This window comes from Gorilla gorilla, chromosome X (genome assembly GCF_029281585.2).
Source record: "Gorilla gorilla gorilla isolate KB3781 chromosome X, NHGRI_mGorGor1-v2.1_pri, whole genome shotgun sequence".
In the NCBI taxonomy this organism is placed as follows: Eukaryota; Metazoa; Chordata; class Mammalia; order Primates; family Hominidae; genus Gorilla; species Gorilla gorilla.
In genome coordinates, this window is record NC_073247.2 from 38328079 (window position 1) to 38472257 (window position 144179).

Consider the following 144179-nt stretch of genomic DNA (forward strand, 5'->3'; position numbering starts at 1 on the left):
CTTAGCAGTGCCTTTTGAAGAAAATATGTTTTCAATTTTGGTAAAGGCAAATTAATCAATTTGTTATTTTATGGATTGTATTTTTGGAGTTGTGCCTAAGAAATGTTTGCCCAGCCAAAGATCACAAAGGTTTTATCTTATGTTTCCTTCCTAGTAGTTTTATAGCTCTGGATTTTACATTTAAGTTGGTGGTCCATTTTTAGCTAATTTTCTATATGGTGAAAGGAGTGGATTGAAAGTTTTTGTTTTGTTTGCTTTGTTTTGTGTTGTGTTGTGTGTGTGTGTATTTCCAACTGTTCCATCATCCTATGTTGAAAGGATTATCCCTTCTTCACTGAATTGCCTTTGCACCATGGCTGACAATCAGCTGCTTCTATATGCTGAAGTCTATTGTTGGTATTTCTATTCTGTTTCGCTGATCTATTTGCCTGTCTTTACAAAAATGCCACACTGTCATGATTACTTGAATTTTATAATAAGTCTTGAGATTGGGTAGTATTAGTCCTCTTATTTTGTTCTTATTTTGCAAAGTCGTTTTGGCTATTCTTGGTCGATCACATGTCCATATTAATTTTACAGTCAGTGTATTCACTTCTACAAAAATCCTTCTGGGATTTTGATTAAAGATAATTTGAGAACTGACATCTAAATCATCTTATTTTCCAATCCTTTTATTTCATCTGTTTCCCATTACTGCATTGGCAGGAACCCCTATTATAATGTGGAATAAAAATAGTGATAGCAGCTATTCTTATCTATTTTCCAATAGCCAATGTTTTTCTACTGAGTAGAATATTTGCTATAGATTTTGGTAGATATCCTTTATCTACTTTGATAACATCTCTTTTTATCATGAATTAATGCTGATTTTTACAAAATACTTTTCTGTATCAATTTAGATATGATTTTTCTCACAATATGTCAAGGCAATATGCCAGTCCTTGACCTGATTGGCCTCAGATCCCTTTCTCTCTCTTTCCTTGCTCTGTTCTCCAGTGTTCAGGAGATGATTGTAGGCTGCAATTCCTATGTTCTCAAACATTTGGCTGCCATCATGGTTCAAGCAACAGAAGGCACCAGCAGGAGGTTAGTACAGTACAGGAGGACAGAAGCAGCTAGAGTTTATATTTTATTTTCTCTCTCTGCATCAGGTGGCTTCAACTGCTTTCAAGGTTTACATCTTCTCCATGGCTCTCACCCTCATCATACTTATCCACCTTAGTTCTAGATCCTATTGACCCCAACTCCAAGGCTCCATTAACATTATCTCCTTTATTTGTTTCTATCCTAGAGACTGAAGAAAATTTCTTAAGCTGCCAAATATTGGCTTGCCCACCTCTCCCCTGTTTGGCTTCTCCATCACTTGAGTAACCAATTTTGTGCATCATCTTCAACCTGACTTATGTATTTAAAGTAATTTCTGTTTTCCTGGATAATCTTTAACAGTTATACTTGGCTAATTATATTGATTGTTCTAATGTGAGACCATTTCATTCACAGGAAAGCCTCAACTGAGTCACTAGCAGTAAAATGTGTTCAAGTCTTTTATATTATATGTAACCAAAACAAAACACCCCTGGGAGACTGAAACCTCCTCTAAATAACTATGTCTCTCTTCTTCACATCCTTCCCCAAAATAATTTTTGCACTCACTAGCATTTGCACACACATATTCAAAAAATTCTAAGAGCATAATGAATACAGAGATATATTCAGCTTGTAAAATAATCAAGCACTGCACATAAAACTCTATAGCATTACCTGTGGGAAACAAATCAGGTGGTACACAAAGGAATATTTACAGCCTTAAATAAATTGATTAGAAAAAAACAGAAATATTTTAAACATGCAAAACTTCAAGAAGCTAGAGAAATAAAACCATATTTAACCCAAAGAAATAAAGCATAGGAAATAACTAAGATAAATGCAGAAGTGATTAATTAAGACAGTGGAGCCAACTAACAAAAGCCTATTCTTTTAAAAGATTTATATAGGAGACAATTTTATAGGCATCTTCAATTACAAAAGAAAACTAAGTGATAGTAGCTTTAAAATATTGTACAAAAATAGGTGCAGAACGAACTTGAATACCATAAGAGAACACTGTAAATATCATTAACAAATGATAGACAAGGGATGATTTCTACATAAAGATATATTTCATCTAATGAAGTCAGAAGGAATGGTAGAATTAGAAAAATTAACATTTTGCAAGCCCTAATTAATTAATGGATAAATATACTAATCTTCAAAGACTGCCAACATCAACAAAAAGGGAGACAAATATTCGGTCTCCCTCATAATGGAAGTTACTTCCTCGTAATGAAAGTTCACATCACCTGTAAAGTGATCTTTCCAAATAAAACAAGAGAGAGAATAAAAATTAAATTTTAATATGATAAAACCTCTGCCAATTGAAAGAAATACAGAGAAGAATGACATTAATGTTGCACAAAGCAAAAGCCAGACCATGTGAAACTGAACAGAGCATAAGATCTGTTTTTTTGTAAAAACAAAGATTGCAGGGATAAAGAAGTAATGTATGTGTGTTGGGGGGAAGAATGTATAAATTAATGGTCATAAAATGCAGTGATAATGATTAGATTTATTTGGATCCGGGTTCAAGAAAAAACACACTTAAATGATGTCAGTGGGTAAATATGAAAATAACTGGACAGTTAATTACATGAAGGAGTTAATTTTATAAGGTGGGGTAGTGTTATCGGTTAATATTTCTGTCTTTAAAAACACATAGTGAAATATTTAAAGATGAAATGATGTGATGTCTAGGATTTGTTTCACATTATTCCACTGGCAGACATGGTGTTATGTGTGAGTATAGACAAAGCCAGGTTGGCCATGTGTTGATGATTCTGAGTTCCAGGTATATTCTCTCTACAGTAGAATATATTTGAGAATTTCTACAATAAAAAGAATATATATAATCATTAAATTTGAAACCCCAAATGAAAACAGAACATTATTTAGGAAAATATGAATGGCCCAATTAATCCAAATAGAAATAAAAATCTGTAATTGCGAAACGCAAAATGAAACTGATCAAAGCTCCAGCCACCCTCAAATGTTTTGGGACCAGGCATTTTGGGACCAGTTCTACCAAATAAGCAGTGAAAAGCTGACCATCTTATGTAAACACAAAAATAACCACCATCTTATAATGTTCAACTCACTTTTCCAGGCTAGCTTTCTTTGATTAAAAAAACAAAAAACAAAAAAACAAAACAAAACAAAACAGCTGAGGATAACCTGGGTGCGGGGAGGGGAACAATTGAGCCAAGTTCACCCACACAGAGGCAAAGATCCTCAATAAACACATAGCAGGTCCAATATTGCAGTTAATTCAATGGAAAAAAGTCTGTATCCATGAAATGTAAAGATAATACAACATTAGAAAAAAATTGCCTAAAATATTCTCACACTAACAGATTAGATTATTATTATTATTATTATTTGAGATGGGTCTTGCTCTGGCGCCCAGACTGGAGCAACCTTGACCTGCTTGGACTCAAAAGATCCTTGGGCCTCAGCCTCCAGAGTGGCTGAGACTACAGGCGTGCACCACCGTGCCCGTCTAATTTTTTTTTAAATTTTTTATAGCGACCGACTCCCACTATGTTGCGGACTGGTGTCGATCTCTTGGGCTCCAGCAATCGTCATGTGTCAGCCTCCCGAGTAGCTGCGCTCGGCCATTACATTTTTTTAAATGGGCATTCGATCATGTACTGAGGTACAGAAAAATTTTTCAAAAAAAAAATTCAACACAAATGCTTGATAACATTCCACAAACTATCAGAAGATAATTTTCATTTCCTAAAACCTATGGCAAACAAACTTAAATGTGAAATGCTGAACGCTCGATGCATTCTCATTAAAGCAAGGAACCAGACATAAATGTATGCTGAATACATGGCCAGAGGATAAGACTATAAAAACAAATGTAACTTGGAAATATTTAATAGAAATAGAAATTATTTGGTGAAAATGTGATCATCATTTTAGAAAATCCAAAGGAAAAGACCACACCCAATCCAAATCAATAAATGACTTCTGAAAAGCGGTGTATAAATCACTGTAGCAAAATCAAAAGCCTTGCCGCACAAAGCAGTAGTAATAGAACATGCATATAATATATTTGGTGGAACAAATAAGACCATAATTAAAATGAATTTCACTGCACAATACAATGCAATGTTAGATAAAGTCAAGAGATCTGGGTCTCACAAAATTGTGTACGTCTGTGGCTTCTCTATAGAAAGTAGATCTTTTAGAACAGAAAGTTCGCAATGTCTACATTTCGCCAGTGAAGAGACCCCATAGTTATAATGCACTTACTCCAACATCTCAGAATGTGTCTTGGGCACCCTACCTTTCTGCTGCGGCCTCTCTTCTCCCATCAAGCCTGGAACGCAAACCCATTATCCGTAACGGTTTATGTTGCGAAACTGTCCAGAGCTTATTGTTTGGTGATTATTTCTCTAAGGAGCCTGTAATCAATGAATTAGGAGCCAAAATATGGATCTACTTCTGAGAGGACTTAATATTACTATTACTCCATAACAAAGAGGGCGCCACAGAAAGTCACGCCACGCCGCCCTTGCTGGCAGCCCTTCGGGCCGTGGGCAGGATGCCCGGATGTCACGTACACTTCCGCTTCTGCCGTCCGTGGGAGGTGAGGCCTTGCAGTGAGGCGATTGGTATCTGGTCAGCAGAGAAAGGCATCCAGGCCCCGCCAGGAGGTAAGGCAAAGACACTGAATAGCATTTGAGGGGACCCACTACCACAAAAGAAAGAACGCCATGCCGTCCGGCCTCGGCCTTAAGCCGCAAAAGCCCCGGGCAGGGATCCTCTTAGGTATCGCACTCTGCATTATTCTTCTGGAGAGTCAGGGAAGTGATAGCATTGGACTAAGGTGCTGGCATCAAGCCACCAGAGATTGGGGTCTTAGAACCCTCCAGTAGTCAATAAAGGGTTATTATTTCCCTAAGGGGCCTTTAATCAATGAATTAGGAGCAAAAACATGGATCTACTTCCGAGAGGAGGACTTAATATTACTACTACTCCATAACAAAGGGGGCGCCACAGAAAGTCAGGCCACACCGCCCTTGCTGGCAGCCCTTCGGTCCGTGGGCAGGATGCCCGGATGTCACACACACTTCCGCTTCTGCCGTCCGTGGGAGGTGAGGCCTTGCAGTGAGGCGGTTGGTATCTGGTCAGCAGAGGAAGGCATCCAGGCCCTGCCAGGAGGTAAGGCAAAGACACTGAATAATGTTTGAGGGGAACCCCTACCGCAAAAGAAAGAACGCCATGCCGTCCGGCCTCGGCCTTAAGCTGAAAAAACCCCGGGCAGGGGTCCTCTTAGGTAACGCACTCTGCATTATTCTTCTGGAGAGTCAGGGAAGTGATAGCATTGGACTAAGGTGTTGGCATCAAGCCACCTGAGATAAGGGTCTTAGAACCCTCCAGGAGTCAATAAAGGGTGAGTTCCATAAAAGTCCCTTTCTGCCATAGCGGACAGGTCCCCACAGAGCCCAGCCTCTGCTCTCAAGCCTGGGTGATCCTAAGTAGGGCTAGCTGGAATTTCCACCTTTAACCTGTCAAGGAGATGAGGGTATTGGACCACGGTGTCTGCCTCGGGCAGCAGGGGAAGGAGTCCTATTGAGAGGTGACAGCATGCTGGCAGCCCTCACAGCCCTCGCTCGCTCTTGGTGCCTCCTCTGCCTGGGCTCCCACTTTGGCGGCACTTGAGGAGCCCTTCAGCCCGCCGCTGCACTGTGGGAGCCCCTTTCTGGGCTGGCCAAGGCCGGAGCCGGCTCTCTCAGCTTGCAGGGAGGTGTGGAGGGAGAGGCCTGGGTGGGAACCAGGGCTGCGCGTGGTGCTTGCGGGACAGCGCAAGTTCCCGGTGGGCATGGGCTTGGCGGGCCCTGCACTCGGAGCAGCTGGCAGGCCCCCGCCGGCCCAGGCAGTGAGGGGCTTAGCACCTGGGCCAGTAGTTGCTGTGCTCAATTTCTCGCCAGGCCTTAGCTTCCTTCCCGTGGGGCAGGGCTCAGGACCTGCAGCCCGCCATTCCTGAGCCCCCGCCACCGGCCCCCCCGCCCGGCCGCCGGCCCCCGCCCCGCCCACCCCCCTCCCGCCGGCCCCCGCCCCACCCAGCCCCCTCCCGCCGGCCCCCGCCCCGCCCCACCCCGCCCGCCGCCCCGCCCCGCCCCGCCCACCGCCCCCACCTCCCCCACCCCGCCTCCTGTGCTACCGGAGCCTCCCTGACGAGCACCGCCCCTGGCTCTGCGGTGCCCAGTCCCATCAACCACCCAAGGGCTGAGGAGTGCGGGCGCATGGCAGGGGACTGGCAGGCAGCTCCACCTGCGGCCCCAGTGCGGGATCCACTGGGTGAAGCCAGCTGGGCTCCTGACTGGTGGGGACTTGGAGAACCTTTATGTCTAGCTAGGGGATTGTAAATACACCAATCGGCACTCTGTATCTAGCTCAAGGTTTGTAAACACACCAATCAGCACCCTGTGTCTAGCTCAGGGTTTGTGAATGCACCAATGGACACTCTGTATCTAGCTACTCTGGTGGGGACTTGGAGAACCTTTATGTCTAGCTAGGGGATTGTAAATACACCAGTCGGCAGTCTGTATCTAGCTCAAGGTTTATAAACACTCTAATCAGCACCCTGTGTCTAGCTCAGGGTTCGTGAATGCACCAATGGACACTCTATCTAGCTACTCTGGTGGGGACTTGGAGAACCTTTATGTCTAGCTAGAGGATTGTAAATATACCAATCGGCACTCTGTATCTAGCTCAAGGTTTATAAACACACCAATCAGCACCCTGTGTCTAGCTCAGGGTTTGTGAATACACCAATGGACACTCTGTATCCACTACTCTGGTGGGAACTTGGAGAGCCTTTATGTCTAGCTAGGGGATTGTAAATACACCAATTGGCACTCTGTATCTAGCTCAAGGTTTGTAAACACACCAATCAGCACCCTGTGTCTAGCTCAGGGTTTGTGAATGCACCAATGGACACTCTGTATCTAGCTACTCTGGTGGGGACTTGGAGAACCTTTATGTCTAGCTAGAGGATTGTAAATACACCAATCGGCACTCTGTATCTAGCTCAAGGTTTGTAAACACACCAATCAGCACCCTGTGTCTAGCTCAAGGTTTGTGAATACACCAATGGACACTCTGTATCCAGCTACTCTGGTGGGGATTTGGAGAACCTTTGTGTCAACACTCTGTATCTAGCTAATCTAGTGGGGAGGTGAAGAACCTTTGTGTCTAGCTCAGGGATTGTAAATGCACCAATCAGCACCCCGTCAAAACAGACCACTCAGCTCTCTGTAAAATGGACCAATCAGCAGGATGTGGGTGGGGCCAGATAACAGAATAAAAGTAGGCTGCTTGAGCCAGCAGTGGCAACCCGCTGGGGTCCCCTTCCAAACTGTGGAAGCTTTGTTCTTTCACTCTTTACAATAAATCTTGCTGCTGCTCCCTCTTTGGGTCCACACTGCCTTTATGAGCTGTAACACTCACCACGAGTGAAGGTCTGCAGCTTCACTCCTGAGCCAGCGAGACCACGAACCCACCAGAAGGAAGAAACTCCGAACACATCCAAACATTAGAAGGAACAAACTCCGGACACACCGCCTTTAAGAACTGTAACACTCAGCACGAGGGTCCGCGGCTTGTGAGACCAAGAACCCACCAATTCCGGACACACTATGCTCTGCCACGTGTTAATGAAATGCCCCAGTGTGGGCTGTGGGGGAAACTAGCTTCCCATAAAGATGGCGGCCTTACAGAATCCTGCCCTTCCTGTAAGTTCTGGGAGGTCCCTGGCGTGGCTGTAAGGCCCAGGTGACCCCTCGCTTCATATTCTGGTGGTGGTCGTGGGGAAGGGTACAAACTAAGGCTAGCGCATTCAGGTCAGCAGTGGAAGGAGTCTTTGGGGGTAACCAGGAGTTTAGAACCCAGAGCAAAGACTGAAGGGATTTTCTTCCCAGAACAAAGGGGACCCAACAGAGTACCACTACTATGAGCCTTGGTAGCCTTTCAGCATGACTCTCAGGCTAAGGTATCCCTCAATTTATCCTTAGTGGTCACAGGGTGATGAGGACATAGATTTGATAGGGTAGTCAGTGGCAGGTCATTAGAGGGAGGTGACTCAGGCCCTTATGGAAGTCAAAGTGAGGACTGATGGGGCTAGGCACTGCCTCTGTGGTCAGCCTTGGGAAGCCCTGGGCAGATTTGTCATTCTGAACGCACCCCACCCCCTCCCTCCAACTGCATACTCTGGGATATCAGGTGGAAGAGGGCCTTTCTCTGATTGGTATAGGCCTCAAGTCCTCAGAGGGGAAGGTATGAGGCTGTCAAGGTGAGGAGTCATTAGGAGGAGCCTGAATTTCCAGAAGTAAAAGAGGATTCATAGAGCCCTAAGAGTGCTGTCATTCCTGATAGGGGTCCCTGGGGAAGACACATCTGAGGCCTCCCTAATATCTTTATCAGGAATGTCAGGGATGTGAAGGCCTTGCTTGGAGGGGATAGGTTTCAGGTAAGCAAAAGGAGGGCAATCAGACCCTCCAAGAAGCAAAAGTAAAGACTGAGGACTGAAAACTAATTACCTCAAGATAAAGAGGGTCTCACCGATCTCTGCATTGCTGCCATTCCACAATGTCCCCCTGCAAATGTGGTCACATGAGATTCCCCCTCAATTTCTTGTCTGGGGAGTCAAGGATATGAGCGCTTTGGAATGAGGGAGTCAGCATCAAAACAGTTAAGCAGTGAGATACCAGGTCCTGCCAGAAGTCAAGGTGATGGCCCTGAATGTGAATTGAAAGAAACATCGTCTACCCCAGAAAAAAAGGAAGCTCCGTAGAGTCTGGACCTGCCAGTCACTGTATCAGTCCCAGTAAGATGCAGGTAAGACTGGCAGGCTTCAGCAAAGGTACAGTCTAGTTACTTCCACTGATTCCTCAGGGGAAAGGCCCTTCTGAGAAGAGTAGCCTCATAGGATCCTTGAACAGTGTTCTCAAAGAAACCTACAGAAGCAACTTCCATAAAGTCAAGGTGATATCTTCCTGCTGGAGGATCACACCTTCTTTCCTTGAGGTCACTTCATCACCTGCCATCTGTCTCACACTACTACTTACCTCTGAGCAGAGTCATAATGCCTCGGGGTCAGAAAAGTAAGCCCCGTGCCCGTGAGAAACGCCGCCAGGCTCGAGAAGAGCCCAAGGATGTGGAAGGTGCTCAAGTCACTGTAGCAGAGGAAGGAGAGTCCCTCACTTCATCTCCTCATTTCAAAGATAGTCCTGAGAGGTCATCTGCTGTTGAAACACCCAGCAATGAGCAAGAGCCTGGGATAGCTCTAGCCATCACCACTGCTGCAGCTGTTTCATGCACAGCATCTAATGAAGGCATCGACAGCCAAGTTGAGGAAAGGTCAGATGCCTCACAGGCCCAGGCTACCACTGGGCAGTGGCCCAGAGGCCCTGTAGATAAGAAGATTGCTATGTTGGTGCATTACCTGCTGTACAAATATCAAATGCAAGAGCCCGTTACAAAGGCAGATATGCTGAAAAATGTAATCCAGACGTAAAAGAGCCTCTTCCCTGAGATCCTGAGAAGAGCTTCTGATCACCTGGAGTTGGTCTTTGGCCTTGACGTGAAAGAAGTGGATCCCAACAAGAGCATCTATGTCCTTGTTAACAAACTAGAATTAGGCCATGACACAAGAGTGAATCCTAACAGAAGTTTGCCCAAGAATGGCCTGCTGATGACCATCCTGAGTGCGATCTTCAGCCAGGGAAATTGTGCCCCTGAGGAGGAAGTCTGGAAGGTGCTAAATATGATGGGGGTATACGAGGGACAGGAGCGCGTCATCTATGGAGAGCCCAGGAACCTCCTCACCAAAGATTTAGTGCAAGAGCAGTACCTGGAGTATTGGGAAGTGCCCAACAGCAGTCCTCCAAGCTATGAATTCCTGTGGCGTCCACGAGCCTATGCTGAAACCAGCAAGATGAAAGTCCTAGAGTTTTTGGCCAAGATCCATGATACAGTCCCCAGTGCCTTCCCATCCCATTATGAAGAGGCTTTGAAAGATGTGGAAGAGAGATCCCAAGCCAGAATTGCAGCCAGGGCCCGTACTGCCACCATGGCCAGTGCACGTTCCAAGGCCACGTCCAGCAGCCTTGCCTGCTCCAAGTGAAGGCTGAGGAAAATGCTTTACTGTGTTTTTGAAGAGGACAGTCAGTGTTTCACTAGTGGAGGGTTGGCTGTGTCTCATTATAACACAGTACATAACATGTTCTGGGTAACTTGGATATTTAAACGTTGTTCCTTTTAATAGAAGGTTAGAGTAGCTTAAGAATCCAAGATTATAAGTGATAGTAAGTCATACATTTATTGATGTTTGTGAGGTTTTAGAATAGAGTTTTACTATTTTATAGAAAAAAATGGGAAAATTTCCATCTTATTTAGTGATCTCCAACGAGATAACATAGTAGTGGATTAGTCATTTCCTTGGAAATATTTTTTTAAAAAAGCAGTAAAATAGTTGGGATGAAGAAATAGAGGTAAAATGTAAAAGATGATAAACGCTTTCATTCCCTTATGTTTAGTCTGTTCTGTAAAATTAAGAGATAGATACTTAGATATGATTAGTTTATTCAACAGTGTAGGAGAAGGAACATCATAATAAAACTGACTTCTTGCACACTGGCTCACTTATTTCTCAAACATTACTTGGGCATCTGTTCTTTGGAGGGAAGGCGCCATGCTGGTACTGGGAACGTCAGGATAAACAAGACCCAAGGGCACACACTGAATTTTAGAGTCTAAGAGCAGCTGTCATGTAAGGAAGATGGTGAGATATACCCTAAGAAGTAAAGGATGAGTAAGAGAAGGTGGGAAGATCCAGATCAGAGCAGTCAAGTGAAAATGTCCTGAGGCAAGTGGGTTTGGGGCCTTAGGAAACTGCAAACCCTTCAGTGTCAGTCAATTTTGTTAGTCTGGATAGTGGGTTTGTTGAGGCTGTGGGAGTACAGAGCAGGGGCCAGATCCTCAAAAAGACTAATGCCTAGAATGAAGAAGTGCTTTTAGCAGTTATTTTGAGGTAATAGATAAACCAGAAATAATTGTAAGATGGGAATGGAAGGTGTCTTGCATCCTTTTCCAGTGTCATTTTTCCAGTGCAGTTGGGCACAGTCCACAAACTATGTTTTATGCACATCAGCTCCAGGGACCTTCTGAGAATCAAGGGTGACCTGACATGAATATGCTCAAAAGCCATTGTGCTGGCATTATTTGCTCTGGCCTGGGAGAAACAGAGCCCACTAAACCCACTTAATTCAAAGGGCTTTTTAAAAAACTTGTACTTTAAGTTCCTGGATACATGTGCAGAATGTGCAGGTTTGTTATATAGGTATACGTGGGCCATGGTGGTTTGCTGCACCTATTGACCCATCATCTAGGTTCCCTCCCCCTGCCCCTCACACCCCAACAGGACCCGGTGTGTGTTGTTCCTAAAAGGGCATTTTTATTAGGTTGTCTTTAGTATCATTTGGCAAACTCAAGTGAGGGCTAGATTTTTGATGCGAGTGAAAGAAATGAAAATAGGGGTGGTTTGGATGGAAGGATAGTTGAAGGGATGGAAGGAATTAGTCTTTGACATAAATTATAGGAGTCTTGAATCCAACTGGGGAAGACTACCCCACACCCGCAATAAATAAGAAATCCTCAAATTTGCATAGTAAATAACTGAGTTTTACTTGCTAAGCGGCATTTTTGGTTGATTTGTGTGCTGTATCATAGAATGCTGCATATTTTCGGACATCTCTTGCTTTAAAAACAATCACAGAGATTTCAATAGGGCCTGGGGTCAAACTAATAATAGTGACAAACGCTAGTTATTAAATATGCAATAAATAATAGGCACTTTTCCCAGAGTTTTCATACATTACATACAACCCAGAAATCCTACAAGGCAAGGCTTATCAAGGTCACTTCACAAAAAGCCTGAGCCTCATAGAGCTTTGCAATTTTCCTGACTTCACGTGGTTTGTAAGTGTCAAAATTAGAACCATAGTCTGAATTTGTTTAGAACCCACACTGTTCCACTCCTTCCTGCATGAAGCACATGTCTGTCTTTCAATTCATTTCTCTTCTCACTACTGCACCGTGTCTCTAGGCAATAAAAAGAAGGAACCTGGGGCCAGTGTACTAAATCCAGATGTAATAAATAATGCTGCTATAAAGACACATGCACACGTATGTTTATTGCGGCATTATTCACAATAGCAAAGACTTGGAACCAACCCAAATATCCAACAATGATAGACTGGATTAAGAAAATGTGGCACATATACACCATGGAATACTATGCAGCCATAAAAAAATGATGAGTTCATGTCCTTTGTAGGGACATGGATGAAATTGGAAACCATCATTCTCAGTAAACTATCGCAAGAACAAAAAACCAAACACCGCATATTCTCACTCATAGGTGGGAACTGAACAATGAGATCACATGGACACAGGAAGGGGAATATCACACTCTGGGGACTGTTGTGGGGTGGGAGGAGGGGGGAGGGATAGCATTGGGAGATATACCTAATGCTAGATGACGAGTTAGTGGGTGCAGCGCACCAGCATGGCACATGTATACATATGTAACTAACCTGCACAATGTGCACATGTACCCTAAAACTTAAAGTATAATAAAAAATAAAAAAATAAAAAAAATGGAGAAAATGAGAATTGAACATCATTTGGGGACTGCCCATGGGCCTCATTTTCGTAGGGTCCATCCACCCCTAGCTCCAGGGTTCTTTGGGAGCTGATTTTGCCAGATCCAGCACTTCCCAAATTACACTGTTCTTTCCTTGAGTCAGCCCCTGTGAGTCCTTGTGCCCAAATCTGGATCCTTACCTGCTGTCCAGATCTTCCCTGCTTCCTTCCATGAAGGCTGCACCCTGCTCCCTATGGGAAAGAAAGCCCAGAATAACTTTCCTTCCTTTCTCCTGACTTAGAGCTTTCCAACTCCCTGCAGATGTCCTCTGTTTTGTCACATCACTCACTTGGAACTTCTCTGATAACAGCCCCTTCCATGTAATTGTTTACTTTGGCAGTGAACACTACATACCTGCTCATCTGCTCTGGGTAATTCCACCACACTCAAGATTTTTTCCAAGTCTGCCTGTGAGTCAGGTCAGACTTGGAACAGAATCTAACCTTGAAAGATAACTCTGAAGTTAGAGAGGAGGTTTAGAAAGCAGATGAAGTTAGAAAGAGAGGAGAATGTAATCTGGTGACTTATTTGAGACTAGCACTGAATCCATACACTAGTGAGCTTAACTGAATGGTGAAAATATCGAAGCCTCTGTCTCAAGTGGTGGATAAGGAAGGACCTAGGAAATAACTGTATCAACCATGTCCAGAAATTGGATTCCTATAAATCCTGGTGTACTAGGAGCATGTAGTAGATTTCTATGCTGACATAACAAATGCCATACAGTAAGACACTTAAAATAACATATTGATTAGATCACCCTTCTGTAGGTGAGAAGTATGGGTTGGTTCTGCTGGTTTCTTTGCTCAGGGTTACACAGGCCCAAATCAAGCTGTCAAAGCCTGGCTTCTTATTGGGACACACTGTGAAGATTCCCATTTCAGGCTTATTCAGGTCATTATATGAGGAACCCAGTTCTTTGTGGTTGTAAGAAGAGTGAGGAGTAAGTCTCCTTTCAGGCTATCAGTTGGAGCTGCCATATTTTCTCCAGGCCTGTCTCCGGTCTTTGCATGTGGGCCTCTACTTTTGAGTCAGACTTGGGACATTGAACCTGTCTCACGCTTGGAATTTCTCTAACTTCTCTCTCTGCTGCATATCTCTTCTGCCTCCAGGTGGAGAAACTTCTCTGCTTGTAAGAGCTCATCTAATTAGATTTGGCCCATGTAGGCAATCCAGTGTAATCTCTCTATTTTCAGGTCGGTTTCATAATTTTAATTATATTTGCAAAGTGCCTTTGGCCATGTAACATAACATATTCATGGGTTTCAGGAATGAGGATATGTGAATCTTCGTGGAGCAATTATTCAGTCTACCACAGAGGTAGAATATGTCTCTCTGGCAGACATGCCAGCTTTGATAAGAAAAGAAAAACCATAATTCGCCATCATTCTCCTGATTCTTGTCTGTATCTGCCCCAAGGGAAAATCCTGGTTTTTCATTGCGCCTAAGGGCACCTGTACATGTGCTCAGGTGTACATGTTCATCAGGTGGTGGGTAGCAGGACTCACAAGTTATGCTTTTAACAATACATCAAAAGAAGGAAGAAATTTTTCAGTCTCTTGAGATTATAGAGGTCATTGAAAAGGTCAGTGCAGAAAGGTGTTATTGAGTGCAGCGGGGTGAACCCTCCTTGCTGAGATTTACAGGATCGTTTTGAAAATTAGTGTGATTCTGGATTTGAAATTACCTGTCACATATAGACACTAGAAAATGTTGTTGTTTAGCAAAGATATTTGATATTCTCAGAAACTCCTCCAAGACTTAAGAAGGGTGTTTTCATAACAAATTTATAGTAGTAGCTTTTATTGAGCTTTTACTATTATAATAGTTAATTGGACAGACTGCAAGTGCTCATCCACTTTGTGTCTTGCTTTCCATCCTTGGTTCATATGGAGACTACATTGCCAATCCACTTGTAGTTTGGAAAGGTCATGTGACTACCCCCCTTGACACTGAAATATGAACAGTAGCATGCTTTTCCCTTTCAGATCAAAGTGTTTGAGAGCCGGTCTGCCACCTCCATGCCTTCTCTTCCATGCTGAGATATGGAGCCACAGTATAGAAGCAGCATGGATCCCTGGGACACCTGACAGCAAAAAATCCCTATTAATTAATATCAAAGTTTATTTGCATAAGAGATAAACTTTTAGTGTGTTAAGCCATTCAGATTTCAGCCTTTTGCCATTACATCTCATACATACTTTATCTGTACAATACACAACTACTAATTCCATTGTTATTATTATTTAAATATTTTAATTACCAAGAAAATAGTGTATGTATTCTTGTTGCCAAAAATTCTAATACAGATAAATCAAAATTTCGCTTCCTTACTATGTCCCTCCAAAATTCAATACCTCCTCATATGTAACCACATTTTTTAAATCCTGCATGTAGTATTTTTAAATGTATTATAGGCTTTCTCTTATATACATGTGCAACAAAAATACACTGTGAGGGTTTTTTTGTTTTTGTTTGCTCCTTTTTCTTCTTAATTTTTATTTACTTATTTATTTTTTTTAGAGACGGTGCCTCGCTCTGTTGCCCAGACTGGAGTGCAGTGGTGTGATCATAACTCAGTACAGCCTAGAACTCCTGAGCTCAAGAAATCCTCCCACCTCAGCCTTTCAAGCAGCTAGGAGTACAGTTGGGAGCCACTGTACCTGGTTACTGTGAGTTTTAAATATACATTGATAACTGTTTACATATTGCTCCACAATATGCCTTAGAATTTTGATATTTCAATAACACATTTCTCTTTACTTTGAGAAGAAAGGATTTACTCAGAATGACAAGGTTCCAGGAAATGTGCCTTAACAAGAAAACCTCAATTAGTGAAGGACATCAGGAAAACTGGGCACTGGAACAATTTCCAGAATCCACAAGAGAGATCATAAGCTAAACAAAGTCCAGAGAACTCAGGGCATGGGGTAGTCAGGGATCTGTATCCAGAGTTCAGTGTGGGGTAGCAATGGGACAAGAAGAAGTAAAGATGAGGAAACTGGTGGTGTCTTGGACAACTTTTCTGAATAGCCTTGGCAATCTCTGAATCATCATTACCAGCATGAAGTTGTAGGCTGAGCTGTCCAGAGGCATGCTCTGCTAGAGTCTTCCCTTCCCACTTCTCAGGCAGAGTGTGGCTTGCTACCCTGCATCACCCAGTTATGATATTAATTGATCCTGGGAGAGCTACATCTCTTCACTACTCTGCTCGTTCAGGGCACCCTTTCCAGTGTAGCAGGGTTGAGAGCTGTCTTGATGCCTATAAGAAAGAACGTATGTGGCCCTTGTATATGTGGCTCCCCTTGAGTATGTGGCCCTCCTACCACTGAGGTTGAAGCTGTGCAAATAGACATGATTGGTGATTAATGACAGTTAAAACAGGGCAAGTAGTACCAATGAGTAGTGGCATAGTGTAGATTCAAGGAGGGGGGAATTGGAAGAGGGATTTCCTGAGACGAGCTACCTCACTGACTCTGTAACTAAAAGGCTGAGCGTGCATATGCCTTTAAACAAGGATCCAGATGTTATCCCCAACTCCGAATACTTCCTAACATCACTGACTTCTTTGCAGAACAGAGGGCTGATTTTTTGTTGCTGTGTCTGGTGGCCTTTGTTGCCACCAAACACTGTAGTAGGGTGCTGGTTTTCAAGGCAAGTATTTCCAGGGTAGATGGAGAACCATTGTAGATGCTGCAGCTCCTTATTGAATTGACTGCAGGTAAAAAGTATAGGTGGAGTCCAAATCTCTATCTTCTTTACTGTTATAATCCTGACTTGATTCGAATCAACTGAAAATTTTTATAAAGGGGGATTCTGCACTAGCCATTTGCAAAGTTATCACATGATCTGTAGTAAAATTTACATCACTTCTCACTGTGAGGTAGGGGCATTGGACCGGGTGTCATTCTCAGATCCACAGAGGGAGGAGTCCCAGTCTCTAAAAGGAATAAAAATGAAGACCCTGATGAAGTTTTGAAAGAGTCACCCACTCCATAACAGACTGCTCAGCACAGAGACCACCCCTGCTGTTTACATTTCTAAGCCAATGCCTCGATGTTAGGCCCAGAAGCCTCCTCACTTCACCCTCTGTAGTCCAGGGATATGGGACTGTGGGGTGAAGTGGTTGGGGACGAAGGCTTTGTTTTAAAGCTGAATGACTCAGATCAGGAGGAGGAGTCGTCCCAGGCCCCCCAGAGTCAATGAAAGACCCCTATGCAACTTCTGTCAGAATTCCCTACTCCCACAAAACACAAGCCACCACCTTACTTCTAAGAGCTGCACCCCTGCTCTCAGCACTAGGTCCCATATGGGGGTGGCTAGAATTGGCTTCCCCAACTTCTGACTCTAACTTCTCAGAAGAATGAAGGCATTAGTCTGAGCAGGGTAGCCTCAAATCAGCAGAAAAGAGAGTTCCAGAGATTTCCAGGTCCTGTCAGGAGTTAAGTAAAGACCTTAACTGAGATCTGAGGACTCTTTATACCAGAAGAGAGAAGGGCCAACAGAATCCCAGCCCTGTGTAAGCCCTGGGAGACCCTGGACAGGGATCCTCTGATGTAGTGCCCTTTGAATTCCCAGGATCCTGGGAGGTGACAGCATTGAACCATGCTTTGGCATCAGACCAGTAGAGAGCAGGGTTCCAGACCTTCCAACAGTGATGGTGAAGACCCTAATATTTGAGGCAACTATCCACACCAGATCAGAAGGGCCCCACAGCATCCAGGCTTCTGCTTTCAGGCCTGAGAAGCCCATGAATGGAGTGGCCAGATATAAAAGTCTCTGAGTTCCACCTCTGGATTTTTAGGGAAGTTAAAAAACTGGTGCCAGAGGGAGGTGTTAAATCAGCAGAGGGAGGAGTTCCAGGCCCTGCTAGGAGGTAAGATAAAGACCCTTCGTGAGGTGTAAGGGTAATAGCCATGCCCTTGCTGTTAGTGGTAGCCAACCTTGGGCAAAAAAAACCTCTTACATAGCACCCTCTGAATTCCCTCTTTGGAAATTCAAGGAGAGGACAGCATTGGACCAAGGTTACGGCCTCAGGCCAGCAGATAAGAGTCCCAGGCCCTAACAGAAGTAAAGGTGAGGAAACTGAGTGAGATCAGAAGGAACCACCCACCACAAAAGAGAGGGGTTCATAACAGAGTCTGCCCCTGCTCTCAGCCCAGGGAGGTCCCAGGTTGGAGTGGCTATTGTGACACTTTCTGAATTCCATTACTGCTTTCTCAAATAAGTGAAGAGGTTTAGGTTGTCAGAGGAGCTATTTTGAGGCCTTGCCAAAAGGGAATACAAAGATCTTGAGTGAAGTTTGAGGGGGACTTCCACTCCAAAAGACGGGCCCCATGGATTCATGACAGGTCCAGGACAGGGCCTGATGAAGCACCCTCTGAATTCTGGTGAGAACTCAGGGAGGGGAGGGCGTTGGACCAGAGTGTCAGCCTCTGGTCAGCAGAGAAGGAGTCCCAAGCCCTAAGAAGAGTAAAAAGAATCCTGAGTTCTGAGGGAGCCATCCACCCCAGATCAAAAGGGGACAGCACAGAGTCCCATCTATGCTGTCAACCCTGAGGGACTGTGGGGTAGATATGTTAGGCTGAGGTCTCTCTCACTTTCTCCTTTTGTAACTCGGAGATGTGAGGGCCTTGCTCTGAGGGGATAGGTCTCAGGCCATCACAGGGTGAAGTCCCAGGGCCTAGCAGAAGCCAAGGTGAAAACCCTGAGTGAAGAATGAGAACACTAAGGATCCCAGAATATAGAAGGTCCCTCAGAGCTTTTCTACTGTAGTCATCCTGGATGTCCTCAGGCAGGTGTGGTCAGATGAGTTTCTCTTTCAGTTTCCCTACCAGGGTAGCAGGGAAATGAGGGGACTGAAATGAGGAGTCAGTAGAGTAGAGGGATCCCAGAACCTGCCAGAAATCAAGAGGACAGTTCTGAATGTGAACTAAGAAAAGAGTCCCTACCCAAGAACAAAGGGGCGTCCACAAAGCCTGGACCTGCCAGGCCTGGCTGTCATCACCCAGTAAGCCCCAGGCAGATCTGGCAAGTGGCAACCTAAAACACATCCTAGTTATTTCACAGAGTACTCAGGGGGCAGGCAAATCAAAGAATAGGGGCCTTGTTTTTCCTTGAATAATGCACCAAGAAAACTTTCAGAGGTAGCCATCAGTAAAGCTAAAGTTGTATCTCTCTGCTGAATGGGCACACCCCGTTTCATCTTCTCTTCTCCAGGTCACGGGATCACCTGCCCTTTTGGCTGCTGCACCTGAACAGAGTCATCATGCCTCGAGGTCAGAAGAGTAAACTCCGTGCCAGGGAAAAACGCCGTCAGGCCCGAGGAGGGCTGGAAGATTTGATAGATGCTCTGGCCATTTTAGAAGAGGAGGAAGCATCTCCCCCCTCTGCCTCTGCTTGTTTGAAGGATGTTTCCCAGAGTTCACTTGATGGGACATCCAACAATCCCCATGGACTTCAGGAAGCCCAATCTACCAGCACATCTGCTACAGCTGCTTCACACACAAGACATCCCGAAGGAGTCAACGACCAAATGGAAGAAAGGCCAAGATGCACACAAGATCTAGAAGCCACTGATAGCTTTCCCAGAGGCCCTGTAGATGAGAAAGTAATTATATTGGTGCATTACTTGCTGTACAAGTACCAAATGAAAGAGCCCATTACAAAGGCAGATATGCTGAGAAATGTAACCCAAATGTCCAAGAGCCAGTTCCCTGTAATCCTGAGCAGAGCTTCTGAGCACCTGGAGCTGATCTTTGGTCTTGACCTGAAGCAAGTGGAGCCTAATAAGCACATCTATGTCCTTGTCAACAAACTAGATCTAGGCTGTGATGCAAAGCTGAGTGATGAAACAGGCGTGCCCAAGACTGGCCTGCTGATGACTGTCCTGGGTATTATCTTCACAAATGGCAATTGTGTCGCTGAGGAGGAAGTCTGGAAAGTGTTTAACACGATGGGGTTATATGACGGAATTGAGCACTTCATGTTTGGGGAGCCCAGGAAGCTCCTTACCAAAGATTTGGTGAAAGAAAATTACCTGGAGTACCAGCAAGTGCCCAACAGTGATCCTCCACGCTATCAATTCCTATGGGGCCCAAGAGCCCATGCTGAAACCAGCAAGATGAAAGTTCTTGAGTTTTTGGCCAAGGTAAATAATACAGCTCCCAGTGAATTCTCAAACTGGTATACAGAGGCTTTACAAGATGAGGAAGAGAGAGCCAGAGCCAGAGTTGCAGCCAAGGCTCGCATTAGTGCCACGGCCGGTGCACGTTCCAAGGTTAAGTCCAGCAAGTCCTCCCAACTGCGGTAAAGTCTGAGGGAGATTCTTCACTTCGTGTTTGAAACGAAATGCACATTCTGAGCTGTGGGAGGTCAGGGTGGGACTGGAGACAACACAGTGAATAATATGTTTGTGTTAATGTTCTATGTGATGGCTTGGAATTTTTGAAGATGTTGTTCCTTTAATAGATGGTTAAAGTAGCTTCACTATCTAAGTTTATGAATGACATTGCTCAAATTTTTCTGTATGTGAGATTAAGAGTAAGCGATTTATTGCTTTATAAGTCTTATTGGGAAACTCCATTTATTTAGTGATCGAAACACGATAGCATGGTAGTAAATTAGGCATTTCCTAATTCAATGTGAAATAATTTAGGAGTGTAATAAATGGGATCAAGAAATAGAGCAAAGAGGGTCGGGTGCGGTGGCTCACACCTGTAATCCTAGCACTTTGGGAGGCTGAGGCAGGCGGATCATGAGGTCAGGAGATCAAGACCATCTTGGCTAACACAGTGAAACCCTGTCTCTACTAAAAATACAAAAAATTAGCCAGGCGTGGTGGCGGGTTCCTGTAGTCCTAGCTGCTCAGGAGGCTGAGGCAGGAGAATGGCGTAAACCCGGGAGGCGGAGCTTGCAGTGAGCCAAGATCACACCACTGCATTCCAGCCTGGGTGACAGAGTGAGACTCTGTCTCAAAAAAAAAAAAAAAAATAGAGAAAATAGTAAAAGATGGCTAATTATTACATTCCCTATTGACTTTTATTCTGTTGTTATGTAAAATTAAAAGATATATGCTAGGATATGCTTACATTATTCAAGAATATATAATTAATTACATTGTAATAAATTAGACCTTTTGCACATTGGTTCATCTGTTCCTTAAACATTAATTGAGCATCTGCTCTTTGGATGGCCTTGTGCTAGGATGTCAGGATAAGGAAGATCTACCTGTGCTCATTGGGTTTTAGAATCTAGGAGTAGATATTACATAAGGAATATGGTGAGATACCCACTAAGTCCTAAAGGACAAGTCAAAGAAAGTGAGAATGTAGGAAGAGGGTTATCTAGATGAGAGCATCAAATGTAAATGCCTTAAGGCAAATGGGATTGGAGGTTTGGGAAATTGAAAGTCTTTCAGTGTGAATCAGTTGTGTGGTTTTTTTGGTTTTTGTTTTTTTTTCCTCACTCTTGTCACCCAGGCTGAAGTGCAGTGGTGGGAATCACAACTCACTGCAGCCTCAACATCCTGGGCTCAGGTAATTCTCCTACCTCAGCCTCCTGAGCAGCTGAGACTACAGGTGCACGCCATTGTGCCTGGTTAATTTTTTATACTTTTAGTAGAGACAGGGTTTTGCCTTGTGGCCCAGGCTGTTCTTCAACTCTTGGACTCAAGTAATCTGCCTGCCTCAGCCTCCCTAAGTGCTGGAATTACAGGTGTGAGCCACTGTGCTTGCTTGGTCAGATGAGGCTCTGAGAGTGGTGAGCAGTGGCCATCCTCTCTGAAGACATGTCCAGGGTTGAAACACCAAGGTCTGGAATGGACAGGTAGTTACAGCAGTTGCTTGGGCTCATGGGTAAAACAGAAAGAAATCTTCACCTGGGGCAGGAATGAAAGGTTTCCTGTGCTCTCTTAACTCCAATGCAGTTGATCACAGACCACAAACCACGTGTTCTATACACATCATCTCCAGCAAGTTTCTGAGAAATAAGGGTAATACTGTCTTAACATGGGATGCTCAGAAGCCACTTTATTGACACTCTTTGCTCTGGCCTGGGAAAGACAGAGCCTGTGTTATTTTATTTTGTGTTGCTATAATAGAATGCCAGAGACTGGGTTACTTTTAAGGAAAAGAATTTTTTTCATAGTAGTGGAGGCTGGGAAGTCCAAGATCAAGGTGTTTGGTGGCATCAAGGGAGGGATGTCTTGCTGGGCCTTCCCATGGCAGAAAGTGAGGCAGTGAGAGAGGGAAAGCAAGAGAAAAGGGGACCAAACATACTTTTTGAAGCAAACCCACTCTTGTGATAAAGGTATTAATCCATTTATAAGGGCATATCTCTCACGGCCTAATTACTTCTCATCAGGTTCTACCTCACAATACTGTTGGAGTACCTTTTTGGGAGACACATTCCTATCACAGCAGAGTCCATTCCATTAATAGGGTATTTAAACTAGATTATCTTGAGTGTAATTTGGCAAACTTAAAGCAAGGGATAGGTGTTTTGATGGGAGTGAATGAGGAAGTCCTTGACACATTTTCTAGGAGCATCTAGCTGAGCTGCATCTAGCTGGGGAAGATTCTCCCAACACACAATGTAAAAAATGTATATCCTCAAAAATATTCTTATCAAGTAAGTAACTTCCTCTTGGTAAGAAGCATTTTGATTGATTTGGTTTTCCATGTCTTAGAGGGCTGCATATTCTCTTAATATCTCCAGGATGAAAAATAAATTAAAAATTTCCAAGAGGGGAAGGTTGGTAGTGTTAGCAATCTAAAATATAATAGAAACAACTGTTAGTTATCAAAAACCCAGTACACACCAACACTGTGCCAGCTGCCCTACACAAATAACTTACATTGTAAAAGTCAGACTTCACAAGGTATACACTAGCCAAAGAACAAAATGACTTCTTCAAGCCCACTTCACAAAGAACTTGAGGCTCATAGAATTTTCGAGTTCAAGTGACAAGGCTGAGATGAGACCTCCTGGTCTGAATTCCTCTACAGCCTACATTGTTCCAGTCCTCTCAGACTGAGGCAGATCTTAGGTCTATTAATTCATTTCGCTTCTCGCTACTCCACAATGTCTCTCAGACAAAGAAAGACCGTGTGGCCAAAGCACTAAAAGCAGGCTCTAAAAAGGAAGGTGGAATGAGAATGAGACACAATCTGGGACTGTCTGTGGGGTTCATTGGCCTGGAGTCCTCCCACCGTTAGCCCGGATTCTTCCGGAGCTGACTCTGCCCTGGTCCCTTCAAATGGGTTCAGTCCAGCACTTTCCCACATTACCGTGCCCTTCCCCTGGGTCTTCCCACTGTGCCCTCCTGCCCAAACTGGAACTGACCTGCTGGCCAGCTTTACTGTGTCCTTCTCTGGAGCCTGCATTTGCTCCCATAGGAATAGACAGCCCAGACTTGCCTGCCTTCTCCTGGACATAGAAGCTTCCAACTCCCTAGAAGCCCCACCCCTCACCTTGGATTCCCTCTGACAGCAACAGCCCATTCTGTGTAATTGTTCACTTCAAATAGTGAAGCTTAGACACCTCTTCATCTCTGGGTGCCTCCACCACACTCAAAGTGTTTTCAAATCTGCTGGTGAGGAGAGTCTGATTTGGGATAGAATCAACTGATATTTTATCCTGAAGCAGAGATATAATCCTGAAGTAGAGAAGAGGTTTTAGAAAGCAGGTGAGATTAGAAAAAGAAGAGGTTTTAAACTGGTGACTTTTTGAATGTTGCTACTGAATCTATACACTGATGAATGAGCTCAACTAAGCGCCAAAACTCAGAGCTTCCCTCCTAGGTGTTAAATGAGGAACGACCAAGGAAATAACTGTGTAGCAACCATCTGAAGAGAGTGAATTCTTACAAATTCTGTAGTCTTTCCAGAAAGTTGTAGTAGTTCTATGGTAGCTGTAACACATTACCACAAATGTAGTAGTTTACAACAGCACACATTTATTACCTTTGTAGAGTTTATTGTCTACATTTCTGTACGTGTGAAGGATGGAATGGTTCTGCTAGATTCTGTACTCAGATTTTCACAAGGCTCAAATCAAGCTTTCAGCTGGCAGTCTTCTTATGAGACTCTGAGAAGATTCTCCTTCTGAACTCATTCAGGTTGTTGACAGAATCCAGTTATTTGTGGTAATAAGATTGAGGTCCTATTTCCTAGCTGACCATCAGCTGGAGTTGGCAGGCGTCTCTCCAGTCCTTGAATGTGGGCTCATACATTTTGAGTCAACACTTGTAGGTTGAATTCTTCTCACACTTGTAATCTCTCTAACTTCCCGTCTGCTGCATCTCTCTTCTGCCTCCAACTAGAGAAAGTTCTCTGCCTGTAAATTCTCATGTCATGATATCGGACTTTCCTGAATAACCTAGTGTAATATTTTTATTTTAAGTTCAGTTACATAACCTTAATGCTTCTGCAAAGTGCCTTTGGTCATATAACAAAGCATATTCATTTTTCAAGGATAAGGGTATAAGCATCTTTTTGGAGCAATTAATTATTCAGTCTACTATTGATGTAGACAATGTGTCTTTGGCAGTGCTTTGATAAGAAAAGAATACAATAATTCACCATAGTTCTCCTGACTTTTGTTTCTATCTGCCCCAGGGGAAAATCCTACTTTTCAGTGTGTGTAAAGACACACTGCACACGTGTTTAGGTGTGTTAATCAGGTGGTAGTAGAGACTCCCAAGGTATTATTTAGACCATGCACTAAAAGGAAGAATAACATCCTCCATATTTTGAGATTATTGCAAAGGTCAGTAGAGAAAGGTACTATTTTGTGATGAGAGACAAAGGATCATCCTTGCTGAGATTTTCATGGCTCTTTAGAAAATTGGTGTGATCCTATATTTGAAAACAGCTGTCACATGATACACACTAGAAAAATTTCCCAAATTGCAAGGCAATTTTGGCCTTCTCAGAAACTTTTCCAAGAATAGAGATTGTTGTCAAAACAAAGTTTCATATTTGCTTTTTATTGAGCACCTAATAGGTAATAGATTGTGGGAGAGACAAGTTTCCATCCACTTGTTTTGCTGTCCTTCCTGGGCATATGGGGAGACTATATTCCCCAGTCCATTTGTCGTTAGAAAGGGCTACTGAAATATAAACAGAAGCTATGCTTGTCATTTTCAGGCCAAGGCATTTGAGAGTCAGTATGTCAGTTCTATGCTTTCTGGTCTATTCAGCAGCAAATATGGAGCTCTCATGATGAGATGTAGTGCCACATGATGGAAGTAGCCTGGATCCCTGGGTCCTCTGACAGCGAAGACCCCCTGTTAACTCACATCAGATTTTATGTGCGTGAAAAATAAACTTTTGTTGTGCTAAGACTTTAGGATTTCAGGCTTCTTCCATTACATCCATTAGCAGTGACTATCAGAATATTGCACAGTTACTATTTCTGTTGTTAGTTTTACTCAAATATATTAATTACTCAAATATTCTTGATGCTTAAGAAAATTCTAACACTATGGATAAATCACAATTCTGCTCCCTTACTCTGTTTCTCCAAAATTTATTCCCTACCAGAAGTAACCACCATTAAAAACCTTGAGTCTTTTATTTTTATGTATATTCTAGGCTTTTTTCTTATATACATGTGGTAGGAAAATATATTGTGAACTTTTAACATATATATATATACTGATGTACATTTTGTTGTACCTGTTGCATTTGTCACTAAATAAAATGGATGCAGGAACTTTCCATGAGAGCACATATAGATCCACCTCACTGTTTAAACTACTACCAAGAATTTCAAGGGACATATGTATCATAATTAATTTAACAATTCTTCTACTGATGGATGTATAAGGTGTTTTCCACTTATTGCTATGACTAATAAGATTGAAATAAACATTACTGAACATGACTTCTTGGGTAAATGTAGATGTTTTATTACAGGAAAGATGTAGAAAAGTATAAATTCAGTTAAAATGGTAAGAATGTGGTGATTGTCAATTTTTTGAATATTACTGAACTTTCATTCCAAAAATGTTGTATACTCTCACTGGTGTTTTATTTGATAAATTTTAAATTTGGGAGAAATGTTTAGCCAAGTTGTATTGTTTCACTGCTATTTCTATTTTAATTTCCATTTTCTAAGTAGGTTGAACAGAAAATGAACTTAATCCCTCATTCATACAAAGTGAGACATCGGTAGTGATGTCTTGAGCACTAACATTTCTCTGGGCATTTGCTTTACAATTCTCATGTGTCAAGAAAACATTTGTCTTCACTTTGAGAAGAAAGAACTTGGTCAGTATGACCAGGGTCCAGAAAAATGTGCCCTGACAAAAAAACCTCAGTTAGTGAAGAACATCAAGAAAACCGGGGACTAGAACAATTTCCAGAACCCATGAGAGAGATCACAAGCTAAACCAAGTCCAGAGAACTCAGGGTAGGGAGTGGTCAGGGATCTGCATCCAGAGTTCAGCATGGGATAGTAATGGGACCAGAAGGAGTGAAGGTGAGGAAACTGGTGGTGTCTCGGACAACTTTTATGAATAGGCTTGGCAATCTGAATCATTATCCACATGAAATTGTAGGGTGATCTGAGTACGCAGATCTATTGGATGAAAGGCCCAAAGGCATGCTCTATTAGACTTTCCCCTTCCCACTTCTCAGGCAGGGTATGACTCACTCCCCTGCATCACCCAGTGACGATATTAATTGATTCTGGGAAAGCTCTCTTCACTACTCTGGTGGTTCAGTGCACCCTTTCCAGTGAGAATAAGAAAGATTGTATCTTGTAAGGGAAGATACAATCTTTCTTTTCAGTCATCAAGACAGCTCTCAACCCTGCTACAAGTGGGTGGGAAGCTGTACAGGTGGGTGGAATTGGCGATTAGACAGTTAAAACAGGGCAAGTACTACCAATAAGTAGTGGCACAGTGTGTCACTGCAAGGAAAAAGAAACTGGAGGGGGAGTTCTCTGAGACTAACTACCTCACTGACTCTATAAGTAAAAGGTTGAATGTGGACATGTCCTGAAAAAGGATCCACATGTTATCCCTAGCTCAGATTGCCTCTCACTTTTCCTGTCTTCTTTTTACACCAGAATAAATATATCCTTCAGCTGTGTTTGGTGGCCTTTTCCCACTAGATACCAAGTGGTGTAGGGGGCTGATTTGCTATGCAAACATTTCGAGGGTGAATGGAGAAGCAGTGTAAATGATGTTAAATTGACTGGGGGTGACAGATATATGTGAGACACAAAGAGATCTCTTTATTATTGTAATTACCCCAACCTGAACAAATTGAAAACAAAGAAACAAACAATAGTTTCTGTACTAGCCACTCTCAAAATGTCATCACCTGGGCCAAGCACAGTGGCTCACATCTGTAATCCCAGCACCTTGGGAAGCCGAGGTGGGCAGATCACCTGAGGTCAGGAGTTCGAAATTGGCCAGGCCAACATGGTGAAACTCCATATCTACAAAAATTAGCCGGGCATGGTGGCGCGTGTCTGTAATCCCAGCTACTCGGGAGGCTGAGGTGGGAGAATCGCTTGAACCCTGGAGGAGGAGGTTGCAGTGAGCCGAGATCACGCCACTGCACCCAGCCTGGGCGACAGAGCGAGACTCCGTCTCAAAACAAAACAAAACAAAGAAAAAAGTCCCTGATCTGCAGCAAATGTAATAAAATCTAAAACTATGAAGTGAAAACTGTGGACCACTGTGTCAGACTCAGGCCAGCAGAAGGAGGAATCCTAGACCTAATAGAAGTAAAGGTGAGGATTCTGTGTATATTTCTGAGGAAACCGCCCACTGAAAACAGACTGGCAGCACAGTGGCTGGCTTCTGCTGTCAGTTCTGGGAGGCACTGGCATGGCTGTGAGGCTCAGGAACCCCTTCACTTCGCCTTCTGGAAACGAGGGTGATGTGAGTAGGATGCTGGTTTAAGGCTGGTTAACTTGGTAACCAGAAGGCGACCTGGCCGGGAGTCACTAAAAAGCCCCTATGTGAGTTCTAAGGGAATCGCGCAACCCAGAACAGTTAATCCCACAGCGCCTCGCCCCAGTGCCAGCCCCACAAACCCCCAAACAATCTTTCCCGGAAGTGTTTGCACCCCGATATCCAGCCGTGGGGTCGCAGGAAGTGAAAGTGTCTGAGAGCGCTGGCGTCCAGTCGCCTGAGGGAGGAGTTCCAGATCCTGCCTGAAATTAAGTAAGGACCCTGAGTTAGGTGTGGGGGACCACCCACTCCAGACTAAAGGGGCTCTGAGAGAATTCCGTCCCTGCTTTCAGCTTCCATAGAACCCAGACAGGACTCTCTGATGTAGCGACCCCTGAATACCTTTTAAACAGTCCCTGAGGAGACTGGGCGGGTGAAGGTATTGGACTGAGGAGACTGGGCGAGCGAGGGTATTGGACTAGCGTGTGGGCTTCAGACCAGCAGAGGGAGAGTTCCCAGGCCCTAACAGGAGTAAAGGCAAAGACCCTGAAAGAACAGGAGTAAAGGGAGTCCCCCTCGTCCGCCCCGTTTTCAGAACAGAGGGGCCTCGCAAAGTCCCGCCCTTGCGGTCAACCTTGGGGAGGCCCCAGATGGGGGCAGAAGGACCTGAGGCACACGGGCTTTCGCCTGTGGTGTTTGAGGGAAGTGTTGGGGTGAGGCCGGGTAGCATCACTCACTTCAGTCGAGGGAGGAGCTTTGAGCCCTGCCTAGAATTAAGGTAAAGACCCGGAGTTAGGTGTGAGGGGACCACCCACTCCAGACTAGAGGGGCTCCCGGAGAGTTACTCTCCTGCTTTCAGCTCCGATAGAACAAAGACAGGAATCGTGGGAGGGAGCGACCTCTGAGTACCTTCTAAATGCCCCCCAAGGAGACTGAGCCGGTAAGGGTATTGGACCTGGGTGCGGGCTTCAGACCAGCAGAGGGAGAGTTCCCAGCCTCTAATAAGAGTGAAAGGGAAGACCCTGAGTGAGATCTGAGCGGACCCCCGAACCCCCGGGCAGAGGGGCCTCACAGAGCCCTCGCCATACTCTCAGTCCTGAAAAGCTAAGGTGAATGAAGGTGCATTGATGCAAGGAACCCTGACTTCTGCCTCTGGTGTCTCAGGGAAGTGAATGCCTTGGAATGGGAGCAGTGATGTCAAGTCAGTAGCAGGATGATTTCCAGACCCTGTTAGGGGTTAAAGTGAGAATATTGAGTGAGGTCTCAGGGAACAACCCACCCCTAACAAAGGGAGCTTCACAAATCCGCACCCCTGCTGTCAGCCCTGGGAGGCTTTGGGCAAGGCACTCCCTCATGTTGTACTTATCGGGGGCTGGGTGGGAGGGTGATCAGGGAGATGAGGTCTTTAGTCTGAGAGGAGCAGCTTTGTGGCATTAGAGGGAGGAGGCCCATAGTCTTCTGGAAGTCTGTGTGTGGACACTGAGTAAGGACTGAGAGGACTACCCACCCTGGAACAGCAGGGAGTCACAGAGCCCTATCCAGACCTTCAAACCTGAGTGAACCTGAAGGAGATATATTAGGCTGTGGTCTGCCAAATATTCTCATTAGGGCTTTCAAGGATGTGAAAGCTTTGCCCAGAGGAGATGGCTCTAAAGTCAGCAGAGGGAGGAGTCCCAGGCCTTAGCAAAAGCAAAGGTGAGATCACTAAGTGAGGACTGAGAACACTAATTACCCCAGGATAGAGAGTCTCGCAGAGCTTGGCCTGTGCTTTCATCTGTCTCTGTGTCTCCAGCAGGTGTGGTCAGATGAGGTTTCCCTGAATTCACCTTCTGGGATCACAGAGAGATGAGGGCTTTGAAGTGAGGGGTCAGCATCAAAGTAGTAGATCAGAGGGACCCCAGGTCATAACAGAAGTGAGATAATGATCCTTAATGTGAACTGAGAGAAAGACCTCCTGCCCCAGAACAGAGCCACTTCTCTAAATCCCAGTAAGTCCTAGGCATATCTGGCAAGTAGTGACAACCTAAGTCTTAGTTAATTCCACAGGTTCTTAGGGAACAAGCAGATCAGGGAATAGGAGCATTATGGGATTCCTAGAGCAGTGACTTCAAGGAAAACTGCTGAGGTGGCCTTCAATAAAGTCACGGAGGTGTCTCCCAGTTGAAGTGACCCAACCATCTCATCCTCTTTCCTCTAGGTCACAGAGCTCACCTGTCTAACTGTCTACTACCCTGTCTTAAGTCATCATGCCTCGGGGTCAAAAGAGTAAGCTTCGTGCCCGTGAGAAACGCCGTCAGGCTCAAGAAGAGCCAGAGCCTCTGATGGGTGCTCAAGCCACTGCAAGAGTGGGAAGAGAATGTTCCTCCTCTTCCTCTGCTCATTTCAGGGGTACCATCCAGAGCTCAATTGCTGCCAAGACAACCAGCAATCCCCACGGGCCTCAGAGAGCCACATGCACCACCACTACTGCTGCAGCTGTTTCATATGTAAGATCTAATGAAAGCACCAACAACCAAACGGAGGAAAGGCCAAGATCCTCACAGGCCCTGGCTGCCAATGAGCACATGACCAGAAGCCCTCTAGATGAGAAGGTGTTTATTTTGGTGCATTACCTTCTGTACAAGTATCAAATGAAAGAGCTTATTATAAAGGCAGCTATGCTGAGAGATACAGTCCAAATTCCCAGGAGATACTTCAGTGAGATCCTGGGGAAAGTTTCATATCACCTGGAGATGGTCTTTGGACTTGACCTGAAGGAAATGGATCCAGATAGGGACATCTATTTCCTTATCAACAAACTGGTACCAACCTGTGATGCAAAGTTGAGTGATGACAGACGTGTGCCCAGGACTGGCCTGCTGATGACTATCCTGGGTGTGATCTTCACAAATGGTAATTGTGCCACTGAGGAACAAATCTGGCAGGTACTGAATGTGATGGGGTTATATGAGGGGAGGAGGCACTTCATTTTTGGGGAGCCCAAGAAGATCATCACCCAAGATTTTGTGAGAGAAAATTACCTGCAGTATCAGCAAGTGCCCGACAGTGATCCTCCGCGCTATCAATTTCTATGGGGTCCACGAGCTCATGTAGAAACCACCAAGATGAAAGTCCTAGAGTTTTTAGCGAAGATCCATGATACTGTCCCCAGTGCCTTCCCAACCTGGTATAAAGAGGCTTTGAGAGATGAGGAAGAAAGAGCTCAAGTCAGACTTGCAGCAAGGGCTCACATTAGGGCTGTGGCCAATGCATGTTCCAAGGCCATATTTAGCAGATTCTCCCACCCGTAGTAGAACTCAAGACATTTTTCGCCTTGTGGTTGAAAGGAAAAGTCCACATTCTAAGCTGTGGAAGATCAGGGTGGGACTGGAGGCAACACAGTGTATAACATGTTTGTTTTCTTGTTCTGTAATAAGTTCCTGGATAGTTTTTTCAAAATATTGTTCCTTTTATCAGAAGGTTTGAGTAACTTTAGAAACTAAGTTTATGAATGACATTACTTAAACATTGCTGTGAATGTAAGAGTAAGAGTTTTATTATTTTGTGAAACAAATTAGGAACATTCCATTTTAGTTGTTTGAAACAAGATATGGCAGTAAATTTGGTATTTTTTTTTTTTCGGAAATGTGAAAGGACCCAGAATTGTAATAGTTGGGATCAAAAGTGGAGAAAAAATAAAAGACTGTAAATTGTTGGTTTCATTTATCACTTTTAGTCTTTTTTTTTTGTAAAACCCATTTGTATATACATACCTGGATGTACTTAGTTTATTCAAGAATGTAGGAGAAATTAAATCATAATAAATCAGACCTCCTTCTCAGGGGTTTATTTTTTTCCCCAAATAATAATTGAGCATCTGCTCTGGATGGCTTGTGTTAGTACTTGCAGTGCTGAGATAAACAAGAATCATCCATACCCATAGAAATGAAAAGCCTTGGAGTAGCTAACATGAAAGGAAGATGGTGAATGGCTTAGTTCAGATTGCTATCACAAATTATAGATTGGGTGGCTTAAAGATCAAACATTTATTACTCATAGTTCTGGTAGTTGGAAGTCTGAGATCGAGTTTCCAGGTCAGGTTCTCAGTAAAGGCTCTCTCAATGCTTAACAATCTTCTCCTTGTATCCTCACATGGTAGAGAAAGCTGTGGTCTCTTCATCCCTTTATAAGAGCACTCATTCATGAAGGCTCTACCCTCATAACCTAATTACCTCCCCAAGGCCCCACCTCCAAATACCATCACATTGGGGATTCAGGGTTCAACATGTGAATTTTGGGGGGACACAATCATTCCATCCATAGCAGTGAGACAATCTAACCAAAAGGACAAGTCAAAAGAAGGTGTGAGGACTTTGGGGTTTCAGATGAGCAGCTGAGTGTAAATGCCCTGTGGCAAAGGGTTGGGGTTGGGAAACTGCAAGTCCTTCAATGTGACATAATCTTAAATTAAGCTGAGTTGTGGGTCAGATGAGCCTCTGAGAGTGGTGGGCAGAGGCCAGCACCTCAGATGGTGTGTCTCAGACTTGAGAAGGCTGGAATGGAAAATTGCTTTTAGTAGTCACCTTTAGGTCACAAATAAACCAGAGAGAAATCTCCACCTAGTGCACAAATGGAAGACGTCCTGTGCTCTTATCTCAGTGTGGGTGAACGCAATGCACAAAAAGATGATTTAACAAGGTGCACGAAAATGTGATTTACACCTATTACCACAAGGGAGGATCTCAGGAATAATGGTGATACTCATATAAGAAGCTCAGAAGCCACTGTGCTGGCAATCTGCAGTGATTTGGGAGAGGCACAGCCCATCCATTAAATGGGCATTTCAACTAGGTTATCTTGTATATAATTTGGCAAACTATAAACTAAAACTGGATTTTTATGGGGTGAAATAATTGCAAATACATGTGGTTTGGAGAAAAGGGCAGTTGGAAGGGAGGGACTGAGGTAGACCTTGACACAATTTCTAGGAGCTCTGAGTTGCATCAAACTGGATAAGACTCCCCCATACCAACAACAAATAACATATCCTCAAAAAAGTTGTATAGCGTGTAACTTAGTTTAACCTGCTAAGCAATATTTTGGCTGATTTGTTGTGCTATATGCTAGTGGGCTGCAAATTATCTGACAATTCCTGGATAAAACAAAGCAAACAGAAAGAGGGAAAATTGGTAGGTTTTGGGGTCAATATAAACATAATAATAACCATAATTTATTAAAATCCAATATAAGGTAGTGTGCCAGATGCCTTGCATAAGTTAGATACATTCCAACATTCGTACTTTACAGTACGGTATACTGAGAAGCCAAATACATGAGCCAGGGAGCAAGAGGACTGTTTATCAAACCAACTTCACAGATGAAGAATTTGAGGCTCATAGAACTGCAGTTTTCCCGAGTTTCCCTGACTTGCAAGTGATAATACTGGGACCAAACCCCTATTCTGAATTCGTCTAGAGTCCACATTGTTCCCTCTCCTTGACTAAGCTGACTTGTGTCTCTTAATTCATTTCTCTTCTCACTACTGCACTATGTCTCTGGGCAATGAAAAGAAGGAACCTGGGGCCAATGTACTAAATCCAGATGTAATAAATAATGGAGAAAATGAGAATTGAACACCATTTGGAGACTGCCTGTGGGCCTCATTTCACAGGGCCCATCCACCCCTAGCTCCAGGGTTCTTTGGGAGCTGATTTTGCCCAGGTGCTGGCAGATGGGACCAGATCCAGCACTTCCCAAATTACACTGCTCTTTCCTTGAGTCAGCCCCTGTGAGTCCTTGTGCCCAAATCTGGATCCTTACCTGCTGTCCAGATCTTCCCTGCTTCCTTCCATGAAGGCTGCACCCTGCTCCCTATGGGAAAGAAAGCCCAGAATAACTTTCCTTCCTTTCTCCTGACTTAGAGCTTTCCAACTCCCTGCAGATGTCCTCTGTTTGCCACATCACTCAGCTTGCAACTTCTGATAACAACAGCCCCTTCCATGTAATTGTTTACTTAAGCAGTGAACATTATGTACCTGCTTATCTGTTCTGGGTGCTTCCACTCCAACCAAACTTTTTTCCAAATTTGCTTGTGAGTTGAGTCAGATTTGAAACAAAATCTGCTGGTTCTTGGCATATAACTCTGAAGCTAAAGATTTTAGACAGAAAATTGGATGAGAAAGACAGGAGAGTTTAATCTGGTGACCTATTTGAGACTAGGCACTGATGAATGAGCTTAACCAAGTGGCCAAAAACCAAAACCTCCCATATAAGTGGTAAATGAGGAAGGATCAAGGAAGTCACTGTCTAGCAACCATCTAAAAAGACTGGACTCTAACAAACCCTGTAGTCCTTCCAGGAAGTTGTGGTAGATTTCTCTCAATGCAGTAACAAATTACTGCAAATTTAGCATTTTACAACAACACACCTTTATTATATCACATCTCTGGGTGAGAAATCCAGGTTGGCTCTGCTGATTTCTCTGCTCTGGATTTCACAAGGCCCATACCAAACTCCCAGAGCCTGTACTCTTATTGCAAGGTTCTGGGATGAATCCCCTTTAGAACTCATTCAGGTTGTTGGCAGATTTCAACTTCCTGCACTTGTAACACAAGGGCCCTACTTTCTGACTGCATTCGTCTATGGCAACCATAATTTCTTGAGACCTTTCTCTATTCTTTGCATTTATCTTGTGTCAGCAATTGCAGGTTGAATCCTTATTACACTTGCAATCTTTCTAACTTCCTCCTCTGCTGTATCTCTTTTCTACTTCTATCCGGAGAACATCCTCTGTGTGTAAGAGCCCATGTCATTAGATTGAGCCCTCCTTGATAATTCAATATAATGTACCTAATTTAATAGTGGTTTCCCAAAGGAATATAAATCATTCTGTTATAAAGACACATGCACGTGTATGTTCATTGTGGCACTATTCACAATAATAAAGACATGGAATCAACTTAAATGCCCATCAATGATAGACTGGATAAAGAAAATGTGGTACATATACACCATGGTATTCTATGCACCATGAATACCATAGTATTCTACGCAGCCATGAAAAAGAATGAGTTCATGTCCTTTGCAGGGACATGGGTGGAGTCGGAGGTCATTATCCTTAGCAAAGTAACACAGGGACAAAACCAAATGCCACATGTTCTCACTTACAAGTGGGAGCTAAATGATGAGAACACATGGACACACAGAGGAGAACAATACACACTGGGGCCTTTGGAGAGTGGAGGGTGGGAGGAGGGAGGGGATCAGGAAAAATAATTAGTGGGTACTAGACTTAATACCTGGGTGATGAGATAATCTGTACAACAAACCCCCATGACACACGTTTACCCATGTAACAAAAATGCACTTGTAGCCCCGAACTTAAAATAAAAGTTAAAAAAATAAAATAAAAAGTAGTTTAATACTCTTAATAGATCTGCAAAATGCCTTTGTCACGTAGCATAACATACACATGGTTTTCAGGGATAAGTGCATGTATATACTTTTGTAGCAATTATTCAGTCTACCAACACTGTAGAAAATGTTTCCCTAGCCTTCTAGAGTTTATGAGAAATGTAAAAATAATCTCCATGTTTCAGCTAACTCTTGTCTGCATCTGCCCCGAGGGAAAATCCTGGTTTTTCACTGTGTGTAAGGACACCTGTATAAGTGTTCAGGCATATTCATCAAGTGATAGAAGACACTCCGAAATTATGATTTTGATCATGTAGTGAAAGGAAGAAAGAAATGCTCAGTATACTGAGACTATTGTAAAGGTAAGTGGAGAACGGTGCTACTGAGTAAAGAAGGGTAAACCATAGTTGTTGGTAATTCTTAAAGAGTCCTTTAGAAAGTTAGCGTAATTGTGGCAGGGCACGGTGGCTCATGCCTGTAATCCCAGCACTTTGGGAAGCCAAGGCGGGCGGATCACCTGAGGTCAGGAGTTCGAGACCAACCTGGCCAACATGGAGAAACCCTGCCTCTACTAAAAATACAAAAATTAGCTGGGTGTGGTGCTGCATGCCTGTAATCTCAGCTACTTGGGAGGCTGAGGCAAGAGAATCGCTCGAATCTGGGAGGCAGAGGTTGCAGTCAGCCGAGATCATGCCACTGAACTCCAGCCTGGGCAACAGAGAAAGACTGTCTCAAAAAAAAAAAAAAAAAAAAAAAAAAAAAAGAAAGAAAGAAAGAAAAGAAAAGAAAAAAGAAAGTTAGCATAATAGCATAATACATGAAAAGATCTATTACATAGTAGGCACTAGAAAAACTTAGCCAGTTGCAACGCAATTTTGGCCTTCTCAGAAACTTCTCCATGAATGAAGAAGACTTTTATACAAATTGTGAAAGTTACACCTCACTGATCACCCACTATGTAACTGTTTATGGGAAGTTTGCAAGTGTTGTCCTTCCTGGGAGGAGGAGACTACATTCCCAGTTCACTTATAGTCAGGAAGAGTTATTTGACTACCCTTGCAACTGACATATAAAAAGAAACAGTGCTGCTACATTGTAGTGCATTGGCGAAACTACAATAAAAACAGCCTGGATCCCTGGGTTGCCTAACAGTGGAATCCCTCTGTTAACCCACATCAGATTTTAAGTGCATGAGACAAAAGCTTTTCTTGTGCTAAGGCTTTCAGATTTTAGGCTTCTTCCATTAAATCCTCTTGCAGTTACCGTATATGAACAATACACAGGTACTATTTCTGTCTTATTGAAACATTTTAATTACAAAAATAATAGTGCATACATTCATGATGCAAAAAAAAATCTGACAATATGGCTAAATCACAACCCCTTTCCTTACTGCATTCCTCCAAAATTCAATTCCCCTCAGAAATAACCACAATTCAAATTCTTGTGCATATTATTTTAAAATATATTTTAGGCTTTTCCTTAAATTGATATACTAGACAAAATACATTGTATGTTTTTAATGTACCTGGACAAAGATGTACATATTCTTTTGCCTCTTGCACTTGTCACTTAATGAAATAAATGCTGAATCATTCTGTGAGAGCACCTATAGATATGTCTCATTCTTTTAACTACTTCCTAGAATTCTAAAATGTGTATGTGTCATAATTGATTTAAAAATTCTCCTCCTGATGGACATGTAAGTTGTTTTCCATTTTTTGCTATGACTAATAAAATTGATATCAACATCACTGAACATAAATTATTGGGCAAATGTGGGTGTTTTCTTGTAGGAAAGACATGGAAAACTGAGAATTGAATTAAAGTGGAAATAGTGTGATGATTGTAAGCTTTTATGAATATTGCTGAAATTCCATTCTGATAATGCTATACCAATTTATATTCTCGTGTATTAATGTATGTGAATATCTTATACTCTCAGGAATTTTACTTGATCAATTTTAAATTTATTCATTCTTTTGGGTGAAAATACATTCTTACTGTTATTTTGTATTTCCGTGTTTTCTAATTATGGTAATCCAAAATTAATTCAACCCCCTATCTTTACAAAGCAGGGTTTCTGCAGTGATGTCTTCTGTACCAGGATACCTCTGGGCAAGCTTTAAAATTCTGAAATGTCAATGAAAATTTCTTTTTACTTTGAGAAGCACGGCTTTGATCAGAATGACTAAGTCCCAGGAAATGTCCAGAGAGGGCACTTTCAGTTAGTGAGAAACATCAGGAGGGAGACAGAATAATTTCCAGAGTCCATGAGAAAGACCACACGCTAAACCAAGCTCAGGGAGCCTAGGGCAGACTGACAGTCAAGGATCTGTATGCAGAGTTCCGCATTTCGTTGAGAATGAATCAGAAAATGAAAAGGTGTGGAATCTTGGAGGGTCCTGAACAACTCACGCGAGCAGCTTGACAAATTTCTGAATCATTTTTACCCATCTGAAGTTGTAGAGTGATCTGAGCGGGAAGATCTGTTGTAGAAAATCACCACAGGCATGCCTGATACCTTACCCTAACTTACAATCTGCCCTACTCACTGTCAGGCAAAGTATAGCTAGCTCCCCTGTGTCACTGAATAACGTTCTTGATGGAAACTGGGAGAGCTTTTCACTATTCTGGTGGGCTGTACTTCTTTGCCACTGTACTGCAGCTGTGAGCGGCCTTGATTCCTGCTGGAGAAGGGCATTTCTTCTCTTGTACACAGTACCCTTTCACCACTGAGGTTGGTGCTATGTGTATGGGAAAGACAGCAAATGATGACAGTTGAAATAGGCCAGGGAGTACCAGAATAATGGGAGAGGGTGTGTAGCTGCAAGCAGTGGAAAATTGGAGGGGGTATTCCCTGAGGCTAAGTACCTCAGTGACTCTGCAAATAAAGGTTTCAATGTGGATATGTCTTGAGAAAAAGATCTCGATGCTCTCCCTACCTCTGACTGTCTCCCTTGGTTCCCGAGTTATTTGCTGCCACAAGGCATATGTCCTGTGGCTCTTTTAAGTGGTCTGTGTTGCCACCAGATACTGCCCAGGGTAGGAGGCTGGCCCCAGGCATAAACATCTTGCAGGATGGGTGGAGAATTACTGCAGATGATGCAGTTCATTGTCAAATTGACTGGGGGTGATGGTGATATGTGTGTTCACCAGTGCCCAGTTCTCCCACTCAGCCCCCTCTGCTTGAAGGCCTCCCATGGCTGACAGAGGGCAGAGTTCTGTGGAGTTGATTGAATTAAAATGTAAAAAACATCTGTACCAGGCATTCTCAACATTTTCAAAAGATCTGTAATAAATTTTATTACCTTTTACTGAGAAGTGAAAGCACTGGGCCAGGGTATCAGCTTCAGGTCAGCAAAGGGAAGAATTCCAAGCCTCAGCAGAAATAAACATGAGGACCTTGAGGAAGGTCTGAGGGAACCACTTAACACTGGAACATACTGCCCCGCCCACAGGCCCCCCCTAACCTCCCCATCCCTGCACCCCTGGGGTCAGCCTCAGGAGCTCCAGGCATGATTGTTAAGTACAGGGGCCCCTTAACTAAACTAAGTACAGGAGGTTGGGAAATGGCAATGATTAGAAAGACGGGGAGTTAGCCTTTGTCTAAGGCTGGCTGATTCAATTCAGCAGAGAGAGCACAGTACTGTCCAGTAGTTCTTTCAAAACATGAGTACTGCAGGTACTTCCTTGTCTAGAACAGAGGAGGTCAGCTTGGAGCACCACCCCTTCCATCAGCCCTGGGAGGCACTAAGCAGGGGACACAGGAAGTAGTTTCTCTTTTCTTCCACCTTGCCTCTGACACCTCAGGGCAGTGAAGGCTTTGATATGCGTGAGGAGGCATCGGGTCAGCAGATGGAGGAGTCCAGGCCCTGTTCTAGGCAAGATAAGTACTCTGAGTGAAGTTTGAAGGAACCACCCACCACAGATTGGAGGGACTCCCACAGAGTCCAACCCCTGATTTCAGCCCTGTTAGATCCCAGACAGGGATCATTTGATTTAGTACCTTCTGAATTCCCTCAGTGAGGACTCTGGGAGCTGAGAGTCAGCAGATGGAGGCGTCCAGGCTCTGCCACACGTTAAGGTAAGGATTCTGAGTAAGGTCCGAAGGAACTTCCCACATCAGAACAGCAAACTCCACAGAACTCTGCCCCTGCTGTCAGCCGTGGGAGGCCCCCAAGCAGAGGGGGCTGAGTGGGAGAACTGGGCACTGGTGAACACTACTTAAATGTGCCACAAGTTGCAATATTCATGCAATGTTTAAACCCTTTCTTTAAAATAAAATTAAAATTGTTTTATATTTAGAGAAAAGTTGCAAAGATAAGACAGAGTTCTCTTACACTCAATCTTCACTTTCCCCTATTGTCATTGAGGGTGGACTATCCACATAAATTATTTGGAATTCTTCTTTAGAAAAGATTTACCAGACGCGGTGGCTCACACCTGTAATCCCAGCACTTTGGGATGCTGAGGGGGGTGGATCACGAGGTAAAGAGATCAAGACCATCCTGGCCAACATGGTGAAACCCTGTCTCTACTAAAAATACAAAAATCAGTTGGGCATGGTGGTGCACACCTGTAGTCCCAGCTACTCGGGAGGCTGAGACAGGAGAATCACTTGAACCCAGGAGGTGGAGGTTGCAGTGAGCCGAGATTGCACCACTGCACTCCAGCCTGACAACAGAGCAAGACTCCGTCTCAAAAAAAAAATTGCATATTCTCCTTGATTTACTTATTCAATCATTTATTTATATCAGTATGAACTTGTGGATATTTATCTTATACCCCAGGTTATAATCCAGTATTAGGTTACTTTATTAGATCAGAATGTTTCATTGGTGCTGCAGTCTTACTTCTAAGCCTTCTTAGCAGCTAGATATTGGAAAACTTCTGTATACTAAATGTATATGAACATAGATCTATAATTATTTCAATATTTATCCATCTGTACCTATATTAAGCTGAACATTACTTTTACTGATGTTTCTAGCTCCCTTCTAATATCACATAATTCATTTTAGCCATCCCCTCTACTTACCTCCATAACAAAATTGGCCCCCACTGTCCAGCATCTGTATACATAATTATTTATATAGTCCTAGAATATTGATTTCAGATTGTTGGTCTTGTGAGAAACAAGTATAATGTCTTTGTACAGTTCCTTTTTTTCTTTAGTCTTACAGTCTCCACTCATTTCCAAAGTTACTTAGGTCAGCACTTCTTTTTCCCTATTACTTTCAGTGACATCATTTTATACACTTTTAATACAGCTAGATTCTTTTGTTGCAGTCTGCATTCCATGCTCCGATACCCAGATTTTTTAATTGATTTTTATTTGTATACATTAATGTTCACTCTTTGTATTATAATGTTCCATGGGCTTTGAAAAATGCAATCTGTCTCATATCCATCATTACGGTATCATACAGAATAGTTTCACTATCATAAAAAATTCCCTGTACTTCATCTATTCAACCACTCCCCACAATCCCCTGAAAGCTACTGAATCTGTTATTGTCTCTGTAGTTGTGCCTTTCCTAGAGTGTCACATAAAGTTTACAACATGTAATATTTTCAGATTGGCTCATTTCACTTACCAATATACATTTAAGATTCATCTATGTTATTGTATGGATTTATAGTTGATAGCTATTTATTGCTGAATGGTATTCCGTTGTATGCATGCACCACAATTTATTCATTCACGTATTAAGGACATCTTGGGTTCTGGTAATTATGAATAATGCTGATATAAGCATTTTTGTGCAATTATTTGTGTTGACGTTAAGTTTTCACTTGTTTGGTCAGCTGGACCATGTAAGACTAGGTTTAACTTTATAAGAAGTTGCCAAACTGTTTCCAAAGTGGCTGTACCATTTTGCATCCCTACCATCAATGTGTGAAAGATCTAGTTGCATCCTCACCAGTAATTGATATTTTAGCCCTACTAATATGTGTGTACTAGTAAATAATTGTCTTAGTTTGTATTTCCTTAATGAAAAATTATGTTGTGCATCCTTTCATATGCCTGTTTGCCATAGGAAAATCTTCTTTTGTGAAATATGTTTTCATATATTTTACCTATTTAAAAAATAAGGTTGTGTATCAATATCCTAGGACAACTATAACAAACTGAGTGACTCACAACAAAATAAATATATTCTCCCACAGATATGGAGGCCAGAAGTCTTAAATCAAGGTGTCAGAAATGTTGATTCTGGAGGCTCTCAGAAAGAATCCATTTAATGCCTTTCTCCTACCTTCTGATGGCTACCCAGCAATTCTTCACATTCCTGACTTATAAACCCATCACTTCCATCTGTCTTTACCTTCATATAGCCTTCCCTTCTGTGTGTCTGTGTTTCAAATCTCCCTTGATCTTTCTTCTATGACACTTGTCATTGGACTTATGGTTCAACCTAAATCAAAAACAATGTCTTCTTGAGATCCTTAACCTAATTACAGTTGCAAACTTTCCAAAGAAGGTCACATTCACAAGTTCCAGGAGTTAGGAGATAGACATATCTATTTGAAGTCACCATTCGACCCACTACTGGTTGCTTGTTTTATTATTTTTGAAGTTGTAGAGTTCTTTATGCATTCTGGATACCAATCATTTATCGGTGATATGATTTGCAAATATTTTCTCCCAGTATTGTCTTTTTATTCCCTTAACAGTGTCTCTCACGGAGCAAAATTTTTTAACGTTAATAAAGTCCAACTTATCAGTGTTTTTTCTTTTATTAATTATGCTTTTGGTATTGTATATATTAATAAAACTCATTCCAAAACCCAAACTCATAGATTTTCTCTTATGTTTTCTTCTAGAAGTTTTATAGTTTTGCATTTTGCTTTAGGACTATAATCCATTTTGAGTTAATTTTTTGTGTAAGGTTTCAGTTTAGTGTCTAAGTTAATTTTTTTCCATATGAATATCCAACTGTTCTAGCACTATTTGCTGAGAAAAAAATGATCATTTTCCATTTATTTGCCTTTGCACCTTTGCGAAAAATCAGTTTGCTGTATTTGTGTGAGCCTATTTCTGGGCATCTTATTCTCCATTCTATTTGTTCTTTCTTTCACTAACACTAATGTCTTGATTACCATAGCTTTATATTAAGCCTTTAAATCACATAGTATGAGTCTTCAAACTTTGTTCTTAGTCAGTATTGCATTGGCTATTCTAAGATCTTTGTTATACCATATCAGAGTCAGTATGTTGCTGTCTACAAAAAACTTGCTGGGATTTTTATTGGAATTGCATTGAGTCTATAAATCAAGTTAGAAAGAATTGACATCTTAACAATAGTGAGTCTTCCATTCCAGGAACAGAAAATACTGCTCCATTTATTTAAATCTCCCTTGATCAGCGTTTTGTAGTTTTCTGCATATGGATTCCGTACATATCTTATTAGACTTATACCTAAGTATTTCTGTGTGATTGTAAATATTTTTGCTTTTTAATTTCTGATTCCAATTCTTTATTGTTGGTAAATGGCAAAGTGATTATAATTACTTGTTTCAGAAAGGGTTTTTTTTTACATTCTTTGGGTTTTCTACATAGACAATCATTTCCTCTGCAAAAAAGACAATTTTTATTTATCCTTCTCCTATATATATAATTTTTATTTACTTATTTTTCTTGTCTTGTACTAAATAGGGCTTCTATTATTATATCGAATAGGAATAACGAAAAATCAACCTCGTCTCATTCCCAATCTTAGGTAGAAAATATTCATTTTCTCATCATTAGGTATGGTGTTAGTGATAAGTTCTCTTATATACCCTGTATCAAATTAAGGGAATTCCCTTGTATTATTAATTTTTAGATGTGGTAAGTATAAATTGGTATTAAATTTTTCAAATTATTGTTTTGCATGTATTGATATAATTACATTTATTTTATATTCAATCTGTTAATATGAGTTACACTGATTGATTTACAAATATGGACTCAGTCTTGCATTCTGGGGCTGATCCCTTCTTGGTCATGATGTGTTTCATTCTTTTTACATATTTCTGTATTCTATTTGCTAATATTTTATGAAAGATATTTTTTATATTCATGAGTGATATTGGACCGTTGTTATTTTTCTAGTAATGTATTTATTTGGCTTTGGTATTAGAGTGATGATAGCGTCATAAAAAGAATTGAGAATTTTGTCTCTTCTATTTACTGGAAGATATTGTGGATTATTGGTATTTTCTCTTCCTTAAATGTTTGGTAGAATTCATCCAAGAAAACCATCTGCACCTGGTGATTATTTTTAAAGAACGTTTTAAACTACTGATTAAATATCTTTAATAGATACAATACTGTTCAGGTTATTTATTTCAACTCATGCGAATTTGGGTCGTTTGTGTCTTTCAAGGGATTAACCCATTTCGTCTAAGTTACCAAATCTGTAAGCAGAGTTGTTTGTAGTATTCCATTAATATTTTTTAAATGTTTATAAGATCAGTTGTGAGTTGTGATGACCCCCTTTTATTCCTGATATTGGTAGTTTATGTCTTCTCTCTCTTTCTTGATCGTCCTGGCTAGAGGCCAATAATTTATTAGGTTATTTTGATGATGTTATCGCTTTTCTCTATTGTTTTCTTGTTTTATTTCTGCTCTGTATTTTTATTTCTTTTACTTCTGCTTCTTTTAACAAATATCCACTTTCTTCTTTATTCTTCATTTGCTCCTCTTTTTATGGTTTCCTACGGTAGAAGCTTAGGTTATTTACTTTAGATATCTCTTCTTTTCTGATACATGAATTTGATCTTCTAAATTTCTCTAGAAAAACTACTTTAGCAGCAATCCACAAGACTTGGTTATTTGGATTTTCATTTTTATTTAGTTCAAAATATTTTTAGATTTCTTTTGAAACTTCTTTGACCTTTGGGTTGTAGAGAAGTGCGTTGTTTAATTTACAAATATTTGGGAACTTTCCAGCTATCTTTCTGTTATTGATCTCTGATATAATTATACTGTTATCTGAGAACACACTTTGTTCAATTTATATTTTTTTAAAAAAAATTGTTACTGTGTGTTTTATGGCCTAGAATGTGGTCTACTTGGTGGATGTCACAGGTGAGCTTAAGAATAATGTGTATTCTGCTGCTGTTGGTTGGAATACTCTATCATGTCAGTTAAGTCACGTTGGTTATTAGTACTCTTCATGTCATCTATATCCTTGCCGATTTTCTGTCTGCCGTCTATAAATTACTGAAAATGTATTAAATATACTATAATACTATATCTTTTTACTTCAATCAATTTTTGCTCCATGTATTTTGATGCTCTGTTAGATGCATACACATTTAGAGTTGGTGTGTCCTTTTGGGGAATAGACCCCTTTATCACTACATAATTTCCCTCTTTGTCCCTGACAATTTCCCTTGTTTTGAAATCTGTTTTGTCTAAAATTTCTGTAGCTATTTTAGGTTTTATTTGATTAGTGTTGTTATGGTATATCTGTCTCCATCCCTTTACTTTTTTAAAACTGACTTACTGTGAAATATATTTTATTGAATTTCAAAGTAGCATTCCTACATGAGAATTTTTTTTAAAAGCTAAAATCAAGTTTTACAAGCATGCGTTACAAGACAAACCATGAACAACGCTGGAACAGACATCAATTCATACCACAGCCTATATGAATGTTTTTCTGTTTTTGTTTTTTTTTTGTTTTATTTTGTTTTGTTTTGTTTTGTTTTGTTTTGTTTGAGACGGAGTCTTGCTCTGTCGCCCAGGCTAGAGTGCAGTGGCGCGATCTCGGCTCACTGCAAGCTCCGCCTCCCGGGTTCACGCCAGTCTCCTGCCTCAGCCTCCGGAGTAGCTGGGACTACAGGCGCCTGCCACCACGCCCGGCTAATTTTTTGTATTTTTAGTAGAGACAGGGTTTCACCGTGTTAGCCAGGATGGTCTCGATCTCCTGACCTCATGATCCGCCCGCCGCAGCCTCCCAAAGTGCTGGGATTACAGGCGTGAGCCACCACGCCCGGCCTCCTTTTTTTTTTTTTTTTTTTTGAGATGGAGTCTTGCTCTGTCCCCCAGGCTGAAGTGCAGTGGCGCAATCTTGGCTCACTGCAAGCTCTGCCTCCTGGGTTCACGCCATTCTCCTGCTTTAGCCTCCTGAGTAGCTGAGACTACAGGCACCCACCACCACGCCAGGCTAATTTTTTTTTTTTTGGATTTTTAGTAGAGACGGGGTTTCACCGTGTTAGTCAGAATGGTCTCGATCTCCTGACCTCGTGATCCACCCGCCTTGGCCTCCCAAAGTGCTGGGATTACAGGCGTGAGCCACTGCGCCCAGCCATGTTTTTCTATTTATTACAGTCATACACTAACAGTAGCAACACAATGATCACAGAATAAAATCATAAATGTCATAAGCGAGTTCTGACTAGACTCTGACAAGTCTGTCATTCTTTTCTTGACAGCCGGATAAACAACAGAACTTAATTGCTTAATCAAAAAATGTTAAAGATCTTTATGTAGCTGGAAATGACTACAATTGAAGACCCATTTCTAGCTACCTACCATATTTGCCTAGCAGGTTAATTTCAACATCAAAGAAAGTCATCTGGCTGGCTGTACCATGCATTGGCTAACTGGACAAGTTTGCTGTGTTTTATGTTCAGCTTGATATATTTCCTGGCTTGTCCTTTTCTTCCCTGCACCTTGGTCTTGAGCATTCTGAGACTCAGTCAGCTGAGAATAAAGGGAACCTACCAGCCAGTTGAGAGATATGTTGTTAACAACATAATCTATCACATCATCTCAAAACTCCTTCCTTTTCTGCAGGTGACCCTTTTTTGAAGTGAGGAGGTCATTGGACACTTTCTTGACGGAGACAGCATTGTGGAACATTAAATAGATGTCACTAGTCATCACCTCTAAATTGTTGGCCTGATCTTGGGTGTTCTAAGGTAACCCTTGAATGTTGGACAAGGAAGGTGTGGCGGATGATCTGGAGCTGTTAGGTTGTGGGCAATAATCATTGTACAGGGACTCTGTGCTAAAAATAAGACAAGGAATTCGTGAATCCAATGTGTCTTAGTTCAATTATAGTACAAATTTAGTTCAAATACTTCAAATACTGTAAGCTGGCTATTTGCCCACCATATATGTGGATTTTCTTTGCTTTTTAAAAACTGATACATTTTATATTTAGAGCAGTTTTAGGTTTATGGAAAAACTGAGCCAGAAATATCATTTCCATTTATTTACCCCTTCCCCTGTCACACGCAGTTTTTCCTACTATTGACATCTTGCATTAGTGTGGCACATTTGATACAATTAATTAATGAATATTGATAGATTATTAACTAAAGTCCATAATTTACATTAGGATCCATTATTTGTGTTGTATAGTCCTACAGGTTTTGACAAATGCATAATGTCATGTATCCACCATTAAAGTATCATACAGAATAGTTTCACTCCCCTAAAAATCCCTTACCCCTTTTCTTTTAACCTGAATGTTAATATACAAAGTAGATTTATCAACAGCATATGGTTGAATCTTTTATATTTTTGTATCCAATCTGACAAATTTTTCCTTTTAGCTATTGTGTTTAGAGCATTCACATTTAAAGTGATTATTAATATAGTTGTATTAAAAGGGTCTCACTCTGTCGCTCAGGCTGGAGTGCAGTGACGTGATCTTGGCCCACTGCAACCTCTGCTTCCTGGACTCAAGCGATTCTCCTGCCTCAGCCCCCCCAAGTAGCTGGGACTACAGGTGCAAACTACCACTCCCGGCTAATTTTTCTATTTTTTGTAGAGATGGGGTTTCACCATGTTGCCCAGGCTGGTCTCAAACTCCTGAGGTCAAGTGATCTGCCTGGCTCAGCCTTCCAAAGTGTTAAGATTACAGGCGTGAGCCACCACACCCAGCCTTAAAATCTGTTCTTTTATAACTGTTTTCTATCTGCTGCATTTTTTTTTCTATCTGCTTTTTTTTTTTTGCACTGTCTGGTTACACTTGAGCATTTTATATGATTTTATTTAATCTCTTCTCCTGATAAATACTTCATACTTAAAATTTTTCAGTGGTTTTCCTAAGGTTTACAATATATGTTTTTAAATAATTTAAGCCCACATTCAAATAACACTACACTGTTTAACATGTAGTATACCTTCCTTATAACAGTATGTTTCCAGTTTCTCCCTCCATCCCTTGTAACACTGTTGTCATTCATTTTACTTATCCATATGCTATAATCAACCCATACATTGTTACTATTAATGCTTTAAAGAAATAATTTTTAAAGAATGACAAAAAAATAAATATTTCATTTTACCCGCATTTATTCCTTCTCTGATGCTCATTTATGTTCATCCACATTTATGACCTATATCAGTTTCCTTCTGCATGATGAAGTTAACATCTTGCAGAGCAGGTATGCTGGCAATGAATTGCTCCAGTTTTTGTCTGTCTGAGGAAGTCTTTACTTTTTCTTCTCCTTTGAAAGATAATTATGTTAGATATAGAATTCTTGGTTTGAACTTTTATTTCTTTTAACACTTGAAGGATTTCACGTTATTCTGCTCTTGCTTGCCTGGTTTCTGATGAGAATTTTGCTATAATTTTAATCTTTCTTTTCTGTAGGAAGGTAATTCCAGTCCACTTTCTTCATAATTTTTGTCTTTTTTTTCTGCAGTTAAAATATGATATCCTAGGTATAATCTGTTAGAGTTGCTCTTTATCTTGCTTGGTGTTCTCTGAGCTGACTGGGTCATCTATGCTTTGTTGTCTGTCACTGATGATAGAAAATCCTTCGACACTATCATGACAAGTATTTTTTTTCTGCCCCATTCTTTCTTTATTTTCCTTCTGACATTCTAATTACTTGTATTTATACCTTTTTATATTATCCCATGGTTCTTGGATATCCTGTTAATTTTTAATTCTTTTTATTCCCCTTTCTGTTTCATTTGGTGAGGTTTTTACTAACCTATTTTCAAGTTTAGTAATTATTTCTTCAGCTGTGTCATGTTAACTAATAAGCCTGTCAATAGCACTCTGCATTTCTCTTACTGTGTTTTTGATTGCTAGCATTTAGTTTTTATTCTTTCCTATAGTCTTCATCTCTCTGCCAACATAATCCCCGTTTGGTCTTGCATGTTATCTGTTTTTTCAATTAGAGCCCTTAAAATTCTGATCATACCTATTTAAGTTTTCTTGTTTGATAATTTAAACATCTGTATCATGTTTAAGTCTGGTTCTGATACCTGCTTTGTCTCTTTAGATTGTTTTCTTTCTTGCTTTTTGGTATGCTTTATAATTTTTTGTTGAAAGCCAGACATATGTCAGTGTTAGGTACCAGGGAACATATGCTTTTAGTGTGATGATTGATATTAACATGGTTAGGAGTTGGCTTGTGTTTAATGTTTGTTATAGTATAGGTACTAGAGGCCTCACATTCCTCCAGTGTCTTTGATTTTTTTATCCTCTCTTTGCTTTAGGGTTTCTCTTTGTATTGGTCCTCAGAGAGCAGCTGTGTTTTGCAGATCTTTCAGCTGTAATCCACTGTTAGTATACTAGAGGTTTGTTTCTGTGGTGGTAGGATGTGGGAAAAAGAAAGTGTTCGATAATTTTTTTAAAATTTAATCTTAGTATTTTAGTAATCCTGCTTTTAGGGGGAATGATCACAAATATTTCCGTCCCTCCTCCAAGAGTATTAACACCCCACCCACCCACTCCAGCCCTTTGCTTCCTTACCTGGTTGCATCATTACCAATCTTTTTTTTTTTTTTTTAATCCTCGTCACATGTTGACTATGTTATTTTTTTTTATTACATAAGACAGGAAGGCTGAAAGGAGCTATAGTGGGGTGGAAATTAATTCCCTTAGGTGGGATAAGGTTTCTGTGTTAGTCTGGAGAATAGACCTCTGTAATATGGAAGGATCTGGAAAGATTATATAATGGTTATTCTTCTCCTTCCCCCTGCCAGATCCACCAGGGGATTTCTCTCAGGTCCTCATTGTGAGAACCTGGTGGAGTTCCTGGAGGGAAAGGCTGCATTAGTGTGGTCCCTTCTGTGATAGCAACCCCTAGGTGTTTTTTTGCAATCTCACACTAGTCTGCATTCAGCCTATAGCAATTTGTCAATATTACTAACGAACTAATTGGTTCCACTGTTATGGCTTTCAGTAGCTTCTGCTCCAGGTAAGCAAATAACTGTAATTATCTGAATGTGCCTGTCTCTTCAGATTTCAGGGTAGCAAGTTGCTTTGTGACTTCTTTGACCTCAGTTCTCTGTTAGGTCCAAGGAAAGTCATTGGTTTTCCATTTTTCCAGCTATTTCTTGTTGTAAAGATAAAAAAGATAACTCCTAAGCCCTTTGTATGTTGGTGCTAAAACCAGAAATCCTTAAATCCTTTATTTTGATATTATTTTACACTAGTGGAAATTGCAACCATAGTACAGAGAGTTACTACGCGCCTTTCTCCCACCTTCCTCTGACGATACCAACTTACGTAATAATAGTCCGATTATGAAAACGCAGAAAATGACATTGGTATAATATGATTAACTAATCTAAAGTCTAACTTGGATTTAAACACTTTTAGCATGTAATCATTGCTTTTGTTGTTTTGTTTCATGTTCTTTTGTTTGGTGTATAGTTTTATTGAATAGAAAGACTAAATAAGGACACCCCAAGAATAGATCACATGAGCCAGTTTCACTCACACAGAGGCATCTATGCTAAATAAATTCATAACATATTTAATGTAAGAGTGAATAAGTAGGCTGTATCCAAGAAATGCAAAAATGATACAACATTAGGAAAAAATGGTTGATTGGGATTTATCTACAATGATAGATTAGAGGAGAATGGCATTTGATCATTTCCTGGGGTACAGAAAAAGCCTTTGGAAAAAAATAACACTGATTCGTGGTATTAAAAAAAAACAAAATAACATTAGAATAGGATTTCCATTTCCTAAAATCTACAGAAAACTTGCAGAAAGGTGAAATGTTAAAAGCATCCCCATTAAAATGAGGACCAAGACACAAATGTATGGTAGCATCTCTACTGTTTTAAAGTGAACTGAAATACATAACCAGAGCAATAAAAATATTAAAATAAAAGGTACGAATATTGAAAGGACAGAGATAATAAATGGTGACAATATGCTCTTCTAATTAGAAAATCCAGATGAACCAGTGCACAAAATACTCAACAAATAACAGACTTCAGAAAGCTGTTGTATATATCACTATGGCAAACTCAGGAGCCTTGACATACAAAATCAATAAGTAATAAGAACAAATAATTGAAAATATCTCAACCATAATAGCAGCAAATATCCAAATTTGCCTAAAAAGAAACCTAACAAAAATGCACACAGTCTTTTTGCAGGCCACTATAAAAATCCCAAATAAATAGATCAGTGCCCTGTGTTTACTTATGGGGAAAAGAATATTATAAAGATGCCAATCCTCCTTAAATTATTTACAGATTTACTGCCAGCTGTGGACTGAATTGTATCCTCCTCAAAATTCATATGTTGAAGCCCTAATGTCCAATGTGACATTATTTGGAAATAGGACCTTTAGGGAGATAATTAAGTTTAAATGAGGTCATAAGGGTGGGGCCCTAATCCAAAAAGACTGGTTTTTAAGAAAAGGCAGAGAAACCAAAGTTCTCTTTTTGCAAGGACATAGAGAAGAATCCATGTGAGGACACAGCAAGAAGACAGCTGTCTGCTATCCAAGAAGAGAATCCACAGCAGAAACCAACCCTGAGGACACCTTAATCTTGGACTTCTAACCTCCAGAACCTGGAGGTAAATAAATTTCTAGGTTAAAAAAAAAAATACGTTGTTTAAGCCACACAGTCTATGTTATTTTGTCATGGCAACCTGAGCAGACCAATGCACTACCTTACATGTAGCATTCAAGATGGCAACCAGAATTTGGCTAGTATTTTCCAAAATCGACCCTGGAGAAACTATAGAAAGAATGAGAGAACAGTATCAACAACAGGAAAGAAGCAAAAATGAGAAATTCCTGAGGGACAAGAAGTCTGGGTTGAACCATTACTTATGTGTGGGAAACAGGTGGGGGCATACCCTCAAGTGGAAACAGGGTCCACAGCCGGAAATAGAAGCAGATGACAGAATTAGTTGGAGGAAAGATTTTGAAGTTTGGCCCTTGCTTCTTCCCAGTGTGCCTTGAGACAATGAATTTATACTGCTTCACTGAATAATACAATCTGAGATGGCGCCTCAGACCCTGTGTGTCAGTACCATATGGTAATATCACGACAGCACAAAAGTTTGGGTTGGCTGAAACAGCATGATTCTAGAAGCTGTGCTTAATAACCACCCAAAACTGGGATGCTGTTTTGTGGTGCAGCTTCCCCATATGTATCTAGCCTGCGACTTTGACCAATTCTTAAGGTTTTCAGTATGGAAACGACCCAGAGCTTTCAGGGAGTAGGTATTTCCCACAAAGCCTTTAATGAAAAAGCCAGGAGAACTCCCTACTCCTCCCCTCCCCCAACACCCAGGGTGGAAATCTGATAGGACAACCTACTCCAGAGGCAAGGAGCCCAGCTAGTGCTGAGCCCCAGCCCTGCTTTCACTCCTGGGAGGCCCAGGGCAGAGCTATCAGCATGAGATACCCTCTGACTTCCACCTCAAGGGTCTCAGGAAGATGAGACCCGTAGTCTGAGGAAGCCAGCCTAGGCTCTTCAGAGGAGAGAGGTGATTTGGAGGAACAAAGGCCCTCCACTTCCTCCCCTCCTCTTTATAGTGTTAATCTCCAGAGCTCTCCTAGTACTGGGCCAAGTTGCAAATCTCCCCTGGGCCTGAGGAAGGACTCAGAACCGGAATCCACTCCGCCCTGACCCCACCCCTCCAAGCTAAGTAGCTCCAGGCATGGCTGTTAGGGCCACCACACTCTCATTTCTGCTTTGGGGTCTCAGGAAGTGAAGACTTTGATCTGAAGCTGGTGGATTCCGGTAAGCAAAGGGAGAAATCCCAGTCCAGTAAATCTCAACCTCACAACAGAGGGTGGTCACACAGATGTCAGACCCCTGCAGTCTACCCTGGGAGGCCCCAGGCAGGGCTTTCAAGCTGAAGAGCCACTTCTTTGCCACCGGGGATCTTAGGGAGGTGGGAGCCTTGGTCTAATGGGGGTGGGGCTGAAAATCCTAATAATCTAGGATAGAGGCGCAGTCCCATAGAATCCTTTTCTTGTTATTGGCTCTGGCAGGCCCTAGTAGGAGCCTGTAGAGGTGGTTTTGGTTAAAACCCACCTGGTCTTTCCCTGCTGAAGGTGTACACACCATCTCATTCTCCCTCTTCCAGGTGTGTGAATTACTTGCTCTCTTGCCTATACTTCCTGCCCAGAGTAATCATGCCTCGGGGTCAGAAAAGTAAGTTGTGTACCCGTGACAAACGCCGCCAGGCTCAAAGTGAGACCCAGGATATCTGTGGTGCTTAGGCCACTGCAGCCGGGGAAAAAAGGCCCTCTACTTCCTCCTGTCCTCTTTATGGTGTTAATCTCCAGAGCTCCCCTGGTGCTGGGCCAAGTAGGAAATCTCCGGGCCCTCAGAGAGCCCCATCCACTACTAGTACTTCTGTAAGTGTTTCATGCACAAAATTTGATGAAGGTGCCAAGAGCCAAGATGAGGAAAAACCAAGCACCTCCCAGGCACCACCCACCACTGATCTTTTGAGCACAACCCCTCTAGACCAGAAGGCAATGTTGTTGGTGCAGTTCCTGCTGTGCAAGTACAACATGAAGGAGCCCATAACAAAGCATAACATGCTAAAGTATGTCATCAAAAAGGACAAGGCACACTTCCATGAGATCCTCAAGAAAACCTCTGAGGTCATGGTGCTGGCCTTTGGCATTGATGTGAAAGAAGTCCATCCAACCAGGCACTACTATGCCCTTATCAGCAAATTGAATCGCACCTGTGAGGCAAGGCTGAGTGGTGAGGAGATCATGCCCAAGACTGGCCTCCTGATGACTATCCTGTGTGTGATCTTTATGAAGGGCAACTGTGCCACTGAGGAAGATATCTTGCAGGTGCTTAATGTAATGGGAATAGATGCCAGAAAGAACCACTATTTCTATGGGGAGCCCAAGAAGCTCATCACCCAAAATTTCGTGTAAAGGACAGATACCTGGAGCGCCGGCAGGTACTCAACAGTGATCCTGTGTGGTATGAATTTCTGCGGGGTCCCAGAGCCCATGCAGAAACCAGTAAGATGAGAATCCTTGCGTTTTTGGCCAAGATCCATGATACTGTCCCCAGTTCCTTTCCATCTTTGTATGAAGAAGCTTTGCGAGATGAAGAAGAGAGAGTCCGAGGCAGATTTGCAGCTATGCTTCCTACTAGTGCCAGGGCCAGTGCACGTTCCAGGGTCAATTCCAGCAGCTTCACCCCTAGAGAAGTCTGAAGCACTTTCCTCACTTTGAAGAGAACACTCAATCTTTTAAGTAGTGGGGGACCCTGGCGGTGTTAGAGGGAACATAGTACGTATTATATCTGTATTCCTGTTCTACGTGAGTAACTTGTACACTTATCTTTTGTTTTCGTTGAAAGTTTTCAAATGTTATTTATTTTATAAAAAGGTTAATTAGCTTTAGAATCTAGCTGTATGAATAATATTGGTTACATATTTAATGTTGTTTATGACACTTTAGAGTTAAGAGGCTTTTTTTAAGTCCCTCAAGGGGAGATAATTTTAAGTTAAGCTGGCTGGCGGATCAGAGGAGGGTATGGGAGTGGTGAGAGGGGCAGGATCCTTGGTGGTGTGTCTGTGAGTTAAGAGACAGTCTGGAATGGAGAACTGCCTTTAGCTTTTGGCTTTTAGCAGTTCTCCACCTAGTGCAGGGATGGAAAATGCCCTGTGCTATTGTCCTAGTGCAAAAACTAGGTGTTCTACGTGTTTCATCTCCAGCCAGTTTCTGAGAAATAAGGGTGATGCCCTCAAGCGAGGTGGGATGCCCAGAGGCCATTGTGTTGGCACTTTTTGCCTTGGGTTGGGGAGTGCATTGGAAGAGCATTTTAACTAGGTTAATTTCAGTATAATTTGGAAAATTAAGGGAGGGCTGTACTTTGATAGGGGTTAAATGAATGAAAATAGGGGTGGTTTGGATCAAAGAGCAAGTGGGAGGGAGGGTAAGAGTTGGATTTTGACACACATTCCAGAAACATTGAGTTGCATCCAGATGGGGAGGATTCCCCAACATCCAAATTAAATATACCCTGCAAGGAGGAAGACTTACTGAAGTTTTTTTTTTTTCTTTCTTTCTTGCTAGGGAGAATTTTTGGCTAATTTGGTGTTCTGTGTCCTACAGCACTGCATATTCATGGACATTTATTTCTCGTGGATTAAAAAACAAAACCAAAACCAAAAATATCCCAGTTGAAGGGGTGGTATCACCTAGGGTAAAAACAAAATCATAGTAATAAATGTCACTTTTTAATGTCTCAATGCACACCAGTCACTGTACCAGGTACTTTACATACATCACACACAGTCCAACAGTCCTAGGGGACGGGGCTTATCAAATCCACTGCACCAATGAAGAACTCAGTGCTCACAGAATTGGGTAATGTGTCTACTTCACACAGCTAGTAAGTGACAGGATGGGACTAGACTCCTGGTCTGAATTCCTCTAGAGCTCACACGGAGTCTGAATTCCTCTAGAGCTCACACTGTTCCACTCCTCCCAGCCTGAGGCAGATCTTGGGTCTACTAGTTCATTTCTCTTCTCAATACTCCAAGATGTCTCTCAGACAATCAAAATAAAGATCCTATGGCGGAAGCACTAAAAGCAGGCCTGAAAAAAAAGGAAGGTGGAATGAGAATGAGACACAATCTGGGACTGTCTGTGGGGTTCATTGGCCTGGAGTACTCCCTCCCTTTGCCCCAGATTCTTCCAGAGCTGACTCTGCCCTGGTCCCTTCACATGGGTTCAGTCCAGCACTTTCTCACATTACTGTGCCCTTCCCCTGGGTCTTCCCCAGTGTGCCCACCTGTCCAAAATGGAACTGACCTGCTGATCAGCTGCACTGCATCCTTCTCTGGAGCCTGCACCTGCTCCTAGAGGAACACACAGCCCAGACTCACCTGCCTTCTCCAAGACTTAATTGACATTCCAACTGCCTATAAGTCCTGCCCTTTACTCTGTCTGGAATTTATTCCTTCCGGTGGGTTCTTGGTCTCGCTGACTTCAAGAATGAAGCTGCGGACCCTCGCGGTGAGTGTTACAGTTCTTAAAGACGATGTGTCCAGAGTTTGTTCCTTTAGATGTGTCCGGAGTTTCTTCCTTCTGGTGGGTTCATGGTCTCACTGACTTCTGGAGTGAAGCCGCAGGCCTTCACAGTGAGTGTTACAGCTCTTAAAGGTGGTGCCCCTGGAGTTGTTTATCCTCCCAGTGGGTTCGTGGTCTTGCTGACTTCAGGAGTGAAGCTGCAGACCTCCGCAGTGAGTGTTACAGCTCATAAAGGTAGCGTGGATCCAAAGAGTAAGCAGCCGCAACATTTATTGTGAAGAGCAAAGAACAAAGCTTCCACAGCATGGAAGGGGACCCAAATGACGTGCTGCTGCTGGCCAGGGTGGCCAGCTTTTATTCCCTTATTTGGCTCCTCCCACATCCTGCTGATTGGTCCATTTTACAGAGTGCTGATTGGCCCATTTTTACAGAGTGCTGATTGGTGCAATTACAAACCTTTTGCTAGACACAGAGTGCTGATTGGTGTCTTTACAATCCTTTAGCTAGACAGAAAAGTTCTCCAAGTCCCCACCGGACCCAGAAACCCAGCCGGCTTCACCTCTCATAAGCGTGGACCCCCTTGACAGAAACAGCCCGTTTCTTGTATTGTAACTGTTCACTTTAAGCAGTGAAGCTTGGACACCTCTTCATCTCGCTACATGCATCCACCACACTCAAAGCGTTTTCAAATCTGCTAGATGGGAGAGTCTGATTTGGCACAGAATCTACTGGTTCTTGCTTTATAACCCGGAGAATAGAGAGAAGATTTTGGAAACCATCCTGAGGTTTGAGGTCGAATTTTAATGGGGTTAATTATTTGAGACTGGCCTCTGAACACATACACCAGTTAGTAAACTTACCTAGGTAGTCTAAAATCAAAGCCTCCTCCATAGGCAGTCAGTGAGGAAAGACCACTGGAATCAGTGTGTAAGCAAACATCTACTGTGGCTAAATCCCTAAAAACCCAGGAGTCTTTCTAGGTGATTAGAAAATGGTTCCATGGCAGATGTGGTGGCTTTGATAAGAAAAGAAGAAATAATTCGGCATTCTTCCACTGCCCCTTGTCTTTCTGTTTACTCCTAAGGAAAATTTTGGTTTTAAGTAGTAGTGCAGATATTCTCACTGTCCCAAAATTCTAACAATATGCATAAATCACAATTCCCCTTAGTTAGTACATTTCATCAAAATTCATACCTCTCCTAAGAAGTAATCACAATTAATAATGTTTGTTGTTTTAAAATGTATTCTAGGCTTTTCCTTCCATAATGTGCTGTAAAAAGTACATTGTGAGTTTTTAACATACAACATACATGGATAACAGTGTACATATTGTTTTTCCCTCTTGCCATTGTCACTGAATGAAATGAATGCAAAAATCTTTCTGTGAGAGTACATATAGATCCACTTCACTCTTTTAACTACCCCTAGAATTCTAAAGTGTGTATGTGCTATAATTAATTTAACCAATCTCCTCCTGATGGACGCATTAGTTGTTTCCCATTTGCTGCTATCATTTGTAGAAGTGATATCAACATCATTGACCATGAATTCTTGGGCAAATATGCATGTTTTCTTACAGGAAAGACATAGCAAAGTGTAAATTGGATTAAAGTGGAAAAAATGTGATGATTGTAAATGTTTATTAATATTTCTGAAATTCTGTTCTAATAAAGCTGTACCAATTCATATTCTTGCATATTAATGTATGTTGATAATCTACATTCTCATAGGCATTTTATTTTATCAACCTTTTAAATTTTGGTCAAACCTTGGGGTGATAATATATGATCTCACTGTTATTTTAATTTCCCTGTTTTCCAAGAAGGTTGAGCAGAAAATTAACTTAATCTCTCATCCATAGAAAGTGGGATTCCTTTAGTGATGTCTTGGGTACCAGGATTTTCCTGGACATGCTTCAAAATTCTGAAATATCAGTAAGATAGTTCCCTTTACTTTGAGGAAGAAAGATTTGATCAGAATCACCAGGTGCTAGGGAATGGGTCTATACAGGATACTCTCAGCTAGTGAGGAAAATCAGGAAGACCTGGGGAGAGAGATCATCAAGTTTATAGAGCACAGGTCCCCCAAAGGCCAGGATTCCATGATATATTCTGTATATAACTGTTATAACATGGTTGTCAATATTTTAGATGTGGGACCTCTTATTCCAACTTAAGGCTTCCCCATAAATCAAATATCTGACTTGAAGGCAGAGAAGTCTGGGTGGGGGAACTGCAAGCCAATAGTCCTGTCTATTCAGTGCCCCTTCATCCCACTCAGGCCTGAGGCCACTTAAACCCACACATCACTGGGGTTCCCTAAGCACTACTGGGAAATCTTGGTGCTAGAAGACTCTTCCTCAGACATGGACTTGACATTCCTGCACAAGCATCTATCTGTGTGGATTCCATCTGCCCAATACACTGTATCCCAATTTTGTCGCTTAGCTCTCCAGCACTGCAGAAATGTGGTCACATACCTCTGCATGCCTAGCCTACCTTGCCATCCCTTCTCTTGTTTTCAAACCCCTCATTACCCACCCCACTCCCACCTGGACACATACAGGCACATTCTGTCCTCCTATCCACTCATCTCTTTTCCATTTTCAGCACAGGACTGGCTGCCCTCTCTTCAACCCACTGTCCTCACTAGTAACTTGCACAGGCCTTGCCTTCGTGCTGACTCCAATCCCTGTCTCCACTCCCTTCATAGCCCTGTTTCAAACTCTCCTATGGGAAAGAGACCTCTCCTACTCCCTTTACCTAGTATCCGTTTAACATTTAAGAGGACAGTGGGATTCCTTGTCACCTACGTCTCTTTCTTTTGAAAGTCAACTTCCCATTTTCCAAAGTTATTTAGGTTAGTTCTTTTCCCTCCTGCATTAAGTATGGTTATGTTTTTCACTTTTATTTCAGGTATTTTCATTTGTTAGTGTTTGGATGCCATATTGGATTTCCCCCACATTCTAATTGGTTTTAACTCTTTGCTTATTAATGGCAGTATTTCTTAAGAAAGTATTTCTTTTTATTTATTAATTCCTTAACAACAGGCATTATCATAATACAGTATATTGCTTCATAATATTAGCTGGCCATGATTGTAAGAATGTGCCTGAAATATGTATCTTGGTATTTAAATTGGAAAAAATCTATGTCTGTCTTGTACATTGTGGGGTGCTTTGCTTATTCAGACAAGTGCCTCATACTTATTCACTTTTTTCTATATACTAGTGCAAACACAACAGCTGAAATGTTTCAAATGTCTGCACATACCAGGGCTTAATCTGATCATATGCAATGGATTTAATACTTGAAAACAAGAAATTTAATGCCTCCATATGGCCATTAAAACCAGCTGAGGCACTACTATTTGTCATGATGTTGATGATGAGCCCTTTACTGCTTGTGTCTTTTTTATTATTGTTGCCAAGTAACTGAACAACTCATGCAGCATTGCTAAGGATAAGGCCTTTCCCTATTAAGAAGAAAAAGATGACAACCTGCTGTGTGAACAATAGGGAAACTACCCTTATCATTCTTGGCACAAACACTTCATCACTAGGGGTGCATCTTTACAAAAAAACTCTTTGAAATTTTTCTGTAAATATTCTGTTCCTGTTCACTGACATGAAATTTTTCAAAAAAAAAATATGATAACTCTCAGAAAAAAAATGGAGATAAAATCCAGAAAACGTATTATACATCTGTCTTTATCAAATAGTTGGTATCTAAAGACTCCACATTAGGAGAGATGGAAGCAGTTATTACTGCCACATGGCATCTGGCCCTACTTAATTCCAACAGAAGAAGCCTCCTCCCACTGTGTTGTAGAGAAGATGAAGAATCTCAAGTCAGATCAAAGGCCAAGTTGTGATTACTGTGAAAAGAAGAGAGGAGGATCTCATATTCCTTTTTAGCTATCTATCCTTTTAAGACATAATGTCCCATTTGAAATATTTGCCGCATGAATGTCAAAAAAGTATCAGATGGTAAAATAATAGCGGTAGCTCAAATCTATGAAAAATGGAGGTTCATGGAAGCATGGAGCATACTAAGCTCTTTCAAAACACGTCTTCTTAGTATTCCACAGTGATTCCCCCAAGAATAAAATCACTGACTTAAACTCTCATCTAATATTTAACCCCTTTTTACAAGTAAGAATTTTTTTCATATAACATGGAAATTTAGAAATTGATGCTTTTAGATTTATCATCATGTCTCGGATTTTGTTAATAGTTAGACATAACTTGCTCTATTATTTAATAGACCATTTATGTATATGTTTTTCTGTACAGTTGACCCTTAGACAACTTGGGTTTGAACTGCATGGATCTACTTATACATGGATTTTCTTCTGCCTCTGCCACCCATGAAACAGCAAGACCAACCGTTCCTTTTCCATTTTTCTCCTCAGCCTACTCAACACAAAGAAGATGAATATGAAGACCTTTGTGATGATCCACTTCACTTAATGAATAGTAAATATATTTCTTTTCCTTACAATTTTCTTAATAACATTTTATTTTCTCTAGCTTATTTCATTGTAAGAATATGGTATATTATACATATAACATATAAAATATGTGTTAGTTGACTGCATTACCAGTAAGGCTTCTGGTCAACAGTAGGCTATTAGCAGTTAAGTTTTGGGGGAATCAAAAGTTATGCTCAGATTCTTTTACTGCATGGGGTTTGGTGCCCCTAGCCCCCATATTTTTCAACGGTTAACTGTATAATAAACAAGCAAAGCATACTACAGGAATTTAAGATGTACAGCAAAACTTGATGTGTCCCTCTTTAAAGCACATGTTCACCCTTAAATGTATCTACGTGCTAAAAAATAGTGACATCTTACTATTGAGGTGTTTCAGTTCCCTACGTGTTCCAGATATTAACCTCTTTAAGATGTATGGTTCATAAACATTTTCTCCCATTTTATAAGTTGTCTATTCACTCTGTTGATTATTTCCTTTGCTGTGCATAAGCTTTCTAGTTTGATGCAGTCCGATTTGTCTAATTATGCTTTTGTTGACTGTGCTCTTGGGGTTGTATCCAAAATAATCTTTGCCAAGACCAATGTCAAAAAGCTTTTTCTCTACATTCTATTTTCTGGTAGTTTTTCTGCTTTCCTGTTTCAGGTCTTATGTTTAAGTTTTTATCCATTTTTAGTTGACTATGGTGTATGAGGTTCGAGATATGGGTATACATTCATTCTTCTGCATATGGTTATCCAGTTTTCCCAACATCATTTATTGAAGAGACTGCCTTTTCCCAGTTGTGTGTTCTTGACATCTTTCCTGAAGATCAATTCCCTGTAAATGCATGAATTTATTTCTGGGCTCTCTATTACATTGGTCTATATGTCTGTTTTTGTGCCAGTATTGTGCTCTTCTGATCATTATAACTTTGCAGTAGATTGTGAAGTCTTTGATTAGATTGCAGTAATGTGATGCCTTCAGCTTTATTCTTTTTGTTCAAGATTGTGTTGGTTATTTGGGATCTTTTTAAAACCCACTTAAAAATGAGCAAATAACCTGGAAAAACATTTCTTAAAAGAATACATGAGAATGACCAACAGTTATGTGAAAAAACGTTCAACATTACTAATCATCAGAAATGCAAATTAAAACTACAGTGAGATATCACCTCACATCTGTTAGAATAGTTATTATTTTAAAAAAGACAAGAGGTAACAAGTGTTGGTGAGGATGTGAAGAAAAGGAACCCTTTACACTGTTGGTGTGGAGGTAAATTAGCACAGCCATTATGGAAAACAGTATGAAGGTTCCTCAAAAAACTAAACACCTACCATATGACTAGTAATTCCAATTCTGGGTATATATCCAAAGTAACTGAAATCTGTATGTTGAAGGGAGATCTGCACTTCCATGTTCATTGCAGCAGTATTCACAATAACCAAGACACAGATTCAACCTAAGTGTTCATCAAAACGAATGGATTTAGAAAATGTGGTACATATACACAACGGGATGCTATTCATCCTTAACAAATAAGGAATTTCTGTCATTTGTGACAATGTGGATGAACCTGGAGGACTTTATGCTAAGCGAAATAAGGCAGGCACAGAACGACAAATACCACATAATCTCATTTATATGTGGAATCTAAAAAGGTTAAACTCAGCTGTAGCAAGTAGAATGGTGGTTACCCAAGGCTAAGGATGAGGTGAGTATTGAGGAGAGGTTGGTCAAAGGGTACAAAATTTCAGTTAGATGGGAGGAATAAATTCAGGAGATCTATTATACAACACGGTGATTATAATTAATGACAATGTATTATATACTTAAAAATCGCTACCACAGTAGACTTCAAATGTTCTAACCACAATAAATGATAAATATGTGAGTAATGATTATGTTAATTAGTTTAGTCACTTTACAATGTATACATATATCCAAACATTATTTTATATATCATAAATATTTACAATTTTAATTTGTCGATTAAAAAATACTGACAGCCTTTCCCAGGAATAGCTAAAATTATTCCTTCTCCATTTAAAAATTCCCTATAAGTAGGCGGTCTAATACCAAAAACCTAAACTTCAGCATTGAATGAGAATACTTTAGAGCTCTAAACATTTTAACTATTCTTCTCATTCATGTACAAATTTGTTAATCATAAGAAAAGGAATGCTAGGCCCCACCCCGCCCCTGCTCCGTGGCTGGTTTTCTCCGCGGGCACCTCGGGCGGGACCTTTAGATATGGAGAGTACTTGGGGGAACCCTGGCTGGGTGGGTGCGGCTCGCGCTCTGCCTGGCTGACTTAGTGCTGTCGCTCTATGCGCGCTGCACGTGAAGGCGGCGCGCGCCCGGGACCGGGATTACCGCGCTCTCTGCGTCGTGGGCACCGCCATTAGCTGTCCGCGCGTCTTCTCCTCCAGGTAGGGCAGGGGCTTCGGGCTGGTGGAGCACGTGCTGGGACAGGACAGCATCCTCAATCAATCCGATAACATATTCCCTTGCGTCTTGTACTCAGTACAGTTGTTAGGTTGCCTGCGGACGCGCTGGGCCTCTGTCCTGCGGCTGCTGAGCTCCCTGCTGTCTCTCGCTGGTTCTGTCTACCTGGCCTGAATTCTGTTCTTCGTGCTCTATGATTTCTGCATCGTTTGCATCACCACCTATGCCATCAACGTGGGCCTGATGTGGCACAGTTTCCGGAAGGTCCAAGAACCCCAGGGCAAGGCTAAGAGGTACTGAGCCCTCACCTCAAGCCAGGCTGGCCTCGTCTGCTTTGCTTTGGCATGTGAGCCTTGCCCAAGGAGGTATATCTGGGTCCCTAGAAGGCCCTAGATGCAGGGCCATCTAGCGTCCCCCCTCCCTCTGCCATACCCACACACGACAATGGACCAAATGTGCCACACGCTTGCTCTTTTTTCCACCCAGTGCCTCTGACTCTGTCCCCAAGGGCTGGTCTCCGAAGCTCTTGCCATTGCCCAGGGAGCTAAGGTTCTGAGCAATAAAATTTCCTAGATTAAAAAAAAAAAAAAAAAGGAATGCTAGTCTATAGAGAAAATAGCTAGAGGACACTTTTCCTGATTTATGTGTTTCCCTCCAATTGTCCAGTTGTTAATGCACTATAAATAAGTTAGTCAGATTTATTAATGTTTTTATTATTCGTGTTCTTGTTACATAACAACACCAGAGAAGCAGCAGACAATTCTTTATCACAAGAAAAGCTTTTGTTTCCTTAATACATTTTAACTCCTTATTACAGATTACAAAGCCGAAAGGTTTGGTTTTCTTCCTCAAAATAGTATAACACCGTGCTGGTATAAAATTATATATGAAAACATTATGGGGGATTCAAAGACTTAGAAGAAGAGTTTGGGCAATAAAAAATGTCCAATGTGGTCTGAATATATATGCTAATTTTCATTGCTGGTCACCCTACAAAAGGAGTTCTGTCTATAACATTCAGTGCATTCACCTATAAAACAAACATTTATTGGATATCAAAGACAAAATTTATCACATTCTCCTAATTTTTATTGTAGATGTAAAACTGTAAGTTTGCAACATGCTCACAATTCAATTATGTGTCTTTCATTTTGTTAATCTGGCCTTAGTATCTGTATCCATGTGCAGTTTTATTATCAGAAACTTGAACAAATGTATGATACAGTATTTCCAAAAGTAACTGAAAACTATTTGTCTTAGGTGTGATTAATGCAAATTAATTCTCCCCTCCCTCAGGGTATTTAAGTATAGACTCTTTTACATAAATCATATATTAATATATACAATGTGAGTATCTTTGAAAAGTTCTAACATTGAATATGCAAAATTAAAACAAATCCAGCATTAAAATCAGTTACAAAACTTATATGAGTCACATGTTCAGGGATACTGGAATGAATGAGCTTATAGTCATCATCTCTGAACTAACATTTCATCTCTCCAAGCCAATGTCTCAGACCAAGAACTTGATGATATATTTTCCCTCACTGAAGAATAGGGATATCTGTTTCACCTATTTCAAATTTTTTTAATGATGTTCATTAACTCTAGTGATTTTTCTCTTAAACTGTATCTTGGTATTGAATAAATGATACCCTATTGACATTACTCAGTCTGAGAATCTAATATTGTATACAAGTTGTTGTGTGTATTGATGTATTATATATTTTTCCTACTTAGAAAAGGGCCAGCACCTTTCATTATATTTACAAAAAGAGTTTAGTGATATATTGCACAGCATGGTGACTATAGTTAATAATAATGTATCATATAATTCAAAATTGCTAAAAGAGTAGATTTTAATTGTTCTCACTACAAAAAATGAGAAATAGGTGAGGTGATAGATATATTAATTATCTTGATTTAATTTTTCCACAATATATACATACATCAAAACATCAGAGTGTACCCATACATATGTATATTATTCATCAATTAAAAATAAAATAGGCTGGGCACGGTGGCTCATGCCTGTATTCCCAGCACTTTGGGAGGCTGAGGTGGGTAGATCACTTGAGGTCAGGAGTTCGTGACCAGCCTGGCCAACATGGTGAAACCCTGTCTCTACTAAAAATACAAAAAAAAAAATTAGCCAGGAGTATTGGCACACACCTGTAATCCCAGCTACTTGGGAGGCTGAGACAGAAGAATCGCTTGAACCCAGGAGGCGGAGTTTACAGTGAGCCGAGATTGTGCCACTGCACTCTAGCCTAGGTGACAGAGCGAGAGTCCTTCTCAAAAAAAAAAAAAAAAAGAAATGTAGATGTAAGTTTAGGAACTAATACACACACACACACACACACACACACACACACACACACATACACTTTATACATTGATTTAAGGTGTCTTCCACAGCCAGTGAAAGAAAACACAACTCAAACTGAACTGACCTAAATATTAAATCACTTTTTTTCCACATAACCGACAATAAAATTATATGTCAGGCTTCAGGTTTGGTTTAAGCAAATAACTTATGCTTCATTTACTTGAAATTATCTTGACTTTACCCATGCTCTTTCTCCATGTTTAGTCTGGTAGCAAGATGGCTGAGGCAGTTCTGGCCCCCACAAAAGCATGTAACAATTTGCAAAGGACGAGAGACAACCCTTGCATTCCAGTACTCCAAAAGACCATTTCCTTTCCTGATTATCCATTTATGTCACTTGTCCACTTTTGTCCAGTATCCCCTGTGTACTAATTAGCGTAAGCCAGTCAGGCTCATGTCACTGAGTCTTATGAGATCAGATTCTCCTGAAGTACATGAGATTACTAAATGTTTGATCTAAATCAAGATTCTGTCAGGATTTAGGTAGAGGAGAATGCATGTTATGAGACCTTCAACAATGACCACTACAATTGTACACTGCTGTATATTTTACTAGATTGATAATATTTAAGATGTTGATGGATGATTATCTACAGCAGGTTATGTGATAAAATTGTATTTTACAAGCTGTTCTGTTTTATGGCTATGAATGTGTATATATATCTCATTTTATTACAGTTCTATATCTTTAAAAAATGAAAAATTCACTGAATCAAAAAGAAAGGCAATATTTAATTAGAAATAAAATGAGTTCTAAATCTTTCATGAATGTATTCTGTGCAGGGAATTCTTAATGCTTTCCATTATTATGAGAGATAATATCAAGCCCAATTATTTCAAGTCAGGCTAAATCTTTCTACATTGAATGTGCTGAGATAAAAGCTCTTCAATTTATAGGTATTTTACCTAGAGCATAGGCCTTGGTCTTTGAAATATTTTCAGTGAAATTTATTTTTCATTATGCATTAAAGTTCTACTAAGTTTCTCACATGGGGCTTCCAATTTGGTTTGTCTTTACAAGGCTGGCTAGTTAAAAACAAAGTTTTGTTAGTTGCTCCTCTGTTTGTTCTCATATATATTTCTCTCCTCTTCCCATTTTGTATCACATGGGGGCTGACCCCAGGAGAAATACTTCTCCCAGATTCCTGAGTCAGCTGGTTTTAACTATAGTTTGCCAATTGGAGACACTATCAGAAGAAAGGAGAATTAAGGGAGAAGAAAGGGTATTTTTCACAATCTGCCAATGAGGCATGTTCAACACTAGCTGCTTCTCTATGGCTCCAGTTCCTACAGGAAATGATTCAAAATTCCTCCAGGAGATCCTGGTTACTGGGCTTTAGTAACCCCAGCCTCTTTATCTCTTCAACAAAGGTGTTGTAGTAGCTTTTGAGATGGCTAATCTCTGATTTCCCTCATCATTTCCTGTTTGGTTTTTCAGCAATTCCTTCTCCTACATAATCAATTTCCAGTATTAAATTTCTTCTGTCTTAAGTATTCTGAAGGATCTCTGATTCCAGACTGGAACATAACTGATACATCATTATGCACAGTTTTATTTAATTTACCTGTACCTAATGCTCGATTTTCTGTTTTCTGTCCCCACATTCCCAAATCTGAAATTGCTCTGACAACATTATTAATAGCATATGTATTGCCAAATCCAATGGGTATATTTTAGTTCACTGGAAACTTCTGCTTTCTTTGACACCGCTGACTACTCTTTTTCATAAATTGTTTATTTCATTTATTTCTACAGTGTTCTTTTTTGTTTCTACCCCCTAATCATTTTGCTTAATTCCTTTCATGCTCAAGTTTTAAAAACAATGTTGTTTTCTCACATCTTATTTTTATGCTCTACTTGAATGTATTTAGCTAACCTTAAGATTTTATGTTCCATTTAAATGCTGATGGTACCCAAATTAATTTTCCATCACTAAATATATTCTTACATTTCCTAAGCATATAACTAGGCATTTGCTGTATAATTTCAAAAATCTAACTTATTACCTTATACTTTCCAGAAACACACACACAGAGACACTAAACCAAGCAACCAACCACAATATCCCTGCCCCTCTTCTGTTGATTATCTTGTTGATGTCACCATAATCCACCTAAACACCTAAGAAAAAAATGTGGGGTTCATTACTGACCATTGTGTCTGCAAAGAGTCTTACCTCATGGTGTTCTTGCTGTGTGTAGTCACCTCCCACCTGTATAACCAGCAAGATATTGCACAAATGATGTCGAGGCTAGATTGTAAAAAGGATTCCAGCTTATACCATTTCCTTCTTGAATCACAGGTTGTAGGCAAAGCCAGCTGCCATTTCATAAGAACACTCAGGCAACACTATGGAGCTGTTCATTGGCAAGGAAATTAGTTCTCCTGCCATAACCAGCAAGGAACTGAAGCTCTTGCTAACAGCTATGTGAATTAGTTATTTCGGAAGCAGATCCTCCAACTCCAGTCAAGCCAGCTGACATACAGCAGTAGCTGACATCATGATTGCAACCATGTGAGAAGATTTGGGCCAGAGCCACCCAGGTAAGCTGCTCTAGAATCCAGACCTCCAGAAACTGTACGGGATAATAAATGTTTATTGTTGTTTCATAGCTGCTAAGTTTTGGGTAATTTACTAGGATAACCAATAGAACTATTCTGTTTCTCTTATTCTTTACTAATCGCCAAGTTCTGTCAATATTATTGCCCAAATATTTCTGGAATCTACTCTTTCATCTTTAAACACTACTGTTCTGGTCATTATCAACTCCAACTTGAATTACTTCAGTGGCCCTCAAAATGATCTCTTGTTCCAGTGTGGTGTTTTGCAAATCCATCCTGCTATTCCACTCTCAAAGTGATTTATGTGGAATTCAAATTAACCAAGCTTCTTTTATACTTAAAAACCTTCAGTGGTTTTTTTTTCTTCAAAAGATAAAAGCAAAGTACTTGCCATGATGTAAAGAGTCTTAGGTAATCAGAAACCTTTTTTATTTTTTTCACTGCAGCTTTATTTCTTGCAACTTTTCAGCCCTCATTTTTGTGCAATAGAAATACTGAACGCTTTAGACCTTGATAACCAGCAGCTTCATATCTTTGTGTCATTTCTCCTGAGTTTGCTTTTTTTAGAACCCCCCCGTCTTTTTCCTGACTAATTCATTATCAACTTTTGAGACCTAACTCAAAAATTATTTCCTCCAAGTAGACTTCCATAACTCCTGGAAGGCAGATTAACTATTCTCTTTTTGTTGACCTAAAGTACTATTCACATTCCTCTATCATAACACGTACTTTATCATAATAAAATTCCTTAAGCAGTGTTTTTTTCTGCTACTATGTGTGAAAGAACAAAGCTTCATATTGTTTTTGAATAGAAATCTACTGGTTGCGTGCTTTATTTAGTTGTAGTTTGCAAGTCTACAAGTGGAACAGACAGACCTAGGAGACTGAGGTTTTCTGAACAACAGAAGTTTTATATATATATATATGAGAGAGATGAGATGATAGACAGACTTATACAGAAATAGAGATAAAGATAGTGCAGATCAAATTAATACAAGGCCAGTGGGTTATTTTATATACTAAGTGAGCAATTTACATTTCTGAAAGAAACATTTAATAAGTAAATAAAAAATATTTCTTGTAACAACCATGATTTGCCAGATTGCATTAATAAACTGTTGCATTTATAAATCTTCTTTTCTTTTACTACTTATTAAACATAGGGAGATTCTTTTTTTTTTTTTCTTCCGAGATGGAATTTCACTCTTGTTGCCCAGGCTGTGGTGCAATGGCACGATCTCGACTCACTGCAACCTCCGCCTCCCGGGTTCAAGTGATTCTCCTGCCTCAGCCTCCGGAGTAGCTGGGATTACAGGCATGCGCCACCATGCCTGGCTAATTTTTTGTATTTTTAGTATAGACAGGGGTTTCTCCATGTTGATCAGGCTGGTCTCGAACTCCCGACCTCAGATGATCCGCCCGCCTCGGCCTCCCAAAGTGCTGGGATTACAGGTGTGAGCCACCACGCCCGGCAACATAGGGAGATTCTTATAACTAATGCAATAGATTATGCATGGTTTGATCTTAAATACATTTATTTCTATGGTCTTTTCTTTTTAAACTTTTACTGTACATATTTAAGGTGTGCCACATGATGTTTCGATATACATGTAGATAGTGAAATGCTTACTATAGTGAAGCAAATTAACATATACATCACCTCACATAGTTTCCCATTTTTTTGTGTGGCAAGAGCACCTAAAATATACTCTTTTTGCAAAAATCCCAAATACAATATAATATTATTAACTATAGTCTATGGTCCTCATATTATACATTAGATCTCTAGATGTGTTCATCCTATGTATCTACTACTTTGTGTCCTCCAACCTACATCTCCCCATTCTCTCCCCTTATGATTGCCCCCAGTAACCACTATTTTATTCTCTACCTCTTTGTACTTGCCTTTTTTGACAGCACTCTGACATAATCAGAATATATTATCTAAAATTTATGTTATTTTTGAATGAGATATGTAATAATAATTTTAGCATTTTAAGTTCAACAATAAATATAATTGTACTTTCCCATTTGTTTATCAGTTTAAAATAAACAATGCTTATGAGACTTGATGTCCAAAATGGTAACCACCTGAATTTCAGGGATCATGTGAATTATTTCTGTGCATTTAGTGCCTATAAAAATGCCTGGTCTTAACTAGACACCCTATACATATTGTTAGAACAGCAAAGAATTGGATCAAAAAGGACAATGATATTACTAATACATTAACACATTATATATGGGCTAGCATGAGTAGATTATCATTCATTTAAGGTTTACTTGTGTTGTTATACAATTATTGAAAAAATACACATTAAGTAACTAAAATATCATATTTTAATAAATGGTACTCTGAATTTGACTTAGGTCTGCAAAAAATGTTAATGATATTGACCATGGTTGACAAAGACAGTTGTTGATTTCACTTAAATGGCAGTTAGTGACATCAGTGTATAGAAGGTGAGAGAATAAGCATAACTGTCTTAGTCCACTCCTGCTACTATAACAAAATACCTGGGACTGGGTAATTTATAAAGAACAGAAATTTATTTCTCACAGTTCTGGAGGCTGGAAGTACAAGAACAAGGGTGCCCACAGATTTGGTGTCTGGTAAGGGCTGCTCTCTGCTTCTGAGATAGCACCTTGTTGCTGTGCCCTCCAGAGGGGACAAATGCTGTGTACTTACATGGCAGAAAGAACATAAAAGTCAGGCAGCTCTCTGAAGACTGTTTTATAAGAGCACTAATTCATTCATGAGGGCGGAGCCATCATCACTTAATCATCTCCCAAAGGCATCTTTTAATACTATAATGTAATTGATTCAATTTTAACATAAGAATTTTGGGGGACATATTCAGAGACCATAGCAATAACTAATCCTATGAAACATTTTTCTAGAAGAAAAAAAGATATATGCAAGTGCAGTCAGGCCATTAATTCAGAAAAATGTCCAAAATATTAAATAGGGTTGTTGGTTTATTTTCTTATTATTTTCAGCCTTAAGATCTTGCTACTATAAGGGAAATATCATAGGTGTAGATGAAAGAAAAAACTGAGAGATACCTTCAATTGAGGGTGACAACTGACAAAGAGGGATAAATCAGATTTCAACAACTATGTCAAAAATTATTACAATTCGGATAATTCAGAAAGTAATTTAAACTCAGAAAAATTTAATAATTCAGGGTCAGGGAATACTATTAATTTATAGCCATAAAATAAATCTATTTAGTAATGTTTCTTCAGTCCTTAATAAAAAGTAAAATTAGATTTAATATACTCTGTGTTATAAAGTAACTGAAAATCAAGAGAATGCAATGAAAAGAGTTTATTTCTGGAAAATGTTTAAGACTTAATCATGCAATGAGCTTATAAAAAATGTGTTTTTTATGCATTACATGATGTCCTAAGACATATAAAATATAAAATAAATTAAAATACATACATAATATACAATATTTATGTCAAAGATAAGATATATTTACCTGTTTTTCAAGAGCAAAACTTAAATTTGTAAATTATATAATCATATAAAAGAGATAAAGAATAACTAAAACCTGTATTTTTTACTGAATACTTTGCCATATTTGCTTTATATGTGTAATTTTTTATATAAAATATGCACAAATAAAGTTTTATCTTTCATGTCAGTCCAGTTTCTACCACAAAAAGTAACTCTTATATTATAGTTGGTATGCACCCATCCCATAAAAGCTTTTCAAAAATTTTTAATATCCATTCATTCATATGCATAAACATGTATAACCATAATAATCATGGTAAATATAGCTGACACTTATTGAGTATAAATCTGTAAGAAACACTGTTCTATGTACTTTACAAACATTAATTTATTTAAGCTGTGGTAAGTAAGTCCTTATGAGGTTAATTCTAGTATTCTTATTTTAAAGACGAGGAAATTAAGGTACAGAGAGACTAAATAAATTTGCCTATGATAACACTACTAGGAATTTGAATTTGTAGAGTCAAAATTTGAACCCAGGTAGTCTGTCTCGAGAACCTGGAATTTTAACCATGAATTACACTGGTTTTTAAATTAAACTTTTTATTTTAAGGTAATTATAGGTTCGCAAGCAACCATGAGAAATAATACAGGGAGATTTTGTGTATCCTTTACCCAGTTTCCCCCAATGGAAACATCTTGAAAAACATTAATGCTACCTATCAACCAGGATATTGACATTAATACAGTCAAGATATAGAACAACATTGGAAGGCCAAGGTGGGCAAATCACCAGGTCAGGAATTCGAAACCAGCCTGGCCAACATGGTGAAACCCTGTCTCTACCAAAGATACAAAAAATAGCTGGGCGTGGTGGCGGGTGCCTGTAATCCCAGCTACTCAGGAGGCTGAGGCAGGAGAATCGTTTGAACCCGGGAGGCGGAGGTTGCAGTGAGCCGAGATCGTGCCACTGCACTCCAGACTGGGCAACAGGGCAAGACTTCATCTCAAAAAAAAAAAAAAAAAAAAAAGATGTGGAACAATTCCATCACCATAAGAATCCTTCATGTTCATGCTGTCTTTATAACAACCATGCTCCTTTCCCTGTTTCCTGCAAACTATTTGTCTCATCTCCCTTTCTATAATTTTGTCATTTCAAGAATGTTTTATAAATAGATTCATATAGTTTTTAACCTTTTGGATACTGGCTTTTGTCAATCAGCATAACTATCTGAAGATTCATTTAAGTTGTTTTGTATATCAATACTTCATTCTTTTTTATTGCTGAATAGTAATTTCATGGTACGAATGTAGCACACTTTGTTTAACCATTCACCCATTGAGATATGTCTGGGTTGATCCTATTGGGGCTATTACAAATAAAGCTGCTATAAGTAACATATCAGTCTACAGGTTTGAGTGTGAACATGTTTTTATTTCTCTGGGATATATTTCTAAAAATGTAATTGCTGGGTTGTATAGTAATTGCTAATTTGGTTTTATTTAGAAAAAAATACTCTCAAACTGTTTCCAGGATGACTGTGCCATTTTACATCTCCACCAGCAATGTATGAGTGATCTAGTTTCTCCACATCCTCACCAGCATTTGGTATTATCAAGACTTTTTATTTTAGTCATTCTAATGGGTCTGTAGCATTGTGGTTTTAATTTGTATTTCCCTAATGTCTAAATTTCTCTTCATGTCTTTTGTCCATTTTTCTGATCAGATCATTTTTTTTTTTTTTTGCTGTTGAGTTTTGAGAGTTCTTTACATATTCCAGATACTAGTTCTTTGTTGGATAGCTTGTCTCTTTATCCTCTTAACAGGATCTTTCACAGAGCAAAGTTTTACATTTTTGTTAAGTCAAATTTATCACTCATATCCCTTTACTACCCTCACTTTTAAGGTATAATTTCTTTTTTTTTTTTTGAGATGGAGTCTCGCTCTGTTGCCCAGGCTGGAGTGCAGTGGCATTATCTTGGCTCACTGCAAGCTCCGCCTCCTGGGTTCATGCCATTCTCCTGCCTCAGCCTCCCGAGCTGTATATTTTACTAGATTGATAATATTTAAGATGTTGATGCATCATTATCTACAGCAGGTTTTGTGATAAAATTGTATTTTACAAGCTGTTCTGTTTTATGGCTATGAATGTGTATATATATATCTCATTTTATTACAGTTCTATATCTTTCAGATATAGAAAGAGTAGCTGGGACTACAGGCGCCTGCCACCACGCCCGGCTAATTTTTTGTATTTTTGGTACAGATGGCGTTTCACTGTATTAGCCAGGATGGTCTCGATCTCTTGACCTCATGATCCACCCGCCTCAGCCTCCCAAAGTGCTGGGATTACAGGATTACAGGCGTGAGCCGCTGCTAAGTCTTTCCACTATAAACCTTAAAGATCATACAGAATGGTGTTAGAAATTTTGCTTCAACAATCAAAGATTATTTAGGAAATGATTTAAAAGTTAGTTTCATCTATACCTTTTTTACCCATTCTGTTGTTTTTTTCTTTCTGAAATTCCAAGCCTTTTTCTGTTATCATTTTTTTTCTGCTTTTAGAATTTTCCTTTTTTTTTTTTTTTTCTTGAGACAGAGTCACACTATTGTCGACCCAGGCTGGAGTGCAATGGCATGATCTTGGCTCACTGCAACCTCTGCCTCTTGGGTTCCGGCAATTCTCCTGCCTCAGCCTCTCGAGTAGCTGGGATTATAGGTGCTTGCCACCACGCGTGGCTAATTTTTGTATTTTTTAGTAGAGATGGAGACTTCACCATGTTGGCTAGGCTGGTCTTGAACTTCTGATCTCAGGTGATCCACCCACCTCGGCCTCCCAGAGTGCTGGGATTACAGGCGTGAGCCACCGTGCCCGGCCTAGAATTTTCTTTAGACATTTTTTAAGGGTAGTTTTGCTGGCAACAAATTCTCTTAGTCTTCTTTCATTGAATAATATCTTTATTTTCCCTTTTACTTATTGAAAGACACTTTTTCTGGTTGTAGAATTCATGGTTGAAAGCTGTTTCGGTGTTTGAAAAATATTGTGCCGTTTCCTTCTGGTCCCCATGATTTCAGATGAGAAATCCACTGTAATTCAAAGTAGTATTCCCCTATAAGTAATATGTCATTTCTTTTTGTCTGCTTTGAAGATTTTCAAATTAAACTTTTATTAAAAAGCATTAAGGAAAGGTTTCAGAAGCTTAGTTTTGATATGTCTTGGCATGGATTTCTTTGGGTTTATATTGAGACTTACTGAGCTTTTGAGTCTGTAAGTTCGTATCTTTTGCCAAATATGAAAAATTTTCAGCCATTTATTTCTTTGAAAGCTTTTTTGTCACAGTCTTTCTTCTCCTTCTTGAATTTTGGTGATATGAATGTTTGCTCATTTGTTATTGTCCCACGTGTCCCTGAGACTTGGTTCACTTTTTAAAAGTCAGTTTTGCCTTTGTTCTTTAAATTTGGTAAATTCTATTGAGCTGTTTTCATACAGAATGTTGACTAACAACTTTTTCAGATGAGTGGAGCGAAAATTCAACTCTCCTTTTGGCGCTTCCAACACCTGCCTTGTGAAACGGGAGCACTGATTTGGACACCCTTATTGCCTTTGAGTGGAGATGTAAGCTCATCTCTCAACTAGGCTTTACATCACCAAGAGAGGAGCTAAGCAGAGGGCTGAGTAACACCATTTCATTGCTGTGGGGTGGAAATTCAGCTCCCTGATGGTTCTAGCTGATACCAGGAAAGGGGATAATGGAGAGCAGAGTGTCAAGTGATCCTGCTTCCCACCGCCTCATTATGCCTCACTGATACTGGGTGGACATGGAGGTAAATATCCTCACTAAGCCCCCATGATACCATGAATGGAGAGAAAGTAGAGTGCTCACTAGTCCTGTCTTGTACTGCTCTGTTCAGTCTTCATGTTAAATAGGGGTGGAGGTTCATCTTGCCACTGGCCCCTGCTAACACTATCCTGGCAGGGGAATAAAACTCCCATCTGTTTCCACCAAATGGGGATTATAGGAATAACTCCTTGCTTGGTCCCGCTCTTAATACATCAGCACAGGGAAATTGGAGATTTGTTTTCTTCCATTAGTGGGCAAAGGAAGATCAGTTCTACCAACACTACCCTGACAGGTAAATCACAGCAGTTCTACCCACTTCCACTAGGCATGGGTATAATTTTAACTCTGCTTAGTCTCACCAACACCTCTGAGTGAGGGAATCAGAGCACAACCACTTGTTTCTGCAGGATGTGGGTAGAAGATCTCTTCCATGTTGGCCTCCCTGAAATCCCTAAAAGGAGATGTACAGTTTTCTCTTTGGTGTTCAGATGGAGTAGGGCTGGTATTGCCAAAAATGTTTTCTATCATTAGGTCTCACATTTCCAGTCCTTTGGCTAAGCAGTGCAGGTTTTTCTTGAAGATTTTTCTGTCTGTGCCTATTGGTGGTTCTGGGTTGGAGGCTCCTAGAAAGCCCATCTTGGATATATAGGAGGCAATAAGGAAACCCAGGGAACTTACCACAGTGTCGGTCCTCAAGTCCCAGTTTCCTAAAAAGTCCACCTTCTTTTTTCCGCCATTCAGAGTTGTCCTATGCTTCCTTGTTGTATGTTTACAGTTTGTTTTAGTTTTAAGAAGGGGGACCCAGAAGGAATGGGGCTACTCCATCTACGCTGGTGCTGTAAGACTCATCATATTGATTTTATATGTGATATTGTTTCGACATGTATCAATGGGTAGTATGTTGTATATATTATTTTGCCTTTTAAATTTTTCAGTCACATTTTAATAATTTATCGATGCTGATATTCATTTCCAGTAGCCGTATTCAGTGTGTGAATTCACCACCATTTATTAATTTCTTCTATTATTATGGACATTTAGATTGTTTCAAAGGTTTTACTCTTGAAATAAATTGGCAATGAACATCTTTATACATATGTCCTTTAAATGTGAGAGTTTCTCTGTAAGTGGAATTGCTGTAGCCAGGTTAAGACATTTTCAATAGCCAGCCATTGCCAAAAAGTATTTTGATGATTAAAGTAATTGCATTATGTGTGTATTCATTAACAATCTATAAATCTTCTTAACCAATACTAGGCCTTTCACACTCTCTAGTTTTTTTCCAAAACTTCAGAAAGGAATAAAGTGGTATCTAGTTGTGTTAATTTACATTTTCCAATTTTCCATTGTGGTCTCTGTAATTTCTACACCTGAGATAATAATTGTAAATTTTTTGCCTCCTTACCTTTGTATCAGCCATTCTAACTTTTGTGTAAATGTGTAATTTCTCTATAATAGAAATGCATAGGGCGGATTTTTTTCTGGTTGTTACTGATATATTTGTCTTTTGTTTTCTAAATTTTCATATAGTGCCTCATTCTTGCTCTACATATGTGATGTGGCTCTGTGTTTTTCCATTATTACAGAAAAAATATTTCATTTCTTTTGTTTTTCTCTGGTACACCATATGCCATCTATTTTTTTTTTTTTTAGACGGAGTCTCGCTCTGTTGCCCAGACTGGAGTGCAGTGGTGTGATTTCGGCTCACTGCAACCTCCGCCTCCCAGGTTCAAGCGATTCTCCTGCCTCAGCCGCCCGAGTAGCTGGGACTACAGGCACGAGCCACCATGCCCCACTAATTTTTGTATTTTTTAGTAGAGGCAGAGTTTCACCTTGTTGGCCATGCTGGTCTCAAACTCCTGACCCCAAATGATCCACCCACCTCGGCCTCCCAAAGTGCTGGGATTACAGACATGAGACCGCGGCCAGCCATGCCATCTATTTTTAAATCAATAGCACACAAACAAAAAATAGCAAATTTTTAGGGATATAGGAATAAAATTATTTTGAGAAGAATTTACTAGATATCATTCCTATTGTCACTAAAATGATGTATGGCTAATATGTGTCATAACACTGTATTTCACTGTATAGCCTTATGCATAGCCTTAAGAATATTGGAAACTGAGAAGACTCGATCCACCTTGCACGGATCTACTAAGTTTAAAGCATATTAGATTATTTAAGAAAAATCTGCCAAATACTTCTATAAAGCAATTCATCTTTGAAATCTACCTTCTCCTTCTTTCTCTTCTCTTTGTTTATTTTTATGTCTTCTTTTTCTTCACCTTCACCTTCTCCTCCTTCTTCTTACATATCCCTTATCAATTATGCCAATACGAAAAGGGAGGCACCTGTAACCTTGGGAGATACACATATCTGTAATTTTTGAAGATATTAGCCTAGCAAGAAAGGCTCCTCTCAATATTACTTGGTTACAGAGCTTGTTTACTAGGGAGCGGACAAATAAATGTGCTTAAGAGCCAATGTACAACCTAAGAGGAAAAGGCAACATCCCATTGGAAGTCAAATGTTATTAGAAACCCAATGATATTCTGCGATGTTTATGGAGAATATCTATTGGCACAAAAGGCCACCAAGCACAAAGCTATATGTGCCATGAACAAACAAGTAAAAAAGTTGGAGACCTAGACTCTATATTGGGAGAAGGGCTATTCAACTCAAGAAGCAAGAGTTAGGTTCTTGCTGACATCAGCATTTGAGGACATAAAGTTTTATTTAATTCCAAGTGCCAGAAGCAGGTTACCTTTGCTTCATAAACTCTAAGTAAAGCAATGCATATGATGTATCTGTATTGTCTCTGACATAAAGTGGATATTCAGTAAAAGTTAGTTATTTATCCTATAATTACTCCTCCACCCACACCAGGAAAAAAATGATTTTCTGTCATTTGTTTGGTTACAATGTGCAGATTTTAGATTTCTATTCGTTGCAAAGCACAAACTCCCAGTTGATTGACTTCTTCCCCATCTTTAAGAAGTCTTCTAGCCATTATAATAAAAGCTTTTCTATAAAACTGCATTAATTCAAGTAACTTCATACCTTACAGTTATTTTCTGTCTTCCCAACATATGAAATTACTTTCCAAGGCTGGCCAGCATTTATTAATGCAAATATTTGGTGTCTTCCAATAACAATGAAGTAAAAGTTTTCTTAATTATATCAATCCTAGAATTTGGGTATTGTATTCCATTGTAGATGTACTTTATTTAATTTAAATTATCGTATTATCAAAATATTTATGTTAATATTTCTAAATTCACGTAACAGTAAATAAATGTTAAACTCTGTGGGAACTCCTTTGCTTTTTTATTTTGTTTATTAACAGACTCAATCTACGTGTGCATCATAGTAGTACACTTAATCAAGGCAGTCAAACTTTTTAAATCCAAATAAATGGAGAAGATAATTAAGTCAACTCTTTTGCTCACTTATTCTTCAGTCATTTCAAAAAATATCCATAGAAACCAAATGCCACAGACTAGGCAGTTTATAAATAACAGAAATTTATTTCTCACAGCTCTGAAAGCTGGGAAGTTCAAGACCAAGGTGCTAGTAGATTTGATGTCTGGTGAAGGCTTACTTTCTGCTTCCAATGTAGCTCCTTGTTGCTGCATCCTCTGGAGTGGATGAATGCTGTCTTCACATAGCAGAAGGGACAGAAGGGCAAAAAAGGACAAACTTTCTCTCTCAATCCCGATTATACAGACGCTACTCACTTCCATGATGGTGGAGCCCTCATGGCCTAATCACCTCCTAAAGGCTCCATCTCTTAATGCTGTTGCACTGGGGATTAAGTTTCAACATGAATTTTGGAGGAACAGAAACATTCATACCATAGGCCCTCCTTTATATATGATACCAATTTTATAAATGAAAAATATAGTGCTATTTTTGAAATGATAGCTATAAACTTATTTTCCACATTTTCTTAAAAGTAGCCCACTTTTTCAAGGTTCAAAACACGTATTTTATTTCAAATATCATGTCTTACCACTGTGTAACAATTTCATCTATAATGCACAATTCCTAGCCTACTGCCCCAAAACTTGAGTTCTTGATTTTATTTAAACTAATCACATTTTTTCACAAACCCTCCATCTCCAAAAATATGCATTCTTGTTTTTAATTTCAAAGCATCACAATTTTCAAAATGACATTATTCAACTCAAGTCAAAACCTTCTTTTAGCTTAAGTTATGTGTATTTTCCTTTCTCATATTTTGTTTTGGATATAGGGGAACAACTAACTTCAAATCTAAAATGTATTTATGAATATCTGCAGAATTAAATATCTTTTGAATATAATTGTGGCCTGTTTTATACTGCTTTCTTAACAATCACCTGCAAATGAAGGGCATTTGATAATTGTTTAATTGAATTATATTCTCCTTATTATCATATGTAGCCCTATATCTAAGGTGAGTCCCAACAAACCATAGAAGCATTTGCTACACTCTGTGGGAATTAGTACAGTGAGATGTGTGCTTAAGTCATTAGTAAACACATGCTGATTTGTTTCCAAAAAAAAAAGTTTAAAATGTTGTGTTAAAAACTACCAAAGGTATCATATATTTCAGATGAAAAATAAAAATAAGACACTAGCACACTGATAAATGGTAGTTCGTGCAATCAATTCCGATTTAGTAGATTGTAGTTGAAATTTTCAGATAAGTGAGAAATATCTTACTGAAAATGAAAATGTACTATGTACTACAAGAAAGCATGGGTAGTTATTATACTGTCGTAGGCCTTCATTATGAATATAACTATAAGTTATTGCAGCCCAGACTACATCGGTGAGCTTGTAAAGAAATAATTATCTAGTTGTATTCACAATGCTACAAACACTCAACAACATTTCATTTTATTCTCAATGCTAAATCAAAGATGAAGGACCTGCATAGGGTTTGCTTTATGCAATTAGATAAGAAAATTCATGCTAAGGGAGCATAATTGCCAAAGATTACACAGCTTGAGCATGCCAGATCAGACTAGAACACACATATTCTGGGTTGAGAGCCTCTTCTTTTTAAGGCTGTATATGATTGTTCTAGAATTTTTATATCCAGGTCTATGCCCATAGATGATATCTTCCTCACCCTCCTAGCTGCTGCCATACACATGGCCTCTTCACTTGTACTGAGCTAATTTGCTTTCATTTCAGGTTGTAAATGTGACGCTGACCCTAGACAGATTTAGAAGAGATTTTTATTTCTATTCTTGTCTCACAGGGGTGAGATTTAAGAAGGCTGTTTAAATACTTGTTAAATTAAATGTGCCAAAGTAATATGAAATTAGAAACTCTATAAATGGATGGTAATTCCAAGTAATCAAACACATTAGGAAATTCAGACCAGGTCATTTTGCAAAGTCAAAAGTGTAAAAACTCAAAGTGTCTAAATTTAAAATTTAGTCTTTTCTTATGTCTGTAATGGAATTAGTTTTCCACTTCCCTTTTTCCTGCAGTATTTTCTTTCCAACTCTGACTACACCATCGTATATTCAGATATCTGGCCCAGGGGACATGTCAACAAGCTTCCTTAACTGAGCCAGGTAATTTTGGAGAAAGAGTCCCTGAAGAAGGGCCAGAATTCTACCAAGAATAATCAGACTTAAAGGTAGTGGTCCAGTGGAAGCTCCTTAAAGCCCCAGGGGACATTTCGTAATATCTGAAGACATTTTTGGTTACCATAACTGAATGATAGGTGCTTCTGTCATCTCAGTGGTAGAATCCAGGGATGCTGCTAAGCTAGGCATTTTTTAATGCACAGGCTCCCCCCATACACACCCTGAAGAATTATCCTACCCCAAAAGTCAATAGTGCTAATATTGGGAAACACTGATCTATATGGGTATGTATCTCATTTTCTACTATGATAGTGTTGTAGATAGCTTTGCATAGTTAACATTCTAGCAAGTTCTAACTTACTGACAAAGAGAAAGATCTATGATATATATCTAGTGCATTGTCTCGTATAGTAGTCACTAGCCCACTTGTGGTTTGTTTGTTTGTTTATTTATTTATTTATTTATTTATTTATTTATTTATTTATTTTTGAGATGGAGTTTCACTCTTGTTGCCCAGGCTGGAGTGCAATGGTGCAATCTCGGTTAACTGCAACCTCCGCCTCCCGGGCTCAAGCGATTCTCCTGCCTCAGCCTCCCGAGTAGCTGGGATTACAGGCATGTGCCACCACGCCTGGCTGATTTTGTTTTTTTCAGTAGAGATGGGGTTTCTCCGTGTTGGTCAGACTGGTTTCGAACTCCTTATCTCAGGTGATCTGCCCACCTCGGCCTCCCAAAGTGCTGGGATTACAGGCATAAGCCACTGCACCTGGCCTGCGGTTATTACATTTAAATTAAAATTATTCCTGAATAAAGTTGAAAATTTAGTTCCCTAGTAACACTAGCCAGATTTTGAGTGCTCAATAGCTACATGTGGCTAGGGATTACTGTATTTCAATATTTCCATCATTAGAAAAAGTCCTGTTGCACAGTGCTAATCCAGAGACTCCACACGTTAACAAAATGAAAGTGAAATATTGTTGACACAGTGATATCTCATATGTGTGGGGGAGATGATGTAAGAAAGCTTATCTACTTTTATAATGATCACTCATGCACCCACAAAAAAATATCTAGAGGAGTTGAGAAATTAAGCAAGATAACAGAAAATAAAATTAAAATTTCTTGAGAATGACAGAGGCCAAACTAGAATTTAAACTGTGTACAATTTAATATGCATGCATAATGTTCTATTTCCCTCTTTATCAATGAATTAGAATAATAGTTAAGCAGTTGGTTTTCTCTTCTGAGTGTCAAAAGCTGCTATGGTTCCACTCCACAAAATCTTCGTTGGGATATATATCTTTTTTCAAAGCTCTGATTGTGTAGACCTTGCTGGGTTTTCCAAGAATGGACTTTAATAATAAAGTCTATGTTGTAATTTCTCTGTACAAAAAGCATAGCACCTCTTTTGATATGTTTAGTGTAATGTCGATTATGGTCCCTGGTATAGGTGCAATAACTGATCTTATTTTACATAACATTAAAGAGGAACAGCTTTTCTTTTATACTGTAAAAGAAAAATTATACCAGACCAATTAAACGGGGAAGGAAAAATTTATTCAAGACTATTGCAATAGGAAAGGGAGGTTGAACTCAACAAAAGGCAAGAGGATTTTAAATGCTAAAGAGAGCTAATAGAAAAGTAAGATAGAATGGGGGAGGTGTGTCTGTATGATTAGGCTATCTGTGTTTGCTAATTGGCACTTATCTAAGTTAGGTTCTTACTCTCCCACAGAGTCTGGGAGACCAAGGCTCTATCTTTCTGGATGATTACATTTCAAAGGGATGGCTCACAGGTTCTTGAGGAAGATATCCCTAGTTTGTAAAAGATTTACATCTCAAAGAGCCAGAGAAAGGAATTTACAATTGAAAGTTTTCTAAAGAAAATTATCTAAGAAAATAAGGACGGGGCCTATAGTCAGGAAGAAACCTGTCTCATTTTTAATCAAACTGAAGGGAACATTAGGGCCGTCTTGGTTAATGCACAGTGAACTATGTCATTTTGAAACTTAACTGCTGAGAATAGTAATTTCTGATTTGAATTTCAGTCAGAAAAATAAATATTCCATTCAGCAATATCTTGTACTCCCCTTTTGTAACCAAATTACACAATTACACATTTTATCACCCTAACTGAGGCTTAAATTAGTGCTTTTTTTTTTTCGGTTATCAACTTCAATAAACTCAATAGTGATGAATGGAAAAAAGAAGGAGTGGAAAGTAGTAAGGACAATTGCACCTAATTACCAACTCCAAATTGTTACAAGAAGATTCATTCATTTTCAGATTTTCTAACAGTAACTTCTCAGTGCATAGCAATGCTATAGTGAATCATATTTGAAGACAAAGTCTCAATTTCAGGAGTTCACAGGGTGGAAGAGGTGAGTTCATAGACAATTTGGTCATCTCAAAGACAATTTGCATGGGGCATACATGCAGGATCTCCTTGTCTCTAAATAATATTTTCATTTTAACCTCATATGCTACTCTTCCCTTACACCCAACAGTGTGGGTTCTAACTTCTCTTCAGAATAAGGCAAATCTCCCAGTTTCATTTGTTCATAACACTGTATTTTAAAGCATCGCTCACAATTGCAACTATTTAAATATTTGCATAACTGTTTATTTTTAAATGACCTGTCCTAGTTGTTTGTGAACTCCACAGTGCATAAATGCTCATAGCTGACTTCTGCATTGCTGTGTCTCTATGACACAGGAGTTAAGAAGAAATTACTTAGGCAGATAGTGAGGGTATGGAAGTCCTCAGTAAAGTTTTTATTTTAATGAAAAGCAGCCCCAAATCATTTTCCTTTCTAACAAAGAGCAGCCTGTAAAACGAGCTGCTGACATAGATGCTGGCAGTTATGCTAATCATGATCAAGATGGCGGCTCTAACGTCCCTTCTCTTTGTCAGTCAGGTATACAGTAAGGAGCAGACAAGACGGCGCTGGCCAAGGGGAAAGTTCATTTGCATATTAAGATTAGGGTGGAGCAGCCAGCCTTCCCAGAGCACTATGTAAACTTCATACCTGATGCCCTATGTAAATTAAACACCCCCTCCTCAAACCTGACTATAAAATAGGGCCCATCTGCCACAGGCCATCTCAGAAGTCCCCTCTCTCTCACTAGAGAGGGCTGTTTTCCTTTCTCTTTCTTTCTCTTTCTTTTGCCTATTAAACCTCCACTCCTAAACTCATGTGTGTCCATGTCGTACATTTTCTTGGTGCAAGATGAGGAACCCCAGGTATCCAGACAAGGGTAGCCACTTCGTCTATTCTAGCACCTGACCAAGAGTAAATATTAAATAATTATTTAAAACATATTGACACTGTGTAATAAACTTTTTGGTTTTGAGAAACTGACAGGTAAATTCCTTTTACTCCTCATGATGTTTCTTTAAAAAATTTTCCAAAATGCAATCTGTTTACTAAAAACAATATACGTATTCAAAATAATCCACAATTGAGCATTTTGTAAGCTATGACCATGGATTTTTATCCATATGTTTTATGTCATAACATATATGTAATTAAATTTCAAGATGAAGATAAACTCAATCCCCCATTTACTTCGAAATGAAACATTTTATAGATAAAAGTAACATAATCTAAATGTACCACATCCGTTTTAAAGAACATTTAAAAATATTTGGCCAGTAGGGTTGGTGTGTATTTCCATTGATAATGGGAAGAAACAACTTCCGGATTTTTTAAAAAAAGGTATAATAATGAAAACGAGCTAGAAATGAGACATAATAAGAAAAAATGAGACTATGTAACTAAAATGTATTGTGTGACTAATATATCTTAGACACTCTATATAATGTATTTAATAAAGTAAAAAAAATTGACTAAGATTTACCCTGAGAAGCGTAGCTAGCAAATATTAACGAAAACCAAGAGAATGGAAAATGACAGTTTGAACCTTATCCGTAAAACCTTACCCTACCCTTTAAGTTTGAATTGGATGATTTTCGTAGCTGAGGTTCTTCAGGTATTTAGTAAACTTAAACTGACTGCTTCTTATTTATTTTCACACTCATAGAAGCTGCTCTTTGGAACTTCAACACTATGTAATGTTTATCATCATCATGGTTACATTTTCAAATAGTTTACTACCAGCCAACATTTGTTTATAATAAGGATTCAAAAAAATAATAATGATATACAGAATAAATAATATTTTACATTTACTCTTTTTTCTCACCAGTTGGCATAATGTAGTAATATAATGTTCAAATCTGCATCAGATCTTATAATCCCATGTAATTTGGCTGTAAATATTTTGGAGTTACTCAAACTTTTTTGAAAACGGGATTTCAAATTTAATTTTGTGTATTTAATTTTAATATAAAATGAGAAGATTTTGACCAAAATTTTTTTCCTGAAAATTCTTTTATGAAAATTATTTAGGAACAATCTATTTGTCATACAGAAAATATTGGCCTCCCAAGCTATTTTAGATGATCAAATACTCTTTCATTTTTTTATTTTTCGAAAAAACTATTTCAAAAATGAAACATCATGAAAATGTTTATTAAAATTTCTGTTAGCATTGTAGATATTAAAAATCTGAAGGTTATTCAAGATAAGCAAAAAGAGAGTTAATTCATTAGTAAGTTCAAAACATTAGGCCAGGCACAGTGGCTCACGCCTGTAATCCCATCACTTTGAGAGGCCAAGGCAGTCGGATCACTTGAGGTCAGGAGTTCGAGACCAGCCTGGCCAACACGGTGAAACTCTGTCTCTACTAAAAATACAAAAATTATCAGGGCGTGATGGTGCATGCCTGTAATCCCAGCTACTGCAGAGGCTGAGGCAGGAGAATCACTTGAGCTGGGGAGGTGGAGGTTGCAGTGCACGAAGGTCGTTCCACTGCACTACAGCCTGGGCGACAGAGCGAGACTCCGTCTCAAAACAAAACAAAACAGGAAAGCATTATTGAGTGACTACTATATGTCGGGTACATTATTTGCATTCAAGAAATCAGAGGTTTGATAAAATAATTGTAAGGCAATTTAAATTATACAGGATTTATTGTTGTATTTCTTTCTTTTTAAAAAATATAGTTTCAGTGAGTGCATGTGCAAGTTTGTTACATGAGTATATTGCAAAATGCTGGGGTTTGGGCTTCTAGTGAACCTTTCACTCAAAAGGTAAACGCAGTGCCCAATAGGCAGTTTTTCAACCCTTGCCTCCTTCTCACCTTCCCCACTTTTAGAGTCCCCGTGTCTGTTGTTTCCATCTTTATGTCCATGTGTACCCATTGATTAGCTCCCATTTATAATTGAGTACTTGACGCATTTGGTTTTCTGTTCCTGAGTTACTTCTCTTAGGATAGTGGCCTCTTGTTCCATCCGTGTTGCTGCAAAAGATATTATTTTGTTCTTTTTAATGTCTGCATAGTATTCCATGGTGTATATATGCCACATTTTCTTTATCCAACCTACCATTGATGGACACTTAGGTTGATTCCATGGCTTTGCTATTGTAAATAGTCCTTTGATTAATATATGCATGCAGGTGTCTTTTTGATAAAATGATTTGTTTTCCTTTGAGTAGATACCACCCAGTATCTACTGGGTGCATCATATGGTAGTCTTATTTTTAATTCTTTGAGAAATCTGCATATGTTTTCCACAGAGGTTGAACTAATTTACATTACCGCCCACAGTGTATTAGCTTTCCCTTTTCTTTGCATCCATGTAAATATTTGTTATTTTTTGACTTTTTAGTAATAGCTATTCTGACTGGTGTGAAATAGTGTCTTATTGTGGTTTTGATTTATTTCTCTAATTATCAGTGATGTTGAGCATTTTTTCATATGTTTGTTGGCCACTTGTATGTTGTCTTCTTTCCAGAAGCATCTGTTCAAGTCCTCTGCCCAATTTTTTTTTTTTTTTTTTTTGCCCAGGCTGAAATGCAGTGGCATGATCTCCGCCCACTGCAAGCTCCACCTCCCGAGTTCACGCCATTCTTCTGCCTCAGCCTCCCTAGTAGCTGGGACTACAGGCGCCCGCCACCACGCCCGGCTAATTTTTTGCATTTTTTAGTAGAGACGGGGTTTCACCGTGTTAGCCAGGATGGTCTCAATCTCCTGACCTCGTGATCTGCCCACTTTAGTCTCCCAACTCTGCCCAATTTTTAATGGGGTTGTTTTTTGCTTATTGGTTTAAGTTCTTTATTCTTTCTGAAAAGTCCTACTTTTGCTTAAATAATGTTTCCATTATTATAGGATACTGTAGTATATGTTGAGGTTATTGTTTCTAAAACAAAAACTGAATGCTTAATGTTCTGTTCTTAATAAATTATATAATATATTATATTTTAACTTTTAGAGAAAACCACAATATTATTGTATTAACCAACCCCTCTCCCAAGTACATGAGTGCCATCTCACTCTCTCGCTTTCACTCTTGCTCTCATTCTCTCTTACTCTGTAATTCTGGATGAAATATGAATATACTACCTTAACAGCCCATATCCAAATGGCTAGGATATTTAACCAACTTCCAAAAGCTTTGCTTTTGTATTTTCTTATATTTTCCTATTATCACTTACATCCCTATGATTATATTTGCTTACAATACACAATGTAGTGTCTGTCTTGTTATGCAGGGCCCAACAAAGTACCTCTCAAGGGCCAAATCCAGCCCACCACCTGTTTTTCTAAATAAAGTTTTATTGGAACATAGCCATTCCCATTTATTTGCCTATTATCTATGGCTGATTTTATTTTACAACAACAGAGTTGAATAGCTGTGACAAAGATTATATGGCCTGTGAAGTCTAAAATATTTGCTAACTGGCCCTTTGCCCCAAAAGTTTGCTGTCTCCTATTTATTGTTGGAAATGAAGCAAGTGTTGAATATATACTCATATCTTAATTAAATTAATAGAGGGATAGATGGATGGATGACAAGTGATAGAGAGATGTGGCTTTATGTAAGAGAATACCACTTCATTTCATTTAGGATGTTCAGATCCAAATCGATTTCTGGAGTACAAGAGAGTTTTATTTTGGTTAGAGGGAAAGGAGAATGTATCTCTTCAAATAAATAATAAATATTGGGACAAGATGCTGAGGTGAAAAGAACTAAAAGATTTAGTTATTGACTTTTGTAAAAACCATTTAATTTCAAATCAGAAGAGCGGACTAATTTCTGATTGCCTCCAGTTCTGAAAAAAAAAACCTGAATGCTCAATAAGATCATGAAGTGTGGTAGAGTTCACTATTACATAACTTAAAAAAATGTATACCCTAATATGTTCCTTAACTTGAGGTGATTTCATTGCTACTTTTTCCTTCACTGTGGAAATGTTAATTAGTAAAAACTGAAAATGCACAGCATTAATGAAGGTTTTTTCCTAAAAGTTGATACCAAATTTTTAAAGTAGAACTTTGAATACTTAGGGAATTTTTGATTATCAGAATTTCCTGTCCTGTTTTGATATCAGAACAGTCGTTTGAAATCTGGATAAGTGGGATATGTAAGACCTGGCTTGAGTAAGAATTTTGATGGAAATTGTGCAGCAGAAATCCAGAGACAGTTTTTTTTGTTTTTTGCTTTTTTTGGTTTTTGTTTTTGTTTCGGGGTTTTTTTGTTTCGTTTTGTTTTTGTTTTTGTTTTTTTTTTTGGTATGTGAAGCTTAATTTCCTGGATTTGTTAAATAAATAGATTCTGGACTGTAGAATCTTCAGAGAAGTGTTTGGAGACCAGAAATTTCCATGGTTGGTAGGAATATATTTTCTTTGGTCATCTCTGAAGCAATCTTAATGATGGGCAAATGTACTACATAATAAGACTGTCAACCTTGATGTTTAAATTTCACTGCTTTTGTGGATTTAAAGTAGCTTTATAATTTTATAATATATCTAGTATAAAAACAGAATGTATAATTGGACTCTTCAAAATATAGAAATGACATTTATGTCTCATTTCCACTCTCAATTTATTTTTTTCATTTAAATTATCTGTGTCATGCCATTTTCCATTTTTATCTGCTTTTTTATTTATATTTATACTTGTCTATGATGATAGAAAAATGCATAATAATGGCTGTGGTTGGCAATAAATAAGCCGTGAGACTGCATATTTTGTAACAGTGGAGGCTTGGGACATGAAACAAAAGCCCTGAGTGTTCAACTTTCCCTCTGTCTGGCTGCAGGGGACTGCTGTATTACCTCCTGAATAAAAGAAGACCTGGCTACAGAGCTGTGAGGACTAGAAAAATCTCTCTTTGCAAGCACTGTCCAATTTGCAAGTTAAAGTGGAATAAAGCTGGACAATAAATTTAAAAGGCAAAGCTACCTGCCATGAAAAGCATTACTGGTTTTCAATCAAGAGACCAGAGAAAAGTAATATTTAGGAAGATTCTCATTTTAGAAATCAGCATTTTGAATAAAAATGTTTAACACTGGGAAGAAAATAACTTTATATAAGGTCTGTATGAAACTATCTGACATATCTAGACATAGGGTATTTGTGGGACAAAAAGCAAAATATCAGTCCATTGTTAGAGTCTCCTCTATCCTCCCCCAAATGGTAGAATCTAAGAATGAGAAAAGACCACACAAATGAGAGAAAAGAGACTCTAATTTCAAAAATAGCCTACAAAAGAATTCCTTCCTTTGATTTTATCAGTCTTTCTTCTTTACTTCCTTCCTTCCTTTTCTCTTCATTTGACGAGGTATGCATTCAATAAGCATTAAGTAGCAATTATAATTTATTGTGATAAACACTGGAGATGAAATACAAATAATAAAACAATATAGTAAATGACATAATAAAAATGTGTGCATAATATTATCGCATGCCTGGGAGAAGCATATAATATCATTTAAGATGAGGAATTCAGCAAGGAAATAACCCATGTACTGAGTCATGGTATGAGTCAGCATTGGCTGTAGGAATGCTGACAGGAAAGAGATGAGGTAGAGATTGGGAAGAGGATATTCTTGATCATTAGTGCATTATTATAAAAGTCTTTGTAAAGCAAAATTATATAGTGTATGAAGAAAACAATGGCCACTCTGGGTTATTGAAGTCTAAAATAGGTAATGACCAGTAACAGGGACAAAAAAGGAAGTTGGGCCAAATCATATGCTAATTTAAAATTTTTGGAACTATTCTATGAGAAATTATGACCCATGGAAGCATTTTAAGCGATGAATTATTTGCAATATTGCTTTATTGCTTTTAAAATAGATCATGTTGGTGGCTTTTTTCAAGGTGGGTTTACACAGGTCGAGTGAGAGGGCACATTAATTATTGATTGCTCACCCAACAAGCATACTTAAGATGTTGTTGTAATACTGAAGAGTTAGATTAAAACCTGAAATTAAAAAGTTATGTAGATGAATAGAAGTGAGCTCATTTTACAAATATTTAGAGGGTGAAATGGCAGCATATTACAACAAATGAGATGTCAGAGTTGAGAGAAAAAGAGATCTGAAGATGAGCCTCATTTTCTTTTCCAATCCAGATGCCTTTTATTTCTTTTTCTTGTCTAATTACTCTAGCTAGGAGTTCCAGTACTATGTTGAATAGAAGTGGCGAGAGCAGGTACCCTTGCTTTGTTTGTGATTTTACAGGAAATGCTATCAGTTTTTCGCCATCAAATATGATGTTAGCTGTGGTCTTTCATATATGGCCTTTATCATGTTGAGGTAATTTTTCTTCTGCTTCTACATTTTTGAGAATTTTTAAACATGAGTTTTGAATTTTGTCAGACAATATGATAGTGGTGATTATTTAACAATATATTTATGTAGCAAAACAGAATTGTACACCTTAAACATACACATTTTTTATTTGTCATTCATATGTCAGTAAAGCTGAAAAAAAGATAAGCCTCAGGTATCTAGCTGGAATAATTGGGTGGATGGTAGTATAACTAAACAAGATGTAAAATAATCCAGAAGGAAAAAAAATTGATTGAGGAAAGGTTAGTGCAGTGTTCTTATGTGCTCCAGTGAAAGTGCCTGCAGACAGCTGGACTTAGTGTGTAGCTCCAGGAGAGATCTGTGTAGCCTAATGGTCAGGGTAAAACCATGACAGTGAATGGACCCATTGCATGCAGTGCAGTGTGTGAATGGTAAACAACTAAATATTTTCAACATTCAACAGATATTTCCAGAGTTGAGAAAGTAATGAGTGAAGAATGGAAAATCATATTAGAGAAAGAGGTCCAAAGAAGTAGATCATTGAAGTGAAGAAACAAAACATTTGTAGTCATATGTCCTCAATCCAGGCTAGCTCTGTGTCGTGTTCTGCCTACTTTTAAACCAAAACCTGGCTGACCAAGGTGGAAGGTCCACTGTTCATTTCATTTCTATTTATTTTCTCACTGTCATCTTCAATTTAAATATTTGCTATACCCCGATGTGTGTGTGTGTGTGTGTGTGTGTGTGTGTGTGTGTGTGTGTGTGTGTTTTATTATTCTGGAAAATTAACCTTTAGGCCAGGCGCGGTGGCTCACACCTGTAAATCCAGCACTTTGCGAGGCCAAGGCGGGCAGATCACCTGAGGTCAGAAGTTCGAGACCATCCTGGCCAACATGGCGAAACCCCGTCTCTACTAAAAATACAAAAATTAGCCGGGTGTGCTGATGTGCGCCTGTAATCCCAGCTACGCAGGAGGCTGAGGCAGGGGAATCTCTGGAACCTGGGGGGCAGAGACTGCAGTGAACCGAGATTGCGCCATTGCACTCCAGCCTGGGCGACAGAACAAGACTCCGTCTCAAAAAAAAAAAAGGAAAAATTAACCTTTGATTTGCTTAGCTTTTTGTCATCATATAAATATGCTGGCAGACTCATTGTAAGATTATTTTGTTGTTGTTTAGTTGACTTCACCATATGTTTTGCCAGGCACTGTGGTAGATGTTGAAGAAATAAAAAAATAAGAGAATGTTAATCCAATGTCTCTGGGATTTATAATCTGGGTAATAAGATATACTTAAGAATTATTATCATTTGCCATACGAATTAGAGTGATATAGGTGGAAAAAATGTTACATAATAGGATCCCAGTATGTTCAGCTTCTTTCCTTTTTCCGGTTTTAGAAATGATAAAACTGAAGCCCAGAAAACTGATCTTGACTTTCCCAACATAATGAAACTAGTTAGTGTTTAAATATATAGTTTTCAGGTGAACAAATGGATGCTTTGGGATTGAGATTTAGGAGATGGCCTCACGATTAACTATGCTCCAAAGAAGTACATGCTGTCATAGAGAGGTAACTATATTTAATTGCTTCTTCTTTTAAAAGCACATTATTTAATGGAGCATTCAAAATACATGACATATAGATTTCCGTTCAGTATATTTTGCTACAATAATTCCATGCATTTGATAAAAGACGTCAAGCTCTTTTAAAACAGAAAGTCATAGTTCTTCCTTTCAAAGCCCTTCACTGCTTCTTTTAGGATATACAGCATATCATTCTGGCTGATGCTGAGTTGCACACAAAGAAACAGATTGTTCTTAATAAGTTCCACGAGTAGAAGGGACAGGAAACCAAGCATGAACACACAGTCACGGTCTCTGACATGGTAGGGTGCTGCAGTCTCTTTATTTTTCATAGAGCCATGTGCTTATTGTATACCTTTTGAAATGTTGCTGCTTCCAGTCCTGATCTGCAGAACACTGTTAGGATAGTTCTCAGGGAGAACTGAGGAAATTTTTACGGCGGTGATGTATGCAGATGAAAATATCTGATCCACAGTGTTCATAAAGTTGGCTACAGTGACCAAGCCAGAGGAGTTAGGCTTCTGCTGGGAACACTCATAGATCTTTGTGGCATGCCTGTAAATATCCACATAGCCATCATGGATCTCCAGAGAGGGCTACTACCTTGAGGCACCATCCTCAAAAGCCTTTAAATGTTTGAGTCAGGACACTGAACTATGCTGCAGTTTGGCTGTTGTGTACAGCACTGGAAGGACATCCTTGTAAGACCCAGTAGACTAGATACCTGGTTCATCATAATTTGTTCTAATAGGTCCACTGTGTTATGAATGGTGAGGATCACAAGTGGGACATCCTTGTGATTGGGCCAATCAAAGAGATTGTACATTATGTTTTGTTTTTAGTCCACAGAAGGTTGAACTGCTCACAAGCCGTACAATAGTCTCCAGAGACAGTTTCCAAGTTATGTTACAGTAGCTTTATTATGGATTACATGTGTTGGCCTTTGTACATTGTAATGGGAAGCTTCTCCAGAGCAAGCTTCCTGAACTTTGGCACTATTAACATTTGGGGATGGATAATTATTTGTTGCTGGCAATACTGTCCTGCACACTGTAGCACATTCAGCATTGTCCTCGGCCTCTGCCTACTAGGTACCAGTAGCAACCTCTATCACCATTTCATACACCATTCTGACAACCAAAAATGTCTCCAGACATTGCCAGATATCTCCTGGGGATAAAAGTGATCCCAGTTGCGAACTACTGTTGTAGAATTTTATTGATAAATATATTCTGATGTCTATATTTTACTTTTTCATTAAATAAACCCACACTTTAAATTATTGTGGATTTTATAATATTTATATTTTCAAGATATTTTTGATTCTCTATTTACACATTTAGTTCTTTATTCAAATTTAGGAAAAATATAATTAAGAATTCCATGGATACCAAGTTTAACCAAAATTCCTCTGTCTAAGGAGGAAGATATGAGCAAATATAGTAGGACCCAGGTAACAGCAGTGGCATATGTGAAAAAATGTACATATACATCTATAACCATCACACTTAGAGCAGAAACCATTCAAAATGTACTAGTTTCAATGTACTTTTAAAAACAGCTTTGTCTTTTAAGAATGTTGGACATTTTAAGACTGAGATTTGAGTATTGGCTTATGTTTTTTTTCTGCTTTCTGTAGGGTTCCTATATATATAAGATATCATTTCTTCCTGGTGGCAGAGGCTTTTGGTGCAAACAAGCCTTTTACCAGAGAATTAGTAGGCTGTCTCTGCAATGTAATCAGTCTGCAAATTAAAATTCTTCAGAAATAATAAACATCTCACTTTTTAAAAAAAAAAAAGATTATCCCAATTTTAAAATAAAACAAAATTAGAAAAGATACTAAATATTTAATTGACAATAGTCTTCAGAACTGTTTCATTGGATAATTTTTCACTCGGAATTTTTTGGAATCACTGGTATCAGAGAAAGGCCATAGGAAAGCAGAAACTGTGTCATTGAACTAAACTTTCAGATTAATTACTTAGTCCTTTATTTTGATTTTTCCTTAATGCTATAATGATAGCAGCACAAATATTTAATGTAACTACTGTTTTATGAAATTTATACATTTATAGTATATGATATATAAGTAGTAATGATATATATATATAATATAATAGTTATAACTACCATGACAATACAAATTGAGTATCTCTTACTTGAAATGTTTCAGATTTTGGATTTTTTTTTCTTTTAGAATATTTGCAAATACACAATGAGACGTCTTGGGGATGAAACTCAAGTCTAAACACAAAATTTATTTTTGATATGCAACTTATACACATAGCATGAATGTAATTTTATACAATATTTTAAATGACTTTTTGCAAAGTTTGTGCTAAGTATTTATGTATGGAATTTTACACTTGTGGCATCATGTTGATGCTCAAAAAGTTTTGGATTTTAAAGCGCTACAGATTTCAGATTTTCAGATTAGGGATGCTCAACCTTGTAATTCATTTCAGTCGGTAATGATGGAGCATTTTTAAACAATTTTTAGAATTGTGGTAAAATAGAAAGAACACAAAATTTACTATATTAACCATTTTTAAGTATATAGTTCAGTATTGTTAATTGCATTCACTTTGTTCTTTGTTGTATAACCAATCTCCAGAGTTCTTTTCCTTTTGCAAAACTGAAACTGGGCATAAATGGTTAGACATTTAACAAAAACTCCCAATTCTTCTTTCCCTTCCCAGTCTTTGGCAACCACCATTCTACTTTTTTGTCTCTATGAATTTGACTACATGAGTACCTCATACAAGTGGAATTATACAGTACAATCAGCCCTCTGTATCTGTGAACTCCACGTCTGTGGATTCAACTCACCATGGATTGAAAATACTCAGAAAAAGGGATGGTTGCATCTGTACTGAACATATATAGACTTTTTTCCTCTTGATAATTCCCTAAACAATACAGTATAACAAACATTTAAATATTAGGTATTACAAGGTATTATAAATGATTTAAAGTATACAAGAGCATGTGAGTAGGTTATGTACAAATACTACACCATAAGGGATTTGAGCATCTGTGGATTTTGATATACACAGGGGATCCTGAAACCAATCCCCCACAGATACTGAGAGGACAACTGTGTTTGTCTTTTTTGGGCTGGTTTATTTCACTTAGTATAATGTCTTCAAAGTTCATCCATGTTGAACTATATATATGTAGTCTTTTTAATTTTTACCTCTACCTGAGGCTAACAAGATATTGTGGTGGGTTGCTGTCGCTGCCATTGAATATAAAACACATTTTTATTGGGTGACCTTAAGGTGGTGGTTTCTTATATAAGATCAAGAAGAATTATTTGGAATGAGGGATGTGGTTCCAAATATAGTTTAAAAAGTTATGAAGTTGACAAAAATAAAATATTTTATTAATTGAACTGAATTTGATTGAGCTGTATTTTTGCTTAACGACTCTGGTGTACATGTTGAAACAGAAATGTAATGCTAGTTCCTTAACTAGCTTTAATACAGACCTCAGCATAGCCTCATCTTTTTTTTTTTTTTTTAGACGAAGTCTGGCTCTGTTGCCCAGACTGGAGTGCAGTGGTGCGATCTCGGCTCACTGCAAGCTCCACCTCCCAGGTTCACGCCATTCTCCTGCCTCAGCCTCCCGAGTATCTGGGACTACAGGCGCCCGCCACCACACCCGGCTAATTTTTTGTATTTTTAGTAGAGACGTGGTTTCACCGTGTTAGCCAGGATGGTCTCGATCTCCTGACCTCGTGATCTGCCCATCTCGGCCTCCCAATAGCCTCATCTTTTCCCCAAATAATACACTTTTCATGGCAAATTATATTCAGGACTTTAGCAAATTGGAAGAATTAATATTGTTAAAATGACCACACTACCCAAAGCAACCTACAGATTCAATGCAATCCCTATCAAAATTCCAAGATCATTTTTCATAGAAATGGAAAAAGCAACCTTAAAATTCACATAGAACCACTAAAAAAAACAAACATCCAGGGCAATCATGAGCAAAAAGAACAAAGATGGAGGTATCACACTACTTCTTTTCAAACTATGCTTTAAAGCTGTAGTAATTAAAGCAGCGTGATACTGGCAAAAAAAACAGACACATCAACCAATGGAACAGAGTAAAGAGCCCAGAAATAAACCCATGCATATACAGTCAATTGATTTTTGACAGAAGTGTCAAGAATATGCAATGGGAAAAGAATAGTCTTGTCAGGAAATGGTGCTTGGAAAACTAGATATCTACAAGCAGAAGAGTGACATTGGGCCCTTATCTCAAAACACATACAAAAATCAACTCAAAACAAGTTAAATACTTAAACATAAGAACAGTAACTGTAAAACTCCTAAAATAAAACATTGGGGAAAACCTACAGGAGAGTGGTCTGGGAAATGATTTGTTAGATTTGACCTCAAAAATGCAGGCAACGAAAGTAAAAATAGACAAACAGGATTACATCAAACTAAAAAGCTTCTTCACAGCAAAAGAAACAATTAATATTGTGCAAAGACAACCCATAAATTGGGAGAAAATATTTGCAAACTATGCATCCAATAAGGAGTAAATATCCAAAATACATATATGGAGGTAAAACATCTCAATGGCAAGAAAAAACAGTTAAAATATGAGCAAGGAGTCTGAATAGACATTTCTCAAGAGAAATGGCCAGCAAATACATGAAAAAAAAATGCCCAACATCACTAATCATTGTGGAAATGCAAATTAAAACCACTATCAGATATCACATCACACCTTTCAAAATCGTTATTGCCAAAAAGGTGCTGGCAAGGATATGGAGAAAAGGGAACAGCTTTTTTTTTTTTTTTTTTTTTTTTGGAGATGCAGTCTCGCTCTGTCACCAAGCTGGAGTGCAGGGGCGTGATCTCAGCTCACTGCAACCTCAACCTCCTGGGTTCAAGTGATTCTCCTGCCTCAGCCTCCTGAGTAGCTGGGAATACAGGCACGCGCCACCATGCCCAGCTAATTTTTGTATTTTTAGTAGAGACAGGGTTTCACCATGTTGGCCAGGATGGTCTTGATCTCTTGACCTCGTGATCCGCCCGCCTCAGTCTCCCAAAGTGCTGGGATTACCGGCGTGAGTCACCGCACCTCGCCCCGAAAAGGGAACTTTTATATCCTGTTGTTGGGAATGTAAATTAGTGTAGTCATTATAAGAAATGGTATGGAGGTTCCTCAAAAAACTAAAAATAGAATTACCATATGATACAGTAATCTCACTTCTGGTTATTTACTAAAAAGATTAGAAATCAATTTGTGGAAGAGATGTCTGCCCGTCCAGGTTCATTGCAGCACTATTCACAATAGCCAAGTTATGGAAGCAGCCTAAGTGTCCATTGCCAAATGAATCGATAAAGAAAATATGTATATGCAATGGAATACTATTCAGCCTTTAAAAAGAAGGAAATTCTGTCATTCGTGACAACATGGATGGAATTGGAGAACATTATGCTAAGTGAAATAAACCAGGCATGGAAAGACAAATACTGAATGTTCTCACTTATATGTGGAATTTAAAACAATCAAAATCATAAAAGCAGTGAATAAAATAGTGGTTATAGAGGCTGGAGGAAGGGGGAACGGTGGTCAAAGGATATAAAATCTCAGTTGCACTGCAGAAATATGTTTATTTTTGAGCTCTATTGCACAGCATGGTGTATATGGTTAATAATAGAGCATTGTACATTTCAAAATTGCCAAGAGTGTGCATTTCACATGATCTTACTGCAAGAAATATTAAATATTTGGAGTGACGTATATATTAACTAGGTTGATTCAATTACGCCACATTGTATTCACACATCATAAAATCACTTTGTACCACATAAATATAAACAATTATAAATTGTCAATTTACCATAAGATAATGAATTTTTTAAATGTTAAAAATTATATTTATTTATCAATTCAAAAATATTATTGAGCAGAAACTGTGTGGATCTCTCTGCTAAGTGATAGGAATAAATTTATGATCCAGTGGATATGATGAATATGATTCTTTACTTCATTGAGCGGGTTTACATACTTAAGGGGAAGACTGTCAACAATTAAAGAAACAAAGAAACAAGATACATGGTCAATGCAATGTAATATATAAACTGTGTAGTGCTTATTGAATTTGGTGGTGTTTCTTATCTTGACACGGAATTAATCCAGTGGAGAATTTTAAAGGGTTTTAATTTAGAGAGAAATTCATGTCAACTAAATTGTGCTCTTCACGTCTTTGATAAAACTTAGTAATTTTTTTCTAAGCATAATTGATATGAAATAGTATTTCACTGTGCTTATAATTTGCATTTTATTGGGGTTTAATTTGCATTTCCTCAGTAACTTGTGTGTTTTAACATCTTTTTGTATGTTTATTGGCCGTCTGAGTTCCCATTTTGTAAATGTCCCATCTTGGAATTTGTGCATAATTTTGTTTATGAACCTTTTTACATTTAAAAAAATTATTGAATGTCAAATAACTTATTTCCTCATCCTGCTCATACACATCAATTTCAACTTTGTCCACAATTCTTTAATCTTCAATAGACAAGTATTCAATAGACAAAAGGCATTTTAGTCTTTGAAACCTATACATTTTAGAAAATGTTGAAATTTAAAATTTAAGTCAAAATTTGCCACATAGCAATTTTAACTATATGTATATATATTATATATATGTATATATGTGCATATATATATATATATATATATATATATATATATATATATAAAATAAAGTATATTTGGGGTAAACTTATTCACCACCAGGCCAATGTTTGCAATATTCCATAGGTAACAAAACTTGGCAAGGTTTAAGCTTAAGTTGTAGAAATTATGGAAAGACTTTTCTTTTATACAGATATTCCATTATTTGGTTTTACTTTTACATTGCAGCTCTGCAAATCCCCCCATCTGCCCCATATTTCAATAAATTTTGCTATCCAATGGATTTTTGTGCTGACGAATGAAATGAACTGAGTTCTATATCTAACTCAGCATGGTGCAGAACAGGGAATGCATGAATGACTCTTTAGATCATCATCACCTGGACCAATTTAAAGGGAAAATGCAGTTTATGGTCAGAAGTACACATGATAACATTGGCCTTGAGAAGCTTTATACAAATGTTTGGACTTTCTACATACCATGGAGTGGTGTTTTGAGCTAATCTATATTATATTTAAAGCAATGGGGCAACTCCAAATTTGGTTTTCTGTGTTTTGTTTTCTACTCCCAAGATCAGAGAAGAGTTGCAATATTCATGTAATGTGGCAGAGTAGCTGAGTGTTTTAGGACCGTTCAGTAAATATTTTTAAATATGTGTGTGTGTGTGTGTGCATGAGTGTGTGTGTGCATGTGTGTGCATGTGTGTGTATGTCATTAAGCAACAAACTATTTAAACTCCTCTTAGTCCAGTCTACTTTTATTTAATAAAGCTTTATTGAGTGGGGAAAGAGACTGAATTCCACATTTAATTTGAATGCCTGGATAAAAAGGAAAATATATATATAATGCAGAGGATACAGAACAAAAGTCACCAAAGGGGAAATTTAGTCAAAGGTGACCAAGAAGTTAAGTCCAAACATACCTTATTCATCCCATACAACACAGATGAACATACAACATAAATCTTTGGGGAAGAATGAGATTGGAATTTGAGCTATTGTCTTTTATACCTCCTGGGACAGTGACATCGCTGTTAAACTCATGCTCTTTAAGAAGCACAGTATTAGCTAAAATTGCAACTGATTACTGTGTAACTCAACATCAGTGGTTCTCAAATTTAGCTTTATTTTAGAACCACATAGGAGGCTTAAAAATAAAAATACGGGAGCCGTACTATGTAGCAATGAAATAATATCCATCTGGTGTTTTGTCTTGTGTACTAGCATTTTTCTAGTTTCCCGGGTGACTATAGTATGGAGTTCAGACCTACTGCAATCTGAGTCTGTCAGGCTGAACAAACCTGGGCAGGGATATAACTATTTTAGCTATGTCTTTGCAGCTGGATATTTTGTACACTTTCTGCACAAGCCATCTCCCAGGAGCAGCGCTCACTGGTGGCAGTAAAAAGATGTCTGCATGTCCCATACCTAGAGTGAATTACATTAGTTTAGAGCAATCCTTCTCAAAGCTAGGTTTTCATAAGAATCATCTGGGGAGCTTGTTAAAAACACAGTAAGCGGCCCACTCAGAACCCACTGAATAAAAATATTTAGGGATCTCCAGGAAAGGAGCCCGCAGCTTGAGTTTTTAACAAGTATCTCAGGTGAAACTTACGATAAGGCATATTTGCTAGACACTGCGTGGTAAGAATCACTATTATGGATTAGGACCTTGGACTTTCAATATCTTGTATTTCCAAAAGGACATCCTGTTATCACATAGGAAAATGAATAAAGTCTACCCTCTTTAAAATATGGTGACTTTGATGTAATGCTAATACATGCAATCAAAAGGATGCCATATTCTGATTAGGCTTTAACAATCTTTGCAAGCCTGAGATAACCAACATGATTAATTTCTTTTAGGGGAACTATTGAAAATTTTACTAAAAGAAGTTACTATAAAAAACAGTAACTGTAAAACTCCTAGAAGAAAATAGAAAAAAAAAAACGACAGTACAGTGAGGGGTAAATGATTTCTTAGATTTGACCTCAAAAGTGCAGGTAACAAAAGCAAAAGTAGGTAAATGGGATTATATCAAACGAAAAAGCTTCTGCACAGCAATAGAAACAATTAACGGTGTGCAAAGACTATACATGAATTTGGAGAAAATATTTGCAGACTGTACATCCAGTAAGGGATAAATATCCAAAATATATAAGGAGCTAAAACATCTCAATAGCAAGGAAAAAACAATTAAAACATGAGCAGGGAGTCTGAATAGACATTTCTTAAAAGAAGACATACAAATGGCCAGCAAATGTATGAAAAAATGTTCAACATCACTAATTATTGTGGAAATGCAAATTAAAACTACAATCAGATAGATCATAACACTTATGGTTTGTTTACTGTCTGTATCAATTAAAAGTTAAAAACAACAGTGTCAGGATAACCCCAAAATAGCCACATTTTTCTCATTGCTCAAAAATAAAAGTAGGGTGATTTGCATAGCCACACATCCGGAGATCTGTTTCCAATGCTAAAGATTTAAGTAGGTCTAATTTCAGATGAATATGACACCTGAGCTATTGAGGAACTGCCGCTGAACATCCAGCTGGGAATCATCACTTGCATGGATAATTACATCTAGCCAATGGGCAGACTCACCTGGGGGGAGTTTTAAATGTACAGATCCCTGAAGATATGAGAGAATCAACAAAACTCAACAACACAACAGGGAACTCAAATTAAGAAAGCAAAACTTGGTATTACAAGTTCATTACAGAAAATTTTAAGTATACACAAAATTAGAGAAACTAATATATTACATCTACTCCCTAAATCAACAATTGTGCACTTTTTGTTCTCCAAAATTTTAGGAGGTGAAAAAATTTAAATAGATTTCAGACACTGTATCTCTTTACATGCAAATATTGTGCATGCATAAATGATACAAATATTTTTATTTTTGTTTATTTATTTATTTTTTGAGATTGAGTCTCGCTCTGTCGCCCAGGCTGGAGTGCAGTGGTGCGATCTCGGCTCACTGCAAGCTCCGCCTCCCGGGTTCACGCCATTCTCCTGCCTCAGCCTCCAGAGTAGCTGGGACTATAGGTGCCCGCCACCACGCCCGGCTATTTTTTTTTTTTTTTGTATTTGTAGTAGAGACGGGGTTTCACCGTGTTAGCCAGAATGGTCTCGATCTCCTGACCTCGTGATCCACCCACCTCGGCCTCCCAAAGTGCTGGGATTACAGGCGTGAGCCACCGTGCCCGGCCATATATTTTTATTTTTAACATGACAATTATGCTATTTTTGTATCTATCAGAATTTATATAATTTCTTAATGCCATGTAAAAACCAGACAATATTTCTAGTTATTTCACTCATTCTCTCAAAGATGATTTTTGCAGTTAGTTTTTTTTTTCTTTTTAATTAGATTCCAAACATCTGCCTCTCATGTTTGGCTCTTTTGTCCTTTAAGTTTCTTTTATTTTATAAGAGCTCACCACTCCTACTTCTTCCTTTTGTCATTGATTTTCTGGAGAAACTAGCCTACGTGTCCTTACATATTTTTAGTTCTGTGCTTTCTTAATCATTTACCTTGTTCATTTATGCCATGTATTTTCTGTAAGCTCTGAGTTAAATCTAGAAGATAATTTGATTTAGGTTCAATTTTTAGAGCAATAATACTTCATTCCATCACATCGTAAGGCACATGATGTCTTTTCGTGCCAGTTAAAATGATGCTAAGATTGATCTTAATGGATTCAGGTGAAGAAATGAAGGAAAAATTGTTGAGGATGTATTCCGTTCTAAATATGGATTGCATTCCATTCCATTTCATTATAAAAATAAGTCAAATAATGGGTAGGGAAGAGATTTATTTGGACATTTATGATTCACCACCTTCCTCTTTAAAAGGAGACTTCCATAGGGACACTCAGAAAGCTCTACGTCTGCAGTAACGAGACATGGAGGACCAGTGCTTGACTTCTGTTTGAGCAAGCTTAAAGTATTTGTAATCACCAGATTTAGGTGGTTACATTGGGAATAGCCTAAAATCTTTGGGAGCATGAAATGTTCAAGTGTGTTCTGTGGACTAGATATGAGAAAAATGATGAGTTTGTTTTGAGTCCTGTTCATTAATAGTATTACATTACACCACTGAATAAAATTGGCAAGATGAGACTAAAAATTGTACTGTGCTCATATCCCGAGTTGAGCATTCAATATTCTGGTAACACATGAAGGCACAGACTGGATAGAAATGCAACTAGTGAAGATGACTTGCAGATGAGTAATGTAGACATAATGGAGAGACACTTCCCAGAAATGTGGCTGTGATTGGGCTCGTAAAGAGATTGGAATAAAATGAAGGGATTGAGAGACTATCCAACAAGGCCATATAGTGGGAAGCAGACACCATCATCAAGTAACTGGAAATACTTTGAATACTTGGACCTTTGAAAAAAGTTGCAAGCAATCATTTGGAAGAGAGAGAAATCTACTTGTATCAAAGGAATTGCAGGAATGATTCCTAATGACAGGGATTTCCAAAGACTACAGGAAAGTTTCCCAGGAAAAAAAAGAAAGTAAAGTTCAAAAGTAAGTGACCCTATGATAACCCTTTCAGATACATGCAAAGTAGAAGTATTAACAGCCATAATTCTAAAAGGCTGCACATTGGAATCACTTGGTCCATACCCCCGAATAATTAAAGCAGAATCTATGCCAGCAACCCAAGCATCAGTATTGTATCAGAGACTTCCAAGTGAATCCAATATGCAGTGAAGTTTGAGAACCACTGTAATAATGGTTTAATCAATTCAAACGAGAATCAAGTTTCAGTAAAGGCAAAAATACGTTACAGTGATTTTAGAGTATGAAGTAGAAAGGGTACAAGAGGAAGGCTGCAGTGGGAAACTGTTTCAGGGATCATAATGAGCATAAAAGCATTGGGATGATGGCAGGTTTAAAGCCTGTGTTTTGAAGTACCATAATCCTAGGTTCTAATCTTGGCTTTACCACCTTCAGCAAGTTGCCCATCTTCTCTCAGATTCAATTTCCTCATTTATAAAATGGTTTCATTACTAGTACCTTTCTTGTTTATTTTATCTGTTTATTGTTTGTACCTTCTCACTGAAATATCAACTCCATGAGGATAGGATTCTTATTTGTCTTGTTCAAAACTGAATTCCCAGTGCCTAGAGCAATGTATGGGTATGTTGCAGATATTTGTGATATATTTGTTGAGTGGATGGATGGAAATACATTGTTTTAGTTTTTTACTATATTCTGGGCACTTTTTAAAAAGCACTCATATTAGTCCATTTTGTTTTGCTATAACAGAATACCTGAGAGTGAGTAGTTTATATAAAAAAGAGGTTTATTTAGCTCATGATTCTGGTGGTTGAAAATGTTAAGACTAGGCATCTACATGTGGCGAAGGCCTCAGACTGTTTAAACTCATGGAGGAAAGCAGAAGGGGAGCCAGCATGCACAGAGTTTACATGGTAGGAGGTCAACCAAAACAGAAAAAATAACAAAGTCAGACTCAAACACCTCCCACTAAGACCCACCTTTCATCGCTGCCACATTGGGGATCAAATTTTTACATGTTTTGATGAGGACAAACAAACAATATCCAAACCATAGCAGCACTTTGCATCCATCATTTTATTTAATCCTTAACCCCAGAAGGTGGGTGCTATGATTATTTCCAATTTTCAGAAGAAAATGAACCAGAGAACAGTTAATTACTAGATAGTGGAGATGGCATGATACAGGTATAGCATGTAACTAGCCTAGAAAATTCTCACTAAATGCTAGCTAATAATGAGAAAAGGATAAAAGCCATAGTGAAATTAAGTGCCCTCAAGTTTCAGAGGAACACAGGTGTTAGGTTTTGTATGTGAAGTCATGTACATGAGAACCGGACACTGAGATATCAAAAGCAAGGTGTTTAGAAGTGTGCAACCTTTGTTGACATTCCAGATAAAGCATGAGTAAAAAGGGGATGGTGTAGCAAGCCCTATACACCAAGAAAGAGATTTTTACTCACCTTGGACTTTGGCCTTTCCAGACTTCAATCTCTTGTATCTAAACTGTCAAATTTTGTATTTGATTATTATTACATGGAAGGAAGCACTGAAGGAAGTGATAGTGTTTTGAGCCAAGAACTATAGTATTCTTGGGAAAAGCCTATAATGGGCAGGTTTTTTTTCTGTTAATAGAAATACCAAAAACAAAAAAATGCTGCACAAAACTCGACTCTCAGTTCCCATAGATGTGATGTCACTTCTGGACATTTTTAGCTTTGCCATTACTAACCATAGGAGCAAAAATGTATTTGTATCTTCAAACTCATCTTGAATTTTGCCATTCTGATGGGATTGCCAGCCACAAAGAGAATTACCTCTTAAGACATTTTCATGGGCAGAATTTTTAAAGTGATATGTTTGTGTTATTTTTAAAGTGTCAAACTTCATTGTAAATCACCAGCCTATTTTATTCTGAATTGCAGCATTTTTCCCTTGTACAGATACTGTGCACTTAAGTTGGCAATTTAGTCAAATGATCTCTTTGCAGTTCATCCATGTAATCACAGCACAACAAATGACCATTAGAAGGTCAGAGTTGCAATCTCTGGACAGGATTACAACCAAATTGCCTGCCAACTTGGTACCAATAGGGAGAGCTGTGTTTTATGCAATGTCCGGTAAACTACATGCCCTATTTAACAAAGGAAATATGTAAAACTAAATTAAAAATCACATTTCTACTCATATAATTGCTGAGCTTCCATAAGATTTCTATTTCTTGAAATAATGTAAGCAAAACAACAATGTAGATGAAATGAATAATTAATGCTATCAGAGCCTCATAGTATGTATTTAAAATTTAATCCACTAAAAGCAAGCATATTTTTCTAATGTGAATTTTTTATTAGCCTGTAAATAATATAACATAATTCCACCAAAGGATTCTTGCACATGCACATCATTTCTAAAGCTACATGTAAATATGCAACTCCTTGAAATGAGGTTTGTTGAAATAGTTTCATATATCAAAACACAGCTACATATCCAGTGGCTGAAAAGGAATAGAGTAGATTCAATTGTCATTCCTCACTTTTTACTCTCTCCCTGAAACTGAATTCTCCACACATTCCTTTTGCCCTGAAACTTGGTATTGTCTATTAATCCAATAGGTAGATTTTTCTTCTTTGCTCCATTGACTTTGAGCTTTAACATCTGAGTAGCTTTGGATTATGAATAGTTAGCAAATATAATGTGAGTGGAAGCTTTAACTGTGTTTGTATGGTTTGGCTTGGCCTCTTGTCCTTCTATGTGTGCACCAAAAATAACTGTTCCTTTCCAATGAAAGACGTGGATAAGGCCTAGACCCAGCCCACAGTCTGAAACAAAGTTCCTCTGGTTGACCTGCAAACTTGTCAGTGAGAAAAAAAAACATTTATTGGTTTATTGTTGTAAGCAGTTGGGATTTAGCAGTTGTTTTTGCAGTATTATTGTAGCAGAGAACTAAAGGATATAAGAAGAAATGAGGAAACTGATACGCAAAGCAAGAAAAGGGCCTTTCTCAAGGCTACATAGCAAGTCAACAGACACTCATATTTCAAACCTGGCTGTTCTTATGTAATCCAAGTACTTTATTCCCTTGACCAATATATTATTTTTGATAGAGAAATTTATTTTCTTATATAGGTATGTGTATATGGCATCCACAAATTATAATCAACTTAATCATTTGGGAAGGAAGACAAGTCAAAACTTGAATGTCCATTCAAATAAACAGAGGAGGCTTTGAGTATACTAGAGCTCAGAAACTCTGGCTTTGAAATCCACATAATATTTTACCATCTATTTGCTCATTGTTCTGCACCATGTTTTTTCTGAAACTCAGTTTGTTTAATTGCTAAAAAGATGTAACATAATTTTTTAAAGAGTCTGCATTTTGTCAAAGGCCTTTTCTGCATCTATTGAGATAATCATGTGGTTTTTGTCTTTGGCTCTGTTTATATGCTGGATTACATTTATTGATTTGTGTATATTGAACCAGCCTTGCATCCCAGGGATGAAGCCCACTTGATCATGGTGGATAAGCTTTTTGATGTGCTGCTGGATTCAGTTTGCCAGTATTTTATTGAGGATTTTTGCATCAATGTTCATCAAGGATATTGGTCTAAAATTCTCTTTTTTGGTTGTGTCTCTGCCCGGCTTTGGTATCAGAATAATGCGATACCATCTCACACCGGTTAGAATGGCAATCATTAAAAAGTCAGGAAACAACAGGTGCTGGAGAGGATGTGGAGAAATAGGAACACTTTTACACTGTTGGTGGGACTGTAAACTAGTTCAACCATTGTGGAAGTCAGTGTGGCGATTCCTCAGGGATCTAGAACTAGAAATACCATTTGACCCAGCCATCCCATTACTGGGTATATACCCAAAGGACTATAAATCATGCTGCTATAAAGACACATGCACACGTATGTTTATTGCAGCATTATTCACAATAGCAAAGACTTGGAACCAACCCAAATGTTCAACAATGATAGACTGGATTAAGAAAATGTGGCACATATTCACCATGGAATACTATGCAGCCATAAAAAATGATGAGTTCATGTCCTTTTTAGGGACATAGATGAAACTGGAAATCATCATTCTCAGTAAACTATCACAAGTACAAAAAACCAAACACCACATATTCTCACTCATAGGTGGGAATTGAACAATGAGATCACATGGACACAGGAAGGGGAACATCACACTCTGGGGACTGTTGTGGGGTGGGGGAAGGGGGGAGGGATAGCATTGGGAGATATACCTAATGCTAGATGACGAGTTAGTGGGTGCAGCACACCAGCATGGCACATGTATACATATGTAACTAACCTGCACATTGTGCACATGTACCCTAAAACTTAAAGTATAATAATAAAAAATAAATAAATAAATTAATTAATTAATTTAAAAAAAGAGTCTGCAAAAAAGATATTTTAAGTAATGGCTTAGTCAATGACTGGTGCATAGTATGTAATAAATGTTTTCTATTAAACATAAGTTTAAGTTTTCAATATCCTAAGATATTATGTGAATTAAAAATATTTTACTGCTGATTTGTAATTTTCACATTGTTCATGTCAATATATCACAGTTGATGAAATCTTCGTCTCTAGAGCTTGTCCTCTAAGTCATGTAGAGTCAAAAGTGAATTTGATAAAATTTTATATTCCCAAATATCCATCTATTGTTAACAGAGAGTGAAAATGTCTTTTAAAAAGCGTCTTGTTCTCCTGTTTCCTTATTGAAAATGCTTTGATACTACAAAATAATTGTATAGGATGGAGAACAAAGAAATATACTATAAAAAACAAAATATTAATGTAAATAATTTTTTCCTTCTCAGCATTTTCAGAGTTTTGCCATTCCTGGAATCAGTAGTATAAGTAGTAAAGTTGTGACTGTTCTTAATTTCTGAAAGGAAATTTTGCCTTGCTGACTGTAATTTAAATGTTATTAACTGAAAATATCACAAAAATACTTGCTTTTCATGGTCAATTAAGGTGATAAAACTCAATGAAACGCTTTCACAGGGAATCTTTTTTAAAAATTTTAAAAAGATTTTAAAAAGAGTCTTCTACTGAGATGCAAATTGATATAACTTTTTAACTTCTAGCCTACAGTACAGATGTCTTCCTTAATGTTAAAGTAAAACTTATGGAATCTCTATTATGCTGAATATTTAGAGTTAATCAATATTATTTTTAATCTACCTGAAAATTAGAAATGATAAATAGTGGCTGTTTTCCTAATAGGGTTTTTAGATATCCATGATTCCTCTCCAATGCAAACCTAGGAGTCAATTGACGCTATTGGCCAGCCAACAAAAAAATTAGAGCAACTTAAGTCTTAACCCTATTATTATTACGTATTTTATAGTTACATTTCCAAGCCAAGAGGTATGCAATCAGTGAAAGATATAAAAAAGAAAGTGTAATGGTGTTTCTTATACTATTTATGGCCTGGCAGAAGAAAGTTAATTTGTCTAGTGCCCTTATGCCTTGAATAAACTCAAGTATTTCAGGTGGGTAGGCAATATATTCCCAGTAAAATACTTATTTCCTATAAGATAATGTAAACATAAATCTATTTTGAAGTCTCTTTGATTTTCACATTCTTTTTCTTTTTCTTTTTTTTTTTGACAGGGTCTCTCTCTGTCACCCAGGCTGGAGTGCAGTGGCGTGATCTGGGCTCACTGCAACCTCCACCTCCTGGACTCAAGTGATCCTCCCACCCCAGTCCCCGGAGTAACTGGGACTACAGGTGTGCACCACCATGCCCGGCTAAGTTTTGTATTTTTAGTAGAGACGGGTTTTGCCATGTTGGCCAAGCTGGTCTCAAACTCCTGGCCTCAAGTGATCCACACGCCTCGGCTTCCCAAAGTTCTGGGATTACAGGCATGAACCTGTTTTTCTTCATTAAATAACTCTAGTAAAAAATAATAGCATCTATAATTAATCAGAGGTAATTGTTAAATAAATACATTTATAGTAATTAGATTAATATAGAAAATTATGCTGGATAATTGTTATACTTTATTGGTATACTTATTGGGGTATTTATCAGTTTGATAAACATTCAACCATTTCCATGACTGTAAGTAGCATCATGTGTTTTAGAAAAATGATATTTTTTGGCCAGGCGCGGTGGCTTATGCCTGTAATACCACAGCTTTGGGAGGCTGAGGCGGGCGGATCATGAGGTCAGGAGATCAAGACCATCCTGGCTAACACGGTGAAACTCCGTCTCTACTACAAAAAAAAAAAAAAAAAAATTAGCCGGGCTTGGTGGTGGGCACCTGTAGTCCCAGGTACGTACTGGGGAGGCTGAGGCAGGAGAATGGCGTGAACCCGGGAGGCGGAGCTTGCAGTGAGCCCAGATCGCGCCACTGCACTCCAGCTTGGGCGACAGAGCAAGACTCCGTCTCAACCAAAAAAAACCAAAAAAACAAAAAGAAAAATAATATTTTTCTTTTTCTCCTGCGAAAAATCAAAGTCATATTCCCATGTTATTTATGTTTCTGTAAATATTAGGCTTGAAAAAAATAATAAAAAAGACAAAATAAGAACAGTGCTAAACATTGGAAATTAGAAAGATAAACAATATCTGCTGCTTAGAATAGGTCAAATCTTTGAAAGCATTTGGAAAATTCTTAGAGACTTTCGAAGGTCTTAAGTGCTTCAGTGTTTGCACTAAGCTTAAGCTAGTTTAATAAAACATGGAAACCTGCAAAATTATCAAAATGCTCCCTTTTTTCCTCCATAATGATTTGGCAATCATTCAAATTATTTTTAAAAGTTACCTTACCCCAATTTTGAAGAGAACTATTTGAAGAAAAATTAATTTTGGCCAAAGTGTTATAGCTGAAATACTTTGAGAAATTGTTATTCTGGAAAGCCATATATAGATCGATATAGGTGTATATAGGTATAGATATAGGTTGATGTTCATAGCTTATGTCCTCCTCTCTGTCCTTGTCTCTAATCTCTCCCTGACATAATGTAGCTACTAGCCACATTAAAACAGTTGCAGTTCCTACATTTTTCATGCTGATTATTTCATATGTGTCTTCACACATGCTATTGGTTCTGTGTGGATCACGTTTGCTTTCCACTTTGATGATTCAATTCAAGAACCACATTTTCCAAGAAGCTGTCCTGCCCCTGACCCCCACTCAGGGTTGTGTGCTCTCTTTTGTGCACTTATTGAATCCTATAGTCATTTTAAAGCAGTTTTCTCACACTATTATTGTTTTCCTGTCTATCTCTCCTCCAGGCAAGTACTATACAAACTTCTATGACTGTCTACTCTAAAACTTTAAAAATATATGAACATGCACTTCTAATAAATGTGTGCTTTCTGAGATCTATGTTTGTATGTATACTTCTTGATAAGTAAGTTTTTTGACAATATTTCACTCATATATATGTTAACTACTACTAATCCTTATAATAAATTCTTCCAAGACTTGTTTTATAATAAACAATGAAAATAGAAAGAAGTTTTAACATACCATTCCTTCAGTTCAGTGATTCAGTCTGGATCCTCCTGAAGTATAAGTGACTTTACTTTCAGACAGTTCCTCTCAATATAATGATTTATTTGAGAGAAGATGCTTTGTGAAAAATTATTTGTAACTCCAGCACTGTGTTTGATGCAGAGCAAACACACATCCCTCATTAAATGATATTCATGATAATTATAGGTTGATTTCAGGTAGCAGAATTAGAGGTTTCTAATACACAGACTGAGAATTACAGAAACCGATGGAATCCTAAGGGCCACTGAACACAATACCCTCATTGTACAGATGAGCAAACACATACTTAGACAGGTCAAATGACTTACTCGGTATCACACATTCAGTGATTGATTGGGAACTGGAGTCTATGCTCTCATTCCAAGTCCCCATTCCAGTGGGATGTTCTTGCCATGATGTCCTTATAATGGTAGAGCAATGTGAGGATGGGGCATTTTCTACTACCTTTCCTCCTACACTCCTAAGTTGCATAAAATAGCGTGATATTTCAGAAATAGACCAAGTGCACTGGGAATAACCCCTTGAGTTAACTAGATTTTTCTCTTTCAACTGGTTATTCTGGTTCACTGAAGCTGCCAGTCTGATCTGGAAGCAGTTGCAACCGACAGTCGCAAAGCCCAACTTAGAATGTAGTAGCCTCTAGACAATTGCTGTCCAATAAAACTTTCTGTGATTATGTAAATGGTCAATATCTGCACTATCCAATACAGAATCTGTATTTAAATGCAACCAGAGTGACTGAGGAACATATTTTTAAATTTTATTTAGATTTTAGTTAATTTAACTCTAAATAGCCAAATGTGGGTGTTGTGTGGTGTATTGATTAGTGAAGCTCTTGACTCAGAAAATAAAATGCCACATGTTAATGTAGAAAAAGCATTTTCATGAAAATGGTACCTTTTCAATTTAGTGTCTGAAAAAATAAAGTGTATATTTTGAGACATCTTGAACAGTCAGCATCCAGGCAAAGATGTGTTTGCCCATGGTGGTCTAGGCCTGAGAAAAGTAGTGAGTATATTATCTGCAAATTAGGATGACCAAGTGAAGTTTTCTTTTTCAATTCAGGAAATATTTTTGAGCAGTGCTTTTCAAACGTTAATGTGCATATGAATCATCCAAGGAGAGGGTCTTTTAAAAATACAGATTCTGATTCAGTGTCTGGGGTGAGGTCTGAGGTTCTACATTTCTGACAACTTCCAGGCAATGATAATAGTGCTGATCTGTGCGCCACAGTTTAAGTAGCAAGAATTTAGACAAAATGTAAGACCTCAAGGAAAAAATAATAGTTGTGAACAAAGGGTAAATAAAGACATTCCAAAGTAATCGTGAACCATGTAATATTGGATTTAGAAATGAATCCCACACAAATCCATATTGGATTATTTCCACGAACAAATAAATAACTCTGAATTTCCAACACTATATACTCAAATTGCATCGTCCATGAGCTATGACAGCAGGAGAAAAATCCTTTACCAAGTTATGTATCCTTGTGTCACTGTGGCCAGAAAAATACTTTTAAAACAACAAAGGGAATGGAACTTGATTGTTCCTGGAAAAGAATTAACTGAGACTCTCTGAAGGAAAATCTGCAAGAGGCACTTCAATGTAGAGATAACCAGAACCGTGTCTTTGAGAACAGGATAAAGTGGAAATCATTAATGATTTACAGAGTATGAATGAAAATGGTGAGGCTTCTTGCTTGATATAACTTGAACATAGCGGCATGACATTTACTACATAAGTTATTTTGCAGACTTATTTTGAGGAGAAAATAATCTAAACTTATTATTTCCAGGAGCAATCTGGTTACAGACAACCATGGATTTGATTGTTCCTATCAAGAATTTTACAAAACAAAACTAAGTAATAGTTAACTAGCAAAAATGGCTAGAGGGGCTTGGACTGGGGCAGAACACAAGGGGATGGTATAGACTCAAAAAAGTTCTGATTATATAGATTACAAGCAAGCTCAGAGTTGCCTTCATTCATGTTTACACCTGAGCCCACAAACACGTAGTGCAATTTTAGGAGATGTAGACACCACCTTCCATCTATCCATAGTCGTTTATGAAGGCAAACATGGAGTTTGAAATCTTTGTATCCTACAAGGATGTGTTTTAAGAAACCATGGACTTAACGAATTTTATGCATTAGGTTTAATGAGAGGCAATATCAACATTCAAGGGCCTACATGTTACTACGGAAATTATTTGATGTTCCACAGTTACATAATATCATGTTCTAATTCTTACTCATTTTTCAGTCCCACAGTAGTCCTGGCAAACCAACGGAAAAGTAAAATCCTCTAATGGTCATATCTTGCTGTATTTTACAGTAAGAAATGATTAACAAGCCAATCATTTGTCATCATAATGTCAAAAGATGCTGATGACTTCCCTGACTTATAGTTTGTTAAAATGCTTATATATTTAGTGAATTTAAACTACCAAAGCAATAGCTTTTCTACTGACCAATAGAAACACTGCAGTGAAAGGGGTCACAATGTGGGTAGTGGTGTAGTCATGTTCAAAAACAGTGTGTCCTTTCCCTTTTCACTCAACCACTCAGCACACACTTATATGTATCATTTGGGATGCTTGCCGTTCCTACTTTAATCTCCCATGTCACTTCTCAAAATGAGGTCATCTGTAGAATTGCTAAAAGATGTTATTTAGATAGTAAACCTGCAGGTATGCAGAGAAAGATTTCCTATTTCTGCTATAGGTTCATAGAAAATGAATTATTTTGTAGTTGTAAAAGCTCTAAGATGCTAAGATATTTCGGGAAAATTGTAATTTTACTGTTATTTTCCTTATCAATACATAAGTGGCATTCTGCAATTTGATAGGATCAAGTTCAAGTTGTTGATTTCGCATTACTCTTTCATATGAACAAAGGATGCTCCTGAATTTTTACATTGCCAGAAGGAAATACAATTAAAAAGAGAAACACAATCTCATCTATGTGCATAAAGTACTTTTCTTTGTCTTTGGCAGAAACAAATTGCATAACTTCATTCTAAATCTCCTTCCTTGACTTGTCTCTCTTGTAAGTCCCAAGAAGAGACAAATTAAACAATATACAGATGTCAGAAATCAATTCACTTTTAAATTAAATGCCTAATGAAAACTTTAAAAAAATCATTCAGTAAACATAATACAACAAAACAAGTTTGTTACCTAAACTTTCATCATAATATGAATTAATTCCAAAGTTATAAAGCAAATCCCTCTCTATATGTATGTATGTATGTGTGTGTTCATATATGCAGAAATAGAAAGATAATGAATGATGTAAAAAATACAGACATTTATCTAGTGATTGATTATTTTGTCCTGTATGCTCTTATAGATCTTCAAAACTAATGGCTAATCATGTTTTTGCCAATTGATGAGAATGTTTGGCTATCCTGGGAATTTTGCGTTGGTTTGTTTTCTAAAGTAAGAAGGTAAAGGAGAGAAATGAGGACGTCTGAAGCATAGGAAAAGCAAAAGTGCGAAGAGGAAAGATACGTGTATTTTCTACAAAATTTAATATCTGAAAAATAATAATTTTAATATACATAAAATTTGTCATATCTTAATGATCAAAGAAGTAAAAAATCTCTGTACAAACTACAAGATTTAATCCTTCCAATATAATTTTTTATATTCTTAAGGAATAAAGAAAAATATCTAAGATCTCTGATTACTCTGGATAACACAGATTAGATAAAAAATGTATTCTATTCTGTTCTACCACTTCTCAGCTTTGTGACCTTTGTGTATAGTGGTTCATAAATGGTATCTATTATTATTATGACTTCTTATCTGCCCAACAACTATATTTTTCTCCCCCTTTTTCTATATGGAAGTTCATTTCATACTAGAAAAATACTTAATGACCATAAATATGCCACAAAATGCCTAACAGAGTGATCTCTATGTGAAACTAGTGTATGTGTATGTGTTTGGGAGGGTAGTGTTCATTTTTACAGGAGACCCTCTATGACTTAAAGAAAAGTATTAATTTTCCAAGATCTACCAATTTATCTGGGGGCATAACAAGAATTAAAGAAGAGGCCAGAAACATCTCTACATTGCAAAATTTAAATTACCATTACAAACATCCTATCACCTCCATTTTTTTACCCTGGTGGTAGAATTTTGATTTAGGGTGGCTAGTTTAGGAATGTCAAAGCTAAACTGATCTTTATTCTTTGTCTAGAATATATGAGTATGTTTGGGAAATTGGAAGAACTGCAAACTTCAGTGATCGACACTCATAGAAAAAAAGAGATATAATCAGTTACATGAATAAAATCAATTTTTTTCTATTGTAGTAGGCCAATTGGACTTGTCATTGGAGACGATGCAGAGCTACACCAGAATTAAGGACCTGTCACTATTTTCATACAATTTGCCTCCTTTCCAGGGGTTAACATTTAGATATTAAAAGAAAATAATCTCTCAGACACATAGTAAATATTTGAAGTCACTTTAAATGGCATTTTCTTCTTAACAAATTTGGTTGGTGGCACATTGGTCATTTATAACATGTAGTTAAGTGAGATTACCTTCTACATCAAAGGCTTTGTTTCTTCTTAACTGTGACTAACACTGCCCTCCCGAGGTAATTCCAAAAGTATCCATAGAAAAATATTCTAAATTTATGCTTCCTTTTGACAAATATGTTGTATTATATCGTAACTAATATATAACTGTTATAAAATATAGAAATATTTAAAAAAACGCATAAGTATATTTTTGCTTCCTTTTTCTCAGTTTTAAATTGATCATCATTTAGTTTTAATTTGAAAATGTATAAACAGATTATGAATAGAAACCCAATTCTTTTCCCCTTCTTGAATGCATACCCTTTGAACGTGACTTCAGTGTTTCTCCCATTAGGAAATGCGGCCTAGTATCCCATCTCTAGAATCTGTGTTGGCCTCCTAACTTGCTTTGACCCATGGAATGTGGTAGAAGGGACATTGTGTTACTTCCAAGCCTAGGCTTCAAAGAAGCCTTGTGTGCCTGCTCTCTTTCTGTTAGAGCCCTGCCACAGCTACAAGGACAGGCCTCAACTAGCCTTCTGGAAGACATGGAGTAGAGACATGTACTCCCAGCCAAGGGCACCATTAGCCCTCCAGCCTACGGCTAATCTGCCAGATCACAAACCTAGGAAGAAGCCCAGCTGAAATCAGAAGTGACCAGCTGATCCCAGCCTTAATTGATGCCCTGCAGAATTGCAAGCTAAATGAATGGTCTTTGTTTTAAACCACTGAGTTTTGGGATGGTTTATCATGCAGCAAATACTGACTGATTCAGATGTAAATATTCAAGTCATGGTGCACACAATTTTGATAATGCCATAACTTTGATAAGAAGTTACAGTAACCTACAAAACCGATACCAGCAATGATTTTACTCTTACCCTTTAAACAAAGAAAAAAAAAACTAGAAATTAATTTGTAACAGCTGGAAAATAAAAAAAGAAGCTTTTAGAGTTTGCAATCATTGTAACAACAGATATTCTATTTGTTCTTTATCATTTGCGTGTAGACACTTAGTTTCTGGGTTAATAGACCTAGGATAGTCTTTATTATTTTATGTATTTTGCACTATTTGACATATAACATGTCTCCTCAAGTTTACCATAGAAATTCAATAATGTAGTATAATCTTCCTTTGATATGTCTCATTATAAGGAAATTATATAGTCTTACTTTGAATTCCACTAGAAACCAACTGATCCTGAGTATAAGGATTGAGTGAAAATAATTTAATTTGGAGATTAAAGATATAGCAATAAAAGATTGGGAAAATGAGCAAGGAAAGGGAAGTTAGCCAATAAAGGGTGATTATTAAGCAATTTACCAGTGTGAGTGAATGAAGCTTATTTCTAATGAAGACACATATCTCATAGTTATCCCACTTGAGAGGCAAGAAAGTGGGAATATTTATACTGACTTCCATCAATCATTGATTGAGGGGTGTTCTTGGGAGCTAATAACTGATCATCATTTCTGGCCTGCTACCTAGCTACAAACCAAGCCCCTGGGCCCAAAAAAGTATAAATTCAGGAGCTGGGTGAATTTTGAAGTCCACAGGCATGAACAGAGAGTGGTAAGGGTAAGATGATACATACAGGTGGGATGCCGCTATGTCTGCTACAAGTATTATTTTACAGAATCACTTTAGGGTTTAATTCAACTTGTTGAAGTTAAAAAAGAATTCAAGCAAACACTTTTCATTGCATCAGGCTCCTGAAATATTTTCTTAACCTTTCAAAATAGCGTAGAATCAGCACGTTTAATGCAAGTAAATCTATATCCGGCATTGGTCTTAGATTTCCTATAGAGTACCCATTACAAAGAAAATGCCACTAAATCATGGTCTTTGCTTATGAAAAGGCACAGTCAATTTGGATTTTTTATTATGTTTTGTTCCAATAGCTTCGCTTGAAATTACTATCACTTTGTACATTTAATCTAACATACAGCTCTAAGGGTCTTAGTATAGGCCCTAGTCTCTAGTACCTTTCACACAAATCACTACATCTTCTTCGTCCTCATTTTTTGTCAACTCAAACATCAGCCTCCCATTCCATTTCCGTTGCCTTTAACCAAACTATTTTCTCCTCTGAATTAGTTGATTTGAGCATTCTTCCTTTTCTGAAATCAGAGGCTTCACTGTTATTTGCTAAGGAATTACTTTACAATCCCATGATCTCCTCAGGTCACAAGGTTATGGGCATGATGACAGCAAAAAGCCTAGATGTCTAGGAAGAAGAATACTGAAGCTCTTAGTGGAAATGTCAAGTGAAAAGGGACATGTAGAGGGGAGTGTGATGCCACTACTTTTCAAAAGGGTCAGGTAAATGATGTAGTTGTGGACCACTTTCTGTATTACCTAAAGCTATAACAATACTTTTCACTACACTATATATTATATCCATAATCCTGAGCTTTTGATTCAACAATTTTCTACGAAACAAATCTAGGTTTTCTCATTTTTATTGTTGTTTCCTTTATCCATGTGTATGTTTCTCTTCTCATGAAAAAGTCATTTGATACATATATAGTACAAGATTTCTCAGGTACTGTTCTCTGTCTAATTCTACATCCCCATCTCCTGAAACTAGTCAGCAGAACTCATAAAAAAACATGTTGGCGCTTGCTCAAACAAGGCCTCCATTTTCTACACCACTAAACAGACTGCTCCTTCTCTTGCTAAGATACGACACTCCACACATCTCCACGAGAGAACTCTGGCCTTTTGGCATCAATATTAGTCATCACTTCCTGGCAGGGCCTTTTTTGACATTAATATGTTGAGTAAACCACTTCCTCATTTGTGCTCTGGGTCATGTTTTCTACTTATATTGTAGTAATTAGTTTATTAAATAGTATTTATTCATTTCAATATTCATCTTCCAATTGGACTTTGAAGTCCCTAAGAGACAAAACTTAGTCTTATTTTCTTTCATCGCCCAGAACCAGGAAACATCTGGAACATATTAAGAACGCAATAAATAGGGTTTATTGTTGAATTACTATTTTTCTTGATTCTTTCTTAGAACCTCTCATGCCTTTATGACTTTCTATATTGTAAAATTCACATAGAAATCACCACTTAAAATTTTTACTCTCCTTAAAAAATAATAAAAGGGCGTATTAAACTTTACCTGACCCTCCTTTGGTTTCTTCTCTTTCAGATCAAAGAAAACTTTGCCACTTTATTTTTTATAAAACAAAAATGCTTCATAATTAGATATACTTATGGAACTTATTTATATAATAAGCATCATCATCCTTATAAGTTACTATAAGACAGTAATTGTATCTAAGTGCTTTATATTCTGTTTTAGTAATTAAGGATGAAAGAAAGAGGAATGGCGTGTTCAAGGAGGTGCTTAATAACATAATTATCATCGTCAATGTAATCTTAATTCTCCTACTTTTCCAATATTGTTTCACTGTTACTATGACTACTTATTAAGGTGAGATCTTTGTGGCATAGCAGCAGAAACATCAAACAGCAGTCATGATAAAAACAGTCCAACTCAGCACTTATCGTTTGTTGTGTATCCTGAAATGTACCACTTAACTTCTCAGGCCTTTGCTCTGCTTACAAATAAAAGAACTGCTAAAAATAATCTAGAAGCTTCATTCTAGTTCTAAATTATATCTGAGTTTAAGATACAATGCATATTCCTTTGCCTTTTCTGATATTAATAGGTCTACATGCTGTACATATATGTCAAATAAGGGAATTAATAGAATAAGGACTTACATTTCTATGATCTTAGAAAGAGTATGGAAATGAAGAAAACTGATTTTGCATACTTACATGAGAAAGGTAAACATCTAGGCATTAGGTCGAAGAAATGGACGCCTGGAAGATGATGGCTTTTAATTTAGACTGGGCTTATTTATGTTGTGGCCTAGAGAAGTCAATGACACCTTTATTTTAATCATTCTTATTGTTAAGTCTATGTAAAAGCTAAGGTTAGGATCTAGATTCTTAAAAAAGATAATAATTAATTAAAAATAGTAAGGATGAATTCAAAGAGAATGAAAAGGTAGGCGCTTTTAGTAAAGAAAAGAAAAAAACAGAGAACAGATGCTGCTTCTCAAGCACCCATTAATGTGAAATAAGATAAACAATAACAAGCAAGTTTTTTCTTAAGAAACAAGTACCACACAAGAAGTACATTAATTTACATGAGTGTGCTAACATTTATGATCATGAGGCTTTCAATTAAGGCAGCATAAAACAGTGGAATGCTTTGAGGGTAATGAGAAATCTAAAGGTGAAAAAAGAGCTCTCATTACTTATTTTCTTTTATTCTAACATTAAAAATGGAAAAACATTTATAAATATTGTTTTTCATCTAAAGTTTACAGTTACCCATTTCAAACTTAACAGAGAGACCAGAGAAATTGCATTTCAGATCTTAGTGAAGTTATAAAAAAATTAAAAAGAACTGAGATAGATTTTCACTTAACATAAAAAGGAATTTGAAGACTATTCTAAAGTTGAAGAATCACGTATTATATTGTCACCTGATAAAAACAAAGACACCATGCAGAATGATCTTGAATTTATGGAAGATATTCTGCAAATGTTTATTAATAGACCGGTAGATGTTTCAGTAATATCTGAGAAGATGACCAACCTAAATCAAGTTTTGTCAGTTCTTAAGTAAACTGGAATTTACCTCAGTGTATCTCTCTTAGTAATAATCCCAAATGTTATAACAAAATAAATTCAAATGTGTGAACTCTTTCACCCCACATATTGTCCACTTGGTAAACTATCCAGTAAATTCTTATTTGAAAAACGAAGCTCAGAGAGTTCTTACTGACTCATACTGTCACAGTCTCAGCCTATCCTACGCTAATGTGAAGTTATTTTCTACAAGAAATGTCAACGAAATGTTTTCTAAACAAATGCATTTCTGATGTATCAAAGTCAGCGTGTTCTCTTCACATGGTGTCATAAACTCCTGTAAAAAAATTGAAATAATTTTGAGAAAAAGGAAATTTCAAAACTTAAAAATTAGACAAAGCAGGGAAGTTTCTCCCTATTTAGTACCAGTAATTCAGCTGAATTGCAGTGGTCTCTTACCTGGTCTTTCTGTTTCTGCCTTGGTCCCACTACAGTGTCTTATGAGACAGAGTGAACTTTTTAAAATGATCATATCACTCATCTTCAAAACCCAAAGACTTCTGATTTCACTTTCAAGGCCCTTAATTATCTAGCCCCATGACCTCTCTTTCCTCCACTACTTAGCTCCAGTCACATACTGGCTTTACTGTTACTTGAATACACAGACATTGTTCTGCCTCAGAACCTTTTACTTATTCTTCTCCTATTTATATGCTCTTTCCCCAGTATCATCATGGCACAATTTTGTCTTCCTTCAGGCCTCTGCAAAACTAAAAACAACAACAAAGCAAGCTTTGTATCCTCTTCCTAACACATTTCGCTCCCCTTTCCTTGCTTTGTCTTTCTGCATTGTATATATCAACGGCTGACATTTTATGTATTCTTAAAATTTATTCTCTCTACCACCCACTAGAATATAAGCTTCCTGTGGGCAGGGACTTTATCAGTTTGGACAGTACTGCTTTTCCAGCCCCTAGAGTGATGTGTGGTACGTAACAGATTTTCTGTAAATGTTCACTGAAGGAAAGAATAAGGTTAGATGACACATAATTATGATAAATATGTCAGTAAGTATTGACTCTCTGCTGGCCCTTTTGCTCTTAACATAATGATTTTTCAACTGAACCAATCTTTGACACATTCAATGTAACTAGATTATATATCCTAAAAGTTTGTTGTGAACTGCAAAGTATACATGTATGTATTTTTTTGTCCCTAAACAGAAACTCAGTTATCAATATATGTGCTTTTGAGACGGCAGCCTAGACAATCAGGTCTGGAGATGGCGCCAGAGAAGCTGGATTTGAGGACTTGGTTTTATTTCTTCTTAGAAGTGTTCAGTTGGACAAGTCAACTGGCTTTTCTGAGTTTTAATTTCCTCATCTCTTAAATCAGATCAATAGAAATAATTACTTTCTGGCTTACCTCATGGAAACATTGTGAAATTTAAGTAAACTAAGGCATTTAAATATATTGTATAAATGGACTGTTCCTGATGTTTGCCGGTATAAGGGAAAATACACATTTAAAATAAGAAAAAAATTAATTCTCCCTGATGCCAACAGGGAAACAGGCTTTTCTCTTCTCCCTTTTTTGAAAGCACATTTACTGCAGAAAACTTGTAATTATAACATTTTTCTCTGCCTATTTGAAATGTACATAAATTTTTTCGAAAGCTAAATATGCCTCTTGCCAATTTTAAATCGAAAAATGTCTTTTCAGGGACCCAAGAGCCATCTTTTTGATACGTTATCATTAAGGAATATAGCACCCCTATCTCCCAGTTTCCATGGGAAGGTAGAAACCTAACTTTGGCTCAGGCCTGGTTCTAAATTACAAAGCTAACTTCTGTCATAAAGATTTGAGAAATTCATATTTCTTTAAGATAAAGACAATTAGAAACACCAATGGTCAATCCAATTACTAGGTGAATTTAAGATGAATTATGTGTGACAGAGAATACTGTTGTCTTCTTATTTAAGGACTAGTTATCACTTATCTTGAGAATAATTGGTTGCATCTCTTTGGACGTATAAAAGGTTAAGCTTTCTTTCCGTTTTCACAATCTAAAGAGATTGCCCATAATGTGCATCAGATTCTGGTTTTATGCTTATTTAATAGTAATCAAACTGTTTTCTTTCACTTCTAACTTTGTGGATAAGTTTTTTGACTTGGCAGGAGATTTTGTTTTTAATTATATTCTCCCAACACTGATAAATGAAAATGTACATTAAAAACAGAACAAGGGACTTGTAGTTTCTACTTGGGAAGTAGAGAACTAGAAAGAGCTTTAATCCTCACCCTTACCATAACAGCAAAAGCTGAACAAACTACAAGTTTACAATTTTATTTGGATGTATAAGTGAGCTTCAGTCACAGGTCAACCAACTAGCCCAAAATCTAAAAAGAATTCAGGTGACAAACTGGTAAAGGACAAATGCGGACTGGCAAGACAGTGTAGAGCCCCTAGGGGTTACAGAGGGAGAATGCAAGCCCACTCTTAGAACCTAACCTTATTGGGCCAACCTGGACTCCCCATCCCTTGCCCCAAAACACACAGATTGGTAGAAGACCTGAGAAACCAAAATACATTGTCAAGAAAATGAAAAGACAAGCCACAGACAGGACAAAAAATATTTGTCAAACACATATCTGTCAATCACATATCTGTTCCCAGAATATATAAAACACTTTCAGAACTCATCAATGAGAAAATATACAACCCAATAAAAATATAGGCAAAAGGTTTTCATTGTCACTTAGTCAAACAAGATATATGGCTAGCAAAAAGCAGATAATATGATGCTCAACATCTGTAGTCATTAGACAAATTCAAATTAAAACCATAATGGAATACTAACACATATTTAGTAAAATGGCTAAAAAATTCAGTTGCTCACAAGCATGTAGAGCAACTGGAACATACTCTGCACAACGGTACAGTCACTTTGGAAAGCAGAAGCAGTTTGTCAGTTTCTTATAAAAGTAAACATACATGTACCATGTAACCCAGAGATTCCACTTTTCCCCAAAAAAGAGAAAACTTGTATTCACACAAATACTTCTATGTGAATGTGTATAGCAGCTTTATTCATAAACTTGAAACAGCCCAAATGTCCTTCAATCAGTGAATGGATAAACAAACTGTAGTATATCTTTACAGTGGAACACTATTCAGCAATAACACTGATTAGAAAACAAACTATTAATACAAGTAACAACATGGATAAACCTCAAATGCATTTGGCCAACTGAAAGAAACCAGATCAAAAGGCCTCTAACTATTTATGTGACATATAAATGTCATATAACCATTTTTATGACATTCTAGAAAAGGCAAAGCTACAGAAATGGAAAATAGTTCAATGGTTACTAGGGACTAGGGGTGGGGGAAAGAACTGACTACAAAAGAAAAGGATGATGAAAGTTTTTCAGTTGATGGAACTGTTCTGTATCATGACTTTGATCATAGGTACAAGACTTCGTGTATTTGTAAAACCTCATAAAATTGTATACCATAAAGAATGAACTCTGCTGTGTGTAACAAAAAAAATTTTAAAGAATAAAACAATTTTATAATTTGTCATCAGTTACTATTAAATCTTAACTATGACACATTGTATCATGTAACAGCTTCAAATTTATTAAGCATAGCTTATTTTGTTTTAGTGTATCAACAATGGATCAAACAAAAGCCAAAATATTTTCAAACTGAGCATATGAATGAAAAAGAACATAAAATGTACTTTATAACAACATTATTAGATCTGTCCCATTGAAAGAAGGTAGTATTATATTTAAAATATCAGGCTTACCTCCAGTCTCTCTAAGCTAGGAAAACAATAGTAGTGACTGAAAAGCTTGGATCAGAAGGCACAGAAATAGTTCAGCGTTGTGGGTATGCATTGTAAAGACAGATTAGTCAGAGTTGACTGGCAGAGTTAAGGAAACAAAATTGTAAGATCACTACATGGCACAGAGATTTTAAACAGAAAGGAATAGAATGATTCCAGTAAGCAGTTTGAACCACTGTAATTACTAATTAGAAAAACAAGGGGTTGATTAATCAAATTTTAGGAGGATATTATTCTATAAGCAATTTAAGTAAAATTTCTTTACAAAATGGTACTTAGGCTACAGAATTAACTGTCAAAATGTCCTATAAAAGAGGAAAATTACTAGATAAATATGTGTCAATTATAGCACAGGCTTAAAAGGGAAAATTACTGATAGGCAATGTGCAATAATCAATAACTAGGAATAGGGAAGTGAAAATTAGAATTCAGTTCAAAGCAGGTTACAAACCGATATGGAGATGATAAAGTAATTTGTCAGATATAGACCAAGTTTATCCAGCACACACAAAAGTTTGTAAAGCATCAAGTTAATTTGATATGTGTAAGCAGCCGAGTTTAAAGTGACAAAGTAGAGGGCTGAATTATCCCTTGAAGTGTAAAATTTAAGCAAGCTTTTTGCTTTTGACAATTCAGGGTTAAATGGAATTTTTGTAATGAATAAAAAGCTAACATGATCAAATGAATTTTCATCAATTTCACTCAAATTATACCCACACAAAAATAAAATGGCTATTCTGATAAGGTCATTATGATTTTCCTATTTATCAAATGTTTATATAAATTTTATTTATCTTCTTAATCTAACCATTGAAATTCTCTAAATATAACTCAATTTGGACCTTTTTCTCTGACAACATGTAAAAGTTACTTATTAAAAGCACTATCAAATATTATTATATTATTGGGGGAATTTTAATTGGCACAACAGCCAAGAGGCTACTATTTGTTAAAAAAAAAAAAGGAGGAATAGTTCTGCCTTCAAATGCTCTCTCAATTCTCAATATGTGGGAGAGGCATAAAAATGAAATAATGTCATAAGAGTTTATAGTAGAATTAAATATAACTACAGCCTAGATACAAAAGAACCTTGTCATTACAGGGATAATAGAACCCTGAACTGGACAGGACATCAGGCATCTGAAAACAGTCTTTAATAAGAAAAAAGTTTTTGGTGAAAAATTCTTTGTTCCTCCCATCATCAGCTCAGCCTTCAATTATTATGTTTTCTGAAAAAAAAAAGTCCTACCTTGTCTGATTGTTTAATTAGCAAATATCCCATAGATATCTTCCATGAGTCAGACTCAGTTTTAGATTCAGGGGATACAATGATGAATAAGAAAGACAAAGTTCTTTCCCTTATGGAGTTCACTTAACTAGAAGAGAAGTCCAATTATAGACAAGTGAATGTATAAATAAAATTAGATACTTTAGAGTGTTATGTATAAAGTTGTAAGCAGAACTTTAAATTACTTTATATAAAATGCCTAACAGAGTCAAAAGTTAGTGATCATCCCAAGAATGTTGATTCTTCTTTTCCTTCCACCCACTCTCCTTCTCTCTCTTTTTTCCTATATCCCACTGCTGCCCTTTATTTTCATTTTCTTTATTTTCTTGCTTGTGTATAATTTCTACTGTGCCTACCCCTCTTCACCTTCCCAAATTAGATTATTCTATTGTGATTTTTACTTTGGGGAATGATGACCCCAAACCAATCCGAATGCTGCAGTGCCAACACTTGGAAGAGCCTTTTTAGTTGTGGGTTTGAATTTCACTGGACCGCCGCCACTTCATACATTTATTATCAACCTCTATTATTACTAATTTAATGCTATTCTCAGTGATAAGAATCTATGTGTGGCCTAAGAAATTCTAACATGAACAATTCAAGATCAATGACTTCCTACCCTGAGGGCCACTGAAATATCTTACCCCATTCAAGTCTGTAGCTGTTCTCTGGAAAAGCAGCAAAAGATTTTATTCCTCCTCTTCACATCTCAGTTGCATTTTCATCTGCTCTCAAACAGAGAATTTCTTGGATTAAAAGAGTCCAGGAAGCAAGAAAGCAGGTTATAGTAGTTTTCCTTTCCTTCTGCAGTCATGTCACATCATGTGAGGCTGTAATATGGTAGATACTAGAATAGATTTGAGTGCCCTTTCTGCTTGATTATGACATGCTTTGAACATGCTGCACACCAATTCTTAACATGCATGTAAAGAGAAAATAATATATAAACAGATATTGATGTCAGTGACTTGAGAAAGTATATAGTAAAATAATTCCTTTCCCTTTAAATGTTTTTATTTCCATGCCTCAAAACGAATGTACAGGTATGTGGATAGAAATGAGCAAAAATATTATTTTGTTAATTTCCTTTAAAAATGTTCCCATCTTCCTTTTAGGCATTTTGTCAACAATATTCACCTTGAATGATTTCTAAAATATTGCAAAAAAACTTGAAGGTATTCATCCACATTTTCTTTTCTTTCTAAAGAAGTTGTGTGTCAAATACTTTCATGCTTTAAATAAAGGCAGAAGATTCCGAATTAAAGATTGATCTGGAAACAAAGGGAAGAAACAAAGCTGAGGAGTAATCTGCAAAAATGGGAATCTGTACTTAAGTAATAAGCTAATTTTGCTTCAGAAATAGCTTTTGTTTAACTCACTGTACCCATCCCATATAATCATGCATTATCGTAGTACCCTCTAGGACCATTCAAGACGTGAATCACCATAGCAACTCATCCTAAATAAAAATACCATGGTAGTGATTTGGGAGGAAAAGCTATAGGTGCTGAACTCTAAGCTATTATCTCCCCACTAAAGTTATCTAACAAGTGAAGTCATTTCACAGGTGTAAGCACTTACAGACATATATGTTAGTGTCTAAAGAGCTTAGCGAATGAGTCATATTTCACAGCATTGATCTCCACTCCAGCCACAGCCCAGTTTGTTCTCTCCACAATTAATGTTAAGATCTTTACTCATCTTCAATTCACTCTTACTCACCTCTGAGGAAATATGTATGCCTTTCCCCGATGTACTTTCTCTATAAACCCATGTCCTTATGCTCCTTCAAATTTTACTTCAATATATCTCCCTTTTATGTTATGTCAGAACCTACTTAAGATGTATCACTCCTATTATTTTAATGATTTTTTCCTCTCTCTTTTTCATCTCAGTTTTCTTTCCAATTCATCTTATGTACAACATTTAGTTCTTTCCTGGGACAGCTGTATGCAGTTGGTAATGCTTGCTTATATGTTCCTGTCACTTGAGCTTAAAGACATTTTTCTATATATCTCTTGTCACTTGCTGATTGATATAGCTGACAGATGGCATTTTTTAGAAGAAGCATCATCAACTGCTCAAAATATGCTGACATCTCCAGCAGTACATAATGCAAGACAGTCATGGTTTAGAAAGCACAGTTCCTGCATTTATAAGAAAAGGAAAATCATAAACTTCTAAGAATATGAGAAGGTAGACCTTAATTCAGAGTGTTCTAGAAAAAGATCCCAGTACTTTCAGTGAGAAATTTGCTAAGAATATTATTTTTCCTTCATTTAAAAGATATCTGCTGTTTGCATTTCAACCACTGTCCAAGGCACTCAAGGAAGTCATGGTGAATAAAAAATATGAGGAACTTGTTTTTGTAAAATTTACATTCTTTGTGGGAAGAACAAACATAAACAAGCAAACAAATATGTAAAGAAGATGATTTTGATAATGATAAATGAGAATAAATAGAAATGTGCTAATAAGTGACAAGCTGTGTAGACCTGTGGTATGCATGTGTGTTTGAGGGACAAGGATGTGTAACAGACGCTATTGATGTTCTTCCCTGTATCTCCTTGGCCTACATCTGAGATCACCTGCAGCTATGGTAGACTGTAGTTCTGGAATTATCAAGTACTACATATTTTGCCTCATTTTCTAGAGTTGTCTCTGGCATCACAGGAACATGGTTGACCAGGCACAACTCAGAATTGCAGGAAGAGTTGACCTCAACCCTTAACCAATGGGGGATGAGAGTTAGTATACGAATATCATAGCCTCCTTCTCTTTCTAAGGTGTATTCCACAGTTTCTTAGAGTTTCCCTGAAAGATTTTCTCCTAGTTGTTCAAAGCAGCAACCTGCCAATTAAGACATATTTTTAGGCTTTTTTCATTTCTCTGTCTCATTTTCCCTACTCTTTCATTTTTGTTTCTTGGTGTCACCTCCTAAATAACCTACTTACACTCAAATCCTTGTCTCAAGATTTACTTTTGAGGAAAACTGAAAGTAAGATAGTAGGAAGGGGATATAGAATATTTTAACTGGATGATTAAGAACAATCACACTAAGATAGTTATATTAGAAATGAGATCTAAATGGCAAGAAGTTACCATGCATGAGAAGACGTGGGGAAGATAGTTCCTGGTGGAATCAAGAACAACCGCAAAAGCCCCGAGGTGAGAATGAAGAGCACTAAAACCAGAGTGGCTAGAGTAGAGTAAGTGGTGAGTGGTATGCAATGAGGTCAAAGGGGCAAGTAAAATATTAGTGTTACAGGAATGTGTATATATATTAAGGAGTTCAGTCTTATAGTCAGCCTTTGTAAGACTGTAAACCAGGGACTGATGTAATTTGATCTCTAAGTAACTCTGGCTATTTGGAGAAGGAATAGATTTTAAGAAGACAAGAGTTACAAACTTTAACAGGAAGGAAGCAAGAAGACTAGTTATGAAACGACTGTACTGGGCTAGGTGAGAAAAAATACATAAGCTTCTCTTGGTGAAGAGCAGTGGAGATGGAAAGAAGGTTTATACTGAAGATACATTTTTAAAGACATGAAACCAGATGTTATCCTTAGGAGTAAAAAATAGAGAGCCTAGGAAAAAACTTGAGGAGAGTTAAAGGAGCTATAAAGCAAACTGTGATGGAAGTCAGCAGAGTAGATGGAAGTCAGCAGAATAGATGGAAGACAAGAACTAATATTTCATGGACACCAAAAATGATACTTATCAAGAAATACCAGGAAGTAGGAAGTGGCCAACTGTGTGGACTGTTGTTGGAGTACAACTAAGAGGAAGATAGAAATCCAACCATTCTATTTGTCACCTTTCAGATCATTGATAAGAGGAGCATGAATTAGTGGAGTGGAAAAATGGATCGCTGTATGTTGAAGAGAAAAAAAGAATTTGAGGATGTTGAAATAGAGAATAAAGACAAAACTTTTAAAAATCTTTGTTCTTAGGAAGAACAGAGGCATAAAGCAATAGCTTAATTGCGATATGTGGGATCAGCGCTACCATGCCAGAGAACACGTTATGTGCTCACAACAGCATTTCCTTTTCCTGAGCATAGAAAGAGTGAGTTTCTCGGCCTCCCTTGCAGTTAAGTTTCTATTATGGGGTTACATCTGAACAATGGAGTGTCGTTAGAAATTATGCATGCCATTTCCAACAAGGAGTTTTAAAAGTCTTCTATGCAATCTTCCACTTATTTTTTCCCTCCAATAGCAAACTGGAAAGTCATGTGTTCCAGATGGTAAAATCACAAAGTGGAAGCGACTTGGGTTGCTGAGTCCATTTTGAGGAGAGCCAGCAAGAAGAGCCAAGCTACCTATGTTGGACTGTGATATGAGGAAGAAACAAACCTTTGCTGTGTTTGGCCACTGAGTTATCTAGGTGCATGTATTACTTCATCAGAACTAAGCCTATCCCAACTAATACCCCAGCAGTTTTTTAAGATTGTTGATAAAATACTATTTTGCAAGTTTTAGAAAAAACGTAGTAGACAGATTTGATATTGCAGAAGAAAGAGTATGTAATTGCAAGAATATCATGCTTAAGAAGATAAAGTCTGAGATCAAGAGTAGCAATTGCTGAGGCTGGCCTTAGAAGTAGGGGCATTGCAAAGAAATGCAGAGAATGTGAGTACAAAAGAAGTCACAATGCCAGATTTGGTCAACGGAAGCTGAGGGAATTTTCTCATTTAGAGTTTCTACTTGATCACGGAAGAGTAAGATAAGAATACAGCTGAGAGATAGGATAGATGTAAAAATATTGGCTATTTGAGCAAGGAGGGCAAATTATGAAAATATAGAGTGGGCAATCAGTCAAATTAAGAAAGTAAAAGAAGATCGTCTGGCAATGTTGAGTGTATTTGAAGTGTATGATCATGAATGTAAAGTATGTCCAAGTAGAATATTTGTGTGCATTTTTATGCTGATTGCAACTTCCTGGCTGAAGGCATAAAATATTTGGATAGATTCCTTTAGTCAGGCATGTATAATAGGGAAAGAGTGGAGCAAGAATATTTAAATTAAAGATAATTGCAAAGGAGTGATTTTAATGATGGATCAAGGACCCTTAGCTGGGTAAGAAAGGGATATAGACAACCACAGGCAATGGATAATCCATCATCTGTATGTGAGAGGCCTCCATAAAGAAAAATAGCCACTGAATTAAAAGTACTGATATAAGTGACCTAGAAGGATAAGAAATGGGGTCAGAATGTCTTATGCTTCAAATTGAGATTTTAAACAGTTCACTTATTGATGATTAAGAAGTCAAGTGTATTGTACAGCAAAGGAAAAAATACAGTGTTTTATGGTCACTCTTGGGAGAAATCACTCTTATTCTGACACGAAAAAGCTTTGCTATTTCTGAGCAACTGTTGTTTTTGTTTTATGGGTACTGGGAATCATGTGAGTTATGGGAAAGAGTTATACACATGGAAAGAACATGAAAAGTATTTCTGTTAAATGTGGTGCAGATGATAGTAAATCTTAGAAAGACACCAAGAAATAACTTTCTGCTTATCTTATAAAGTAAGGATCTGTGAAAATAGAAATTCAAAAGAAAAAAGGCTAAAAGAGTAAAGGCAGAAGGGAAGAGCTGGCTATTTAGGCAGAGGAAGAAGGCACCATGTGGTGGCCTCTTTACTGCAGTAGATCAGCAGTACTTGGAGTAGATAGATGTTAGACCCAGGATAGGGGCTGCAATAGGAAATCGAAATTCATCTGCAGGTGTAGTGAGGATGATACCACTCAAATAATATGTATTTTACCTGATTACAAGGACAGCAGTAGGAAGGAGTCAAGCAAGTCACACTATACTTTGCCATCTTCATCAAACACAGAGAAGAGGGACTGATGTAAATGTTCCCTGATTAGATGTCCTACAGTCCTCACTGCCCCTTTTTGTCTCATAGCTGATGGATAACTATTTACCAAGCAGCTCTAGAACTTAGTAAATGATGGGAGCCTTGTAATAGTGGTAGAAATCAGAAAGATGAAAGTAGCCATTGTTTGCGACATTGGGAAAACAAATACCAGGCCTGTTCATAATTTCCATTGTTCAAATAAACAGAATCTAAAGACATATGGAGTTTACACATTAAGTTTTATAATATAAAAACATAAGAAGAGCCAAGAAAACAAACATTTGAGAAATGTAAAAATAGAGTAATAAATTGTTATGTCATTTCAACTAAATTCAAGAAGATGTGGATTTCTGAAGTAAGATTAGGCAATGAGATAGTGAGACAACAGAGTTATCCAGAAAGGAGACTGGGTAACATGCAGAAGCAAAGATTAGGAAGCTCTAGTTCATAACGAAAGTAAGGCCAATATAATTCTGATTATAAAAATTAAATTGCATAAGAAAGGGCAAGGGCAAAAATCATAATTCCAAAATTACAGAAACAACAATATGGAAGACAGATCTGAAAATCTCTTCAAAAATAAATAGGGAAAAGTCAAGAGGATATAAATTGTCTTAGTCACCTGGGGCAGCTATATTGAAATACCATAAATAAGGTGGCTTATAAATAACAGAAATGTGTTTCTCGCAGCTCTGGAGGCTGGAAGTCTGAGACCAGGGTGTCAGCAGGGTCAAGTTCTGGTGAAGGCCCTCTTTCAGGTGGAAGACTGCTGTCTGTTGGTTATATACTCACATGGTGGAAAGCAGAGGGGAAGCAGGCTCACTCTCTCCTGACTTATAAGGCCACCAATTCCATTCTTAAGGGCTTTATCCTTATGATCTAATCTTAATTACTCCCCAAATGCTCCACCTCCTAATATTATAACATTGGGGGCTAGAATTTCAACATACAAATTTTGGAGAGACACAAATATTCAGTTCATAATCTTAAAAAAAGAGAAAATGACAAATGTGAAATAGAGAAAGGAAAATCCAATATATAGAAAATTTGTGATCACATAAACCAACCAGAAAAATTGAAACAAATGCCATAAAATATGATAAGAAACCCAATTCTAATGTGAATATAGACATAAAACTTTGGTCTAAAGCCAGGTTCTTGATTTCCAAAGTTGTTGAAAAGGGAAATACCTCCAAATATGGGCTTGAAATATATAATTTTCAATAATATGATAAAAATATCTACAACCATACAGGCAGAAAGAGAGAATTTAAAAAATACTTCCTCTAAAGAAAGAAAACCTTACTGCTGTCATTCTCCTCCTGTTTTAAATTAAAAGCAAGAAACTAAAGAATAAGTACAGTTTTGGATGAAAAAGAATTCTATCCCAAGAAGAGGTTTTGTTTACATCTGAAATGTCATGTGAACAAGGATTAGAAAATAGATCCCTCAACTTTGAAGGAGTATTCGGAAATGAATCAAAACAACTCAAGAACTAGGGAGACTGATGGGAGTAATTAAAACCATTTAACAAAAATTTAATTTTAAATAATTGTTTAAAATGTGGCCACAAAGAGAAATAAAAAGCATCTATAAGTCTTAAATCAACAAGAAAAACAGGAACCAAAATAATGTTTAAAATGAAGATACCAATCTATACAAACAAAATCTAGAGAAAAGGTACCAATTTATTTTCATATATAGGGATGGACAATTCCAGAAGGTCTAGTTTAATTCTTAACATTGTCGAATAAAGAAGTATGAACTCAGTAATTCTTGAAGTTTATGTAGTCACCAGTAGATTTTTCTTAATTGAGGATATACATTAAAATGTACAAATCTTAATTTCTGTGGATTTTTACATTTGTTCACATATGTAACCACTATCCAGATCAAGTTGTGAAACAACTCCAGCGCCCCAGAAGAACTCTCTTGTGCCCCTACATGGCCAGTAGCCTCCCCCTACGAGGATATACGCTATTCTGATCGCTACTACCACAGATTAATTTTGCCTTTTCGGGCTTCATATAAATGGAATCATACGGTGTGTACTCTTTTTTGCCTGACTTCTTTCTTTAAGCATCATGTCTGTGGAACTAAGCCACATTGTTGCACGTAACGACAGCTTGCTTTTTTCATTATTGTGTAATATTCCATTGCATAAATATATCACGATTTACCCATTCATTTTTTGATGGACATTTGAGTTGTTTCTAGCTTTCGGCTATTATGAATACAAATTCTGTAATCATTCCTGTACATTTCTTGCAGATTCATAAACACTTATTTCTGTTGGGTATATGTCCAGGTGTAAAATTAGTTGCTGAAGTTGCTGTTTAGCTTAAGTTCTTACTGCTAGGTATTTTTTTCCAAAACAGCTGTGCAAATTTAAATAATCACAAGCAATGTAAACATTCTAATATCTCCATATCCCTAACTCTTGACAATGTCAAACATTTTAGTCATCCAAATGTAGAGGTTTTAAAAAGTTTTTTGCCTTCTAAATGACAGAGAAAAAGAAAAACATGTAAAGAAACTTTGTCCAGTTAGAAAAAGGTGTGAAAAAAAAACAAACCAGAAAATAGCATTTATTATAATTATTATTATACCCTGTTAAACTCCAAGTCAATTACACCAGACAACTCTACTTCTGTTTTGGAATTTCTCTATAGGATACGTATTGATGGCTCTTCTGTCTTTACAGCTAACTACCAATTTTGCATGAACTTATTGGCTGGATTTATAAGAAACATACTCTTACTTATCACACTAGTGAAATAAACAAAATAAACAAGAAAAAAAAACCAAATAGACTCTCTGAAAGTGGATTTCAGAGCATAACATCAATACACAAGTGCAAGAGTGGTTAGGAAGACTAAGTTCTACCACTGCAGAAACACAGACAAAGTAGAACAGCTGCTGCAATGGAACCATACTGTATCCGTTGGGAATTCTGAGGTTCTTCATTCTGATTGTTCTTTCTGCTCAGTGTCATCAATTGTAGCAATTGATTAATGTGATAGAAGATCACTCACTTTCTCCTCAGTCAGGAAATTGTTAAGTTATTATACTCTCAAGTCCTCTAATATTTGCATAGGTATAGCTAATGTAATTTAACAACGCAGTAGAAAAACAGAGTTAGCTGCGTGCTGGGGTTGTGAATAGGTAACTACAACTCTAAATCCAAATTTAATTGAGACCAGTATTTTCCAGGTTCCCCTCCATTATTATGAATACTTGAAAATTTACATCCAGTAATGTAAATAGTATTTCTGTATCTCATTTCCATTTCAAAGTTAAATAATATTGAATTTAAAGAGATTTTTAAAAACATACTAAAGAACATAGTAAAGTCATTCTAATTTATAGAACTTAGATAACATTTCATACATCTCTATTTCTTACCAAAAACTCAGTATTTGTTTTTGCTTCATTTAACACTGAAAATATTTTAAAGTATTTGTGCTTCATATTCAGATTTTTTAAAAAATAGATCATGTACCCAATGATATAGCCATGAATTAAGCATATTTTTGCAACACTGGAGACTGTTCAGAAAGGTTTCATCTGCTTAGTTACTTCCTGTAATACACTTAATACCAGTGATTACATGCTTGTTTCCTTTTTCTATAAAAAGAAACTTCTGAAACAGAAAAACCTTTACCATTGCATGAATATGTAAGTCACGTTCAATGCCAAAACATCATTACCTTGGATAATGCCATAAACTCTACTTCCTATTGTGGCATCTTATAAATATCTCAGCTAATTTTTAATGTATTCCCTCTGCATCTACAATGTATTACCTTTATTTAATCTTCAGCAGTAATATCTAATACACCCAGTGAAACTGAATATGATTTTCTTCTGTCACTGACAGTAACAGATAGTTCTTGATAATTATGATCCATGTGTAGCTCTTTCTTTCATTAGAGGAGAAGAGCATACAATGCCAAATCAACTGCTGGAGCAGTTTTGTGTCATCAATCTCAAACCACTTGCCAATGTCGTGAAAGCGCATATCTCCACGGAGTAATATATCTGTGTCATCCCATTGTCATATATCCTGAATTGTTTAGAAAAGGAAGCTAGAAAGGAGAAAAACAAATATGAGTATTTTTCTGCTCTATATGAAATGCAAGATAAATGGACATTTGCTGAGTCTGTATTTTCCTGTGTGTGTGTAGTGTGTATTAGTGTGTGTATGCATATATTATGGGAGGAAGAGGAAGCACGTTTGCTAGTGTATACATTTAATGTGTTTATTAAATGCCATGATACTCCATCTGTAATTTAACCACCAAAAACTCTACAGATAAAAAAGAATAGGAAGGGGAATTTCTTTTTCTTCTTCTCTTAGTTAGTGTTAAAGGTAACAGCCATTTTTCCTGAAAATAATTAATTGCTCACTGCTTCATTGTTTAAAATGATAATCTCGTATAGAGTCAAGTTGATGTAATATAGGCATCATTGCTATAGCTATGATCCTGAGGTTTTATGATCATCAGAACCCATTTTCCCAAATTAAACTCTCCCAGAAGGACTATTTGGGGTTCCAACCATCTGCTTTGGTGGACACACCAAATAACCATGTGGAATGCATAACAAAGATATAAGAACAATCTCTGTATTATTTAAATATAAGAGATTAATACCATGAAAAACAGTTATGGGATTATTTAAAGAATTACTGAAGACCCAAATGTGTCAAACCATATTTCATTCTTCCACCTGTCATCAGATTTACTATGATACGGTTATTTCATATAAAAATAAGACTACATTTATTAATGCTAGTAAAATAGAAAGAATGCTGAAGCAAGAAAAATCGTCTGTACTCCACCTCTTGCTGAGCCTTTTGACAAAATCATTTAAATTTTTATGCCTCAGTTTTCTCACTAAATTTGTATAAAGACTGAGGATCGAATGGCATAAAATCTTTGAAATCATTTTGCAGAATTGTAATCAATGATACATCTGTAACATAATTGTTAGTTGCTTCATTTTAAATCTTACCAGACATTCAAAATAAATGAAGAATCCCCAGTGGCCAAGACTATTTGAAAACATGTTATTGCAAAATTATGTAATATCCCTTGAAATATGTATTAAACAAGATTGCATTACACACAATCTCCAATCTCAGTGGCTTAACACAGCACGCAAATTTCCTTGCAATCCTGGGCAACTCTTCAGGTCAGCAATACTTCATGTGGCAACATAGTAGTCCAAGCTTATGAACGCTCTGTTATCTTCTTGCTGCACCATCTGGAACATGCAGTCTCCTTGGTTAATAGGGAAAGAAAAGCACTAGAGTCTTACTCTGAAAGTTAAATATTTCAGACTAGAAGTGATTCAAGACACAAATATTTTAATTCACTATAGCCCAACATAACTGTAGATGAGTAAGTATGCATAGACCTCTTGTGTTCTTGAAAGAGAACTGGATATGGGAAAGCACCAGAAGTCTCTATGATAAGCTTCATTTATTATGGTAAGTTTTCCATAGCCCCTAAATTAAATCGCTTATTAGATGATTTATTATAACTATTTCTACCTTTCTCATATGTACAGATGATTCAATAGGAAAAGATTAAACCACCTGTACATAAAAATATACTTGTGAAATAAGGATTATATGTTATACTGTAAATATAATTCAGGGTTTGATACTTTTTCTGTACCAACTTACTGTATTATCTTAAATCAGGCATAGGAATACCAGGTAACTCAGGTAACTTTATGGCCACAAGTAACAACATAAAACTTTTTCCCAAAGTTCAGAAACCACATCCACATGCATATTTATACATATATGTACACAGTTGCATACGCAAACATGCTGGCTTACTTATTTATTTATATTTCTAGTAGTACCTAGACTGGTGTAAAAACGTGTCTATTTAAGTGGAATAATTTTAAACATCTTATGAAGATTCTAAGACATCATTACAGAGAGGATTGGCAGAGAAATTGCCATGTTATAAGTTCAAATAACTTTTGAAAATTTATTTCCTAGTGTAGATGGGCAGAGCACCAGAAGGATATCAAGATGTCATACTCTACATGAAGAAGATTCTGAGCATTACTAAATACCATAGATGTATATTTATGTGTTTGCTCAGCAGAATCTATGAGTGAGAACTGGTAGGACATGCTCCGCATTATCAAAATTATATAAATAGATCATATTTTGTATGGCTTATTTTTTGATGTAATGACTAGTAAAGGCAGTGTGTGATTGCTGTAGATCTCTGATGTTCACAATCAAAATCTTTTTATGTTAATGTTGCCCTTAACACCGTATAATTTTAAAGAGGAAATCTGGAGGAAGGCCTTCTTAGGGGCCCAGGTAGAATGAAAACCCTTCTTATTTGTTTGTGCTCCCCGGCACATATTATACATGGTGTCTCTGATACCTCCCTGACCTTACTTTTTAAATAATTGACTTCTCCTAATAGGCTGTTATTTCCCTAAAGGCACAAGCTCTATTTTATTTGCATCCTTACCTTGAAGTTTCAAGTAATCCCCAAAACGTAGTGGATGCTCTATAAATATTTGTTGAATGGCAGAATGTGCTGAGAAACTAAAGATATGTGACAGACAATAAGGAGAACAATAATTTAGGCTAACATTTTTGATACCAGATTTAACTTGGGTGCTACTCAATAGTAGTAGTTTCATGATTGGAGAAAGCTGAATTATGAAGAAGGAGTAACCATCTCTCTACAATTATGTGGTATAAAAATAATAAGAGCAGAGGCTCTGAAATCAGACTGCCTGGGTTCAAATCTGGTTTCCACTAGTTAGTTCATTTTCGTGTGATACTAGGTTGCTACTTACGTTTTCTGTGCTCCAATTACCTTTTTTTTTTTTTTTTTTTTTCCCGAGATGGAGTTTCTCTCTGTCGCCCAGGCTGGAGTGCAGTGGCGCGATCTCGGCTCACTGCAACCTCCGTCTCCCGGGTTCAAGTGATTCTCCTGCCTCAGCCTCCCGAGTAGCTGGGAGTACAGGCATGCCCCACCACGCCTGGCTGATTTTTTGTATTTTTAGTAGAGACGGGGTTTCACCGTGTTAGCCAGGATGGTCTTGATCTCCTGACCTCGTGATCCACCCGCCTTGGCCCCCCAAAGTGCTGGGGTTACAGGCGTGAGGCACCGTGACCCGCCTACCTTATCTTTTAAATGATGATAGTGATGCCCATCTCACAGGTTTGTGGAGAATATAAACAGAGCCAATATATGTAGAGTACTTAGAAAAGTGCCTGGCAAATTGACAGAGTCAATTAAGCTTACAATAAACCGTATTTGTTTGTGTTCTTTTTCAAGGTGATTCTCTGACACATACCTAGGGCAATCTTTGTCTAAAAGCTTGGAAATTTTCAAGGGATATGACCCAGTGGGAATTATGCTACTACTAGAAGACATGGTCTTTTCTGTTGGAGAGATAGGATTAGAAAGAAAGATCACAAATGAATTGCAACTATCCACATTGCAATTTGAAAGGGTCAATTGTTGAGGGAACCATTTTTCCTTTAGCAGAGTAGGCCATCGGTTTCACATTAATTCTCCTCCCCCTTACAAGAAAGTCCCTGAACTTTGGAAGAAGGAAAAAGTTGGGGACCACACGGTCCAGTGATCAATAATACAGTATCTCTACCAAAATTTGACATAATTGTTAAATGAAAATCTCTTGAGATTTGAGAAACCAATATGGAACTTGAATAAAAGAATATTCTCAAAACTCCAGAAAGATAAGTAATTACAAACTTATCTCCACAATGAGTTATAAGTTACCAGAGGCACCCTGTTTCATTTTCCTTTGTTCTGTCTGTGTTGAACATTAAATAGTTTTTATTATAGTATGTAATAGTACATACTACAGTATGTAGTATGTACTACAGTATGTACTATTACATACTATAGTATGTATACTTTAGCATGTATAGGATACTTTAGCATGTAGTACTACATGTCTACTTACTATTAGACATATTCAATCTGAAATATTGGGATATTTTGATCTAAAAAGGCCAGAAAAATTACCATCCTCCTAATCATTGCCTGAGGACAATTGAAAATCACTTAGCTGTATTTGCTGAACTGTGCTGGGAAGTTCAAATTAATTGGACCTGCTGAATAGAGCCCATCTGAAAATCAAATCGTCAGTTCGATGTGAAAGATAATAAACAAATCTCCAATTTTCATTGCACTAAGTAAATCTGGACTTATTTATGTAAGTATCTAACAAGAAATTTAAAAACAAAAACGTTTTCTTTCTATACAGAAGTTCATGTCAACAAAATCACAACTAGAATTCAGGCTGAAAGACCATTTTAGTTTATGAAGAAGTAATACAGAAATTGGCTTACTGTTTTGGTTTCCTGAAATATTTCTGCATTATGAGAAAAGCTGCTTATGCAATTGCATAAAGTTTTTCAGAAATTGTTAAGATAGACCCATAGGAAATAACTTTCTCTGTAATATACCCTACTTCTAACCTAGATGTTTCATATTAATAAGAAGGACTTTTCATTGGTAATTATTAGATATATATATTAACCTGTTTGAGAGAGTAAATAAAAGAATGTTTAGTTCACCTTTTCTGTTTGGATAATTTTTAAGGTAAAATATGGGAATGTACTTATTCTAAGAAAAGTAATTATTTTCTTATTAATTTACTCATAGCTAAGCTATGAAAACTAATAGAAACTTAGTTATAAAAGTTGTGTTTTATCAGATGGGAAAATTTGAAGGCCAGTAGAGCTCTCTGTATCAACGCTTCTACCTATACAGAGTGCTCACACTGGGGCAGAAGTTAAGGCAAAGAAATAGTAGAATGGTATACAATAGTGACAAATATTTGCCAAGCATTCATTTATGCATTTTGTATGTGCCAGCTCATTTAACTGTTGCAAAAATCCTTAGAGGTATGTAATTTTATCTCTAAGACAGAGTTAGGAAACTTCGTAAGGTACAGAATGCCCAGCTAAATTTTATTTTCAGATAAACAATAAATAATTTTTGGTGTAAATATATCCAAAATATTCTATAGGACATACTTATTCTTAAAAAAATCATTGTTTAACTGCAACTTAAATGTTACTGAGCATCCTATGTTTTATTTGGAAACCCTATGATAAAAGGCAGGTGAATTTTACGGATGACAAAATGGAGATACATAGGGTTTGAATGTAACACTGTAGCAGTATCAGAATTCAATTTTAGGTCTATCCATCTCCAAAGCCCCCAATTTTTCTACCCTACTCCACTGTCTTATGAGAAATTCTCTAGACTTAATTTGTTGATTTATACATGTATGTGTGTGTGTGTATTTCAACTATATTTTTCATATATATTTTTTCATATGAAAAATATAGGTGAAAAGTCACCTCTTGACTTTTGGGGGGCTCTTTTTTATCCATGGTTACACAAGTTAATTATCCCTCTTTAAGTTCCCAGAAGTTTCATGCTGATCACGTAATCTCATGACTTGACTTAATAGAACTTTTCATGAAACTTGCTTTGTACTGAAAAGTCACTTTTTAAAATTTTACCATTTTTTCTTCTGCTGCTGTAAAATATAACAATGTGAAGCCCTTAAGCACAGACTTCCTAGCTTCTCAACTTACCTGGGATAAAATAGTGATAGCATATTCAAAAACCTTTTAGGTGATCTGCTATTCTGAATAAAGCTGAGAGAAATTGAAGAAATTTACAAAACTTGAGAGAAGTTGGAAACAGTCTCTTAACTGAAATATATTATTGACAGAAGGTAGAAATATACTCAATATCGAGGTAAGATTTGTCACTAAAACTGAGAGCAGAGTCCAGGAAAATAAGCCTCATGAAGCTCATAAGAGAAGGAATGCTGAGATTGAAAGGGTCTAGGCACTCCCTCGTAAGGAAACTAAACAACTCCAAGTCTTATCCTCCATTTATTATTATTTGTTTGACTTGGATGTTCATAAGAATCTTGTAGGGAGATTCTTTAAAATACAGACATCTGGGCTCTAAAACCAGAAATTATAATTGAGTGGGCTGGAGGTGAGGCCAAGACATGTGCATTTGAGCAAGCTGTCTAGGTGATTCTGATATGGGTGGTTCATGAAACAATCTTCAGAAACACCACTATGTATGTCTATGAGATCATTTTCAAGCTATAGAAATCCCTATACCAGGAGTTCACTGTCAACATTGGTTCCATAGGCAAACTTGGTAACTTTCTCAGGTCTGATCAAACTACTTCTCAGCCACTCTTAGTATTCATTATCAGTGATGCTGCTGATTGATTCTCAAAGGTAGATCAATGAACCAGCTTTAATAGAATCAGATCGGAGAATTACTAAAAATATGGATTCATTGGTGTTGAGAAATAGTATAATTAAACATTTGAAAGTCAAATATTAATGTCAGAGGAAAATTTGCAGTTAACTGAGAAAAAGTAGAAAATGTTCAATCTTTTGATCATTTTTGTAGCTCAGATGTTAAGACAGGATGGCTTTTAATAAGCAAAGTCTTTTGTTTCTTGGCTTTGCAGATAACTGAGTTGAATACCAAAGATAGATGTTAGGATAATTGGCTATCCTTAATTAAAATAATAGTAATTATTTAAGAAATAATAATAACAGAATCAAAATATTGGATGTGTAGCCTAAGGTGACAAGTAGCCTGGTCAAGGCCTTTTTCGAATGTTAGATTTTCCAGAACATAGACACCTCTCAATATGGCTCTCTCCACCCTCTCTCCTCCAGAACATTGTATGTTATTTGAATGGAAAATGGAAGAATTGTAAGAAAGCTTAGGATATTGTTGACACATTGGTAATCACAAATGCATTAGTTTATTTATACATTTGCCTTTCTCTTTAAGTCAGTTTTGGAAGGCTATTACTGATTTTCATGCTGCATATCCATAGAATCTCATGAAATTCATTGTGTGGGTCAAGTGGTCTTGACTTTAATTTTTTCCCAAGAACCATTGAAAGATGTTCCTGGATAGCCTTATCTACAGGCCACATCCTCAGACCTATTGACTTAGAGCCCAGGAATTATTGTCTACTCACTATGTACTCTCTTCCCCTTAACCCCTCTGAATTCTGAGGAATTGAATTATACTGAATATTAATAACATTCTATTATTTCAAATACTTTAAATATAAAAATGTTACAAACTGTCTTCTCTCAAAATACCAAGTGATTGTCCTCAATGTTAGTTTTCTATTGTTCTGTAACAAATTACCACAAATTTAGCAGCTTAAAACAATACATCTTTATGTGCTTACAGTTTCTGAGGTCAGAAGTTTGCCATAGCATGACTGAGTTCTCTGTTCAGAATCTCACAAAGCTGAGCTCAAGGTGCTGACCAGTTACATTCTCACCTGGAGCTTGGGATCCTCTTCCAAGCTCATTCAGGTTGTTAGCAGAATTTAGTTCTATGTGGTTGTAGGACTGAGGTCCCCATTCCACTGTCGGCTATCATCTGGGGCTAATCTCAGCTCTTAGAGACCTTCCACAACCCTTGCCATGTAGCCCCCTCCATCTTCAATGTCAGCAACAGAGACTGTCCCTCACATTTCAAATTTCTTGCATTAGGAAGAGCTCAGTGCCTTTTTTTTTTAAATTTTATTTTTTTGGTGGGTACATTGTAACTGTATATATTTATGGAACACATGAAATGTTTTGATACAGGCATACAAGATATGATAATTACATATTAGAAAATGGGGTATCCATCCCTTCAAGCATATATCCTTTGTGTTTCAAACAATGCAATTATACTCTTTTAGTTATTTTTTAAAATATACAATTAAATTATTATTGACTATAGTCACCCTGTTGTGCTATCAAATATTTGGTCTTATTCATTCTTTCTAACTATATTTTTGGTGCCCCTAGTGTCATTTAAGGGTTCATCTGATTAGGTCTGACTCATCTAGTATAATCTCCCTGTTTTACCATCAACTGACTTGAGATCTTAATGACATCTGTGAAATTCCTTTTGCTGTGTAATCTAATATAATCATAGAAGAAATATCTTCTTATGTTCAAGGGTTCCACTCACACTCATGGGCAGAAGATCACACAAGGGCCGATGAATGAAACTGAGGGTCATCTGACAACCCTACTCAACACATTGATTTTATGCTTCTGAGTAAAATATGTAAAGCTTTAAAAGGCTGAAATACTTTGTTGTTTATCTTTGCACAGCTCTGTGGAGAGCACTGAGTTGACAGGTCTATTTCACAGAGAAGAAGATGAGAATTTCTTGGGTTGCACTGCCATACTCTCTTGTGAAGCTGTTTATCAGCTTTCTTTCACAACCAGAAGATGAACTTTTAGCATTAGAGAAATGCAATACACATAATTTGCATAAGTCTTGACAGTGTACTAAGTATATTCAAGCACACTTTCTTCATGTCCTCTTCACAACATTCCAATTGGTTCTATTTTATCGACAAGGCACTGAGATCCAAAGATGTCACACAGTACCACAGAAGAGTAGTAGAGTGGGGACATGGGCACACAGCATTCCTTATAGGAACTCATAGCCCTCTGCTTTCCACTCCTCACAGCCCAACCAGCACCATAGAAAAGTTGCAAAGTAATACCCAGGCTGATTCAGAGGAAAATGAAGTTAACTTGAAGCTGTTACAGGCTTCATAAATGGTATATTCTCCTGTTTTCTGTCAGCCCCTTGCAACATCCAGGGATCAAAATATGTTTTTTTTCCTATTATTTGTACCCTCAAATGAGAACTTTATGAAACTCTTACAACTCACAGAGCATAACTCACAGATTAGAATGTATAGGAGGCAATCTTTTCCAGTGTGTAAGTCTTTAAACTGGATTGAAGCCACAAATATTAGCTTTTAGATATTAACTACCGAATGAGAAAAAAAAATCGTGTGTGTGTGTGTGTGCATATGTGTGTGCTTATGCACAGATGCTTCAAGCTGGAGGGGGATGGCGAGGAAGGCCAAATGCCTGAAATCACACTACAGATGGATCTGCCTGCTCTGCTGATGCAAAAGGCTGGCCTGAGTTTAAGCTACTTACAAAAGTAAAGGAAGACTATTAACTATCCAAAATAACTTCCTTTGATGAATAAAATGTTCTTCTCTGTCCAGTCTAGTAGCCACTAGCGACACATGGCTAGTAAGCACTTGAATGTGGCTAGTACGACTGAGAAACTGAACTTTTTATTTTACATAATTTTAATTGATTTAAATAGCCACATGTACCTAAGAGCCACTGTATCAAACAGGGAAGATCTAGGCCCAAGGGTTAGTTAAGAAATCTGGAGATTTAGTCTTTTAAAGATAGTTATGTTTGTGTATTTATATTTTATTGAATACAAAAGATTTTAGGTGATTATAGAAAATCAATGAAGAATCTTACTTCACAAATCTAAAAATTTTACATAAATTTTGGGCCAATGGTTCTCAAAGGGTGGTCCCTAGACCACCAGCAGCAGCATCCTCTAGGAGCTTGTTAGAAATGTAAGTTATCAAACCTCACTCAAAACTTAAACCAGAGATTTGAAAGTAGGGAGTCCAGCAATCTACTTTTAAAGAGTCCTCCCAGGTGATTCTAATGCACTTTTGAAAATAACTATTGTGGAGCAATAAGTGTATTAAATTATCATTGAACACAAGTCATTGTCTTTACTAAATAGTTAAGTAAATAATTATGTAGTTCTTCAAAAGTATTTCAGATATCAATGACTCACGTTTATTTTATGATTATGTGTAAAATAGGATGAAAAAGCCAAGGAGGCACATCTTTCTAGGCTGATGGGTTGCTTATTCTATTGGCATATTTCCTGGGATCCTAAAGGTTGTCCCAGTGAGAGGAGTTCCTGTCAGATATTTTGTCATACAAAACGCTGCAG

General features: G+C 37.9%; 2 protein-coding genes and 2 pseudogenes across 7 annotated transcripts; all 4 read left to right on the forward strand.

Moving 5' to 3' along the window:
• The first annotated feature begins 4658 nt into the window (after nt 1-4658).
• On the forward strand, nt 4659-31426 carry LOC101152062 (melanoma-associated antigen B10). 6 transcript variants are annotated; one of them, XR_008675245.1, is made up of 4 exons: nt 4684-4757; nt 15335-15483; nt 19031-20506; nt 21534-25866. XR_008675245.1 is itself a non-coding variant. In XM_055375462.1 (4 exons), exons 3-4 carry the CDS (start codon nt 19080-19082, stop codon nt 29989-29991), a joined length of 954 nt encoding a protein of 317 aa, XP_055231437.1. In that variant the 5' UTR covers nt 5208-5265; nt 15335-15483; nt 19031-19079; the 3' UTR covers nt 29992-31426. The 6 variants fall into 6 exon arrangements, 4 of the variants coding, with proteins under 4 accessions (XP_004063988.1, XP_055231435.1, XP_055231437.1 ...); XR_008675244.1 differs by lacking the exon at nt 4684-4757 and adding an exon at nt 5185-5265; XM_055375462.1 differs by lacking the exons at nt 4684-4757; nt 21534-25866 and adding exons at nt 5208-5265; nt 29920-31426 and having other exon boundaries at nt 19031-19961.
• On the forward strand, nt 7752-10731 carry LOC109024653 (melanoma-associated antigen B10-like). The gene has a single exon (XM_019018913.3). The coding sequence runs from the start codon at nt 9800-9802 to the stop codon at nt 10229-10231; it is 432 nt and encodes a 143-aa protein (XP_018874458.3). The 5' UTR covers nt 7752-9799; the 3' UTR covers nt 10232-10731.
• A 21055-nt stretch (nt 31427-52481) lies between the features above and the next one.
• On the forward strand, nt 52482-53533 carry LOC129529798 (melanoma-associated antigen B10-like; annotated as a pseudogene).
• Nucleotides 53534-62082: 8549 nt separating this feature from the next.
• Nucleotides 62083-62565, forward strand: LOC101152420 (vitamin K epoxide reductase complex subunit 1-like; annotated as a pseudogene).
• The last annotated feature ends 81614 nt before the right edge of the window (nt 62566-144179 follow it).

What these genes read in the sequence shown, in the direction of transcription:
- LOC109024653 (XM_019018913.3), top strand. Translation starts at nt 9,800, where the DNA reads ATGACCATCCTGAGTGCGATCTTCAGCCAGGGAAATTGTGCCCCTGAG.
- LOC101152062 (XM_004063940.4), top strand. Translation starts at nt 19,080, where the DNA reads ATGCCTCGAGGTCAGAAGAGTAAACTCCGTGCCAGGGAAAAACGCCGT.